General features: G+C 41.6%; 2 protein-coding genes and 1 long non-coding RNA gene across 10 annotated transcripts in view; all 3 read left to right on the top strand.

The window, feature by feature from the left end:
- Positions 1-27776: 27776 nt before the first annotated feature.
- Positions 27777-99689, top strand: AHCYL1 (adenosylhomocysteinase like 1). 8 transcript variants are annotated; one of them, XM_075195931.1, is made up of 17 exons: positions 27777-27998; positions 38448-38556; positions 42300-42428; positions 42564-42664; positions 55742-55844; positions 62075-62169; positions 62300-62406; positions 64448-64564; positions 65404-65467; positions 74271-74359; positions 77785-77855; positions 80142-80236; positions 80537-80635; positions 86604-86672; positions 89547-89625; positions 93067-93187; positions 94614-99689. In XM_075195931.1, the coding sequence occupies exons 1-17, from the start codon at positions 27909-27911 to the stop codon at positions 94618-94620; spliced, it is 1545 nt and encodes a 514-aa protein (XP_075052032.1). In that variant the 5' UTR covers positions 27777-27908; the 3' UTR covers positions 94621-99689. The 8 variants fall into 8 exon arrangements, with proteins under 8 accessions (XP_075052032.1, XP_075052029.1, XP_075052031.1 ...); XM_075195928.1 differs by having other exon boundaries at positions 42285-42428; XM_075195930.1 differs by having other exon boundaries at positions 38445-38556.
- Positions 99690-118124: 18435 nt separating this feature from the next.
- On the top strand, positions 118125-121354 carry LOC142140352 (uncharacterized). Its single transcript, XR_012688428.1, has 3 exons — positions 118125-118687; positions 120914-120994; positions 121099-121354. It is a non-coding gene; the product is annotated as an uncharacterized LOC142140352 (long non-coding RNA).
- Positions 121355-128869: 7515 nt separating this feature from the next.
- The window catches only part of STRIP1 (striatin interacting protein 1), a 23009-nt gene continuing 17019 nt past the window's right edge, over positions 128870-134859 (top strand). Inside the window, exons 1-11 of the mRNA XM_075195924.1 lie at positions 128870-129100; positions 130655-130724; positions 131730-131804; positions 131958-132092; positions 132236-132356; positions 132814-132882; positions 132985-133091; positions 133468-133595; positions 133672-133854; positions 134507-134724; positions 134838-134859. The exon at positions 134838-134859 is cut by the window's right edge and continues 44 nt beyond it. Coding sequence (XP_075052025.1) covers positions 128975-129100; positions 130655-130724; positions 131730-131804; positions 131958-132092; positions 132236-132356; positions 132814-132882; positions 132985-133091; positions 133468-133595; positions 133672-133854; positions 134507-134724; positions 134838-134859 — 1254 coding nt within the window. The 5' untranslated portion in view covers positions 128870-128974. The remainder of the gene's footprint in view (positions 129101-130654; positions 130725-131729; positions 131805-131957; positions 132093-132235; positions 132357-132813; positions 132883-132984; positions 133092-133467; positions 133596-133671; positions 133855-134506; positions 134725-134837) is intronic.

The raw sequence follows: 134859 nt of genomic DNA, 5'->3' as shown, positions 1-134859 counted from the left end.
ATATATATCTATATGTGTATATATCTATCTATATATATATATATATATATATATATCTTCTCAGAGTTACGCGCTGTACTATCTATTGTATTTGTTTATATATATATATATATCTCAAACACAGCCAATGCAGCGATTCCACCAACACTAAGCTGCTTTGTTTTGGACAGGCTGGCCACAAATTTCTGCTTGTACAGTTACAAAACTACTCATGATCTTGATCAATTATGATGCCTTACACTTCTGTTCTTCCATGTCTGTTACTTCAAAAAATAATTAATCATAATTCACCATAACCACTCTGCATAATGACTCTCAACTATTTCAGCCATTACTCTCTCTACACAATTACATCAAGCAAGCAGTGATATGACTAAAATCTTGTCCGTTTGAAATTACTAATAGTGGGAGTTGCAAATGTCATTCATATACCGTACTTTGTCAACATAACCTCTCCTTACTACTTCTATTGGTTCATAAACCCTCACCTTATAACCACATATGTTGCTCTTTGTACTTACTTATCTCAAATGACAAGTTTGTGGATATTCTTGAACAACAAGTTGCTGTGTTCCCACAAGTTATTGGGAATCAAACTTTTTCCAGTTAATTTTCTGAACTTGCCAAACACATTGCTGAAGGTATATTAGATAAAATGTATTTATATATAAACAGTATCACATCTAAATAAATGAAAGAGTATCTTTATCTATACTCTGTCATCTATTTAGATGTGATACTGTTTATATATAAATACATTTTATCTAATATACCTTTTCAGCATAGTGTTTAGCATGATTATATTTTGACCAGTTGCAGCGCTGTAATAATTTTTTTCTTTGTTTATAGTTTGCCTTATTTAGTGGGGTTTTACACACCCCATATTATAGCTGCGCTACTAATCAATTTTAAAAATGTATATTTTATCACTATACTTTTATATATTTCATTTTATCATTCAATTAGACCTACCAATTAGATCTTTTTATTTGCTGTTAATTTTTTCTCCTATTTAGGTACAGGTGCAAGGGTCATTCCTTCCATCACATTTATGGATTGCTTTTTGTTCAAACAATTACTAGAAAGAAAATGAAGCAGAGAGGGGTTGTCATCCAAAGTATATTCAATAATATATCCATAGACATACGGACCCTGTTCTTTTCATATGCTGTTACCTAGCTTCTATAAATGTGTTACTAAGGGTGGGTAAACAATACAATAAATTTCTCCTGCTGCGATATAGTTAACAATTTTACCAACGACTGAAAAATATAAAGGCCCGCTCTGCATACCGATTCATGTGTACAGACTAAACAAGTTTTACAAGATTTACCTTCAGATCTGTGTTCTTCATGTCAAAGTCGTACAATTGGATGAACGAAAGTGTATTTGTTAATATTGTTTTATCGTGCGATTGCACTCAGTACGCCACGCTACACGTGGCATAACGCGATCACACGGTGACATACACACGCACACACTCGCACTACAACATTTGCTTATATATATATTTAATATTTATATGGATTCCATTCCAGTGATCTATGAGCAGATAGTATTTAGTTTATTATTAGTTTATATATTATGATTAATTGTACACTTCAGTGTATTTAAGGTTCAGGTTATAGGAAATGTGTCATGTCTGATATTTTAATCCCCTATTCATCAGCAGCTGTCCGGTTCATTCGCCGAAGAGATCGCATACTCTAGTTATTGATGTTAGGGAATAAATAGTCAGAGTTATACCAAACTGTAAAATGCTAATGGACTAGTTGTAACTGGTTTCTGGGCGGGAGAATCATCTGGAATGTTGGCCCTCAGCCTTTGAGGGGGTTGTTTGAACTAGCCTATGACCTATTTACACTGGACCCATCTGAAGTCTGGACCTATAGAAGCAAGCCACGTCATCTACATTGTTCTCTCTGTAACATTGAATGTATATAATCATAGCTGTGATCCCACTGGTCTCAGTCTACTCTGACCACAGTATTCTGGAGAGATATACTGTTCATCACTGGTACCCGTGGGAGCGCAGCGAACGCAGCAGTATATATTTATCTTTTGGTATTGGCTGTACTGTATTATAATCATGTATTGAATTGTTAAATTATTGCATCTGCTAAAATAAATTACTTTGTGCGTTGGAAACACAACACAATCGCTTGGGCAATGCTTATTTGAAAACAATAGAATTACTATAATATTCATCTGTCATAACCAAAGGCTGAAAAATTGTGACTCTGCACACTCCATAGAGATCAATGGACACTGCTGGCCCTTAGCACATACATACCGCAGGATTGGAACGACATTGTTCCATTGTTGATCGAGATTTTTGGTTCCCTTTCAAAATCAAATGAAACGATGTGCTTTGGAACAATAATTGTTCATTGTTGGAGAGTACACACTAATGCGATATCTGGCCGAACTGTCATTTATCGTGTGATTGGCCCCATAATCGGCTAAAAACCCGGTAGTGTGTACCCAGTTAGCATGCAGGGCTTATCATACACTGAGAAAACAGATGTTATTGCATGTGGCTATATACACAAACAGCAGTACATAAATACTTAAGCAGCTTTTTCAAGCTATATACAAATAGGGATACAAACAATTACAAAGAACATCCTGTACCCTTAATAAACCTACACAAGAAAACACAAGATAAAAATATAAATGAAAATAAGTACTTTATATAAAAAAGTCTCTCAGGATCACTAGCACAGATCTCATTTAAAGTGATTCTTAGAGAACATAAATGTTGCATATCACACACTAGAGATAAAGTGCACAGCTATTAAAAATAAATATATGACATAGAAAGTCTACCAAATTGATAGAACATATAAAAACACTGAAAACTGCAGTTAGTAATAAGGGTAGACTTGCTCACTCTCCCGAAATTTCCGGGCTGCAAATGAAAGTAACAATCTACTTCACTGTTGCTTCGCACTCCGTTTCGGCCAGTATGTGAGTAATGAAATCTGCTCGTAGGAGAGAGGACGCAATGTGCAAAATAATTAACAGCAAAGAATTACAATAATGTTTGAACGTCCCTGAGGCAACATTTGAACTCTTAGGATAGAGTCACATGAGAAAGAATGTTTTTGCTCTCAAAAGATGATGTACAACTGCTTACTGGAATTTGCATAAGCCTTACAATTGAATATAACATAACACATATTTGAATGAAAGAATATATCATGTGGATGCAACTAACCAAATAATAACTTATCAGAATCTGTTGTAAAAACATACACTAATAACCGAAAACCGTTTTGGAGGATCTGAGGAGACTTCCTTCTAAAGGAATGGTGGGAGTGTCATCTGTCCATCAAGCTGAGGCTGTGACAGGAGTCCCAGCTACAATAGACTGTATTGTGCATTTGTGCATGATGACTGATGCCAAAGAGTGGCCGGTGTCTAGACAGGAGGAATGTGTGTGCTGTGTTCATTGTGAGGATACAACAAAACCATTGTTTTAAACAAGAAGTTCACCATGTGTGCATCACCAGAAGGGTGCCTGTGTCACACCAGATATTAAACCAGAGATTAATCACACCCATGTCCTCCACATGTGTTCAATGTGCAGACGAGAGTAAAAGGATAAACTCTTTTCTGCAGCATGAACATGCAGACTCAGACTCTCTTTTAACAATCTGAGGCAAGCTGTCTTTTTCACCACATACCCCTCCCCTTATCTCCGCCAACCTAGTTGACACAGATTCTGCGGGGAGACCATATTTTCAGGAGAAAGCATCCGCATTATTGTCACGAGCTGCGGCGGTACGACGCATCCTGGCACGATCTAGCAGCCGGACACGTGGATTAGTTAAAACACACTGTTATTATTCTTTGGGGTTATCTTTGTGGCATAGAGTAGGAGGGTGTAGGGACATCCTCCAACTCATGGGGGAGCTCTCGTAGTATTTTAATTTGTTTATTTATATATTTATACATGTTCCTGTTTTATGATATTACCTATGCTAGTTCTAAACTAGTAATTAATTAGCAGCCTCCTTATGCTGATTGTCAGCCCTGTCCTCCTCCTTTCTGATTTGCCCATCAAAGTATTTAAGACAGGGAGGGCTTAGCCTCTCTGCTGGTTGTAGCGCTCAGTATCCTGTCTGATTGCCTGCTCCTGTGCTGTTTGCTGATCTTTGGATTTACTTCAGTGTTTTTGACCCTCTGCCTGGAACCTGGACCTTGATTGATTGCTCGTTGCCCTGACCTTTGCTTTGTGACCCGGACCTCCCTTGACATCTTGCCTGTTTCGGACCACGTTACCTGCTTCAAACCTACGACCTTGACCTGTTTCCTGACTACACTTAATCTACACCTTGCTACTCTGCGCAATGGTACGTTCATAAACCTGTACTACTTTGAGTATAAGAACTGGGGGCATCCGAGTACCTGTGAGCATAAAGAGCTCTACGGTAAAGGCGGCGGCTATAGGTGAAGACCTCTCAATCTGGTTCTAATGGTTTATGATAAGACCGTTAGCCGTAACATTATAACCAGCCAGTGAAGAGTGAAAGCCGTCTCCATGGATGAAAGCGGGACGAATCCTTCGGCAGCTCAAGTTTTGGCAGGTCAAATCCAGACTTTATACCAGATGGTCCAAGGTCTGGTGCATCGGTTGTCTGCGCAAGAGGAAGCTGCTACAGCCTCACAAGCCCAGCAAGCTCCCCTGGCCTCTTCCGTGGAACCCAAATTGAACCTGCCAGATCAGTTCCCCGGAGATAGAACCTTATTTCGCAACTTTAAAGAAAGTTGTAAACTCTATTATTTCGCCTTAGACCTCGTTCATCTAGATCGGGGCTTCAAAGGGTTGGCATCATCATGTCCCTTCTACAGGGTGATCCTCAATCTTGGGCATTTAGTCTAGCTCCCACGAGCCCTCCATTGATGCATTCTTTAATGCCCTGGGGCTACTCTATGATGATCCGGACAGAGTGGCCTCGGCTGAATCTCACCTCAGGGCTCTCAAAGAGGGTTGTGTGGAGTTCAGGCGCTGGTCTACGAACAGCTAGTGGAATGACCCGGCACTCCGGAGCCAGTTCCGTTTGGGTCTTTCCGAACAGATTAAAGACTCTCTGGTGCAATATCCTGTACCAGCTACACTGGAGAATCTGATGCAGTTGGTCATCAAAATTGACCGCAGATTTAAAGAAAGAAAAGCCCGAGAGGGATAACTCTGTTTCCTCATTCTCACTTCTGACTCCTTCTGCTGCACCATTTGAAAACTGCTGAGCCCATGCAGCTAGGTGCTTATTGTCTCACGTCCGAAGAAAAAAAGACTAGGAGACATACTTTAGGCCTTTGTCTATATTGTGGCAAGGGGGCCATCTTCTCCGAAGCTGTCCTAACAAGTCAGACAAGTCGGGCAAAGAGGAGGCCTAGAGAATGTGGAAGAGGTTCGTCTAGGTCTGCAGATAATATCTTCCAAGAATGCCCTCCTGGTTCCTGCGGTAATTTCTTTGGGTGCACAATCTACCTCTGTCGCTGCCTTCCTAGACAGCGGTGCTGCTGGAAATTTTCTGGATCTGGACTTCGCCCATTCCTTGGGAGTTCCTGCCATTAAACTCATGTAGGGTACATCACCTCCTCTGATGGTGTTACAACTCTGTCTGTTGTTTGTACCTAGCAGCAGTGCCTCATACCACCAGAGGTGCTGCTGTTCTGTTCCTGAACTCTTCTACTTGCCTGAAGGAGTTAATCTCCTTGCATAATTCCTGATTAGAACTGCACCTGTTGCACTGCTTTTAGTATCTGCCTCTAGCTGTGCTCTGTGCAGTTCATCCGTTTGTTCCTGGCTGCTGCTAACATGCTCCTGTGCTATTTGGTATATACCTGCTGGACTGAACTTCTGTGTATGACCCCTGCCTGTACCTTGGACCACGCTGTTTTGCCTGTTGCCCTGACCTTTTGGACAGACTTCTGGACCTCGCTAATTTGCTTGATCTTTGCCTGGCTATTTGGATTTGTTTGCCTGATCACTGCTTTATCCCTGGACTCTGTCTGCTTTCCTGGACAGCCTTGTGCCTTCTGGACTGGGGTAAAACTTATAATACCTGTTCCTGACATTTTTACTATACAGTCACCTTAGGAACCTGTTCTTATCAGTGGATCTGAGTAATCTTTGTTTGTGTATTTACCTGAATAAAGACACTTTACTTTACACTTCTGTTGCTCTTCGTGAATACACTGGGATTCATAACATGATGAACTGCCCTACAATCTGGGCCTGATGATTGCACGACCTCTGCCTTACTCCTGGAATTCCTAGTGTTTTTACATTGAACTCTGTGTTTGGCTATTAGACATGTCTGTAAATCCACAATTACAAATGCTGCAAATGGACATTGTTCAGCTCCGTTACCAAATCATACAACTATCCACTTTACTCCAAGAACTGCTTAAAACTCTTCCTGCTGCTGTGATAAGTAGTTTCACCACTAATTCTGATTTTAAAGCAACAAACTCCTCTAATGAAAGCATGCAGACAGCAGAGAATCCTCCCAGAACTTTTTCTGACATTGGTGCTGCATCTATGGTATTGCCAGCGGTCCCTACCATTAGGGATTCTAAACGACCAAGCTACCTGCGTCCCCCTCTCACTGAGGAGGAACGATGGCACAGAAGGATTGGTAAACTATGCCTCTACTGCACCAGTGGTGAACATTTCTTACAAAGTTGTCCACTCTGCAGACCACAACATCCTATGGAGCAGCCTTCAGTGTGCTCCTCTCCAGACCCTGGATTGTTCTGCACGTCACCTCCTGTTGCTTTATTTCAGCCTAATCTGCCAGATCCAGTTGCCACCTGTCCTGCGGTGCCAGTTCCACTCGCCGCCTGTCCTGCGGTGCCAGTTCCACTTGCCGCCTGTCCTGCAGTGCCAGTTCCAGCTACCGCCTGTCCTGCGGTGCCAGTTCCAGCTACCGCCTGTCCTGCGGTGCCAGTTCCAGCTACCGCCAACACTGAGTCTCCGGCCATTGCCTCCTGTTCCGAAGTGCCATCCTCTGCCTTCAGCTCTGAGTCTCCTGCCGCTGTGTCTGGTTCTGAGTCCGCTGCGTCCGGTCCCGAGTCTTCAGCCGCTGCCTCTACTCCCCAGTCTTCAGCCGCTGCCTCTACTCCCCAGTCTTCAGCCGCTGCCTCTACTCCCCAGTCTTCAGCCGCTGCCTCTACTCCCGAGCCTTCAGCCGCTGCCTCTACTCCCGAGTCTTCAGCCGCTGCCTCTACTCCCGAGTCTTCAGCCGCTGCCTCTACTCCCGAGTCTTCAGCCGCTGCCTCTACTCCCGAGTCTTCTGCTCCAGAGGGGGTGCTGCCCTTACAGTCTGCTCCAGTGGGGGCGCTGCCCTTACAGTCTGCTCCACTGGGGGCGCTGCCCTTACAGTCTGCTCCAGAGAGGTCCATGTCCCTCCAATCCGTTCCAGAGTTGCCTGCCCATGCGGTTCAGCCCCAGTTGCCTGCCCATGCGGTTCAGCCCCAGTTGCCTGCCCATGCGGTCCAGCCCCAGTTGCCTGTCCATGCGGTCCAGCCCCAGTTGCCTGTCCATGCGGTCCAGCCCCAGTTGCCTGTCCATGCGGTCCAGCCCCAGTTGCCTGTCCATGCGGTCCAGCCCCAGTTGCCTGTCCATGCGGTCCAGCCCCAGTTGCCTGTCCATGCGGTCCAGCCCCAGTTGCCTGTCCATGCGGTCCAGCACGAGTTGCCTGTCCATGCGGTCCAGCACGAGTTGCCTGTCCATGCGGTCCAGCCCGAGTTGCCTGTCCATGCGGTCCAGCCCGAGTTGCCTGTCCATGCGGTCCAGCCCGAGTTGCCTGTCCATGCGGTCCAGCCCGAGTTGCCTGTCCATGCGGTCCAGCCCGAGTTGCCTGTCCATGCGGTCCAGCCCCAGTTGCCTGTCCATGCGGTCCAGCCCCAGTTGCCTGTCCATGCGGTCCAGCCCCAATTGCCTGTCCATGCGGTCCAGCCTCAGTTGCCTGTCCATGCGGTCCAGCCCCAGTTGCCTGTCCATAAGGTCCAGCCCCAGTTGCCTGTCCATAAGGTCCAGCCCCAGTTGCCTGTCCATGCGGTCCAGCCCCAGTTGCCTGTCCATGCGGTCCAGCCCCAGTTGCCTGTCCATGCGGTCCAGCACGAGTTTCCTGTCCATGCGGTTCAGCCAGAGTTGACTGTCCATGCGGTTCAGCCCGAGTTACCACTTGGTGCTGTCTGCTTTGAGGCATCTCACAGTGCTGTCTGCTCGGAGGCATCTCACAGTGCTGTCTGCTCGGAGGCATCTCACAGTGCTGTCTGCTCCGAGGCATCTCACAGTGCTATCCAGTCAGAGTGCTGTGCCTAGTCCGGGCTTCCCGTCAAGTATGCCCAACTTGACGTCCCAGTTGGGGACTCGTGCTCTGCCGTTCCATTTGAGGAGTCCTCAGAGACTGCTGCACAAGCTGGGTACTCTCCAGAGACTGCTATTGAGCCTGAATGCCCAAAAGCCTCTTCTGAGTCATCAGATCCTCCTCCAGTCTTCTTTGATGGAGACATCAAACAGTTTGTTACAGTATTCGAACTTTCCATGAAACAGTTTCAAGAATGTCCAGATTATTTTGTTGACCAATTTAACCAAGTGGGTTCAATCATTATGTGTTTTAAAGGGGAGCCACAATCCTGGGCCTTCTCATTACTAAATTCCGATGACCCCATTATTCATAATACCATGGACTTTGTTAATGCTGTTTGTCAGAAGTACACTCCATCCATAGTCAAGTCATCTTATCATGATTTTTCTGTGCCCATTCCAGCCTGTGCGACAGTTCCTGCACTTGTCCATAAGACCTCTATGAATGTGTCTTCCATCAGACAGTCTAGGTCCCCTAGGGAGAAGGTTAACAAGAACGGAAAAAACCTTGCTTTGCCACTTCAGTCACAACAAACACCAACCTTGGTGACTGGCTTTTTGGGCATACCACCATCTTCTAATAGAATAAAAGGTCCTATCCCGACCCTTGGCTGGGACTCAGACTGAGAGTGAATTTGTTGAAGATACAAGAGACTTAGTGGACGAACTTGCCAATTCTTCTTTTGCTTTTGAGGAATTGGGTCTTCTTTGTACTCCTTTGGAGAAGAGCCCAATTGGATCTTCAGGAAGATCCCATAAAAAGAAAAAGAAGAGGAGGAAGACCTGAAGGGAGCTTGTATGGAGCGTCTGGAATCCGCTCCTTAAAGGGGGGGGCTATGTTACAACTCTGTCTGTTGTTTGTACCTAGCAGCAGTGTCTCATACCACCAGAGGTGCTGCTGTTCTGTTCCTGAACTCTTCTACTTGCCTGAAGGAGTTAATCTCCTTGCATAATGCCTGATTAGAACTGCACCTGTTGCACTGCTTTTAGTACCTGCCTCTAGCTGTGCTCTGTGCAGTTCATCCGTTTGTTCCTGGCTGCTGCTAACATGCTCCTGTGCTATTTGGTATATACCTGCTGGACTGAACTTCTGTGTATGACCCCTGCCTGTACCTTGGACCTTGCCTGCTTGCCTGAGACCCCGAATCGTTTGCCTTTTGGACAGACTTCTGGACCTCGCTAATCTGCTTGATCTCTGCCTGGCTATTTGGATTGGTTTGTCTGATCACTGCTTTATCCCTGGACTGTCTGCTTTCCTGGACAGCCTTGTGCCTTCTGGACTGGGGTAAAACTTATAATACCTGTTCCTGACATTTTTACTATACAGTCACCTTAGGAACCTGTTCTTATCAGTGGATCTGAGTAATCTTTGTTTGTGTATTTACCTGAATAAAGACACTTTACTTTACACTTCTGTTGCTCTTTGTGAATACACTGGGATTCATAACAGATGGGTTCTCAATGGACCCTAGCAAAGTCCAAGCAATCTTAGATTGGGTGCGGCCAACCAATCTGAAGGCCATACAAAGAATTCTGGGCTTCACAAACTACTACTGGAGATTTATACATACCTGCTCAGACTTAGTAGCTCCAATTACTACTCTAACCCACACAGGAGCGGATATAGCCAACTGGACTCCTGGCGCAATAACGTCTTTCGAGGTCCTGAAATCATCGTTTGCCACCGCTCCCATCCTGAGACATCCTAATCCTGAGTTGCCTTTCGTGGTTGAAATGGATGCCTCCGATGTGGATGCAGACACTGTTCTGTCTCAGAAGGATCTTCGGGATCGCAAGATGCATCTATGTGTTTATTTCTTGCGGAAATTCTCTTCAGCCGAAGTTAATTATGACGTAGGTAACCGCGAACTCCTGGCCATAAAATGGACATTTAAAGAGTGGCGACACTGGTTGGAGGGGGCAGTGCATACTATTTCTGTCATTACAGATCACAAAAATGTATTATTCATTGAGTCTGCCAAACGTCTGAATGCCAGACAGGCACGTTGAGCATTGTTTTTCACTCGTTTCCGATTCATTATTTTCCATAGACCTGGTTCAAAAAACATTAAAGCCGATGCACTCTATCGAAGCTTTGTTTTTCTGCCACACTCCACACTCTGCCCATTATTACTCCTTCCTCAATTCATGCCGGTATGACTCAAGACCTTGGAGTCAATTTCAAAGAATTGCTCCTTCTGAGACCCCTACGAATAGATTGTTTGTTCCTGTTCACCTTAGGAAAACGGTCCTTGCTGAATGCCATGAAAACAAACTCGCTGGACATCCAGGGATCTCTAAGACCACCGAGTTACTCTCACGCTGGGTCTGGTGGCCCACTCTGTCCTCCGATGTTAAGGAATATGTTCTTTTCTGTGAAGAATGTGCCAAAGGCAAGTCCTCCAGAAGTCGTCCTTCGGGTCAGTTATTACCCTTGTCCGCTCCAGCTAGACCCTGGACACATCTCTCGATGGACTTCATTGTTGATCTACCTTGGTCGTCGGACCACAAAACCATCTGGGTGATCATAGATAGTTTCAGTAAGATGACCCACTGCGTGCCTTTGCATAAGCTACCTTATGCCCAAACACTGGCTTCGCTGTTCATCCAACATGTTTTTTGTCTCCACGGCCTACCTGAAGACCTCGTCTCTGACCGTGGTTCTCAATTCATTGCCCAGTTTTGGACATCTTTCTGTAACATGCTAGAGATTAAGGTTAGCTTGTCATCTGCTTACCATCCCCGATCCAATGGGCAGACGGAAAGAGTAAACCAGTCACTGGAACAATTCCTTCATTTGTATATATCCAAGTTCCAAGATAATTGGTCATCCCTACTTCTGTGGGCTGAGTTTGCCTATAACAACTCTTGTCATATCTCTACTCGCTAGTCCCCGTTCTTCTGCAACTTTGGATTCCATCTCAGAGAGAACTCTCTCCACTCCATGTATCCTTCTGGTCTGCCTGAAATATGTCCTACTGCCTCATGGCTGAGAACTATTTGGAAAAAGGTCCACTCCATCTTGCTCCAGGCTTCCTTCAGATCTAAGGCTTTGTCGGATCGTCATTGTAGACCGTGTTCCTTTAAAGTCGAAGATGAAGTTTAGTTGTCTACCCGAAACATCAAGCTTAGGCAGCCCTGTAAGAAACTTGGGCCTAGATTTATTGGACCTTTTACCATCATTAAAAGGGTTAATCCTGTTGCTATCAGGCTAAGACTCCCTCGATTCCCAACACCTTCCATTGCTCCCTTCTTAAGCCAGCTGATTTTTCTAGCAACTTTAGAACTCTCCAATCTAGGAGACCTCGCCCTCTGAACATTGATGGTCAGAAAGAGTTTCTTGTGGAGAAAATTTTGGATTCCAAAAAAGTCCAAGGACAAACCACTTTCTCGTGCACTGGACGGGCTATGGGCCCAAAGAGCAATCCTGGGTTCCACGGAGACATCTATATGCTAATAACCTCAAAAAGGAATTCTTTAAAAAATTTCCCGGAAAACCAGGATGTCGGGGTACCTTGACCCCTCCTCAAGAGGGGGTACTGCCACGAGCTTCGGCGGTACGCCGCATCCTGGCATGATCTAGCAGCCGGGCACGTGCATTAGTTACAATGCAGAGGCTATCAGTTGTATCGGTCAGTACCCTTTGTGAGGTCTAAAATAGTTAGGTATTCACTTCCTGTTAAAGTTCTCCTCCAGTTCATCTGTCAGGTGCCGTCCCCGTCTTTCTAGGTGTAGGGGACGGTCACCTCTGGACGCACTTCCGGTTTTCAGGGCCACGATGTGCGCGCATGCGCAGGAGTGATCTTGTCCCGTTGCCTAGATCTGCTTGGGCTTCCTGTCGGTGGTCAGTTGATCCTGACTGCCGAATCATCCCTCACTCCCTGCTATTTAAGGAACACTCTGGCACCATTAGGGTGCCAGAATATTGGTTCACTCCAGCTCCAGCACTTCCTGTTCATATGCACCATTGTGGTTTACTGACTTCTGGCTTGTTCCTTGGCTCATTCTTCTGGATCCTGATTTGGTACTGCACAGTCAGTTTGGTTTTGACCTTCTGCTCGTCCATGACACTTCTCCTGGTTCTCCCTGTGTCCTACGCTACTGTTTGGCTCGACCCGGACCGTCTGACTATTCCTGTCTACAACTCCACCGCGCTGGAGAACCATGACCTGCGCATCTCACGGAGTGAAGACCAAACCTCCTTACAGGGGTCCCTGGTGAAGACCGGGGGTGTGTTAGACTCTGTTCCTTCCTGTTCGGTTGCGTAAATACCAGCCGGTGCCTCCTACAGTGTCTATAAACGTGGCAGAATACTCTGGGCATGAGTGGACAGTAAGAACTGTCTGCCCGAGACCTTTTGATGCATTTGGCTTCAAGAGTAGAGCAGCAAGAGACCAACCAGGCCCAGCTCCTACAAGGCATTCAAGGGGTGGTATACCGTCTGGACTCTCTCCAAAGCTCCTTACCATCCCGCCCTGTGGCAATAGTGAGTACGGCAACCACCTCAGCCGCTACCACGACCAGCACTACTGAAACCCGGGGTCTTCGTATACCATCTCCCGAGAAACTCGATGGCAACCCTAAGAAATGCCGTGGCTTCCTCAATCAGTGAACTCATTCAATTTGAACTGGCTCCAGAGGATTTTACCTCTGAGCGTACCAAGGTGGTCTACATAATCTCTTTTCCATCGAGGCATGCCCTCGCTTGGGTATCACCCCTGTAGGAACATGATGATCCAATATTTCAGAATGTTACTGTGTTCATCATAAATTTTCACAAGGTTTTCATCGAACCTGGCCGGGTGTCCTCTGCCGCTTCTGGCCTTTTAAATCTACTTCAAGGATCTTTTATGGATGGCCAGTATGCGGTCCAATTCCGGACCCTTGCTTCTGAGCTCCATTGAAAAAATAATGCCACCTTCTGGCAGGGTCTGAATGACTGTATAAAAGATGACCTGGCTTACCGTGAGTTGCCTACTAATCTCGATAACATGATTTTACTCTGTGTCAAGGTAGACATTCGCCATAGAGAATGCCCATGGGAGAGGGACCATTCACGCCGCCTATTTCCTCGTCTAGCTCCTCACTTTCAGTCTCCAGTTGTTCCCATGGAAGAGCCTATGCAGATAGGCTGCTTCCGCTTAACCCCTGAAGAACGAGAGAGACCCATCCATAGGCAAACCAATGGGGGAACCCCCCTCCAAGCCTGGGGCACTGTATAATTGAGGTGGCTGGACACTGCCCCCGCTTCAAAATGGCTCTGCTCGAAAAGAGAGAGCTGCATCTAACAGTAGTGCAGCATTGCATGCATCTTACAGCAATGCCCATGTATATTATGGGGATAGGGAGAGTTGGAGAGCAGCCAAGCAATCTCTAAAATTATAGCCACGCCCCCATGCATGCTGATCACGCCCACTGGCGAGTGGTGTGGAAACCCCCCATTGCAAATCCTGCGTTTGCCCCTGCCATCAAGATTCGGCTGTGCATATATTGTGGAGATTCCGGGCATCTTCTCTCATCTTTCTCTAAGAGGCAGAGAAATGCCACTTCCTAGGTGATGTTAGGGAAGTCAACCTAGGACCCAAGTCCTCTTCTCCCTATTCACAAAAATAATCTGTGTTCCTGATGCCCATCACCCTTCCTACCCATAAAGGACCCCAGTCATTACAAGCTTTCATGGACTCGGGATCCACCGGGAACTTCATATCTGCCAATTTAGTTTCTGAACTCCATTTGGCCACTCAGACTTTGCCACAGCCCTTGGCATTAACTGCTGTTGATGTATTATCTGTAGTGTGGTTACCTGCACTATTTCACAGGAGAAAAATATCCACACTATATATCATAAAATATATATGTATTTTCCATCAATTAGCCACATTGTTACTTTCAATATACAAGATGATCCCTAAGGATTCCTATTAACAATTACGGGATCACTAGGTGGCAGGAGTATGTCCCTCCAATTATAATCTCATTAAGTTGCAGGAGTGTAATACGCCGCAGACTGGTAACTAATATAAGCTAAAACTTGTCCGGATCTGATAAAGATACCTGAATCTAACAACTGGTATTGCACCCTGTCTAGGAGTCAGCTAACTATTGTAAATTAATATAAGAAATGACAGCAAGCCCAGCGAACGCCTACACGCGTTTCGCTATAGGCTTTTACAAGGCAACGAGGTTGCCTTTACAAGGTTTACAAGGTTGCCTTGTAAAAGCCTATAGCGAAATGCTACGGCAGAAACTACCTTAATGGTAGAAGGCAAGTCCGCTTATATTCCTCGATAGTTCAATTGATGCCTAACACTTCCACTATGAAAAATCTTGCCATCACCTCTTTTATAAAACGGGAGAAATTAAAACCAAGGTCAGTTCACACTTGGGGGTAAATGTATCAAGCTGCGATTTTGAAAATCCAGCGATTTTCTCGGGAGAGTTGAAACTCGCTGATGCATAAACCTGAGATTTCATGTAAAATTGCCAGAGATGTGTTTCTGTCAAAAAACGCTATTTCAAAAATCCCGACTGTTTGCCACCCTAGCTATACAAGTCTCAAATGTATAAAGCTGTGATTAAGCAAACTCTCCCAAGTTTGCTTTAAAAATCGCTAGATACAACACGCTGCTTCCTAGCTGTGTAATTAGTAAACACATCACTGTTACACTGCCCTGTCTATAGAGCCAGAGGTCCGGCAGCTATCAAAAGTTTAAAAATAGATAACTGTTCAAAAAAAAAAAATGCGTGAGGTTCCCCTGTTTGAGCACTATTAACCCTAGTGCTGCCAGCCTACTGCTAGTTAAGGGAAAAAAATTGCATGGGGTACCCCAGATTTTCATATAACCAGCAGTAGGCAGAGCAACAGATATGGTTGGCACTATAGCAGAGGGACACGCGGCATGGGTTCCTCTGCTATAATGACAAACCAACCCCAGGCTGTTCAGCACTGGGCTGGAATCCTTAGGGAGTGGGGTCCGGAAAAAAAAAGGAGCGGGCCCCCCTCTAGGAATAACCAGCCTAGTGGGCTGTTTGTACTCTATGGGGATTTCCCATGCTATCATGGGTATAAGTACTTGGGCTCCATAGTGGAACAAGAGCAGATAAAACACCAATTGGACAAGATGGAAGCAGTAAAGAATTTGACGAATACCACAACTGTAAAAGTGGCCACAAAACAGGGTGCTGTTTGACTATAAGCAGCACTCCCCCAGAAAAACAAAGTCTTTTTTGCTTTTAAAATCCTAGTCTTTGAGGCTATCCAGGCTAATTCACCTGGTGTGATGGATGCTACAACTTCCAGTAGCTTTCCATCTGTCACGTCAGTCATGTGTCAGTCTATAGATTAGGAGCATCCTTGCTCCATTTCTCAACCTCTACTAGTAATAAAAGTCATATGGGAAGAAAGTGTACTCCAAATCCAAACAATGTTCATCAATCTTAAAGAAAACATAAGCTCTTAATGTATGTACTAAGGGACAAAATATTGATGAATATGCCAATATGTCTTAAAAAAAAGAAAATAGCTACAATTTCATACACCACCCGCAATGGCAAGGTAAGGCTCAGACAATGGGCACTTTTTGCTAGTAGTGGTCCTGCTATTGCTACCACACATACTAGAATGCCCATTGAAAAAGCGAGTGCACAACACGGTCATTCATCTTCTGTAAATTCCCATGCACCACCTTTTTGCTCTGGGTGTAAGTCTGTCACTTTCAAAACAGCCACACAAGTGCATGAAAAGAACACTGAGGCTGAGAACAACTTGGACACTCATAGAATCCTAAGGAGAGTCTAAGGGTATTCATGAGTACTATGTCTGAGTCGGACGTTTCAGATTCTGACACTAATTATAGAGCACACACTTCCAAAATGTATCAACCATTTGGAAATGCGAGTAGATTTAGACACAGACATTGAGGATGCTATTTTGAAAGTTTCTAATGTGCACCAGGATGAGGGAGATAATTGCAAATATGACAATAATAAATATTGTGGTCTTGAACAGGATAATGAGGATGATTGTGTCCAGGTAAGACAGCCAGCAGTGTTACCACCTCATGCCCATGGTAAGTGCATTGTCACGCCTGGGCAAAAGACAAAAAAAATATCATCTTGCAAGTGGAAATATTTATATCCCAACCTAGACAACATTTCTCAAGGCATCTGTAGCTTTTGTGATGCCACAATAAGTAGAGGTAGGGAAGTTGGCCATCTGTGCACCTCCTCCCGGTTACATTATTTGCAGCAAGTTCAAAGTGGTTTATCAAAAGTAAGAAATCATGTACATTTGTTACGAGCCGCAGCGGCTCTGCACCGCCTCGTAACAACTGACTCGCTCTGACCCCTTAGAGCGTCCGGTCATCACCATGACGATCAGGGTGTCACTTCCGGTTCTGGTTGTCATGGCGACGGCCGGGACGCTCCAAACATCAACGCCGCGACCCGGCCAGCCGGGCACATGCGCTAACATTAACAGTTAATTCATTCCTAGCTGGGGAATGATTGCCTGCCATACCTCTAAATTCTTATTGGTCCTTCCAAGTATATTAGGCAGGGAGGGCTTAGCCTCCCTGCCGTTTATAGCTCTCTGTTTCAGTCTGCTGACCTGCTCTCTTTCTCTGCTCCTTGTTATTTGGATTGATTTTTCTGTGTATGACCCCTGGCTTGCTTACTGGACTCTTTTGGATTGCTTGTGACCCTGATTTCTGCCTCTTCTCTGGATATGCTGTTTTCTGCCGGCCCTGACTTCTGCCTGCCCTTTGACCTCACTACTGCTGCCTGCTGTTGCCCTTTGACCACGGCCTGTTTTGGACTTCGCTGCTTTCTGCCACCAGGCCCTCGCCTGTGCTACGGTCATATTATAAACTTGCACTACTCTGAGTTTAAGACCTGGAGGCATCTGAGTACCTGTGAGCGTGTTCAGCTCCAAAATTCTGCAGGGATCAGTGGATAGGGGGATATTGAGCTCTCTTATACTGTGACTATCTACTGTTTCTGGGTGGCACCTGAAACATGGCAGATGGGCCTTCATTGGACAGTGTTGCCCTACACATCTCTACAGGGTACGCCACACCATAATGGAAAATATAGGTCAGTTTGCAGCCACTGTGCTTAGGCTGGAAAAATATTAAAGCACGTCAGCTGCTAATACAAGCACTCAAGCCTCTGGGCCCTCACGTCTCTCCTTCCAAAATATTGATCCTGATGATGCTGGTAGGGCTGATATTCCTTCTCTACAGTAAGTTCTCCAAGCAATTAGTGGCTCTGATAAAAGTGTCATGAGCAAAATTTGGGAGGTGCAGGCAGACCTCTCCTTAATCTGCCAAGACCTTAGAAAATGAGAGGATTGGAAAGGCCGGAATCTAACCTCATAGGTGAATTTATGTAAAAAAGATTCTCCTTAACATAAATCCAGTGCTAGACTACCGTAAATATAAGACCCACTTGGAAAAACTCCCCCACACTGTAAAGGGAGGGTTATTCTAATTAAAATGTTTATTCAACCAATATTGGTCTCTTCACTTTAGTACACCTACGTTTATATCACGGGTGCTGTTTTTCATGGCATTAATAAGTATGTGTACTCTCTTGTCTAGGAGGACAAGAGGGCAAGAATTAAAACTTCCAACCTGTATAGGTCCAAGGCTGCCAGAGGACTTACGCTATCTAACATCAAGTAGTATTATTGTGCCTCTCAGCTAGCCCAGAAGGAGTGGATGGGGAATTCTCCTGACGGGATGTTGGTGAGATTTTTGGGTGAGCAGATAGGGTCCACGCTCCCCTATAGTTTTTGCTTGCAGACCCAAGAATCTGGAGGACCACTCAATTAACAAGCAGTCGGTCACAATTTGGTACACTGTGCATAAGCTTTTGGGTAGGGTGACCATTGATCCAGACACCCCCCTTTGGTACAGTAACACATTTTCTGAATTGGATAAATTAGAAGGGGGGTTGTATGTGTCACAGATATGGTATTTTCTCAACTGCACAACTTTAATTGATCAAAGGATTTCAGATACCCATCAGTACAAAGTTGAAATTCTAAATATTAAATGTGTTTTTTTCCAGATATCTGCAGTTGCACCATTTTCTGGGGTCACAGTTAAGGGATAATTCACCCACGATTGGTGTCGCCATGCTCAGGAGCTTCCTTAAGAAATTGGGGTCACGTGAAAATATCTTAGCAATTTATGCTTACCTCAGTCTGCTTGTGATGTCAAACGGCCTTGCATCCCTGAGACAAAGGTGGGAGGAAGATGTTGGGTATTTTGCAGATGAGGTATGGGACTAGACTCTAGTCAAGCCAAAGGCTGCTACTTTATGCATTCAATTTCAACAAATGAATCTCTATGTCTTGCATAGGGTATATTTTACCCCACTCCATCTATTTAAGATGGGTAGATGATCCTCTGTGGTGTGCCCTAGATATAGTAATCGTGTGGGCGCTTTTCTCCATCTGGACCTCAGTTTGGTCTTACTCTGCAAAACAGGGGTAGAGGTTTCTTCCCGTAGAACCAGAGCGTGCCTGTTTGGTTTGCATCTGGAGGGTGGCGATTCCAAATATGTGCTTTAACTGACCTCTGTGATTAAGGTGTTAATAGCTATATCATGGATGGCGTAATGCCACCCACATTTCCAAGGGTGGATGGCTCTGGTCAATGTCACAGACACAAGTGATTACTTACAAAATGTAGAGGAGCCCTAAAGAAATTCCACAAAATCTGTTTGCGCTGGAATTGGTCCACTCTGCCTTTGCACTTCCAGGAAGTTGATGATGTCTAGTCCACTAGAGTGTCTGGTCCTGCGATAATTTAACTACTTTCCTTGATATCTGGTAATGTTATGGTTTATTGTCTTTAAAAAAAAAAAATATATATATATATATATATATATATATATATATATATATATAATTTTATTTATTTTAAATCTACTTTATGCTGCAAATGCTTTGGTCTCGTCACAAAGGTATATAAATTTTGCTTTGTGGCATTTCTTCTTCAGTATTTTTGAAAGGTCCTGTAAATTTACATGTCAGGTGCACTTCTGTATGCTTTATTGCGCTATATGTCAAAGTCTCTTTTTCAGGGCCTTATATTTTTAGCATTGCCAGTTGCCAGGTTCTTTTTGTTTGTATGTTGTGTTTGTTTTATATGTTCTGGAAACTTTCTAATAAGGACGCAATTTATAAAAAAAAAAAAAAAAAAAAAAAGTATGTCAAATTTATGTCACTAAAAAAATGGCCTTTCTTCTGCAAACTACATATGCAAGAGAAGGTAAGATACAATCATATCAATTAAAGAGCCATATTTCTCAATCTTGGATGAGAGACTGATTTATTAATTGGTATCTTCATTAATCCCTAAGATGATATCATGCCTCCAAAAAGCACAGTTTGCGCAAACTCTACATAAAAGGAAAATAAATTTGTCACGGTGGAGGTAGCAGCACCTGCAAGTATTGGCACAACTACACAAGGAGGTGCGGAGTCTAACACGCCACCGTTATTCACCAGGGACCCCCGCAAGGAAGTTTGGACTTCACGGCGAACGACGTGCAGGTCGCGGCCCTCCCAGGTATAGCAGCGAGAGGGTTTTCTCCGTACCCGCATGACTAGCGATTTTTGAGGCATGGGCCCAACGAAGCGCCTTTAGGCGTAGATGAGGCTCTAGGAAGGAACAACCCACAGGGGGAGTACGGGTGATGGCCACAATACAGGAAGGTTCTAAGACCGGTGGAGGTTCAGCAGTGGGTGGAGAGTCAGAGATATCAAAGGAACGAGAAAGGGCATCAGCCTTGGAATTCAGAGAACCAGCACGATAGGCAAGTATGAGGTGGAACCGGGCGATAAATGAGGACCATCTGGCTTGACAGGGATTTAGACACCGGGCATCCCGAAGGTAGATGAGGTTTTTGTGGTCGGTGAGGAGGTAGGGTCTCGGCAGCTGCCTTGCAGAACACATCCTGATAGGAGAGATATGAAGATGGTAGTTCAATCTGAGGTGGCGTCAGGCGACAAGGGAGAGAGGACCGGCCGGGTCTCAGGCCAGACAGACAGGACTTGAAACATTGTGGGCCCCAAGCGGTAACCATCGCACGATTCCAATCAAATTGGGGTGAGTGAAGCTGGAGCCAAGGTAATCCTAGAATGACTGTATTAACAGAACGAGGAAGAACCAGGAACTCGATGACTTCAGAATGCAGCACCCCTACCGTCAGTCGAATAGGAGAGCAGATATGGGAAACCGAACCGTTGGTGATCCGATTCCCATCCACCTCAGTGAGAAATAACGGCTGAGGCAATTTCAGAGTAGATAATTGGAGTTGCGATGCCAGTGTGGCGGAGATGAAATTCCCGGCAGAGCCGGAATCCACAAAGGCTAAGGTCTCGAAGGGGCCGACAAGAGAATCCAGGGAAATGGGCATGAGGCAATCAGTGCCAGAAGCAGAGTAGGGAGTAGTAACTCCAACTTCTAAGTCGGCCTCCCTGCCACCAACTAGGAGGGGGCGTTTCCCGGTCTCTTGGTGCAAGAAGATATAATGTGACCAGGATCCCCGCAATATAAGCAAAGGTTTTGCTTGAAGCGTCGCTGACGTTCCTCAGGGGAAAGCCGGGACCGGCCGATTTGCATTGGTTCCTCCAAAGGTACCGGGTTCTGAAACAGGGGGGCAAGGCGAGTAGAGGTCCGTCTGGTAGCAGAACACTCCTGGGTACGTTCACGGAAGCGTAGATCAATGCGATTGCATAGGGAGATCAAGGAATCCAGATCTGCAGGGAGTTCCCGAGAAGTTAGTTCATATTTGACTCGATCTGCCAGTCCTTGCCAAAAGGTCGCCACCAAGGCTTCATTGTTCCAACTAAGCTCAGAGGACAAGGTGCGAAACTGGATTGCGTACTGACCGACTGTCAGAGATCCCTGGCGGAGGGTTAGTAGGCTGGAGGCAGCGGAGGATATGCGACCAGGCTTGTCAAACACCTTTCGGAAGGCCTCGATAAAGGTAGAGGCGTTGGACAATATCGGGTCATTCCGTTCCAACAGGGGGAGGCCCAAGCTAGAGCTTGTCTGGACAATAAGGATATGATGAAAGCACCTTAATGCGTTCTGAGGGAAAGGACGCTGGATCACACTCAAAGTGGATGAGACACTGGTTTAAAAATCCTCTGCACCTTTTAGGCTCTCCATCAAACTTATCCGGCGGGGAAAGTCTTAATGAAGCGGAGGACGCCACAACAGGAGAAGTTGAAGTTGCAGCAACAGCCGCGGTCGTCACGGGAATATTCTGAGCAGATGTCACGGATGCCTGAAGGGACTCGAGACGCGCAGCGACTCCTTGAATACATTGGAGCAACTGCGCCTGTTCGGACTCCTGTTTTTCAACTCTATGAGCCAGGTGGAGTAGAAGGTCTCGAGCAAAAGGTTTGTTAGATGTTTCGGTTGACATGGCCAGAGCAAGCTGTCACGGTGGAGGTAGCAGCACCTGCAAGTATTGGCACAACTACACAAGGAGGTGCGGAGTCTAACACGCCACCGTTATTCACCAGGGACCCCCGCAAGGAAGTTTGGACTTTGCGGCGAACGACGTGCAGGTCGCGGCCCTCCCAGGTAGCTACTTGCGAGATGGTGGGCTATTCGTGGTCGTACAGGCAGAGTCAGTATCCAGGCGGGCAGATAAGGTACCAAATCAGAAGGCAAAGAGGAGTCAGCAGGCCAGGTCAAACCGGAGAATACAGTGCAGGACAAAAGGGAAATCCAAAAGCGAGGTCAGAGGAAGCCAGGTTGGCAACAGGAGAAATCAGGCAATAGAAAATAAATGTAAGCTGGAACGTTTGAGACTAGTAAACTAGTTGCTCTGGCACCCTAATGGTGTCAGAGCAGGGTATATATAGGAAGTGGCCAGTCCTCATTGGTGGGCAGTGGGTCGGCGGTCAGACGCGCTGACCGCCGACAGGAAGTCCAATAGCGCGTTCCGTTGCTATGGCGACGGGCGCGCCTGCACACCACGCCGCCGGAAGAAGCGTCCACGTTGCTTGGCAACGGGGCGCTCAGGAGGAAACAGACGCCCGTCAGGAGGAGGCGCAGGGACGGCGTCTGATAAAATTGTCACAATTTTGAAATGATTTAACTAAATATCACAAAGTCACAAGCTATGGAGTACAGAAAAATGTTATTTTCAGTGCCACTCAAAAGGCGCTGTGGGTCCCTCAAAATCACCAAATGGATTAAACTAGTTATTGATGAGACTTTTAAGATCTTAGGAAAAGAAAGCTTAAGGCTCCCTAAACTAGAACAGTAAACGTGTCCTGGGTTCAGAGGTGGAACTAGCGAGCTATGTGCAGGAAGGCGGGGAGAAGGGAACCGGGGCCGAAGACCCTCGGGCAGCACAGTGGCGAAGTGGTAGCACTTCTGCCTCACAGCGCTAGGGTCATGAGTTCAATTCCCGACCATGGCCTTATCTGTGCGGAGTTTGTATGTTCTCCCTGTGATTGCGTGGGTTTCCTCCGGGTGCTCCGGTTTCCTCCCACACTCCAAAAACATACTAGTAGGTTAATTGGTTGCTATCAGAATTGACCCTAGTCTCTACCTGTCTGTCTGTCTCCCTCTCTATGTGTGTGAGTGTGTGTCTATATTAGGGAATTTAGACTGTAAGCTCCAATGGGGCAGGGACAGATGTGAATGAGTTCTCTGTACAGCGCTGCGGAGTCAGTGGCGCTATATAAATAAATGATGATGATGATGATGATGATCTGCCATGCAGCATTCCCCATTATCTTCATGGGCCCCGATGCACTGCACTAGCCGGAAACCAATGGTAGGTACCAGGGCCGGACTGAGACTTAAAACCAGCCCTGGCATTTAAAACACACAGGCCCACGTGTTGTGGGCTCCATGCACTATATTGTTGCACACTGATGCTAGCGCAGTGTGCGTTGCTGGTGCTGTACAACATGATGTAGTATGAGTATGTGTGGGGGGGGGGGGGGGTATTTATTTCTCATAATATCCCTCAACATCATATTGTTAGCACCCATATTACATCAATAAATACCATGACAATATATTATTAGTACCCAAACTACAGCAATAAATACACAACACTCCTGCTACATCGATACCCACCCACATTACAGCGTCCAGCATCACCCCCCACATTACAGCGTCCAGCAGCACCCCCCACATTACAGCGTCCAGCAGCACCCCCCACATTACAGCAACCGACATCACCCCCCACATTACAGCAACAAGCATCATCCCCCACATTACAGCAACCGGCCAACCAGCATCACCCCCCACATTACAGCATCCAGCATCACCCCCCACTTTACAGCAACCGGCATCATCCCCACATTACAGCAATACTCTATTATACTTATTAGCAATACTAAGCCCCAAACACACTATAACAATGCCACCACCACGACACCCCATACTACAGCAATACCACCGATTATACAGGCGCCACTGTTTTGCTTTTTTTAAATCTCCCACAAGATAGCAACAACAGAATACATACACACATATAGGTAACAGGTACCCTTTTCCCTCAATTAAATAGTAATGGCAGAATTTTCATGAATCATTCCACATGAAATAAAACTCTAACAAATATATCAGAAAAAAACATAACTATTGAATGATCAGTTGAACCCACACGGCCACATTAAAAGTATTTCCATCTACAGAAAAATGTCAGAGAAAAATATTTTTTATACTACAGTAACTGGATATGCGTCTTTTCATTTTAAATAACAAAGTATATTAATTAAGGGGGATAGAGGAGGTGGGTGAGAGATAATTGGATGTGATCCATCAGTTTGATTAGATAGGAAACATTTAGATTATTTACCTGGAGACATCTACCCCCTTGACTCACAGGCAGGGCTGACAAGAGGAATTTTGGGCCCCAGTACAGCAACTTCTTTGGGCCCCCGTCATATTCAACAATGAGAGACTTGCCTTTGGCAGAAGTTCATATTATGCCACACCGTAGTGCACGCAATTCGTATTATGCCACACCGTAGTGTGCCCAGTTCATATTATGCCACACCGTAGTGCGCCCAGTTTATATTATGCCACACCATAGTGCGCCCAGTTCATATTATACCACACCGTAGGGCCCCCAGGTCATATTATGCCACATAATATTACCCTCAATTCATATTTGGCCATGCAGTAGTGCCCACAAATCATATACCATACAGTAGTGCCCCCAAATCATATTATGCCACAATAGTGTCCCGAAATAACATTATGCCATACAGTAGTGACCAGACAAAAAACTCATTCACAAATAAAAATTGGTACAGCATATCAGATACTGAGAGTGTGAGTCCCAGGAGCAACTTAATACACCATTTACAATGCAAACAAAAATAGATATATTGACATAATCACAGATAACATTTATGACAAGCAGTGCTTTTTCCTCATAAATTAAAAGTCTCTGTACAGATAAATATGAAAGAAAATTACAGCGCAATAGTGAGCAATGCATAGTGTTTTAAACGTCATTAGATACACAGTAGTGCCCCCAGTTGAACGAAAGATGGTTAAAAACACATTGCACGCGAGAAAATATATGAACTTACCTGATTATGGCATCCTGTGTTCTGTTCTCCTACTGGGCGCGCTGGGCGAGAAGGGATCTGCAGCTGTCAGCTCCTCGGCCCGGGAGCACGGGCCGAGGGCAGTGGTCAAAGTGGAAATTTAGAAGTGGGGGTATGGAAAATATAAATAAATGGAGTATGAAGGCTTGCTTTTTTATTTTATTTTAACACTTGTCCCCTCTGTGCATTCCCATTCTTCATTACGACTTGTGTTTTATGATGGCTGCTTCCTTGACATTCCCATTCTTAAGATGTCTCTCCCTTTACACTTTCTTTTACCTACGCCCTTGCACAATCTTCTCCTTTGTCCCTCTCACTTTACGCCCTTTCCCCCAGGCTCTCACCCCTCTTCCTGCACCCCCTTCCCCCCTGGCTCTCTCACCCCTCTTTCAGCACCCCCTTCCCTCCTGGCTCTCACTCCTCTTCCAGCACCCCGTTCCCACCTGGCTCTGTCACCCCTCTTCAAGCACCCCTTCCCCCTGGCTCTCTCATCCCTCTTCCAGCACCCCCTTCCCTCCTGGCTCTCACCACTCTTCCAGCACCCCCTTCCCTCCTAGCTCTCACACCTCTTCCAGCACTCCCTTCCCTCCTGGCTCTCACTCCTCTTTCAGCACCCCCTTCCCTCCTGGCTCTCACTCCTCTTCCAGCACCCCCTTCCCTCCTGGCTCTCACTCCTTTTCCAGCACCCCCTTCCCTCCTGGCTCTCACTCCTCTTCCAGCACCCCCTTCCCTCCAGGCTCTCACTCCTCTTCCGGCACCCCCTTCCCTCCTGGCTCTCACTCCTCTTCCGGCACCCCCTTCCCTCCTGGCTCTCACCCCTTTTCCATCACCCCCTTCCCCCTTGACTCTGCCACACTCGTGAAAACCCTGCCCCCCCTGTGCAAAAATTACGGCACCCCCCTCCCGCGAAAATCGCAGCACCCCCCCTCAACCCCTGTGCAAATATCGAGGCACCCCCCCCCTCCCGCGATCCCCTCCCTATTCAGAAAAAAAAATACAAACTGTGTCCACAGTGCACAGGATAAGGGGGAGGGAGCAGAGGAGCTCTCGTCCGTCGCGCAACAGAGGTGGCTGACTCCTGCCCAGGAACCAGCCACCTCTGCCCTGGAATCCATGAAGTGTCGGCCGGCCCATCTAGCCATCGGCCCTTCTGGCATTTGCCACAAGTGCCCGATGGCCAGTCCGGCCCTGGTAGGTACGCCCCAAATAAACAGATCTGCAACATGGTCAGGTCTACACACCTTCAGTCATCACTATACAGGGTGATTCAAAAGTCGCAGTACACCCTTTTATTTCAAAAACTCTACAGGAAATTGGGAAACCTGAATACTCCAGTAAGGTATGGGTGACGTGGTCTATCTTTTACGGTATATACCAAACATGGGCGCCATCTTGAAATCGGCCAAATTCCTGTAGAGTTTTTGAAATAAAAGGGTGTACTGTGACTTTTGAATCACCCTGTAGATTGGATGTCCAGACAAGCCAGGACCGGGAATATGAACACAAAGATTTTTAAGTTCTCATCACTCCCTAATTCATTTTTGTTATCTGTTTCTTGTGTTGTTCCTCAGTATTTTAATGTACATTGTTCTTAGTACTACACTGAGGATATATGGAGTTTGAAAGTTATTTTGTGGCCTAGTAAGTGGTATCTCATACAGGGCCGACGCAGGACCAGGGGGTCCCCATAGTAAAGCGCCATACTCCCAGTGTATCATCAGCATTGGGGTGCAACAGCTGACAGCTTCACATGTAAGGCAACTGCTTAGCTTCACCTAATGTTAGTGCCGGGTCCTGCTCTCGTGTTGGTGCCAACTAGGAGCATTCATGTAAAGGACATTTCCAGCCCAGTCTAGTCCAAATTGGTCCACGGCATGGAAACAAGAATACAAATCCTTGGTTGCCCACTGTCTGTAATTTTAAGATGTGATTTCAGGTTTTAAACAGGTGTCCCTGGAAAGCTTTGCAGCATTCTTGCCATCTATTTTATTTCTAAGTAAATATGTATTGAAGATAAGTATTTAAAATGCAAACATGTCATAATGAAATTATTTAATCGTTACACAATGGGGATTGTAGCATCCAAAGGGCTGCCAAGACATTTTCTGTATGCAACATATTTAGATGTGTCAGCTCAACAACACTTTGTCCCTGGAATCTATTTTAAAATGTCAGCACCTATGCAAATAAGCAACTATTTTGAATATTTGAAAGTCGCGTTTTCAAGGGTTTAACTGAAAATAGTTACATCAACTATAAATTAACCTTTACATTATTTCCCCTAAGAATAATGGCGTATAAAAATACTTCATAATAAATGACTTGCTTCTAATATTTGACTACAAAAAATATATGTGATGTTAAATACTTTTGTGTCAAAAAAGACAAAAGTATTATAGGAGTGATCAGGGCAGTAACTAGGGCTGTGCGACAAGGGCAACCGCCCAGGGCGCAACGCTAAAGGGGGGTGCAATTTATGAATATTTTAGGTTAATTTAGTTAAAATTGAGGGCTTGGGGGGCAGCATTTGTCTTTCTCGCCCCAGGCGCTAGAATTCTAAGTTACGGCTCTGGGAGTGATACCCGTATTGGCTAACATGACATCACATATATTTTTCTGGCTAACATGGTACTGCAATAATTCTAAAAAAAAATTGCTACACATTTTACTACAAAAAAATAGATATATGTACTTACAACACATGTACTTTAAGCGCCCTCTTGTGGTTTTCTCGCCAGATGACGTGAGCGCGTTGCCCACACTGAGCGCGCAGCTCCCTTTGCCAGTCTTTGACGGGATGATGTAGAACGCAGTAGTGACGTGTATTCGACCCGGTGCTCCTTCCAGGTATTCCGATACGGTCAGACCATTCATCTTACAGCATTACCTTGTCGGTTCGGACCATCAAACACCATGGCTACCCCAGACGCGATTACAGCAGATGAACCAGAGGCGTCAAACAGATTTTCTTTTATGGCTGCAGTCAGCAAGACCCCAAAGAAGGTAATGACGTCACATATTCACATACCACACCCACCCGACGTGACCTGTCAATCTACTTTATCTGTCAGGTCACGGTGTTTGGGGTTATTTAGTTCTCACCCCTTTTTTGTGGCCTGTCAAGGAAGGCGATGAGCTCTTTTAAATGAGGGTCATTTACTAAGGAAAAGGCGTATGCTTGGGATTATTTACTAACAGGTGCTTGGATGCTCTGCAGTATCTCACCCATTGAAGGGCAGTTTTTTTTTTCTTACACTTATCTTTATCACCCGCTAACCCATCGCGATATAGGGAAAGGTTTCTTATGGACGCCTTCTCACCTTTGTGCTCTAAACTGTCAACATCACGTTTCAAAGTTTAGAACGCAGCACATAATTTCTCCTACATTAATGCAGTTTGTCCTGTGTTAATAAAACTCATACGCATTCAATTGCATGTATTTGTTCCAAAATTTTCGATGACATGTATGAATGAGACCAGTCTACCTTGCACTACACTGATCAAATCGATTTGCTGATTGGTGGTCATTTAGAGCCCTGTGCCAGTTTGTGCCTAAATAATGGTAATTTATAAGTACAAATAAAAATAGTTGTATTATTGGAACTGCAAACCAATTACAGTTTTTACCCCAGACCAGTCCTATGTGGAACTGTATACCTGGCCTGCTTTATAAATGACAAAATATGTTTTTTCCTATCTGCTCCCCACACACCACTTAATGATGTGAGCTATTAGCAGATGTGCAGGAGGACAGTGCATTGAGCATCCACGTTTATTTATGTAGGCAATTCTGCACTTGTATATGATTTTTCTGCACATAGCAGGCAGCAGGAACTAAGTTCCAGCATTCGCAGAGTAGTGCTTTTTTTTTTTGTTAGAAACCTAGCACTTATCCTGGTTGCTATGTGCACGACAACACAAATATAAAAGCGCATACTTCCTTTCCATGGGCACACAAAGGCCCAATTTTGCATTAGCCTTAGGAGCCTGTGTCTCCCTGGCCCTGCAACAGGCACATGCACTGCTACGCTAATTGTTCTGCTTCTGTCCCACACCAACGTGTTATTTTTGTTTGTCCCCAAATTATCCCTTCTCCTCTCCTCTCCTATAGAAGCCCCCTTTTATGTCAGCATTATCTTATTTAACCTGTGTAAGTGCTGGTGTTTTCCTCAACAGTGCGTTCTAATGTAACAGGCCAAATGGACTTCAGGACTATATAACTATTAGATTACATCTGACCTTGCATACTGTTAAATATGCAAACGTTATCAGTATTATATGAACATCAATTAAAAGAGCAATGTAATACTGATTAATTGAGCTAAACTGATACCTTTTAAGCTAACATACAGTTAGTTGAAGTACAGGTGTGCAGTCAGACCCAGTATTTGATGCAGTAACTCTCCCTAAATGTTTGAAGTTGTTGGTAGGATAAATCCCCACATCTGTCATGGGGTTGGGTACGTTTTCCCCATCTACAATAAGAACGACAGCAGATATCCGTACAAAAAAATTACGATGGTTAGAAGACAGACTTCCCAGAACACAGGCACGCGCTATATCCGCTAAGCTTCATATTCATTACGACGGGAGGACAATGTGTTAATGACGTCACTTAACAGCCCAACACTGACATTGTAGAGTACAACTAGGATGCGCCTCTCTCCAAACCTAAGTCTGACCACACATCTTAGATCCACCCCTAAGCAGTGGACCTTCTAGCTGGATTTACTCTTAGCTTAGATATCCTAAATAAAGAGTTAGCATATAGTGAAAGCATATCATTAGAGATGTTAGCTAGACCATGTACAATGGTTGCTTTCTAAGCTTCCCCTTTGTGTATGTGTGTGTGTGTGGGAGGCCAATTGACTGTGTCAGCTGAAATGTCTCAAAATGACTGCCTTGTCCTTGAGTGCCACATCGGTTTGTCTGCATTACATTTACCCACAACGATTATGAGAAATGTAATCATCAAAATAAAAATCCCAGGGAACAGTTTTGCAACTGAAGTAGACAAAGCAGTGTTTAGACTCTTCTGACCACTATGATGAAAACAAATATCAAACCTCAGTTATACAGACAAAATTTGCAAGCAAAGGTCAAAGAGGACAATAAGTTATTCTACGTAGACCTGGTTAGAGAGAGCATAACAGTTAATAGTATCATTCAGAAAACTATTTTTGCGACAACAAAAATTGGCTGCATTCAATATAAACATACTTTCCCTCTAGAAAGTAATAATGAAACTTCCTGCTAGCAGTGACTTGAACATCATAGGTTTCCTTCCTTTCTACAATCCTAAATTAGTAGTTTGTCTGTATTGTAAAGGTTACGTTTTTGTTATACAAGATATATTTTATTTATAGAATATACACTTATTGTTTATCTTACTGCAACTTTGAGGGGAAATTAAACATACTTGTTTTACTATTGTAAAGCCTGGTCTACTATCCATTTATTTCTTCTTAAATGGAAAATGCTGTTTTGGTTTTCTGTCTGGGGTAAGACTGATCTCTTGACACAACTGCTTTATATTCTCTCTTGTTTCTGTGTCTCAGAGCTAAGGAGACATACATTAATTTAACTAACTGAAGGAGAAATTCTGTATTTTGGATAAAGCAAATCACCTATTGTGTGTAAGTGGAAGTTATGTGGTTAGTGAAATTATCTTACAAACTGCCCTGCCCCCATCTTTGGATTTTGAGAGCTAGTTCTGTAATCTGTAAGACGCTGCGCTGCTCCCCCCATTGTTCAAATCTCTGACTGATACTGGTTTAACTACAGAACCTCTTTAAGCTGCTTTGAATATATTTAATATTTTTAGAATTTGCTAAGCATTGCTCAGATCCATGCAGATTACACTGTCATAATCCACAACTCCCCCACATGTGTTCAGTGTGTTGATTCCTATACTGCATTGCTGATGCATGAGCACGTGGATTCAGTAATGGCTTTTAGTTCTCCACACATGTTCTAAAAAGACAGGGTTTTTTTTGTTCCTAAATGGAATGAATGCAATGTGCAGTCAAGCACATACTTGCCAACTTATGGCAAGTATGGTCCGGGGGCCTGCCGGGGAAGGTGGGCATGTAGGGGGCGGGGCTCCGAAAATCTAGTTATTTTGGCCCCGTGACGTAATGACGCAAACCGCTTCATTTGACAGTGGGGACGGGGCCAAACATATCTTATCTTCAGCTCAGCCTAGTGGCACAACAGAATTGTAATATTGGAGACAAAATAAACTAGACAATTAATGTCACTCACAGGTAGTTGGTTAGATAGCTAAAGGAACTGTTGACTGACAGCAATGGGTAACAGCAAGTGCAAACAGATCCAAACTTAATGTAAGAGTTAAGTGGCAGACAGGTAGCATGGTCAGGTCAGGTCAGGCAAATAATGTAGTCAGGTCCAAGTAAAGGTTCAGCAACAGTAAACAAACCAAAACACAGCAAGAGACGAGAACATAACCTGTAACCAGTCTTAAAAGCTGTGAGAGGCAGCGTTATAAAGCCACAGCTCAGATGCACGCATTTCTGGTTGGAGAATGATGTTAACTGTCACATTGCTGGAATGAGAAAGTTCAGCACACAGAGACACCTTAGGTGGAACTCTGTTACTGCACCAATAGTGCAGAATCACAGAGACCAGGGGGTAAATGTATCAAGCTGCGGGTTTGAAAACTGGAGATGTTGCCTATAGCAACCAATCAGATACTAGCTATCATTTTGTAGAATGTACTAAATAAATGAAAAGTGGAGATGTTATAGGCAACATCTCCACTTTTCAAACTTCCCGAAAACTCGCAGCTTGATACATTTTCCCCCAGATCTCTAAGTGACACTCATCCTTAGAGTTACTCCTCTGCAACAGGTTGCAGTGTTGGGGCAGACATGCTTCTTTAACTAAGCAAATTGAGAGTGACTGACAGTAAGGCTGAAAGATTTGGGAGGTGTTGCAGCTGTCTCTAATAGAGTGACAAGTCTTTTAGGGGGAGATTTAATTCCCTGCATTACTCCTTAGAACACTGCGGGGTGCGCATCATTACTGTTACTATGGTAATTTCAAAGCTGATTTTTGCTCGCTGAGCAGAAGCATAAATCAGTACAGTAATTTTTACACGAACGGTAATGTTGCGCATCCCGCATTGTTGTAAAGAGCAATGCGGGGAATTGAATCTCCCCCATAGTTGGAACTTATTTCTAGTAGACTTTTGATCTACAGTTACTAGTATCAGTTATATGAATTTATCATTTTATCTTGATGTAGTAAGCAGAGAAGCTTTGGCGCACCCCTTTGAGCTCTGTTTTCACTGTGACATCCTCCCCCTCCTTCTTCCCCCTCTGCCATCACATGACATGCTGAGAGCAGTGGGCCTGTGGCAGACATTATTCATCCAGAGAGATATTAAAAACAACATAATTATCTGTAGGATAGCTAAAAATAATGACTATAACATGCATGCTTAAAATTTATTTAACTTGCTATTTAAAGGGAAAAAACCTATACTGTCCCACACTGGCACACAAGGCTTCTACAGACTAGCAAGACCCACACCAACAAGCAAAGAGTTAACTCTTCACACCTCCAGAATGTTACTCAAATGTCAATGCAAGCACACACAGCTTGTTGATCAAATGTATCAACAAATCACACACTGGCATTCAAAAGGTTAACCTGGTCGAGCTATTTCTTCTTAACAGGCTAATGAATTCGTTAAGAGTATCAAGGACGCAACATATTAAATTATAGATTTAATATACAAAAGTACAGGGCATACAGATATAAAAAAATAATTAATAAGCAATTAATAGATTGAGATAACACACACAAGCAAAACAGTTTAAAATAAAAAGGATTAGATTCAGAGTATAACTTGCATGAATACATACTCTGTGCCATGGAAAATTGGCAAGGGAGATGGTCAGCTTATCAATGTGATTTGATTTCCCAAAAAGTCTGACTATTTTTGTAACTGGTCTGTTTTTTTGAATACACTTCAACACCTGTCCCCGCCCCCAGGGGTGGTGTCTGTGATACTTTTCTTAATCACCATTTGCATGTTGCCTGATTTACTACCCAATTCTACTATGTAACCTAACTTTTCTTTTCTGTGTCTCACAGACCCAATTTCATTATTAATAAATCCCTTATGAATTTGTCCATCTTTTGATGCCAAACGTGATGCAATTATGACAATGTGACATACCTTTCCCAAAGATATGTGCTTATAACTGTTCCCGGATACTGTCAGTACCTGTCAATCACAACCCTGATGTGATTTCTGCTCCTTGGTATGAAGTGCCACCCAGATTTCCCAAAATATGAACTATGAATGTATCAGTTTCCCTTTGAAGCTCATATTTCTATATATCTTTATAGGCAGTCTTCAAATGCTATCTTTGTCTACAAGGATCTCGCCTAGGCATATGGCTCTGTAATTTACATTTAGTGGTTCGTTATGTTTACACTACCTATTAAAAGGAAGTCAATTAGGAAGTGGAATACATGATCAAAACAATGGATGTCTGTGATCTGCATATCTTAAGCAGGTCTCCTCAACCTAATTACCTCCTACTGGGCTAATTATTTCCTTTTTAAAACATTTAGTCAAACATTTATCTAAGTTGAAAATCAGGTTCATTTAGGTATCAATGCAATGTTTTATTTGGGCCCTGACATTCAATATTCTATTTCATCATATCAGATTTATGCTCTCATCCTGACAGTTGGTATTTATACATAGATTAAACCTTTAAATTAATGCTAAAAATTTATTTTGTGCTTCAGGCAATTGGTTTTTTTTTGTCCAGTTTGTATAGATTGTATTGAGCACTAAAATTAACATCACCTAATAATGTCTTAATTGTTAATAAATTGTGAATGTTGCATATACAAATATACTGCTATTATGTTTAATCAAGTTGTTCATTGGAGTATGTTGATGTTTCATTTTGATTGATCCTGCAACAGCACATTCTTTACAATAACTGGTGAAAACTATGTTTAAACTTTGTTTCAGAGTGAGACATACGGTCATTTGCGTAGCGTAACTTTGTGGGGTTTTTTTTGCAATGCACTTGCTCAGAAAGGGAATGTACACAACTGCGGCTGTTCAGACCTGTGACTTTTTGGCACTGATGACTCCGCACACCTGAAACATTGAATACTTGGTACTTTGTGAGTATAAAGGGCTTAAGGTTTTCTGGATACGTTTTCCTCTGTAACTTTGAGCACCATGTCTAAAATCAATTAAAACAATACTAAAAAATGTTCCCTATATTCTCCACAAAATGCCTCGGCATGCCCTCCTAATTTCTTTGTGACCCTAACTATAGGAAAGGGTGTTTAGTGATCATGTCTGTTTGTTTGACCACTAATCACAGCCATTTATTTATTTTTTTAAATGTACCTTACAACATTCTGCAAATAAATGTTTTTTGTAGTAGCATACGTGTAAAAACAAACTTTCACTATAAAGCATTAATAGTAAATGTGGAAACAGTCACAGCAACCCCCCCTTCTCTACACACTCAAGCTACAGCCTTGTTAGTTCCATCTATGCACTGCTCTGCAAACAATGAGCTCTTTCAGTAACAGGTGATCCATTGTTAGCTAGCTGTTTCATGAAAGTAATGGTCACATTTCTCCCCTTACCATGCAATGTTGGGCGGAGTGGCGCACATTAGTGGTGAACTTTCCAGATATCACCATGTTTTTGGCTTCCAAGCAAACCTAGGGATACATTTATCTAGCTGCGGCTTTGAAAAAGTGGAGATGTTGCCAATTGCAACCAATCAGATTCTAGCTGTCAATTTGTAGAATGTACTAAATAAGTGATAACTAGAATCTGATTGGTTGCTGTAGGCAACATATTCACTTTTTCAAACCCACAGCTTGATAAATTTACCCCCTAGTCTGAACTTATTGTATACTTTTTTTGCGCTTTCCAGTATATCTACAGACCACACTAACAGGTCTCTATATGACCCTAGCACAGAATAAACAGATTGATATGTCCAATTTGGCCACACACGCATGTGGCCTATTTGGAAAAGGATGCTACAATTTCCCATTCGGCCGAGTGATAAGTATGGGCTGCTTAAGGGCTCAGAACTGGTAGTTGTTGTTGGAATATCAAGAAGTTAGTGTTTACAGCGAAGGGCTTGGTTGAAAACATGCTGTTACTGAAAAATAATTGAGTACAAACAGGTCTGATTTTACTAACACTAAGAACTAGTGAATTTTAGAAGACTGGCAAAAGTGTTCAGTTATAGATACCGTAAGAGACAGTGCAATAATTTTATTATTATTGTCGTTGTATTTATACATCACCAATCATATTCCGCAGCAATGTACAAGGAATATGTAGTGTTGTGAACAGAGAGTACTTACAGTTATTTATAAGGGTTAACCCATCACATAATTGTGGGGAATAAGGGATAAATCATAACTGCAGTGTAAATATGTTATATCAAATTAATCTATTTATAAATTGAGCTATTAAAGTGTAAAATGGGAAAACAGAAAGTTTGTTATATGTTCCAGTGTGAGAAGATAGGAGTGTCACCTGTGACAGATTCAAAGAGCCCCAGCTGTGAGATATAGCCTGGCCTGGGATGGAGTTTGGCACCTGAATAGACTTTTGGGAACCGCTTAGCATGGTATCTGGTTCACAGAGGTCATGTGCCCACATGGCTATACTTTATATAGACAAATAGAATTCAGTTTTAAAATATGCCACTTAAAATCAATAAAAGTAGTCATCAACCACATATTCCTCCATAGCATGATGAAGGGCATATGTCAAATTCAGAATTCTGCCCCACAGAGAAGTTAAGGAAATGAGTATAAGCTCTATGATTACACACTATCTGGGCGTATTTGATATCGAAAGATGGACCAATTCATAGGGGATTTGTTAATAATAAAATTGGTTCTGTGTAATGCTCCACAGAAAAGTTAGGTCACATAGTAGAATTGGTTAGTAAATCAGGCAACATGCAAATGGTGATTAAAAAAAGTGTCATAGGCCACAACCCCTGGGAGTAGGAAGAGGTGTGGAAGTGTCTTTAAAAAACTGAGACCAGGTACAGCAAATTGTCAGACTTTGGGAAATCAATTCACATTGATAAGCTGTCCTTCCAAACCAATTTCCCTTGGCCAGAATATACCACTTCGATGTAAGTTATACTCTGAATTTAATTATTTTTATTTTAAACTGTTTTGCTTGTGTATATTATGGCAATTTATTACTTTTATTGTTTTTTTTTTTCTTATATCTGAATGCCCTGTACTTTTGTATATTAAATCTATAATTAAATATGTTGCGTCCTTGATACTCTAACGAATCCATTAGCCTGTTAAGAAGAAATAGCTCGACCAAGTTAACCTTTTGAATGCCTAACAAGCCTAATGTGTGTTTGCATTTACATTTGTGTAACAATCTGGAGGTGTGAAGCCCTTTGTTTGCCGGTGGGGGCCTTGTTTGCTTGTGGTAGCTAGAAACCTTGTGTGCCAGTGTGGGACAGTATATTGGGGTCCTATTGCCTGTATTCAATACGTGGTGGCAAACCTGAAGTGTGTGGGAGTGTGAGCGTTGTTTGGGGTGTCAGTAGGTCTATAACCTGTGTGATAGGTAGAGAGAGACTGCGGGCTGGAATCGTGTGTGACCTCATGCAGCAAACACCCCAAAATCACACCAGCTGAGAGCGTGTTTGTGATGTAGTCATTCACCTCATTCTCTGCCCAGTTAGAACTTAATAAATTCCCTGCCACACACAAACATACACATGCAAGGGTATGTTTTTGGACAGTGTGAAGAAAACGGAGCACCCGTAGGAAACCCACAGAAACATGGGGAGAACATACAAATGCCATACAGATAGGGCCCTAGTTGGAATTGAACTCATGAGCCCAGTGCTATGAGGCAGCAGTACTAACCACTGTGTCCCCGTGCTGCCCAGTAGTACAGCGCATATCTAGAATAAGCCGGTCTTCATATTTTAAACACTATGGGCCTGATTCAAATCCAACTGCAACTTGCACACAAGCTGTGTTCTAAAAAAAGAACACAGAACTTGAGCGGAGTGCCGACCATATTCAAATCCAAGCGAATCTCATGATACATTTCCATTTGAATTTGGTTGGAAGTATGGTCTGCCTAAATATTACTTGCTGTATGTAGACAGACAGAACAGACTGCAGTGTACACACTAGTGTATGTGCAATATAAGGTCACAACAGAATGCATTAAAAAAATTATATTATAAAATAAATTAACAACTTAAATATGGATTTTTTTCATATATTAAATACATAATAAAGATGATTTTAATACGTTCTCTATATACAATGCATTTTCCTATAGTCTAACTTACTTACATACACATGTTCTGTGCTAGCTAGTGGCACGCATACGTGTCATTTTTAAAACTGAGGCTATGCCGTGTCAGTCATTACTATGAGATTGCACTTACACCTGCCCTGTGGCTGGTGCAAATGATACGGCTGAAGCCAGGCATACTTATGAGAAACCCAGGAATAGGCCACATCTGCATCGGAACGCTCTCAGCATGCTCTTACGGAACATTGCCTTTGTTAGTTGGCCCCATCCCTGTCTCGTTCTCCCCCTCCTAGGCAGTCATAAGTGTCATTTGCTTTCAGGCATGAATTGCATGTAATTACATTCATCCTTCAGTCCTTCAAACGCTCACTCAAAACTCACTTTTTAAACCTCGCCTATTCTACCACCTCCATTTCCATCACCTCTTCTTCCTCGTCTGCCATCTAAATTTTTTCTCTCAGTTGGTCCTACTGTCTCTCACCACCTCTTCCTTTAGAATGTAAGCCCTCGCGGGTAGGGTCCTATCTACCATAGTCCCACTTCTGTCTCCTGTCCCTCGTACGTCCCGTCACGTCTTTTGCTGCACTCTGTGTGAGTCCCCATAGCATTACTCACACTCATCTGTGTTGCTGACATGTATTACCTCATCTATTTGTTACTGTATCCGTCGCTGCGGAATCTGTGCCGCCTTATAAATAAATAATAATACTAATTCATAGGCGCAAGGTCCATTTCTGTGCATGCACAAGAGCTATTTCACGCAAGATACTCTACACAAATGGGCGTACGTCCGAACATGAATCAGGCCATGTCTGGGCCCTTTGCACTCGACTGTGGGCCCTTCTTTCTGTTAGGAATAGGACATTTTTAAGGTGACGGGTGCTTTACTCAAAAGTTAGTGATTGGTAATACTGATAGCATTGTTTTATTGTGGCTTAAATAATGGTTCATTTTACCTGAGCATTATAACTAAGCTTGAATTGCAAATTATTTTTGTGGCTTACAAAATATTTATAGAAAAATAAGTAGCTGTGAGATCTGCATATGACAGTCACCACGGCTTAACTTTACTGCTTATCTCACATACCCATTTTTGTTTTCTGAAGCAGATCCAGTTTGCAGATGACATGCAGGAATTTAGCAAGTTTCCGACTAAAACAGGGCGCAGATCTCTGTCACGTTCTATTTCTCAGTCGTCAACTGACAGCTACAGTTCTGGTGAGTTTTGATGATGAAGCATTTGCATTATTTCTTAGGAGACAATGCTATTTTTATGGTAGGATGGAAGGATAAAGGTACAGAGGGATTTTTAAGTGGGATTGGTTTTTATGAATATTTAGAATGCATTATGAATTTAGAATTTAAGCCTATCTTGCATAACTATAATATGCAATTTAGAGGTCTGATTGTGTTTACTATACAACATAATCCTTTGTATTAGGCTAAATAGTTGAACTTCAGTGCATCCCATCATATAATACCATAGACATTAGGTCTGAGCAGAGAGAAGGAAAGATCAAAAATGGAATGCAATCAAACATTCCTGGAGTTGACGGTTGTTCTTTTTTTGTTAACCGTCCCCTCATGCCCTAATGCATTTCAATGGGTCCATTCCCTGATTTTACACTGCCCATCCTACATTTTACACCACAAATTGTTCTCCGTCACAGTATTTTGAACTAGTAATGGACAATAGTTATTTTCTTGAGTACTGCAAATGTTCAGAGTGGTAGGATAGTTCATGGTTTTGCAATGCAAAAGTTCTAAAATACTGCACATATAGCATACATTTTGCAAAATTTAGCATATAATATACCTATATACATGTATTTGTACCATGTACAGAAATGTTACATGCTGGAACAACCTGATTGACACAATAAACCATTGTGGTCCATTGCAAATTGCTTTGTGTTTTCCTATATACAGTTTTGGATTTTTCAATCCTGGATTTTACTTTTACTTTTTATTTTAAAACACATAAAATAATAACAAAGATTCCTGTATAATGACATATACAATAGGTAGTCATGACAAAAAGGCAGTGACAGTGTGTAAATATTTTATTTTAAGTTATATTTTACTTAGGATATATTAATTTATTTTAGGAGAGTTTGGCGTTTTCAGCAGAAGTTCAGGTGCTCTCACAGTCTCAGCAACTAAGGTCCCCTTCAGGCCCTCAGGATTGGTCCCAGTTACTGGTGCAGGCGCGTGAAACCATGTCTGCCTTGTGCAGATGAACATATCCTTTGACCCTCCTCCAGAGCTAGAGTGTGTCAACTCAGTTGAGCACTTTCCATAATTGGTGGCCTCAATTCAGCACAAGTTAAAGAAGTGTTCATCAACAGTGGCAGCCTTAGAAATAGATTAATACAGATTATCTGTCTTGTCCTCTTTATTGGAAAAATAGGAGTGAGTCGGACCAATCTAATGCCCTCTCATCTGTAATGGAGAGTCCAGATGATCAGTTTTTTAAGGAAAAGTTGCAATGGAGGCACTCAGTCTGGCACGCGCTTAACTGACCCATTCTATTACATCTGATACAGCTTTGCCATCTTTGTTTTGTAGCAGGCGTGCTTTTCTTCTTGCCTCATGACAAAAGCCTCTTTGTCCTAGTTCAGGTGACATAGGAAGGGTGCTTTCAGTCCAACTGGAATTTAAGAACACTGTAACTCTTTTCACTGGAGAATATCTACAATTGGTTCCCTATTGAGGAGGCTTTGTCCTATTTAAGCAGTGTTGCTCTCAACACTTAGAAATTACTAGCAAGGGCCTCTGCCAGTTCAGTAGAAGCACAGTGGACTCCTAGGGAGCTCCAAATCCTTCCAGGTGACTGCAACACAAGTTAGGAAATAACACTATCCATTGACCAAGAGAGCAGACCCAAAGCCACTGAGTTGCACAAATCTTCCTGAATGTACGGCCCTTTTTTTTCACTTGGGATCAGTGTTAATGCGGTTCTGTGATTTTCGGAATGTCTGGGAAAGCTCCCAAGAGAATCATTGGGTCCTAGCAGTCCCATCCAGGACCATCACTTGAAGTTTGAGGAACCCCTTTTTATTTAATTTTGGACAATCAATCCCAGTTTGTGGAACTAGGTTGACACGTTTTCACTCACATTTCTTTTTCTTTCCCAAGAATGACGCATCCTTTTGGTCTGGCTGAAGTAATATTTTATTCTCTACCTTGAGGCAGGCAGCGGGAGATTTGAAACTTTGGTTTAAGTGGAAGCAGTGTGTGGTTATAGTGGCTCCCATATAACTGCCAAGTACCCAAAAAATAACTGTATAGACAAAGACATCAAAGAGATGGAAGCATTATTCGTAAGAGATGAGCGAGTTTTCAGAGGAAATAAGGCATGATGAGACTGAATGAGAACCACAGATACTGCAGTGAAGACATTTCTTAAGATTATCTATTTCACTTTCACTGAGTGTAATAATCTGCAGAATGTAGCTGCTAGTGTACAGTAAGTGGGATTCTTATTTCTTACGATGAGAATTCTGTTTTTAAATACAAATACAAAGGTAAACGTTTTATGTATGCTCATTTGTATCACCGGGATGTAGTTATACTATTGACACCAAAATAATGACAGTGTAAGTGTCAACATATTCATTCTGTCGACATGTTTAAAATGGTGACATTGTGACTGTCTACAGTAGTAATGTGAGGCTTTAGCAAACAAACATAAAGACTAAAATGATACATTAATTTGATATACATCGATCAACCACACCATTAACAGCTCTGACCCGTCAAGGCAAGGACTCCACAAAACCTATGAAGGTGTCCTGTGGTATCGGGCACCAAGACGTTAGAAGCAGATCCTTTAAGTCCTGTAAGTTGCGAGCGGGGGCCTCAAAGGCTTGGTCATTTTTTTCAGCACATCCCACAGATGCTTAATCGGCTTGAGATCTGGGGAATTTGGAGGCCAAGTCAACACCTTGATCTCTTTGTCGTTTTCCTTAAACCATTTCTGAACAATTTTTGCAGTGTGGCAGGGCGCATTATCCTGATGAAAGAGGCCGCTGCCATCAGGGAATACCGTTGCCATGAAGGGATGTACTTGATCTGCAACAATGTTTTGGTAGGTGGTATGTGTCAAAGTAATGTCTACATGAATGCCAGAATCCATGGTTTCCCAGCAGAACATTGCCCAGAGCATAACACTGCCTCCGGTGACTTGTCTTCTTCCCATAGTGCATCCTGGTGCCATCTCTTCCCCTGTTAAATGGCGCCCACGCACCCAGCCATCCACGTGGTGTTAATGAATGCGATATTTATTAGATTAGGCCACCTACTTCCATTGGTTCTTGGTCCAGTTCTGGCGCTCACACGCCCATGCTTTCGGCGGTGGGCAGGGGTCAGCATGGGCAATGTGAGTGCCCGGTCTGTGGCTACGCAGCCCCATATGATGCACTGTGTGTTCTGACACCTTTCTATCATAGCCAGTATTAACTTTTATCAACAATTTGTGCTACCAGATTGGGATTGAACCAGACGGGCTAGCCTTTGTTCCCCCCGCGCATCAGTGAGCCTTGGGTGCCCATGACCCTGTTGACAGTTCAACAGTTATCTTTCCTTGGACCACTTTTGGTAGGTATTAACTTCTGGATGGCGGGAACACCTCACAAAATTTGCCGATTTGGAGATGCTGTGACCTAGTTGTCTAGCCATCACAATTTGGCTCTTGTCAAAGTTGCTTAGATCCTTATGCTTGCCCATTTTTCCTGCATTCAACATATCAAATTCAAGAACTGAGTGTTCACCTGCTACCTAATATATCCCACCCCATGACAGGTGCCATTGTAACGAGATAATCAATGTTATTCACTTCACTTGTCAGTAGTTTTAATGTTATGACTGATTGGTGTATTTAATTGATGTTGCTATTTATTTTTAATGTTATGTATTCATTTATGTGTTACTTTTTCTTATGTTAGTTGCCTCTTACACAGACAGTTCGGATGATGAAATGTCCCCCCGAGACAAACAGCAAACCACCTCGAAAGGCAGCAGCGACTTTTGCGTCAAGAACATTAAGCAAGCTGAGTTTGGCAGGAGGGAGATTGAAATTGCAGAGCAAGGTGACTGCTTATTTTCATGGAGAAGGGGTGAGGTCTGGGCATGGTGATCTCAATGTCTGTTCAATGAGAACATAGATTAATAGCTTAGTTTACATACAACTTAATAATATTGTTCTCCCTTTTTAATATTCACAGAAATGTTAGCTCTGGTATCGCTGAGGAAGCGTGCACAGGGAGAAAAGCCTCTAGCTGGAGCGAAGATAGTAGGATGCACTCACATTACAGCACAAACTGGGGTTAGTACATAGGAGTGAATATGTTATTGCAGACATCTATGTGATGTTTAATACTTTCATGTCAAAAAAGACAAAAGTATTATAGGAGTGATACCTTTATTGGCTAACCAAATTTATTTATTATTTATATATTTTTTATTTTATTATTGCAGACATGGAATGTTTAGGATTGCAGAGTAATTATGTAACCTTCTAACCTTTGTAGTTTATTACTTTTAGCACAATTAGTTATTATTGACACAAAGAAGGGCTGTTATTTTTGCCACTGACAGTTAGCGTTAATCATATTTTGAAGTTGTTTTGTGTAACTGCAAATGAATAGCAGGAAAAAAAAACTAGATGCAAAGTGTCATGAAAAATAATGGAATAGACTGTGTTCTAATGATGTGCTTATTTAAATTGCTCATTTGCATCAATAATGCTTATGTCCTCCCTTTTAACACATCATTTGAAGGCTGTTAAGCAAGTTTCCCTGCAGCATAGTGTGCTATGTACAGTAAGTACTTCATGATTGTTCCCATAGCTCTCCATTATATTTTACAAAGTCTTAACATTTGTTGCAAACAACATTGTAATTTATGCATAGTGATTGCTTGTCAGAAAATGTGTGTGTGTGTATAGGTCTATTTGCTTCATTATTATTTCTGCTATCGGCGTTAAACGTTCACTGATATTTCCTAAAGTTTCAGTGGATGATTATGTAGCAGCTGGTGGCTCAGAGTAATGCTGTTTAGATGTTGTATATGATGATTGCTGTTTTTGAGTGACGTTTTGAAATTGTCATCTGGTAAAGGATGAAAATAATGTATAGTAGTGGAACTTTGTTGTACATATACCTTTATTCCATATACAGTATATTGTATTAAATGCCAGCCTGTGAAAATCTCATGTGATGGTAGTTACCTGTAGGTCAGCATGCTGGTATAATCTTTTGAGGGAAAAATCATTGAAAACTAGAGATGAGCGCACTCGGATTTTGTGAATCCGAGCCCACCCGAACCTTTCCGATCCGAGTCGGATCCGAGACAGATCCGGGTATTGGCGCCAAATGAAAACTTGAAACCGAGGCTCTGAGTCATAATCCCGCTGTCGGATCTCGCGATACTCGGATCCTATAAATTCCCCGCTAGTCGCCGCCATCTTCACTCGGGCATTGAACAGGGTAGAGGGAGGGTGTGTTAGGTGGTCCTCTGTCCTGGTAGATCTCGTGCTGTGCTGTTTAGTTCTGTGCTGTGCTGTTTAGTTCTGTGCTGTGCTGTGCTGTGCTGTGCTGTGCTGTGTTCTGCAGTATCAGTCCAGTGGTGCTGTGTGCTGTGCTCTGTCAATTTTGAGTTCAGTGGAGCTGCTGGGTCCTGTGCTGTGTCCTGTTCAGTCCAGTGGTGCTGTGTCCTGTGCTCTGTGCTTCTAAGGGCATAGTTATTTCCCCATTATTCCCAAGTGTTTTAAAAAATAAAAAAAAGTTATAAAAAAAAAATACAAAAAAATAATTACAAAAAAATTTAATTACAACAAAATTTGCAAAACCAATCCTGCAGTATAAGCCCATTGGTACTGCAATATTATATTACCAAGTTCACTGATTCAGCAGTATAAGTCCAGTGGTACTGCTATTACAAAGTTCACTGATTCAGCAGTGTATAAGTCCAGTGGTACTGCTATTACAAAGTTCACTGATTCAGCAGTATAAGTCCAGTAGTACTGCTATTACAAAGTTCACTGATTCAGCAGTGTATAAGTCCAGTGGTACTGCTATTACAAAGTTCACTGATTCAGCAGTGTATAAGTCCAGTGGTACTGCTATTACAAAGTTCACTGATTCAGCAGTGTATAAGTCCAGTGGTACTGCTATTACAAAGTTCACTGATTCAGCAGTATAAGTCCAGTGGTACTGCTATTACAAAGTTCACTAATTCAGCAGTATAAGTCCAGTGGTACTGCTATTACAAAGTTCACTGATTCAGCAGTATAATTCCAGTGCTACTCTCCTGTGCCGCATATAATTTTTAAAGGCTTTGCCGAGTGTGTGTGGCTTAGAGGTACGCTCTCTTGTGCTACATATAATGGAAAACCAAAATTTGGAGGATAAAGTAGGGAAAGATCAAGACCCACTTCCTCCTAATGCTGAAGCTGCTGCCACTAGTCATGACATAGACGATGAAATGCCATCAACGTCGTCTGGCAAGCCCGATGCCCAATCTCCTAGTACAGGGCATGTAAAATCCAAAAAGCCCAAGTTCTCAAAAAATAGCAAAAAGAGAAACTTAAAATCATCTGAGGAGAAACGTAAAGTTGGCAATATGCCATTTACAACACGTAGTGGCAAGGAACGGCTTAGGCCCTGGCCCGTGTTCATGACTAGTGGTCCAGCTTCACCCAAGGATCTAAGCCCTCCTCCTCCCCCCCCCTACAAAAAATTTAAGAGAGTTATGCTGTCAGCAACAACAACAAAACAGCAAAGAACTCTGCCTTCAAAACAGATGACATCACAAATCCCCAAGGCGAGTCCAAGGGTGTTGTTGGTTGTGAACCCTGACCTTCCCATCACTGTACGGGAAGAGGTGACTCCATCCAGCATTTGCAGCACGCCCTCTGCATATGCTGGAAGGATCACCCACAGTCCAGTTACAGATTTGGCTAATGAAGGTGTGAATGTTGTACACCGGGAGGAGGATATTGATGTAGCTGGTGCTGAGGAGGATGTTGATGATTATGATGCAGACAGATACCAAATTGCCTTTCTCAATTTCTATTTATATTCTAGATTATATAACGGCTGAATAGTTTTCTGTTTTACTCCTAGTGGACAGGGGATCTGATGCAGACAGATACCAAACTGCCTTTGTCCATTTCTTTGTATATTTGAATTTCTAGTTCTACAGTCTATGCAGGCTGCTTTATTTATATTCAACTACAAGTGTAGGGCGGGGGGGCATAGATAGCCACCAAAGTAACGTGGTCCATTTAATTTCACTTTCTAGCTCCACAGTCTGTGCGGCCTGCTTTTTTTATCTTCAAAGTATTTATATTTACAAGCCTTGCAATCTAAATTAACTAGAGGTAGTGATGTGGTAGAACTCCAAAAGGCAGTTTGGAAGCCCCTGTACAAACTGGCTCTATTTTTTAACTGAGTTGTCCCCCCTCCACTGTGTACTTGGAAAGAGTTTTTAGTGCAGCGGGGAACCTGGTCAGTGAGCGGCGAAGGAGGTTGCTTCCTCACAACGTTGAAAAAATGATGTTTATAAAAATGAATAATCAATTCCTCAATGAAGTACAGCACTGTCCTCCAGACAGTACAGAGGGACCTGTGGTTGTGGAGTCCAGCGGGGACGAATTGATAATGTGTGAGGAGGAGGAAGTACACACTGTAGGGGGAGAGGAATCAGAGGTTGAGGATGAGGACGACATCTTTCCTCAGTAGAGCCTGTTTAGTTTGTACAGGGAGAGATGAATTGTTTTATTGGTGTGGGGGCCCAAACAAACCAATCATTTCAGCCACAGTTGTTTGGTAGGCCCTGTCGCTGAAATGATTGGTTTGTTAAAGTGTGCATGTCCTATTTCAACAACATAAGGGTGGGTGGGAGGTCCCAAGGACAATTCCATCTTGCAACTATTTTTTTGGCATTATGTGACCATTCAACAGTCGTTTGCCATGTTCAAAAAGTAAAAGAAAATGCCAACAAATTCAATAAATTAAATCAAAAGTTAAATGCCCTGTCATTATTTAAAACAAGAGGTATTGACGTGCTAGAATTAGTGTAGTGTTAATATGTTATAAACACTACACTTGGAACTTGGAGGAGGTATTGTGGCCCTGGTATCAAATTGGGTACCGGGGCCACCCCACACCGAAGTCCAGATACTTGTTTGGTGGAATTCTGACCAGTTGAGGGTGTATTTATTTTATTGTGGCCCCGGTATCAAATTGGGTACCGGGGTCACCCCACTACGCAGTCCAGATACTTGTTTGGTGGAATTCTGACCAGTTGAGGGTTTTATTATTATATTGTGGGGACCACTCTATACCACACTACTACTCTATACCACTCTATTTAATACTTTAATTCTATTTAATACTTTAATTCTATTACTAATTCCCATAAAGAGGAACTGCCGCTTCTATTTAATACTTTAATTCTATTAGTAGTTACCATAAAGAGGAACAAATTAAACAAATTTTACCAAAAGTATAATATGAGTTACAAACACTACACTTAAAAGATGGTGCCTTTAAATGAAAAAGTCAGTCTTCATTGCACGACTATGTGCAACAGGGACAGTTTTTTGGTTTACAAAGTCAACCAATAACACTTCAACCCTGTCTGTCTTTAACATACTTGATGGGACCTCAATGATGAATGGTCTGTACCATGGTTGGAGGAGGTATTGTGGCCCCGGTACCAAATTGGGTACCGGGGTTACTCCACTATGCAGTCCAGATAGAGGTGTATCAGATATTAAACAACGTTGACTGTTGCTGCAAAATTTTTAAATAATATTGTGGGGAACACTACACTACGCAGTCCATAAACTTTTTGGGTGGAATTCAGACCCGTGTAGGGTTTTTTAATAATATTGTGGCCCCGGTAAAAAATTGTGTACCGGGGCCACCCCACTACGCAGTCCAGAACCTTTTTTTTTGGGAATTCAGACCCGTGGAGGGTTTTTTAATTATATTGTGGTGACCCACTCCTCTACGCAGTCCAGGTACATTATTGGTGCGAATCATACAAGTTCAGGGTTTTTAATTTATATTGTGGTTACCCACTCCTCTACGCAGTCCAGGTACATTATTCGGTGTGATTCATACCAGTTGATGGTTTTCTTATTATATATATTGTGGTGACCCACTCCTCTACGCAGTCCAGGTACATTATTGGTGCGAATCATACAAGTTCAGTGTTTTTAATTTATATTGTGGTGACCCACTCCTCTACGCAGTCCAGGTACATTATTGGTGCGAATCATACAAGTTCAGGGTTTTTAATTTATATTGTGGTGACCCACTCCTCTACGCAGTCCAGGTACATTATTGGTGCGAATCATACAAGTTCAGGGTTTTTAATTTATATTGTGGTGACCCACTCCTCTACGCAGTCCAGGTACATTATTCGGTGTGATTCATACCAGTTGATGGTTTTCTTATTATATATATTGTGGTGACCCACTCCTCTACGCAGTCCAGGTACATTATTGGTGCGAATCATACAAGTTCAGTGTTTTTAATTTATATTGTGGTGACCCACTCCTCTACGCAGTCCAGGTACATTATTGGTGCGAATCATACAAGTTCAGGGTTTTTAATTTATATTGTGGTGACCCACTCCTCTACGCAGTCCAGGTACATTATTCGGTGTGATTCATACCAGTTGATGGTTTTCTTATTATATATATTGTGGTGACCCACTCCTCTACGCAGTCCAGGTACATTATTGGTGCGAATCATACAAGTTCAGTGTTTTTAATTTATATTGTGGTGACCCACTCCTCTACGCAGTCCAGGTACATTATTGGTGCGAATCATACAAGTTCAGGGTTTTTAATTTATAATGTGGTGACCCACTCCTCTACGCAGTCCAGGTACATTATTCGGTGTGATTCATACCAGTTGATGGTTTTCTTATTATATATATTGTGGTGACCCACTCCTCTACGCAGTCCAGGTACATTATTGGTGCGAATCATACAAGTTCAGTGTTTTTAATTTATATTGTGGTGACCCACTCCTCTACGCAGTCCAGGTACATTATTGGTCAGACCAGTTGATGGTTTTCTTATTATATTGTGGGGACCCACTCCTCTACGCAGTCCAGAAAGATACCTCGTTGCAACGTTTTGGACTAATAACTATATTGTGAGGTGTTCAGAATACACGGTAAATTAGTGGAAATGCTTGTTATTGAATGTTATTGAGGTTAATAATAGCGTAGGAGTAAAAATAAGCCCAAAAACTTGATTTTTGAACTTTTTATGCTTTTTTCAAAAAAAATCCGAATCCAAAACCTTAAATCCGAACCAAAACCTTTCGGCAGGTGTTTTGCGAAACAAATCCGAACCCAAAACATTGCGGAAATCCGAATCCAAAACACGAGACACCAAAAGTCGCCGGTGCACATCTCTATTGAAAACAATATCAAGTATGTATTACTTAGTTAAAGATAGACCGCATAAAGCTTTCAACACATTTGGGCAATCATATTGGACAGATCTAGGCATTGAAGCCAAACACCTGGAGTCTTTGGGGCACAATTAATGTCAGTCAGCTGCTGGCAGATCGTAGTCATCAGCCGACAAAGTTTTCCTTCACTCCTACTTATTGTTTGTTATTTTGAGCCCATATGCTCAAAGATTTGTGGACAGTTTGGCCTTACAGAATCAAATTGTGCCTCCAAATTTCTGAGTCATTGGGTAGCTCATGTAAACTAGATAGGTACCCTTTAGTCTTAAAAGCTTTGTCCACCTGTGACCATGTGAGGGGAATAGGTACCATCTCCCGGGGTAGATGGCAGCAAACAGCAGCAATAAAGTCATACAAGTCCATTATTTTCGGTGTAACTGACCTCAGCCAGTTTTATTAGCACATTCAAATAAACAAAAAATAAAAACCTTGCCTGTCCGGCACTCACTACACATTTCATGTAGAACCTCTCTCAAGGATGAAGGACCTTATATCCCACACAAAAATATAATACGTATTATGGCACAGCAGAGTGTCTCAGGAGACAACTAACCTCCTTCCCAGGTCTGAGAGAGAGATTGAGGGAGAGCTGCAACCTTTTACAGCCATTACTCAGGTGCAGCTCCTAATTAGTCTGTTGTGAGCCTGCAAACCAGAAGACCTAGAATGGGTCTTTTGCATGGAGCCCACCCCGCTCTCCATACAAAACACCAGGGGCCCTTAAAAGCTTTTCTTGAAGCTGAACACACTTTTTTTGATGCTGATTCATATATAGAGTATTCTCCCTGGATTTAAAAGCATGCAAGTCAGACAGCATGGGACATGAATACCTGCCATACAAACCACTGACTCTGTCACACTACCTATAAATCCAACTTTGCATCCAGGAAAGTCTAGAGACAAAGGAGGCAGCTGTTTAAATGAATAGACCTTATGTCATTTTAGGTGCAGAAAAAAAGTGCACTTTTTCTTTGTGTGTTCAAACATACCCATTTGTCTGCCTAGCTCATTTCGATGTACACATTACGATCTTTGGAGCTGCTACTAGAAAATCAATCTGTGTCTAGCTCTGCTGGCTGACTGAGGACTGTTTGAGAAGTTTAAACACTTAACCTGCGGGGTCCTGACATTGCCGCTTTAAATTAACATTAATAGAAGTCACGATGACACTAAACTGTAGTGCCAGACAGCTCTTCATTCGAAATCACTTGCAGTCAAGCATGCTGCATAGTCGTTTTTAAGGTAAGTCTATTAATATTTAAATCGGTTTTTAATACATTAGTTTTTTATTTGTAGGTTTCGTGGGTGTTGTAATTGTGGTACAATTACCACCGCTCTTGCCTTGTCCATGGTGTGGAATGAGAGAGGGAGAGCGGGAGAGACCCCAGCTAGTGAATGAAGGCTATTCAAATGTTAATTGCAAAGGCCTCTTTAGGCGTAGCCCTTGTGCAGGATGTGTGACAGGCCTATTCAATCTTAAGAGATGTTATTACAATAGGCCCCTGGAGGTTATAGTTCTACACTAGAAGCACTGGTTTGCTAAACATAATCTAATGAGCAGGGGGAGATCTCTTCATCAGACATACTTAAAATTTTCATTTGGCTTGAAAGCACTTTAGGTAATGCCATTTTATGTAAAACTTTAAAAGGGACACATGGGACACTCTGTTGAAAGTCTTTTAAATTTAATGATAAAATAGCTAAGCATTTCATTCTACACTAGATTAGGTTGAGGATAATATTTAAGGGATTTGATCATGCTTCTCAGATGTACCCTACAAACATGATAACCAGAGGGCTATATGCCCACAAATTGTTCCCACACAGGTTGCACAGTTTATCCTCTGGACAGTTTTTTTTGAGAATGGCCTGGTATAGTAGGGAATGCCAAAGTAGAAATATATCTCTGTCTTGTGCTAATAACAGTAGTCCACAGTGGGTACGCCTCGCATGTGTATGCTTCTGAGGACTTATGAAAAATTACCTTTTCCCATTCCAGAAGCCAGTGGTGTTTGTTAGTTTATGTGACAATATACTTCTGCATTTATGGAAGAATCTGACAATGTCTTCTGTCTCCATAAAGCAGTTATATGTAGCACCCAAGAGTGGGGAAGGCAATTGTGTAAACTCCCCTTTTTTCTTCATCTTGAACGTACATGATGTAATTGTGCTTTTTCTAACAAACCGGACCTCATGGGTAACATAGCACAGATCTCTGACTTCATAAAATGCCCTTTCCTCCCTGAATGAGCAACATAAGAAAGAAGTCTGCAAGTCTGTCCCAAGATGAGGGAACAAGTTAACCGAATAGCCTAATGAATTCAATATCATATATATATTTTTTTATTATTATTATTATTATTGAAGCCTGAGGTGCGGTGCTCCAAATCTCCCTGTGCAGTCTGTGACAGTGCTTGGGTCTTTGGACCCTTCCCAAAAGGGAAAGGGCCCCGTTTCCTCCCTATCCCTCAGGAACGAAAAGGCCCCAGAGATGGGAAAAAGATCTTCAGGCTCTCTTTCCCCGAAGCTAGGGAGAGCCCCTTTATATGCCCGACTTCCGGAGCCAAAAGGCCCCTTAAGAGGCAAGGGTCTTCAGGACCACCTCTGCCACAAGGCTCAGGCGGTCCCCTTTTCTTTGAGGTTGGCTGAAGCTTCCCCCGGGGGACTGATTCTTCAGCTCCCCACTAAGAAGGGAGCCTCAGATGACATCGGGAGAGAGGGTCACCCATAAGGGTCTACACCCAAACCCCAACATACCTGCTCCACATCAATAAAAAAAAAATAAAAAAAAAACCCTACAAAGTGCTTTGTGAAATGTGCTCTGTGTCCAATAAATAAGTGCCCGCAGGCCCCAGCCTAATGGCCGGTCGGTTTAAAAAATGTTTTGGTTCAGCCAAAGGGCCAGGACCAAGAAATAAAAAGTGATGTAGGGAGGTTAAAAAGTGCTTAGTTCTCGTGCTGTACTCTGTTCACAGTGAACGTGTTGCAGGTTCCCCATCACCAGTGAATTTTCGGGCATCCCTAGCTCCCTTTAAAACAGGGGCACGTCAGCACCTCGGGCTCCAAACGCCACAGGCCCTTTGGCCAGAGGACCAGGTGACGTCCCATCGCCTATAGGGGGTGCCTTTAAGCCTCTACTACGTACATGGGAATCTACACCTGATCTTAGCCAAAAGGCCGAGAAGCGATGTCAGTATTCTCTATTGCTACACTTAATCTTATCCAGAATGCCATCAGACAGGTCTGACCAGATTTTTGACCGATTTGGGAAGGTTACCCATGCTTAGGCAGAACAGCCAGATCATATAAGGCATAGTGAGATATACACTTGATCAGATATGGTCATTATCTGACCGGGTTTTCCAGCAGTCCCAGTCTGATTCCAATCAGATTTTGATCGGGATTGGCCATCTTCTTCGTCCTTTTTATACGGTATAATTTGCACCCATTTAGAGTGTATGGACATCTTTAGAGAAAATGAGATTTACAGATAGATGATTGCTTATCCCACTATATCCAGGATAGTTACCTGTAGATCCATTTGCTAAGCTCTAGTTGAAGCACATATTAGATTAAAATGGCTCAGGATAAGGTGAAATGATTTGGGATATTTTGGGATACGTAATCCTATATAAGTGTATGATCACCAGTAAATCCTTTTATGCTAGAGCAGTACTGTCAGTGTGGTTATTCCATTTCCTACAATTTGTGACACCTCATTTATATAAATTCAAAAGAGCTATTTTGCAGGACCATCTTCATTTTACCTTGTCAAAGAATAAAGGGCGGAATAGTGTGGGCTGTTTACAATGTAACAGTGGTGTAATCAGAGAAGAATCTTGGATGTGATCTGAGGGTCTATAGAAGTGAGTGTGTCTCATATTCCCAGCTTTCACTGCCGGCACATTCATTGCTTCTGGTCTTATAGTTTTTTTTCTGTGTCTCAATTTACAGAATAAGGGCACTCTGTCTATATTGACTCAGTGCCTGTCTCTGATATGTCTACATATTTCAGCTTGTAATCTCTGTTGAGACTGTGACATTTTTAGTTTTTCATTTAATTTTTCCCAGTCCCTTGTGATTTTTCTTTTATTGTTTCCTTGATTTGGTGTTTTGCAAGGTAATTTTCAAGTAGCTTTTGGCTGGATAGAGAACTAATAAATTATTTCAGGGCATGTGGTTTAAACATGGTCTTGTGGCTCAGCATTGCATTATGGTGGTATAATGCTAGTGTTTATATGTACCCAGTATGTCAGTGCCTTTATCCTGTACTGCACTGAGTCATGGGAATCTGCTTAGCTCAGCTAAGCATGCACTTTATGATTGTGCTCCTCTGCACTTGGAGGAGCTTTTTACAGAATTTCGGATGTAATATTTTTTTAGGGCCGGACTCCTGGTGGTGTTAGATCTAAAATTCTGACCCAAGTCTGCCTGTGGTGTCAAGTATATCTGGAAGCGCTTCAATCAGCTGGAGAGAATTGACACAGACCAAGTTCTGTATACAAGGAATATTCTCTAGTTTATTGATACAAAGATACAAGTTTTTATAGCTTACTGAATAAATTAATCCTACGTCATATACATACAATGTCTATGGAAAGCGCTACTAATTAACTTTCTCACGTATTCTTGAGATGTTTACTTTCTCCCCCTTCTAAGGACAGATGAGCCTATTATTTTTATCTCAAGGGGAGCTGGAGGTATGCTATGTCCAACATCAAGGGCACAGCTCCCATACTATGAGCTGGATATGAAAATGCTCATTGTTTCATATCTTGATACATTTATTTTAGTGTTCTCTATGTCATTTTAACTTCAAGGCCATGGGCTCACATCTTGTAAGACTGCAAATCAGCAGAAAAATTTATAATCTTTTCTAGCAAATAATATTTCAATGCAAGTTACAATAAAATGGCTGAACAAAGGCTTTATGAGGCCTTAACAAAAAATCATATTGAACAGTGGCATAAATACTCTTTGTGCAGTTTCCTTCAGAGCCAAGTCTAAAATCATACCAAAATGTTGAAACACAAATAAATCGATGTCTTTGATATATGTGATGATGTTATTCTCTTTCTGTTGTCCCTTCCCTGTTTCCATTTGTCTCTCAACCCCTTAGTATTTGTTGAAGGAAAACTAAGCAGGAGATTTGCACAAAGTAATTTTATATGAGATGGGGGAGGAGCTTGTGAACTGCTCGTCAAGTCCACACTGCTAACACCTATTAGCAACCTCATGTGTAGCACTGTCAAATTACAATAAAAGCATTTACTGGGAGCACACATATTTCCTTTTAACATTTAAAAGTTAAACCAATTGTGTGTGTCTCTTGCCATGCCCCATGCATAAACTGTGTCCTCGCCAACAAATTTTGCCAGCCAGGTGGTATTAAGAAGTAGCCGGGTGGGGGCAGTGTAATACTTTGCAATATTATTGAGAAATGTTGGAGGTTATTGCCCATATCTGTCAGGAATGGTCAGACTGTTGGTCAGGTGGTCTAACACACACTGCTGTCTGCAGTGCTCACATAGTGCCTGTTATAAAGGAATAAATGATTATTTCTCCTATTGTAACAGGTGTGAAGATACCAGGTTTTCTGGCTCAATTCTACCCACTTCACGCTGGCTGGCCATCCAGGGGTGCCTTCCTAGGGCAGGGAAGCCTACCCAGTATCTTCCAGGATTCGTTTAGTCACTCAGGCAAATGCAGTTAGAAAGTAAAGCAATACATTTTATAGTAATAAAAAAAATCACTAGATTATTATATACACAGACAGTAAATAAATGCCAGGCAGGTTCAACATTATCTGTCCCTTACACCACTAGCTTAAGCAGTCACCTGACTGTCCTGAATTCACCCAAATCCAAGGTCCATGGATCTCTCTCAGCTGCATATGTAGTCTCTGGTTGAGTACAGCAACTCAACACCAGACTTTGCACCTTCCAGGAATCAAATCACAGACAGAACACCTCCCCACCTGGAGTGGCTCCTTATATCTAGGGTCAAATTTCCACAGTGTTTGCCCCATCCCTGGGCAACCCCTGGGTCTCTCCTTCTTAAACAATGGTGGGTGCTGACCTAGGAGGTTGGAGGGGGAGTGGAGATGAGCTGTTATTCCACAGTCGCTTCCCTGCGGTTTCCCAGACAGAATGTCTCAGGCAGTCCTGTGGAGGACAATGGTTACTAATTGGCCTTCCCCACCTCCAAATATCAGATAACAGTTAACCCCTCCTGAAATTAACCCCTTACACTACTTTGTGATGTCACATGGTGCCCAGCTGTTCCATGCTTCCTGTAGAGAAAGGATGGGGGGATGAATGCAGCTCCAGCCCCCTCACCTGTATCCTGGACACCACCAGATCCTTACCCATAACCCACCTGGCTTCAATTTGAGAATAATGCATAACAGTATCACTGAATTAACAACAAACATATTTTTACAATGGGTAACATGGAATGAAGAAGTCTCTCATCTAGGCATTGCTACTATGTCCACTTGTCCACATGTATTTAGACACTGCAGTTGTACTCTGTTGAGCTGGGAAATAAAAGCAAGGGCCATAAAAAGTACATGCTACCATCCACATTTTGTGTGAAACGAAGGACAGGATGGTTAAGGTGTTATCAAACTCGTTTCGTAACAACAGGACTCTGTTAAGCTCCAAGAGCTGGGTGGCAAGTACCAATAGGGAAATAAGTGCTATGGAGAACATTGAAAAAAATCTTCAAACTTCATTTAAAACAAAGAGAATTTGGAAAATATTTAAAGATATTTATTTGTTCATTTCCAGTTCTTGCTTGGCTCAAATAACATGAATGACATATATTACTGTATGAACATGCTTTTAGTTTATATGTTATACCACTATGTTCATGTATGTTTTTCTTGGATATACCTTCAGGTGCTTATTGAGACTCTGTGTGCACTTGGAGCTCAATGTCGCTGGTCTGCGTGTAATATCTACTCCACTCAGAATGAAGTGGCTGCTGCTTTGGCTGAGTCAGGTATGAGCTTTAATTGCGTGTTTACAGTGTGTATTGTAATGAGTGACTAATCCTGATGGATCAGGCCATTTGTTTCTAATTCTTGTACAAGCATTCTATATTAATGCTTTTTATTACACTAATTAAAGGGACTCTATCATAAAAAGTTTTATATCTTTATGTGTTATTCCTTTAGGCCTTCTTGCCACAGTGCAAATATAGGTTATGATAAAAAGCAATGGAAACACCATGGGCACCTCCGGAACAGGACTGTTCACATCCAGTCCTAGTGTTTGGGAACATTTTTTTTTATTTTTTTATTAAAAACGTGAAAATGCGGAGATCGACTAAACCTAATAGAAATGACAATTTACATCCTTCGCAGCAGATGGTATAGTAAAGTATTGCATAATACAACTGATCAAATATAACATTCTGCATGCTTGGGGACATTTTAGTTCAGCATTCTCTCTCCCAATCAGTTGAACACAGCATTATAGTAAAAATAAATCTGAAATTCAAGTTGTTTTAAATAAAACAAAGACATTCACAAATAGATCTGTTTAAGTCTACCTTCAACATTGATTTTACATTTGCTATGCAGCTTAGTACGAGCTAATCCTCTCTGGTATCAGCCATTTAAGACTTGCATGTGCTCTCTGTGGTTTTCAAGAAATCTGCTTAGGAAATCGAGTTTTAGTCAAAAGCATAATATCTTCAATATTGTACATACAGTTAAATGCAGAAGTTTTGCATGTTTCACTGCGTGTCTTAGAAAATAGTAGTTAACACAACCTCTACATAGTACAGACTTAAACATTAAATATTTTACTGTACAATTAACTATTTATTTGCTGAATTTAACAGAATGTAAAGTAATTAAAAAGCATATGTGGTAACAACCAAAATGGACATGACCTTTATGCTTTGGTTCCCGTTTCACAGTAATTTGTTTCTGCCCTGTTGGGTTAGTGCCGAATATCTGTTTATTGTGTGACAAAATCTATAAATAAAAGTTAAAAAGCATATGTGGCTTTATATGGTAAAATACGCAGAGCAGCTCTCCCACCACATCTATTTCCCACTTCTAATATAAGCTCAGATATCACTGCTAGCACCTGCTATAGTGGTAAGACATAGTTGTTCTTTGAGAATAACAATAAATAAAACAGATTAAAAAGTATAACCGCGCCTGTAGGTAAAACACGTCATTGCTGTAAAAACAGCTCTCTGACTATAGAGACTTTGGAGGCCTCTTTGACCCGATATATTAAGTCCCTGAAGCTTCTCGCAGTCAGATCGCTGTGAAGTATGTTGATCAGCTTTTTCCTGCAGCGAGTGCTCTATCCTTTTTAGACCTAAAAAATATATAACCTTTATTTTAAGCAACACTGTCTCAGGTACTGTGAGTATCACAACTAACAGCACTATGCTGTGATTGTCTACACGTCATCTTAAAAGCTATAAAAGAAGAATACTAACTGAACTGGGAATGCAAATAACATCATTCCAACTCTTACTTGTTATCTGAATTGTCAAATGTGAGTTGGTTGCATATCTGTTCAGTCACGAAGTGGGTTGAATAATTATTGTTTATCCCTGTAATAGATGTGTGGAAGTGCTTGTGGTCTTAGGAATTTTCCCTTGAGAAACTTTAGCATCCCTAAGTGTGCCAAATATTAAAGTTTGTCCCCAGTGTTTTTCCTTTCCCAAATGATTTACTCTTGTCTGTTTTTCTCCTTCCATTGTTCTGTCTCTTTAAACCACAAGACTAAGACAAGAATGTCCAACCCTAAGCACGATAGGGGGATTCCCTTTTTAGGTTGTGACTACAGTCATTAATTGCACATAGTCCATTCAAATTTTGTTACTTTATAACATTGGTGTTACATATGTGAGTGAAAAGTGTAAGGAAAAACAGATGCTCATTTCTAAGAATTATATATGTTCATTCACCCCTGTAGCTTGTATGGTTGCTTCTATATCTGTGTGGTGGCCAGTTACACAAACTCAATGAGTTTGTGTAACAATAATGGACTCTGTTCTATACATTTTTGCAGCCACTCTACTGGCTCTCTTCTTCAGGGCCTGATCAACCACTAGGCTGACCAGGCTGCAGCCTGGGGCGCTGGGTCCCGGGGGGCGCTGCCCTGTGGGTATAAATAATTTTTTTTTTTGTAATTTTTTTTTTTTTTTTCTTCATTCATTTTTTTTTTCGGGGTGGGGGAGGGGGGGGGTCGCCGCGGGGGGGGGGGGGGGTGGAGGGGTGGACAATCAAAAGCAATGGTGGTCAGTGGTTAGCAACACACAGCCAATCGCCAGGCTGCCTGTTGCTGTGCAGCAGACAGGAAGCAGGACGTCTTCACTTCCTATCTGCTGATCTGAGGAGAGGAGCGACGCTGGCACAACTACAGGTAATTGAAGGGGGGAACTGCCCTGCATATCTATAGGGAGGGGGGGAACTGCCCTGCATATCTATAGGGAGGGGGGGGAACTGCCCTGCATATCTATAGGGAGGGGGGGGGGGGGACTGCCCTGCATATCGATAGGGAGGGGGGGAACTGCCCCGCATATCTATAGGGAGGGGGGGAACTGCCCTGCATATCTATAGGGAGGGGGGGAACTGCCCTGCATATCTATAGGGAGGGGGGGAACTGCCCTGCATATCTATAGGGAGGGGGGGGAACTGCCCTGCATATCGATAGGGAGGGGGGGGGAACTGCCCTGCATATCGATAGGGAGGGGGGGGGGAACTGCCCTGCATATCTATAGGGAGGGGGGGGAACTGCCCTGCATATCTATAGGGAGGGGGGGGAACTGCCCTGCATATCTATAGGGAGGGGGGAACTGCCCTGCATATCTATAGGGAGGGTGGGGAACTGCCCTGCATATCTATAGGGAGGGGGGGGGGAACTGCCCTGCATATCTATAGGGAGGGGGGGGAACTGCCCTGCATATCTATAGGGAGGGGGGGGAACTGCCCTTCATATCTATAGGGAGGGGGGGGGGAACTGCCCTGCATATCTATAGGGAAGGGGGGGGAACTGCCCTGCATATCTATAGGGAGGGGGGGAACTGCCCTGCATATCAATAGGGAGGGGGGGGGGAACTGCCCTGCATATCTATAGGAAGGGGGGGGAACTGCCCTGCATATCTATAGGGAGGGGGGAACTGCCCTGCATATCTATAGGGAGGGGGGGGAACTGCCCTGCATATCTATAGAGAGGGGGGGGAACTACCCTGCATATCTATAGGGAGGGGGGGGACTACCCTGCATATCTATAGGGAGGGAGAGGGGGGACTGTCATGCATATGTATAGGGAGGGAGGGGGGGGGCTGCCATGAAAATCTATAGGGAGGGAGAGAGGTTGATATGTATGAAGGAGGGCAGAGGAGGGGGGCTGATATATGTGACTGGGGGAGTTTTGATGTGACGGGGGGGATAGCTAGCTAGCAGAGTGGAGGTAAGGAAAATAGCTGCAAGGGGGATGAATGCAGGATGGGAGGTAAAGAAAATGGCTGCAGCAGGGGTTAAGGAAAATGGCTGTGGGGGGGGGGGGGGTGTGGTTAAGGAAAATGGCTGCAGGGGGTATTTAAAAATACAGCAGCTTTGGGGGGCAGAATCTCATGATTGTGTGGTGGTCACATGGGTGGTCTCAGCAATCACTAGAATACTAAATATTAGTGAGATGGGGCTGGTAGAGGTTTGTATTTGATTGACAACAAATATTCAGATATTGCTTATATATGCCTGTCCAATGGGGTACTTTTAGCTGGCCATAATGGAGTGTTTTGTGTTAACTAAAGGGCCTAATCATTCAGGGTTTGCATTATAATACATTTTTGCATTTTCAAAACAGGATGCCAACTTTCCAGAAGCCAGCGAGAGGATAACAAAGTTGCAAGAGAGAAGAGCAAGAACAGGTAAGAGACAATGGCACAATCTGTCTAAATTTGAATGCTGGAGAATACACTTGAACATTCATATTCAGGAGTGTTCCTATACACCTATATATTCGGAGGAGGGGGGGGGGGGGGCGCTGCGGCCGTATTAGCCTAGGGCGGTCAGAACCCTTAATCAGGCCCTGCTCTTCTTACACATTAGAACCCAGTGTTCTGAATAAATAATCTCCTTCATTGGCCTAAATGTTTGACGCTGAGAGGTTTGTGACCCTGTGGATTAGAAGGGAGCTTGCAGCTTCCTATTTATTTTGCTAACTTGGAGTGTTGTTTTAAATACTTTACATAAAAGTGGTGCAAATATATTGCATTGCTCCCAAGCATCAGTTAACCTTTCTGTTCCTCTGATCCCATGCTTTTTACAGGTCAAAGCTTCCTTTGGTTCTGTTTTCATCTGTATTAGAACTACCAGAAATGGTACTGTGCATTTGTCAACAGGCTTGGCTTTGTGAAACAACCACATAATTAAGAAACAGCTTTAGGGGCCAATTCAATTCGTCTGTGTTATTCTAGGAATAATGCGGCCTGCGCACTATTACCGTTACTACGACTAAAGTGCATAGTATTACCGTTTGTATGGTAATTTTACTGCTGATTTGTGCTCGCATCGTTGTGTTAAGTGGCGGTTAGCGTTCCAAGAGAAATCCATTTTGTTTTAGTGATGTAAGAAAAATAAATGTGCAGAATGTCAAAGGGGGTGAATACTTTTCGTACTTCTATATGTTTAGTCAGATGCACCTACTGCTACTTTTTTTTATTTTTCAGCTAGATGCATGATAAAAACTGTAGCATTTGTAGTAGGTGTATGTCAAACGTTAGAAGTTTGTATACTTACACCCTACGATAGCGCAGAGATGCGGCTTTACAGTGTGAGTAGTAAATGTTGCATTATCCTCTTTGTACACAATATAATAATATAACAAGAGAGAATATTGTCTTGACAGTATTATGTAAAATTGGCATTGGCAGCACGGTATCTAAGTGGTTAGCACTTCTGCTGGGGTCATGAGTTCAATTCCCAACCATGGCCTTATCTGTGTGGAGTTTGTATGTTCTTCCTGTGTTTGCGTGGGTTTCCTCCGGGTGCTGCGGTTTCCTCCCACACTCCAAAAATACTGGTAGGTTAATTGGCTGCTATAAAAATTGACCCTAGTCTGTGTGTCTGTCTGTCTGTGTATGTTAGGGAATTTAGACTGTAAGCCCCAATGGGGGCAGGGACTGATGTGAATGAGTTCTCTGTACAGCGCTGCAGAATCAGTGGCGCTATATAAATAAATGGTGGTGATGATGATGATGATGATCCACATAAAATGTAATTAAACACAAATACAAAATGCTAATTTCATTAAATACAACTGGTTGTTTTCACATTTAAAAATCCAATGGGAATTTTCTCTCCTGCAGTAATCCTATTGGAAATATCATGCAACTTCATATAACTTAGCCGCAACGCTCATGAATTAAGTAGTATCAGCTGGAGGGGTCAATTACACAATCGGCCAGACTGAAGCAGCTAGCTATTCATCATCCTCATTGCATATTGTTGCTCCTGCTTTCCAGCACCTCGCAAAAGATATGCCTCCTAAAAGGCCTATTTGCACATGCGTTCACGTCTAATTGTGTCACAGTATTTGGTCTACGTTTGGAAGCCCTTCCCTCCCTAGTACTTCATCTCGGGAATGCAACCATACGCAAATGTCTGGATATGGATGTATGCATGTTCATATTTGCTGCGCATGTGCAGTATGGAAGTGTGTATCTTGCGCAAAAAATAGACATAGTCCAACTCTGTATGAGCTGAGGAGTGTTGGTGCAACAAGGTCTGTTGCATAGCAGGGAGGACCAATGCTTTTTGCTGCTGTCTACTAAATCTGAAAATGATAAAGATAGAAATTGGAATTTAATAACAATAAAATAACATATTAGAAATATTGCATTCAATTGAAGAAATTGTGTTGTTTCAAGCCATAAATACTGAAACATGGTTTGCTTATCGTAATCAACAGTTTCACTATTTTTCATGCTATTGTAGCTCTGCGCTACTTATATTAGTGCTTTTGCCGCAGAAGGTGTAATATGACACTGAACGTTACTACTAAACCTAATAAGCAAGTAAATATTGTTATCTGCACAGAATAATTTGTGAACATATGTTTAAAGGACTTACAGTCTATTAACATAGAATAATCATTCACATTTGTTTCTTCAGACTGCCCATCTGTTTCATTTTTTGTTCCGTCCATCTTGCTTATATGTTCACTCTGACGTCTCTTTTCTTCCACTTTTCGTAGGTGTTGCAGTCTTTGCTTGGAAAGGAGAGTCCGAAAATGATTTCTGGTGGTCTATTGATCGCTGTGTGAATGGAGATGGTTGGCAGCCAAACATGGTACCTTGGAGTTAGCAGCTCCTATTTTTTATTGATTGCATCTCTTAATACTTGTTAATGTATATTCAATTTTCTAGCCCTCGGTAACTTTATTCTCCCAACTTCTGAATAGCTTTTTTTTCTTCCCTAGATTCTGGATGATGGAGGGGATTTAACTCACTGGGTCTATAAGAAATATCCAAATGTTTACAAAAATATCCGTGGTGTTGTGGAGGAGAGTGTGACTGGAGTGCACAGGTGAGCTTGGTGAAGTATTAATTTACATTATAGCCATAATTGTCTATGCCACATAAAGTTCACAAGCAACATAGTAAGGGCTAGGCTATACCAGTAATAGTGCACAATGATGTGTAACTAGCCCCACAGGGGCATAATAGAAGAGGCAACAGATTTGTGCTATTATGTGGGATAGTATTTGGTGGTATCTAAAAGACTTCTATGAGTATGTGTAAATCACTCTGGTACAATTTACTTAAAAAAGAATGATGTTTCCTCTTGTCTTATATTTTTTAATTTACCCTTGTTGCCAGTATCTTCCCAAATTGACTTTATTACATCCATGAGTTAGATTTACAAATAAATAAATGACTAGTACATTGCCCTGTCCTGATATGATTGTGTAAAAATTAGGCCTATTAATTTGATGCAAAAGATGGAATGGAATTGCTTTCACAAAGTTATTGACAATGCTTTTGCTCCAGATCTTTACTCTGTGTTAATATTCCCCCTAAAGTGTTCCGGCATTGTTCACATTATCATTTAGCTTATTGTGCTACAGTACGGGCAGTAACCTCTGCAGTAATATCACGGCTGCTGTAATGCCATTTTCTGATTAGCAATCCTGTCCATAGCAATAAATAAATAAAATTAAACTTGCTATTTCAGTGGGAGTTTGACTGCTACAACCAGCAAGTTTGTAGTATCAACAAATTAAAATGTCTATATTCATTGACCATTTTAATGAAGACCATCACTTGGTCACCATCAGTGTGTTATTGTAACAATTGCAATTTTTATGTAATTGTCTATAGCTATTGTGGCATAGATTAATTGTGTTTTCAATCAAATACTGCAGCTCTTTTACAAACAGGAAAAGTGCACAGAGAAAGCGCTATCCATTCACGCATTCATACGTGCACATCACGTTCAAATGTTTGGAACTTCTCCAGGAAAATATTTGCAAATATACAGCTGGATATATATAAAAATGCTTACTACATCTCACCCCTATCTATACTTTCAACTTGTATTCTCCTAAAATAATATCTTAAATTATTCATGAGGATGAGAAGACACTGGGACTGTCTTTATATTACATGGCACTATTGTACAATTGAATGTTTTTAATACATTGGTAGAAATGGGCTTTTCTGTATAATATCTGCCTGGAAGGTGTAATGGCGTCCCATTGAAAGTGTAGGTCGAGGCTCGAGCTCCAACATCTCTGAGGAGGCATGGAGAAAAATGCTTTGTGCCCCCCCTATTAATGGGTGACACCACAGTTAATATCTCACCCTGCAACATGAAATCTTGTTTTCGTATCTGGATGTAAAAGTGCACCTAGCTCGCATTCCTTGATTTTCCCAGCTTCTCCAATCGAAAGATGCAAACTTCTGCACACTCTGCAGATAATACCATCTTGAGCTATGTAAATTAGCCCAATTCCACTGGTTACAGTGCTGAAGGAATGTGCTTTTTACAATCGGTTATGACTATACAAAAGCCATTTCTAATTGCAAGATTCTATTTGATCTGAAGTGGCCGTCATATGAGTTGGTGGTTAACATCTCAGAACGAAATATAAATGTTCTAGCACTCTTGCAAAGTAAAGAAGTTTTACCAAATGGTTTCTATGGAGTGTGGGAATAACCATGTATGATGTGTCCACAGTTGTTTTGCTAATGAAGACAATATGAATGTGGCTTCTTCTGAGCAAGGTGATTTTAAACATCCGTGTATGAGTTGGTATCAATTATCATCTGTCGGTGTGCTAATCAAATGTCCCAAGCAGTGGTACATATAACCTGCTTACCACTAAGATTCCTTGCAAACTTGATGGCACATATTTGTATACCTGTAACTGAATGCACAGGCTGGTGCACTCTGTGTCATGTACAATTTATTATGTGTTCAGTAAACGACCTTTTCTGACACTGTTACAACTTCACTTAATAAGCAGAAATGGAATGTATTTAAATGTATTCCTCAAAATATATTTTCATATTTTCCTTTGCACTGTACTTAATACAAACTGTATGTATTTTATGTCATTGTGCAGACTCTATCAGCTGTCTAAGGCTGGCAAGCTGTGTGTTCCTGCTATGAATGTGAATGACTCTGTCACCAAGCAGAAATTTGACAATTTGTACTGCTGTCGAGAATCTATATTGGACGGGTAAGAAATATGTGATCGGTTTATGCTGGTGGTCAAAATTTCCTTTGTAGTTCTTGAGATGGAGGAAAGTCATTTTTACGGGATGCCGTGATCTGCTGCAGCTGGCAGTCTGTAGAAAATGTGCATTCTCGTGCCTAAGTATTCCTGTCCACTCACGTACAAAATGTGAGTTAGTACAGTGTGATTGATGGACACAGTGCTTACAACACACTTTGCATCAATTGCTGAGTTTTCCATCTATATTCTGAATAACTTTTTCTGCATGTATATTTAATCTTAGAATCTGTAACAATAAATTGGAAAGTGCATTTTCTACTTATTTTCTGTGAAGGCATGCTGGTAAATTAAAGTCACATTTTTATTATTTTTTTATTTTTAAGAAGTTTTTCTTTCACTCAATAAGATGTACAGTGGAATACATTAAAAATTGTGTAAATAATTGTAACAAGTTTTATTAGTAACAATAAACAAAGGATTTTTTATATCAGAAATATATAGTATCTGTAGAGAGTGTTTTTTTTTTAATTTTTATCTAATCTGCTACACATATTAAATGTTACAATAGTTATTTTAGGGTTAACTCTGTAAAGAATATTGGGATTGTTGACATCATGGCAATAAATATGCAACTTTTGATTTTGATATCATCTTTGGAAGCTTTGAACTACCAGCAGATAGTAAGATCTCGCATAGACTTTGCATGTAAGCTCATTAGCCAAGAATCCCAAAGTTTATCATAATTTATCATCGTGTCACTGTCTATTGGCAGTCATATTGATAGTTCTTTAATTTACAACTAAATTAGTATTTTATTATTCTTTTGTGAATTTATACTGCAGACTGAAAAGAAGCACAGATGTTATGTTTGGTGGAAAGCAAGTCGTTGTGTGTGGATATGGTGAGGTGAGTAACTCAGAAGTAATTATACAGAATACTGGAATATTACATTCTGTAATGCAGATAATCAGTGATTCATGAATGTGTGAAAGACTGGATATTCAGTAGTGTACTTTTGTTCAATTCAAATATCAGAATGACCTACTAAAGCAATAATATACACATGTTGCTGTGCAATTCCCTATCACCATAAATTAACAACAAATACATCATACAGTAGAGGGAAGGTTTATGAATCTCATACAGTTATAATTATTGATCTATCAATTGGACTTAAAATGTCATGTTGTTTTTAGCTGTCTTAATAATAGATAAAGAAAATGTTATTAAATAAATGACGCTCCAGACACTGTACTTTAAAAACAAAATCTATTTATTGAAAGGTTTAAAAATCACACCAAATACATAGAGTTCACTCAGAAAATCAGAAATTTCCAATTGACATTTATTACTGTAGCATGGCATTGTAACAAGTAGCAGGTTACATAAACAGTAAACCGTAAACCATTTTTAAGTGAACCAGGAGTAGGGCGGTAGGAAAGGAGAGAGGGAAAGAAAGAGGGCAAGGAAATCCTGTTAGATCACTAAAATTAATGCGAAAGGGAGGAAAGTCATATTGATAAGAATCAAGCAGAATAAGAGTTCAAGAGCAAACCCTGTGACTGCATGTAAAAGGGTAGTCTAAAGTTAAAATAGGATTGCCAAGTTTTCCAAATCTTACAAAGGAAAGTGTAGGATCAGATCATATATACATGCTAAACATACCACATTTTACTCAAAACTTCTTGACCGTTTGGGAGTTAGGGGGCTTCCAGCCAGACGATAGCTGAAAAGTAGCAGCAGAAATAATACATAGTTTTTTCCGCTGCCAAGTTATAGAGGGATAGGAAGGGGAATTATCCATGCTGGTATGTCAAAATGGATGATGTCAAAGATGACATAATTATTTTTTTTTATATCAGAATCATCATTTATTTATATAGCGCCACTAATTCCGCAGCGCTGTACAGAGAACTCACTCACATCAGTCCCTGTCCCATTGGGCCTTACGGTCTAAATTCCCTAACATACAGATACACAGACTAGGGTCAATTTGTTAGCAGCCAATTAACCTACTAGTATGTTTTTGGAATGTGGGAGGAAACCGGAGCACCCGGAGGAAACCCACACAAACACGGGGAGAACATACAAACTCCTCACAGGAGGCCATGGACAGGAATTGAACTCATGACCCCAGTGCTGTAAGGCAGAAGTGCTAACCACTGAGCCACCGTGCTATATTTGATAAAGTGGTGAACAAAAACATTTTAAAATAGGCAGATGTCCATTATGCAGGGACTGCTGTGGTGGCAAAGTTGCAATTCCAGAAATCCCAATTACTAATTACCCAGGCTCCCACAACCCAGAGGTTTCAGTATGAGCCCCATTGCTATTCTGCCTCTGGGAAGAGGATCGATTGTTTGGCTCCCATCCACATAGGGGCACAAGCCTTGCTCTCTTGCCAGTGTTAAAAGGTTGTAGACCGCACTGGGAGAACCCTTACAGAGATATTGTGAATTAAAGATAGGTATAACCCATTAAATAAACCTCTAAATTTTGGTGCACCCTCACATATTGTAACATTTCAAACTAGAACAAGGAGCAGAAGAGAGTATGTATAGAGGGGCACTCTGGGGGTTATATTGGTAATATGAGCAATCAAAACAAAAAAAAAAATTTCTTTATTAATTAAAAGGAGCATAACTTTTATTGATATACATTAAAAATACTAAGTATCCCATTTAATATCCGGGATTCATGATAATACACAAAATTAGCGAAAGTATTAAAAGATGTAAGTGACTGATAGTGACCAAAATGAAAATACTATTAAGAAGCAGTATTAACTGCTAAACTGTGTGGCTGTCTAACATATCTAGTATGGGTAAAATACCCTTAATATTTTAGTCAACATAACTGTTATCTAGACCTGTCAGTGGCATAATAGAAAATGCCTAGGGGGAAAATTGAGTGTTAATGCAATTATAACCTTATTAAGAATATGTGTCAATATTAGCACACTGTAATGTAAATGTATACTCTAAATGGAGTTGAATAAGCTATTCATATAGCACAAATGAGTATAGTGTGATGTGTTACATGGAGGCTATATTAGAGGGATTATAAAATCCTAAATAACACCTTTATAATAGTGGGTGATTAATATACCATGAACGTGGTTTGAAAAGTCAGCAAAACCCACTATAAAATGCTATACTTAGTAGAATTGAAACTAATTGTTATATTGGCAACTGGATTCCCTGTGGAGGACCCTATTATACAGCCTCTGTGGATAGTACTGCTATAAGTGTAGAGAGATTGCCTGTCTATAGACAATGATTGTCTATGCACACAATATGCGGGTCACAAAAGCTGCATAATTGAATCCCTCATAGGGAACTCTGCGTTATACTATCAGTTTTTATCACATCAAGCAGAACCACCTATAGAGGCTATATTATAGGGCTTTTATAGGGAATCCCGTGCTAGACAGGCAATCTCTCTACACTTATAGCAGTACTATCCACAGAGGCTGTATAATAGGGTCCTCCACAGGGAATCCAGTTGCCAATATAAATTAGTTTCAATTCTACTAAGTATAGCATTTTATAGTGGGTTTTGCTGACTTTTCAAACCACGTTCATGGTATATTAATCACCCACTATTATAAAGGTGTTATTTAGGATTTTATAATCCCTCTAATATAGCCTCCATGTAACACATCACACTATACTCATTTGTGCTATATGAATAGCTTATTCAACTCCATTTAGAGTATACATTTACATTACAGTGTGCTAATAATGACACATATTCTTAATAAGGTTATAATTGTATTAACACTCAATTTTCCCCCTAGGCATTTTCTATTATGCCACTGACAGGTCTAGATAACAGTTATGTTGACTAAAATATTAAGGGTATTTTACCCATACTAGATATGTTAGACAGCCACACAGTTTAGCAGTTAATACTGCTTCTTAATAGTATTTTCATTTTGGTCACTATCAGTCACTTACATCTTTTAATACTTTCACTAATTTTGTGTATTATCATGAATCCCGGATATTAAATGGGATATTTAGTATTTTTAATGTATATCAATAAAAGTTATGCTCCTTTTAATTAATAAAGAAATTTTTTTTTTCGTTTTGATTGCTCATATTACCAATATAACCCCCAGAGTGCCCCTCTATACATACTCTCTTCTGCTCCTTGTTCTAGTTTTCTCTTGCCAGTGTGTCTGAATTTACTCAAAAGTCCTAAGAGAGTTCCAAAGCCTTTTGGAGGTGGTGAAATAGAATTAATGGATTCTCTCACTCAACTATTTGCATGCACCCCTGCTGGATTATTCTACTGAAGAATGCTCTGGAATAGGCCACTAGTCTTATCGATGACAGTTCAGTATTTAAAAGTTGCATGGCTTTTATGCAGTCTTTTATTCATAAATATGGACCTTCTGTTCCTAGTCAACCTGTTATCTCCATCCCAGAGGATTTTCTTTATCCCTGCTGGTATTCCAAGCAAATCTGCTTGTAACAAGAAATGTAAGAGGAAGAAAAATCCCATGTAGTCCAATACATGCATTCCTTTGACTCCAGTAATACTTGCAGATGTTACATGACTTGGTTCAAATTCCTGAATTGCCAAAGACTATCTTGGTCCTCGAGCCACTGACATCTATTCAATGTTCCTTACAGCAGTTCTCCGTTCCAGTTTCCAGCAACAGGTGTTAATTCAGTATGTCAGTGTAACATTGCTTACCGGGTCACCTGAGGAACACCTTTTGTTTGAACAACCCCCAGCACACCTTATTCTGCCAGCGCCCAATAAAACCTAAGGGGCCCCGAAACCTACTATACATAAGGATCCAACTGCTGCCTCCTGTTCCGAGGTTCCAGACAGTGCCTCCTGTTTCGAGGTTCAAAACCTGGTGCCCTGGCCTCTGGGCCTGAGGACAAGCCTGCAGTCTGAGGCCCTGTCCAAACTCCCTACCTGAGGCCTCCAAGTGTTTGCCCTGCCCGAGATCTCAGAGACGTCTACCTGGCTCAATGTTCCAATTGCTGCCTTACTCCAGGTTACCGAGACGATTGACTTGCCTTAGGACCCAATCGTCTTCTTACTACCCTTTCTGGACTTCCAGTAATATGCATGGTGAAGCCTGGAAGTTGCCTGGAAAGGATGAGTGGTACTGTCAGTCCTGGGGATAAATTTGTCAATCTGCATGTTTGAAAAAGTGGAGATGTTGCTTATAGCAACCAATCAGATTCTAGTTATTATTTATTTTGTATATTCTACAAAATGACAGCTAGAATCTGATTGGTTGCTATATGCAACATCATAAGTGTTATCTAGGGTTGTTGTGCGCTGGATATTTATTTTTAATGATTCCATTGAAGTGAAGTGTAGGAGATTGCTTTATTCCTAGCAGCACACAGTCCGGACTGGTGAAGAGTGCATTTACACATTTTTGTTTTGTAGTTACTGAGATCCTGTATCTACAAACTTTGGTTTGGTTTCTGGTTATCCTGTGTATCTTTTTAACCTGATTGGTTAAATTTGTATCTGCAAACTCTGCTCCTGACCTGGTAATCTTTTGTTTATTGCTGTTTAAAACCATTGTTCCATGCCCATCAATCCTCTGCATCTCCAAAACCTTATTCCTGACACTTGATATCCTGTGTACTATCTGTATTTGCTTCTTCAGTAATAAGGAGTCCACAGCATTGTTATACTTGTATGTTTTCAGTAAAGAAATCTCAGACTTGTAACAGTGTGGAGTGTCACAAGAAAAGTTACATTATAATAATGTAAATTAAGCCTTTATTTGATTAATTTGTGCAGTAGAATGCAACATATATATCCAGCTGTAAAAAAAAAATTGTCCTCCATACCAAATAAGTTGGTCAGCCCTTTAATTTTGAAAACTCCCATTATGTCATATCAATTTCTCATGGCGCATGGTCACTTACTACTCGCAGTGTATTTTCTAGATCTGGAAAATATAGCCTCCACACAAGGGTTAAACTATTTGCCCGTTTTTAGAGAGATATCTTTGAAAGTTTGACACATATTGCTGTTGTAGTTAATATCTGTTGTTATGCTTGGCCTTTAAAGAACAATTAAATAATAATGGGAACTCCTCATTTCCACAGTTACCTTAGATAGACTCTATTATAAAAACAATGTTTTTAAATTTTTCCCATTTGTATAAATGTTACAATAATACATTTTCAAGTTACTGGTTTTCTTGCTTTGACTACTGCTGCAGTCGCGCATTATACATTCAGTGTACATAAACTAAACTATTAACTAAATTGAGTAATGCACATCCCCCAAAGTGAGTGTTGGCGCCAGCAGTTCTGGAGATTTTTCAGAAAGCGTTCTATATCTGGGAACTTGGAAGACAGCCATGACAAATAGCATGTCTGGCAAGAGCTAACAGAGAGTAAAATTTGTATTACTACAAATTTATTGTACGTTAAATGAAAGGGTAAAATAAGGAACATCAGGATAATGATAGAAATTTTTTTTAGCACTGTGCCTAATCTTAGCTGTTAATAGTTTTCTGGATCCACCATCAACAACATAGGGGCATATTCAATTGTTGGTGTTATAGCCAAAATTCTCGCGGCGTTCGCACTATTACCTTCATTACGGTAATAGTGCGCGTAAATACCGGTATTACGGTACTTTTCTTGCTGGATTTCAGCTCGCGTCTCAGGGAGCTGCGAGCTGAAATCCAGCTTGCTATTACCGTAATACTGGTAATAGTTTACCGGTATTACGGACAATTGAATACCCCCTATAGGGGCATATTCAACTGTGCCGTTTCCGCGGCGCGTTAAAAATACTACCGTTATTACGGTTGTAGTTAGCTGGATTTCAGCTCGCAGCTCCCTGAGCCGCGAGCTGAAATCCAGCGAGAAAATTACCGTAGTAACGGTTTTTTCCCGCGCACTATTACCGTAATAACGGTAATAGTGCGCGGACCGCGAGATTTTCGGCGTTTCCGCCGACAATTGAATATGCCCCATAGAGTTTAATTTGTAATGATATGGTATGTATGGATAATATCAATCCCTTACTTCAGATAAGATTTGTATATCCATCTTAAAAGATTACACAGTGCCTCCACCTTGGTCTGATTACTGAAGGGTCTTCTTTGGGTAGTGTCCTGGTTGTAGCAACACCAGAGGGAGACCAAGGAACCATCCGCCCCCCTTCACTGGACCAAAGGCACACACAAATGAATAATATTACACATAAATTATGTTTAGAAGCCACACTGGCACCTTTATTAGTGTGGTATAAGCTTCTAAAGGGATTTTCCAATATTTTAAATCAAAAATATAAGTTGTAGTTTAAACAAACAATTGTATATAATCGATAAATAGTACTATATAATACCTATACTACCATATTTATATATTCTCTCTTCTTTATTATTCTACTACTAAGAGGTACCTCTCTTTAAACTACAATCATCCGGCAAATATCAAACAATTAGCATGAAATAAGTTCAGCAGCATAAATAGACATATGTTTCATCATCTGTCCCTTAGACATGACCATATAGTCACTTCAGTATCGTAGGCTCCTCACACCACGGGTTTGTGAATTTCTCTTGTATGTGACTGAGAGGATAGTGAGGTACAGTTTCTCATACATGTAATTCAGTCACTGCCCCCTAACTAACTGTCCCTGCACTAATCCCTTGTTAATATTATCTCAGTCCAGCAAAAGGGTTCATTTACATTACAATCTTCCCACCTAGTCCCTATCTGACTACTGGTATAATACCAGAGTTCCGATAAATCAATAAACAGATGATAAGATGTTACTTATCCATATAACGATCAGCCTTTTAGCCAAGATGGCTTTTTCCAGTCAGGACTCCAGTATTTTCTCTCTTTTTTTCAAAGATCTTTTCCTTCTTCTCTCTATATTTCTCTGGGGTATTTTCTTTATTTCAGACTTTTACTTTAAACAACTGACAGTGTTGTACTCCCCTCACCAACAGCTCCTTTTTACCAATATGGCTCCTCTGTATACAGGGGTCTAATAGATACTGCTCCCTCCTTCTCAGACTTCTGGTACTCTGACAGAGTCTCTGTCCTGCCTCTCCGCTCCCTCTGTTTGGCTCCCAAGCAATAGTACAGGGTACACTCACTATAAGTCAGCTCTGTATTTTCTTGCTCCCTCTCTCTTTCTCCTCTTTCAACTGCTGCACTCCAACTGCCAGTTTTAAAGTCATTCCTCTCACACCTTAGCCCCTCCCCTTTTTGCAAGCTATTACTGAATCCTCCGGCAGTAGCTCAGTGCAAACCGGGGATTGTAGTTCCTGGTCGATTACAGTTCCCTAATGCGCATGTGCAGACGTCCGTGTCTGCCAGCGCTACATACATATCGCCAATGTTTCCAGATAACTAAAATCTAATTTTTGTTTTGGCAGACCTGGGATATCTTTATACACATCTTTTACATAGTCTATAGCAGCAAAAAAAGCTATGCCACTTTCCAGGTTGACCCATCAAATTTGCATATTTTGTAACAACTCCTCTTGAAATGCCAATATATATATACATAGACCATACATTCCATTTTCAGGGGTCATAAAGGCATTTGTGGGTTTTATATGATGTATTCCAATTCGTAAATGACCTTCATTGTACTGAAAATAGGCCAAAATATTAAAAGCTGCTCTGGTCACTAAGGAATTAAGCCTATGTCTGAATTTAAGAGCTGGACTATTGAGGATAACATCCAGCTTGTCCAGATGCACAGGAAATTTAGTAAATGGATTCAGTATCATAACTTGGACATTCTGAAAATGTTGACATCCAAGTTCAGAATAATATCTTCGCTATGCTCTTTATTATTATCGTTTATATGGTGTCTCAAAGGTTTTGCAGTGCAATACAGTAGGTAGGACGGGTAACAAACTTGATGACCTAATAAAACATGACAAATATAGTATAATATAATATAAAATGACAAGTAAAAGGTACAACAATACAGGGGTAATAGAGAATAGGTTACATGGTAGAATGCAGACAAGCACAGGATTGACAGAAAACAAGATTTAGGTATGGAGAAAAATACTGTACATGGTACGCAAGTCAGAACTAGATTGTGGAACATTAGGGCACATGTACAGAAGGAGGGAGGTGGACATAAGAGGGGGGAGAGCCCAGCTCATGAGACTTTACAATCGAATATATAAAAAGACACTATCCTTAAATAACTGCAGTGTAAAATTAAATTTGTCTTTTAGTACAGGTCTGATGCAGAGAAAAGATCTAGTAAATGCTTTATGTTCACTGTTTGTCTTTAATTCTCCTTTGAGAAAGGGCATGTTGTATATACAGTGAAAGCATTGAAATATTTTTTCTCGCCAAAATACATATCTCCTACTGATGAAATGTGATCTCATCGAGATTTAAAAATAGTGCTGCATCTCAGATTATGTCTGTGGTAAAGGGACGTGGTGTTCAATCACTATAGCTAATGCATTAAGAGGGTAACATGTGATAACTATAATTGTATGGCTTAAAGTCTCTTACTGTTGTAATGTGTGTGTGTATATATATATATATATATATATATATATACATTTTTTAGTAGTTTTCAGGCTATAATGTAATTGCACAGCATGGATATCCACAGTAGGGCTTGTATAAAAGCATGAGCTGACAGGATCAGGCAAAAATATTCAGCCATATATTAATATTGAAACGTGACTGTATATCTCTTATTTTCTTTCTAGGTTGGGAAAGGCTGTTGTGCAGCTCTAAAGGCACTTGGTTCTATTGTGCACGTTACAGAGATTGACCCAATCTGTGCCCTACAAGCTTGGTAAGGAGTGATGGACCCTGGGAATAGATTACATTAGTGGGCTCCCAAATCTCTTTCCAAATATTACAAACCCTCTTGGTTTTCAAGGGGCATTGCATCTCTTATTAAGCAGATTATTCATTTTTGGGATGCAGTACATAAAATGATGGAGGTAAGGGGATGTTGACCCAGATGCTCCTCTTTAGTATAATGGGAGATTTATAGAATTTGTCAAATTTAGGGAGGTCATGCATGGCATAGATAAGGCATCACATTAATTGGCCAGCTATACCTAACTGACCATTTTAAATTCTTTGAACAGCTCCAGTTTCATCTTGGAATCCCAAGAATGATGTTCTTCTATCAGTATTTACAATTATGACAAGGGGCATGCATGAATTTTACATCCCTTTAGACTAAGTAATCGGGAGAGGAGATAGGTCGGCCTGCCCCAAATGTGTATGGGAGGATCCTTTTGGCACTTGATGTGGGAATTTTCAAGGTTACAATATTTTTGGAAAGTCTTCACAGTGTATGACTAGAAGTATGACTGTTTTCTCTGCTTCTCTTCTTGGTATGTTTATTCAAAATATCCCTAAACAAATGTTTCAAGCAGTCGATGAGCTAATACATGAAAAATTTGCTATCATTGACTACAGTTATTATAGCTAGTGGTTAATGATACTATTAGGCATGAGTGCTTTTTCTATGAAGTAGAAACTGTAATTAAATATGAGCGGAAATGGTCTAAGTCCCAATATGCTATAGGGACACTGGAGGAGGAAGCGAGTTAGATTCTCTTCCTAGTTGCTCAGTTCCTAAGGAATATTACTAGTATTTAATCCAGCTTATACACACAGGATACAGGCAATAATTGGACCTGAGTTTCATGGAAAATGAGCAGAATAGTCTTTATTCTGCTACTTTTTGAAATCTCTTACAATAGCAAAAAAAAGCATAATAAAAACACAAACAGTAATAATAATGACAGCCATATTTAATAGTATTTTTATTTTTTGTGTTTTGTATTTTGAAAATCTAAAGCCTGAGCAAAAAGACTTGATATAAAAAATTACATGTTTTACTTAGGCCCCTATTGCTTAATTGTAATATGTACATTCCAGAAAAAGCAATGTCTTTTGGGAACAATACAGTGGAAAATGAATAATTGACGTACATGAGTAAAATGCATTTGCTTATTGCTCCAAAAAGTGTAAATGTTAAGACAAGCAGAACTGCCCAATTGCCAGCATGTACAGTCCCATTATTCCACCAAAGAGACACATATCTGTATAATAAGCTTTAAAAAGCTGTACGTAAAAATAGCATATCTATGCCTATATGCTGAGGCGTATGCACCTCAAGATAAATCCAGCTGTGTATCAGTAGCGTATCCGCCAGGGTTACACCAATCATACATTCATCCATAAGCACAAGAAACCCTCTCTAATCAAGCAGGTAAAGAATATTATATTGTGTATGAATGACAATAGTGAAAAAATAATTTGAAAATAGGCTCACAAAATCATATAATATATGCACAATCAATGAAGAAAGCACCTATTCGCTTCAAATGTGAATTCGCAATCACCCATTCAAAAGCAGTTGGCGACCATCATTTGTACCAGTTCTCGGGCACTCGCAATTGATACAGCTACTGACATGCAACTACTGTCTCCATGCAGGTCTGCATCTATTTGCAATTACATGAACGTGCTCTTACTGTACTAGAGTTACGATAGACTATATTAGGAATTTAGATTGCCAAACAGTATTTCACTATGGCCTCAGAAACAAACAAGGAATTGCTAAGCTGCACAAATAGGTCACTTCATTTTATAGTTCTGAGGTTGCGATTTATAAACTTACTCCTTTACCTTATATAAACAGACATGTACCTAAAGAAAAATCTACAAACAGGCGTTATAGCATATATAAAAAAAAAAGGGTTCTAAAAAAAACGCTATTAGTATATATTATACTACTCAATATACCAGGAACACATCTTATTAAGGAAGCAACAGATCACCCTTCCTATCAAGCAAACCAAGAATACTTAAGAAAATAAAGTACAGACACAGGACATGAATAGTGCAAAAATAAGGTATACAAATCAGTCACCACTAGATTGAAAAAGAAATAATATTATCTCTACTGGCTTAGCATAGAAAAAACTTTTATTTCCAATAAAAACACAGATATTGACATTTAGGGGGGTATTCAATTGACGGCAAGATCGCCGCAAAGCCCGCGTTCGAAAAATATTACCGTTAATACGGTAATATTTCGCTGGATTTCAGCTCGCAGCTCCAGTTGAAATCCAGCGATTAAATTACCGCATTAACGTTAATTACGCGCAATATTACCGTATTAACTGTAATATTTTTCGAGCGCGGGGTTTTCGGCGATCCAGCCATCAAATGAATACTTCCCCTAGAGTAAAGAAGAAAGTGGTACATAAATTACTAAATATATTTGGGTATTATCAAGAAAGGCAATTTTTTAATATTTTAAAATAGTGCTGTATCGTCATAGATCATATAATAAAAACACTACTTAAAAAAACTATTCCAGAGAAAAATCATCCCTTCGACATGATAGGTCCTACACAAGGGAATAAATCACTATAAGTATAGTAATGTGTTCTTAATGTGAAATAGTGAGCAATAATGTAAACTCTTAAAGTGAGCCATAAAGTAATGCACTGCAGAATAATACTATAGTCTCTTGTTACTCCCACAGCCGAGTCAACCACCTTCGGGCAGTAGCTTGCATAGATCCCTGCCGCGCTTATAATTAGGAACTTCAGTTCCAACAGTGTGGTGTACTTATTAGCAGTGCACTCCAATTGTTTCATATGCAAGATCTCAAATGGCAGTTGAAATCCCCAGTGACAAACATGAGCCATTCTCCAGTTGAAATCCCCAGTGACAAACATGAGCCATTCTCTAAAGCAAGTCAACCACCTTTGGGCAGCAGCTTGCATAGATCACTGCCAAGCTTATAAATAGAAACTTTGATTCTAACAGAATTGTATAATAATTATTGATGCAATCCAAATATTTCATATGCCGTAGGCAAGATAAATGCCAGTTGAAATCCTTGATGGTAGACTTGAGCCAGTCTCTAAAGCGGTAAAACCGCTGCTCTGGAGCAGAACTCCAAATTAATGTTACTTATGATTTGTATACCTTGTTTTTGCACTATTCATGACCATTGTCTGCAGTTATATGGACATTTACCAGTTTGCACCCCATCAGAAAAAATATTTCCAGTCCATGTGATTATCTACAAACAAGTTTATTTGGGCAAACAAAGGTATAAAATACATACATAGTGAAAAGTAGATTCCTCCTAGCAATTGATTTGATTATGTTGTCCCATTCCTTGTTCTTGGCTGTCCCTGCCTGTGCTCTTAATGTTTTTTACTTCTCTTTCCAATACAGCATGGAAGGTTTTCGGGTGGTGAAACTGAATGAAGTTATAAGACAGATGGATGTGGTCATCACTTGTACAGGTAACCAGGTATATGAAAACTGGGATTTTCTGGAAACAGTCCATGGACTGAAATATCCCATAACACAATGAAGCATAGACATGCCATTAAACCAATATGCACCTTGACTCTGACATGATCCCTTTAAATAGAGAATTGATATTGGCAGAACTGTGCGTTTTCCCATTTTTTTTCCTATACCATGTTATGAGCCGCCGCGGCCCGTCTCCTGGTTCTGCTAGCGTCCCGGCCGTCACCTTGACGACCGGGACGTCACTTCCGCTTCCTGGTCGGCCGTTGCCAAGGCAACGGTCCGACGCCGATAATCTAGCGCTGCGTCCCGGCGGTACTAGTGGCCGGGCGCATGCGCGTAATTTAACACAGCCTGTGGGCTGATTAATGCAATTATCATGGGGGCTGTGTGAGACTCAGAGCTAGGCTCTGATTGGTGGCTTGTGGTATTTAGGGCAGTGAGGTCTGCAGCCTCACTGCCGGTTATAGCGTTCTGTCCTCAGTTCTGCTGCCTGCTTGTGCTATCCAGTTTGGTTCCAGCTACCTTGGATTTGACTACCCGTGTTTTGACCCCTGCTTGTTATTGGACCTGTGACCCTTCTCTTCTGACCTTGACCTTTTGCCTGGAATTCGGATTTTGCTTCTCTGCCTGTGAGTTTGACCCTTCGCTTGCCCTTGACTATTGCATCTGTGCCTGTGACCTTTTGACCTAGGATTCTTCTTATACTACAGTCCACCAATCACTCCACTCCTGGGAACTCCTTTAAGTCAGTATACGTTACTCAACCCTCGGTCGGCCCGCAGCCCAGTCTGTCCCCACCACTAGGGGCTCCAGCGAACACCTGGCCTTCAGAGTAGTTCCCAAGTTTCACTGTACTAACTTGGGAGTTCCTAACATACCACTGAAAATATTGCTTGTCTGTATTTAAGTACTGTCATCTTTTTCTGTGCATTTGACATAATCCGCATTAATTGGTGTCAATTCATATGTGATGCTATATAAACCTCCCCCAGGTTTCTTCATAAGGCAGTGTTTATTGTCTACCTTCCAGGAGATATGGAAGTATGAAATATGCCAGTATTTTGTAGCACTTTGTTTCAGGTTATTGTTCATAGAGCACATGCTACAATGATTGGACCAGGTCACTTGAGCGTCAGTTCCTTCAGCCCCAGTTCATAAGGTTTTAATTCATTTATCTACCAACTCAGAAATGTGGGCACCAGCTTGTTAGGGATATATAATATATGTGCAGAATATATAATATCACACACATCCCCATTATAGATCACATGCATCACCTCTCTGCAGTATATATTGTGTCACACTCCGCCCCCTCCCAGTTCATACTATATCACACAAACCTTTACACCACATCATATATCAAATTACTTCACCATTATACAGATCACTCTCCACAATATATATCAGTACATGCATAATGCCTAAATTTAATTTCAAGTCATGTTTCACTAAATCCCTAAATCAAACTACAATACCTAATTACGGTCTTTAATACTATTCCATTAAAGGAGACATCATGACTTGGTGTCCAATGAAGGGAAGCCCAAGTGAACTGAAGCACAATTACCTGCATACCATATTACCTGTTGCCCACATGATTTGATGCCCAAATGAACTTGAACCCAAATACAGGTGGGCTCCCTTTTTAGAGCCAAGAAACGCAGGTGATGTGGAACAGTGGTTTTAAAGCACTGCTACAAATTACTGAGGTGTAGCCATCATTGTAATCTGTGAAAGAAAGAAAAACATTTTTAAAGTGATGCTCAATTTGAATTGCTCCCCGATTGCTTTACGTAGCTATTTTTGTGAGTGATTACAATTATTAGCAACAGAGTACATTGGTGTTTTGTTGTCATATGTTTAAAGAACTATATTTACACAGTTGATGTTTCTAGAGCATCTTGGTGTGCTGTATAATTTCATCAACCAGATGCCAATGTGATATGTTGCCAGTGTGCTGTCACTTTGCTTAAATTAGAACAAAAATGTGTAATTTTTTACTCAAGTATTTATAGGATGAGATATTGAGAACATTCAGAAAAAGAATTGGTAAAATAATTAGCAAATAATTCCAGAATCATTGAACAAAACATGATGGATAAAGTAATTAACAATTATTTTTTTTATCGTCGGACTGTTATTTCCAATTATGTGAACGACGTCTAAAGTAATTTAATGCTTTTCCACTTACAGGAAGCAGTTTTTGTTAAACATGGCTTTACGTAGGGATCAAATAGGAAAGAATGATCAATCTTTCTTATTTTGGTCCATAGGAAACAAAAATGTGGTTATGAGGGAGCATCTTGACCGCATGAAGAATGGTTGCATTGTATGCAATATGGGACACTCTAATACAGAAATCGATGTGGTGAGCTTTAAATCTTATTCATGTTCATTAATTGGCAAAACATGCTACAGCAAATAGTAATGTGACTGTGACATCAGTTTAGACGTGTTATTTTATTTTTAATATGAATCCCAATAGCATATGACTAATAAACATATTAAACATACAGACAATAAAGCTATAGCACATGTATTTTAAGTTAAAGGGGAGTTTGGGATTTTAAGTTTATTGGTCTTTTAGAATTAGACTAATCTATGTGGGCACATGTGAAATAATACAGCATTTTATCTTCTTTCACTCTGCAAATGAATTTCTTTTCAGACTAGTCTACGCACCCCTGAGCTTACATGGGAGCGTATCCGATCTCAGGTTGACCATGTCATCTGGCCAGATGGAAAAAGAATAGTACTCCTGGCTGAGGTAGGCACTTTGATGGGGAATTTGCTGATTCCCATAAATAATGTTTCTTAATAAAAATAGTAATTCAGACATATAACCATATTAAAATAGACTTACCACCATGTCCTATTGTCCTATGTTGACTTGTTTCTATGCCTTTTTTTTTTGGGTTTTTTTTTTTTGCTTTCAGTGCTTTGCTATCTTTCGAGTCTGAGCAGGCTTCCTCTGGCTGTTCGAGTGGAGAGCTTGCCCCTGGGCCACCATCCTCTATGCCATGTAGGTCTACTGCTGTGCAGCCAAAGGAAGCCTGCCCTGGAAGAAGTAAAGAACACAACCAGCATTTTGAATAAATGCTCGTATCCGTGTAGGCAGCGATCCACCCAATCCCCCTTTTTTGCAAACCACATAAGGCACAATGTCGTAAGCAATAAAATAACTTCAGAGGGAAGATTGTAATATATTTTAAAATATAGTTCAGTTTAAAGTTACTTTAGACAAAATGAAAGATACACTAAAAGATTGTGAAATGTCAACCCTGCCTGTGTTTCTTCCGTTTATTTGTTTAGAGCAAATTTTTAATACTTTTTGTATGTAAGTCATCGTAACAGTATTAGTATAGTTTGTGGTGTAAATGACAGAGCATTTAAATAAAGGCAAATATTAAGAAAACCTAACTTAAAAAATGTACACCATTTTGTGTTCCATTTTTCTACACTTTATAGAATAACCCTTATTGAAATAAGTTTAATATGTAACCAGTCCATGAGGTTTCCAAGACGGCAGGTAAACCATGTGTCTCAAATTTGGCAGTATAGCCCAAGTTCATATTACAGTAATTGTAACATAGAAATAGATTAGAACAGATCTTTTTCATTTCCCCAAACCACATAAACCGGTTTTACAGGTCATACTACCATAAAGTCACTCTGGAAGTAGAATCTATGCAGATGTACGCGGCCTGCATGACTGTGTGTCAAAAATCACATCCAGGTTGTCTGCAGCATTAGAGACAATTTTATGTGTAAATGGGAATGTTTGCTTTGGATGAGGAGAGCGGCTTTGAATGGCCAGAACAGATATGAATTTCATGTAGACTACAACCGTATATTTTAGTCGATTTTATTACAGGTTTAGTATCTGATGCTGGGTTCATGCTGAAATAATTGCTGTAACATTCTGGAAATTCTGGTCTGTCAGCAGCTATTTAAGCATCAAGCTCGAGCAGGAGTGTTACCAATGTTAGTGAATGTTAGTCATCCTGTGATCTTATCTACATATGGTGTTTGATTACCTGCACATCTACCAGTCAATAGTTAGGCCTTGAACAGGTAGAAGATACATTATGGGGCATATTCAATTGTTTGAATTCCCCGCAGCATTAAAAGCATTACCATTATTACGGTAATACTAAGCCGGATTTCAGCTCGCAGCTCCCTGAGCCGCGAGCTGAAATCCAGCGTGAAAGGTACCGTAATAACGGTATTTACGCGCACTATTACCGTAATGACTGTAATAGTGCGCGTGCCGCGTTACTTTGGCCAGTAATGCCAACAATTGAATATGCCCCTATGTGTTGTTTTGGTTTCATTCAGGACAGACATTTTATCAAGGATATTGCATCAAAAGAGCAGCCAAACTTGAAATAAGCATCAAAATCTACAACCAGCTGATTGCACTATACTGTATACCAAATTATTTTATTTTTGATATCTACAGTTAAGTTATTGCTCAGTTTGGTCCAGAATGTCCCACCGGTAAAAATACCTCACTTAAATAACTTTTTTTTTTAGACCCTAATGTGAGCAGCTCAGGGGTTAGCATAGCTGCCTCACAGCACTGGGGTCATGAGTTTGATTCTGACCAGGGCCTATCTGTCTGGAGTTTGTATGTTCTCCCCGTGTTTACGTTGGTTTCCTCCCACACTCCTAAGATATAAATGGTAGGTTAATTGACTTTTTCACACTAGTTGGGGGACACTGCTCACCTTGGGGTATAGAGGGTGCTGTGGGAGTAATGGCACTAAAAAACTTGTCTAGCCTGCTCCCCATCCCTCTATGCCCCCCTCCACCGGAAGAGCTCAGTTTTTTTTCTTAGTGCCTACGGAGAAGAGCACTTTTAGTCTAGTCTTAGAATTTTCTTGTATTTTTTACACATTTATCACTGTGTGACCGCTGCGGCTACTTCAGGGAGAGCCCCAGTGGTACTTTAGTGACGCCCCCTGAATTATGTAGCGCACCGGGGAAAATGTCACCTGGCCCTCTGGTAGTGTCCAGGACCCAGGTGCGTCCAGAGAGGTGATGCGGACCGCCCCAGGAGCCGTGGCAGCATGCATCCGTCGCCCGTGACTGCTGTGGAGGCGGAGCTGCTTGCGGTCCAGTTGCCCAGCCTGTCAGCCGGCATTTGGAGAAAAAGTTGCGGTGCAAACAGGGAGTGAGGCATATAATGCTGGTGGGGATCTTTCGCTGAAGCACAGTCCCCACCATGGTCTGATGTCTGTTTTTTTCTGCAATTACAAATGTATGGTTTTTTTTGCTGATTATGTGCAGGCCAGCAAAGAGTTAAGTGGGCGTGGTTATGTGACAGTTAACTCCCCTGTTTTTTCCTGGGCTCTGGGAAGCTTATCAGCCCTTTCCCACCCTGCCTGCAGGACACTCAGAGGCAGACACATCCCTGGGGACTGAAAACCAGTAAATATAGAGTGGCTTTGCTATTTCTTATATCTTTTTCAGTGTGTGTGTGTTTTCTATTTGCTGTACATTCTGTGGGGGTACATTACGGAACACTTTTGGTTCTAGTCTTGGCTGAAGCACTATATTATTGTGTATTTCTATTGTGTTACAGTTTGCTATATACTGTACATTTCTTTTTTATAAGATAGTTCTACAGTGTGTCTCTCATTTACCTTTCTGTTTTGTAATATGTCAGAAAGAGAGACCGTGGCCAAATCCAAGGCTGTCTCTGTAATATACTACACCTGTACCAGGTGTGAGTCCAAATTAACTGGAGGACAATCAGACCAGGGGGGCCTGTGCATAGTATGCATGGCCGAGGACCTTGGCGGGTGCTCGTCTGCGGGTGCAGCGGACATCGTGGAACCAGTCTGGGCGTAGGAGCTGGCACGGTCCATTGACGAATTAAGGAGAGAAAATCCACGTCGATTGGTCTGTGCAGGGGTTGACCAGAGTGTCTAATTCTCTTGAAAAATTGTTCCATCAGAGTATGGCAGGTGGACGGCGTAAACGCTTGCATCTTCCTATTGCCCAGGAATTAGTACATTCGGACACGGATCCATCTGAATTGGGAGATGGTGATGTTCTAGAGGATTCTGACTATGAGGGCTTGCCCACAGGTGAGGAGGATATGTCCAATAGACAAGGCATTGAGGACCTTAACCTGGCAGTGCGACAGGTTCTTACCATATCGGATGGGAAACAATCTGTATCACAGACCTCCCTGTTTAAAAGGACAAAGAAAAAGTTTTTATTCCCTCCTTCCGCACAACTGTTGGAAATTTGGGACGAGGCCAGACTTAAGCCTGATAATAATTTTCAGATTCCCAGGCGATACAAACTTTTCTACCCATATCCAAATTCGGAGGTAGGAACATGGGAGACTCATCCCAGTATTGATGCTTTTATTGCACACTTGGCGAAGTCTACTGTTTTTCCGTTGCCTAATTCAGCGTCGCAGTCGCGACAAAAAGTGTGAAGCAATTTTGAAATCTATTTATTTAGCATCTGGGGCTCCCAAAAGGGAGGCATTTTCACTTCTTTTGGTTTGTCGGCCACTCAAGAGGTGGTTCTTCCAGAAGCCAAGCCCCAATTATAAGGGGAGGGGGGGCAAAGAGGCAGTCAGGTCTGGACAGGACGTCGCCCTGCCCCTAAGCCAGCAGACAAACAAGCAGCATGACTTTCTGCATCCTCCACCGGGGGCTCCGGTGGTGGGAGCGCGCCTACTGCTCTTTCAGGAGCAGTGACTTAGGTCCACCACAGATGCCTGGGTGAAAAGTATCGTGTCCAAGGGATACGTCTTGGAACTAGTGGGGGCACCTCCACAGTGTTTCATGACTACACCTTTTCCCAGGGAGTCGGAGAAAAGACAGGCTTTGCAGGGGGCAGTACAGTTACTTCGGGATGCCGAGGTGATTGTTTCAGTTTTGTTGGGGCAGAGAGGTCCAGGCTTTGACTCATCTTTTTCTGGTGCAAAATCCGGATCGGCCCTTCAGACCAATTCTAAACTTGAAGGACCTCAACACTTGCTTACGGGTACCCAGCTTTCAGATGGAGTCCATCAGATCTGTGATAAATTCCACGAAGAAAGGTGAGTACTCAGCATCATTGGATATCAATGACGATTACCTTCACATTTCAATATGGACAGGTCATCTGAGTCTCTTGTGGTTTGCGGTTCGTCTGGAGCATTTTCAGTTCAGGGCTCTCCCATTTGGTTTGTTCACAAAGGTAATGACAGCTCAATTGCGTTTAAAGGGGGTGACTATTTTACCTTACCTAGATGACTTGCTCGGTATCTCGGTTTCAGTCATATCTGCAGCTTACCAGGGACATTCTGCAGGCACACGGATGGGTGATCAACTACAAAAAATCCAGTTGGATACCAACCCAACATGTGGTGTTTCTCGGATTGTAGTTCAAATCCAATTGTCAGAGGGTTTTTCTCCCTTCAGACAAAGTACGGACGATCCGGCGTCAGATGAAAAATGTTTTATCTCTAAACCGCATCTCAGTACTTCAGTGTATGAAGCTACTGGATCGCATGGTTTCCTCGTTTGAAGCTCTGCAGTTTGCTCGTTTCCATTCGCGCAACTTCCAGCAGGAGATTCTGGCAAAGTGGTCAAGGTCAGATCCTTGCTTAGAAAGGCAGGTCTTTCGGTTGTCACAGACAACACGCCTGTCTCTTGTCTGGTGGCTCAGGAGGGACATTCTCACGCAGGGGCGTCCTTTCTCGGTGTGGGACTGGACCGTGGTAACAACGGATGCCAGCTTTTTGGGGTGGGGTGCAGTCACTCTTCACCTCAGTTTGTAAGGTACTTGGATGCTGGAGGAAACACGGTTGCCCATAAATGTTCTGGAACTACGGACAGTATTCAGGGCTCTAGTTCAGGCACAGTCCTTCCTGGCACGTAGGCCGATCCGAACACAGTAAGACAATGCTACGGCGGTAGCCTACATAAATCATCAAGGAGGAATAAGTAGTACTTTTGCCATGTAGAAAGTGTCAAAGGTCATGAAATGGGCTGAACAACAGGTGTCTGCAATTTCAGCAGTGTTCATTCCGAGGGTGGACAACTGGGAAATTGACTACTTAAGTCGGCATGCCCTTCATCCAGGCAAATGTTCGCTCCATCTGGAGGTATTTTCTCAAATAGTCCTCCGGTGGGGTCGGCCGGAAATAGGCCACACACATAATTAGAGGATGCTCTGCAGCATTTTAGCAAATCAAGTTATCGTTCAGTTTGCTTAAGACTATCAGTCATATTAGGTAAGTGGGAGTGTGCAATTTTCTAAAAGAGCAGAATTGATGTGTGTCGGTGTATAAATAAATACCTAACTTGTTTGTTTGGTTCATTGCATTTTTTTTGTATTGTTTAAAAGCAATAAAAATTGAATTAGCAAATAGTGGTAAAACACAACGATGTGTGTATGCATCAAAATAAAAACATCTGTATTACCACACTCCATATTAACAAATGGTGAGCACAACTCAGGTAGTAAACCCAAAGTGTCCAACATGGTGCCAGCTCAGAGGTAGAATCACAAGTGTGCAGGCAAATCAAAATGGGATATCTATATGTTTACATTTTGGGTTTTTTTAAAGCAGCATTTGTGATTAAATCTGGCTGTGTTGCTGTGGTCAGTGGTTGAAAGTTTTCATCGATCTTTCTTTATTGCATACGTTGTTGGTGCACTACAAATACATATGCCATGCTTAGGGGTTTGTTGTTATATTAAATATGTCATTTGTATTTCAGGGCCGTCTTCTCAATCTGAGCTGTTCAACAATTCCTACTTTTGTGCTTTCAATAACTGCAACTACAGAGGTAAGTTGAACACAGTTGCACTGGGCAAACCTGAGTGCAAGGAAAGTGTGAAGTTATTCCGAAAAACTTTTATAATGATATAAAAAAATAAATTATGCTATTGTGTTTTATTTGCTGCCAGAAAGAATTGCATCCAGTTATGTCCCACTACATAGCAAACAAGGTCCAAACTCTTTTTTTTTTTTATTTACATATTTAATCCCATCACCACTAATAAATACATCTATCTCATTTTACAGTGATCGGATGCGTTTTCATTTTGCAGTCGGTGTATTTATAAATCAAAAAGAAATAATTTATCTCTATAGATACACTCTGGTCCAGTGGTCCTCTTTCCAAAGCCAATGATTTTTTTTCTAAATCATACGACCGAACAGGCACAGTAGAAAGTAGAACATGCTCTACTTTCCATCAACTCTGCTCTGTCATCCACCCTGCAAATATGACAGTGTGCATGCCCAAGTATTTCTCATCAGATGTCAACCAGAGGGTAGACAGGAAAGAAGAGAGCCACACAGGTATTAAATATGGTCAGCTTTTCTTTCTTTCCTCTCTAACGGGTAGATCACTTCCCTAGATATGTTCCTTTTTTGTTTCTGGTTCCTTCAACTGTTTGTTCTATCTGGGGGAGCTCTAGCAATGAGCATGGCATTGGAAAATGTCTGACCATTGCCAAACTACTGCAAAAGGGGTCCAATATGCCACTCAAATCCACCCAAAAAGGTTTTCTAAGAATGTCCAAAGTACAGGAAGCGCTGAGATTTTACACTGTACTGTGTGACTTTTTTCTTCCTGCATACTGTCACGATCAGGTACTAGCTGGTATTGGCACAGCTGAGCAAGGAGGCGCGGAGTCTAACGTCCCCCAGTATTCACCAGGGACCCCCGCAAGGGAGTTTGGGCTTCGTTGCAAGAGGGTACGCAGGTCGCGGTTCTCCAAGACAGCCACCAGCGTAGCAACAGAGTGAATAAGTGTAGTCAATAAATCCGGTTCAGAACCAGCGGGCAGCGAGGTACAAAGGGAAATCCAAAGAATAGTCAGAGGCAGGCCAAAATCAGGAAACTGAAGCTAGCAGCAGGGTACAAGGCAAAATCCAATAGAAAGGTCAGAGGGAAGCCGGTTCAGAAACAGGATCAAGAGTAGATGCAGTCAAGGTGCTGGAGCAGGGTGAAACCAATACTCTGGCACCCATAGTGGTGCCAGAACCTTCCATAAATACACCTGGTAAGGGCCTGACAGGAGAGGGAATGTGTCCGACCGGATGCAGGACGTGGAGTGACGGCGCATGCGAGTACCGCGCCCGGAAGCAGGTAGTCGTCCCGATGCTAGGCAACGGGACGCCGATATCGGAGGTGACAGGCAGCCATCTCTTGCACCCGGAGATAGTGCGGAGGCGACGCCTGACACATATCCGCTTGACCCAGGGATTAACCCACTAGTGATGGCTGCCATATAGGGAATCAAAGAGATTAAATGAACAGGTAATATTTCTTAGTTGTTGAAAATATGTTCTTTGAAATGAAAGTAAGTAGAAGTAAATATTGAAATACATAGTCTATCATTTACAACTCCACATTAACTGTCCAATTCAGCACCCCTAAACAATTTAAAATTTCACCATATTTTACTCCACTTTCAGTCTAATTTACTGTAATACTGTGGCTTGAAAGAATATTGAGCAGCCAACACATTTTTCACATTTTGAATTTGGAATAGATTTTTGGCACTGTAATACTATTAAGTATTGATTTATCATATCAAATTGAAGCAAATATTGTAAAATCTTTCCACAAATTATTAAATAAATACAGAATTAATGAAATTGAAAGAGTATTCATATCCAATATAATCCCAAAACTTCATATTTACGCTGGTACAATACATTACCTAAAACGTCAAACATATTGTTTATTGAGTCAACCTGTCTAAAAAAAATTAGTGGATGTTATTTTTGTAAATATAAATACCCCTCTCTCTCTGTAAAGTCCTACAGCATGATAGAGAGTTGGAGAAAAAAAAATGAAGATGCCATTTCAAACAAGTCTGAGATATTATAGAGAAGCACACATCTAGGGAAGGATACAAGACTACTGCAGAGGCATTGAACATCACTCAGAGCTCAGTGTGGTACATTGTACAGACATGGCAGAAGGATGACACTGCAGCCATGTTGCATAGATTAGGCTGCTGTCCTAAACTTGCTTGTTGGACAAGAAGAGCATTTATCAGAGAAGCTATTGTGAGGGCAACTGTGACATTGAACAAGCTACAGAAGCCAGTGTATTTTTTTTTTATTACAATGTACATAGGTCAACAATCTCTTAGAAGTAAAGAAGCACTAGCTAATAAAATGTCTTTGCCCTTGAAAAGTTTACAAAATACCATCTAATAGATACTGCAGTTATGTGACAGAAATCCAAAGCAGTGTATATGGACTAAAATCAAACCCTATACACAACCATTGTGAAGTAGCAGTAGCATCATGTTATGGGGAGGTTTATCAGTGGCAGGTGCTTCCAAAGCAGGAAAGATGACTTTCAACAAGACCCATAGTGCTTAAAATGAAGAAAAGAAAGAGAAGAGTTTTGAGCAATTTTGCAAGGAGGAATGGGCTCTGTTTTGTTGTTCACAGTTAAGTTAAGTTACCCCAATAAGACTACTGCCTTTAATATCTGAGGAGGTTGACGTAAGTATTGACTGAGGGAAGGGATACTTATTAAGTAATTTATAATCTTTCAATCCAAAAAAATAAGCAAATATCTAGACAATGACATTTTTGAGATTGGAAAAAGAATAGGCACTGAATACCTTTTCAAGGCACTATTTCTAAAACATCCCCCTGTACATTATTACTGTATCTCTTTACCCTACAGGCACTAGCTTTAATTGAACTATACAATGCACCCGAAGGCAGATACAAGCAAGATGTGTACCTGTTGCCTAAGAAGATGGGTAAGTCATGGCATGTTTTAGATATGACACTTTTGTATACATTTATTGTTTTTGACTTATAAGATTTCAGCAGTCAGCTGAACTTGTTTCTCGGACCATCCAGTGCTCAAATTTCGTACTTTTCATATAATTTTATTTTGGGACCTAATTAAGGTAAATATATAACTTCAAAGGGAAATTGGACACTTCAGTAAATTTGAAGGCAGTTTACGAATGTGCAGAGCATGCAGGCAAACAGATTATTCTTTCTATTACTCAAATGCGCCTAATTCGCTGCATAACACATTCATAGCTGCACACCCAATACTAGGTTTTGGGAACTATCAATATATGCCTACTTTTGCAGAGTTGTGGAACTGGAAATGCATGTGGTGGAAAGAGTGAAAATGTCACTTGAACAGACCTGCTACTACCTTGCTAGGGCCTTCACACAGAGGTGTACTTCTGTATTCTGGTTTTAAGAACTGCCTATGGAAAAAGATTGTGTGCGTTCTTTTGTGGGGCCAACTAGAATCGCACATGGATGGACTGTGTAAAATGTCACTTTAATGTCCTGCTATTAACACTCTAGGGCCGCCCTCTTCTTAAATTGTAAGTTTTATATATTTGTCCTAGAATAATGTTTAGCTTAGCCTCATTTATATATTAAATTTATCTTGAGTGAGGAAACATTGGGGGGGTATATATACTAAACTGCGGGTTTGAAAAAGTGGAGATGTTGTCTATAGCAATCAGTCAGATTCTAGCTGTCATTTTGTAGAATGTACTAAACAAATGATACCCTAAATCTGATTTGGTTGTAAAAGGCAACATCTCCACTTTTTTAAACCCGCAATTTAGTAAAAATATTCCTTGTCACCTTTGGGTGTTTTAAAGTTTATTTACATGGATCGAAATGTAATTATAAGTGCGCTTGGAAGGTGCAGTAGGGGCTCCATTGAAAATTTATAAGCTTGAAGTTCTTTATGCTCTACAGTCCACTAGCAAACAGAGAATACAAAATACGCCTACGCAAAAGTAATGTTCTCCCATCTGGGTGCATAAAATATGCCTAGCGCACACTCGGCAAGAAACATCTCTGATCCGCCAGGCTCCAACCATCAGAAAACAAAAAAATTGTGCAGACATCACTATCCTGGCCCACAAAGAAAAATTGCTGCATATAGGCAAAAGCACAATGAAAAATTACTTTCACTGTTACAATTTGGTTTGAAGAAGAAGTTATCTATCACAATTATAGTAGCCATAAATTGCATAATAGGCTAATGATAAAAAAAATTCTGTATGTAACTTGTATCTTCATCCAAATACTCCACAGATTTAAACACTTCCCCAGTGATGTGTCAGTGATCTGAACTACAATTACTCATAGGAATAAAAAATTAAGCTTTCTGAAGTCTCAAATAAAAATGTGACTGGTTTCTGTGGTCCGTCCCCATCTTCCAAGTGTAAAATCATATCATAAGACAAATCTTTCTACACATGGGTAACCAATAAAAAAATCAAACAATTAATGTAATATACATAATTACCAATACATGGCACACATTTTACAGTTTATATGATAAATGTACAAAAATGATAATTTATATAATTACCTTATTATTGAGATCTCTCATTCTTTCTCCTGTCCAACATCTTACTATTCCTTCCTTTAGCTCCCAACTGACCTTCTTATTTACGTAACATTTATTTATGTAACACCATTATATTCCATAGCAATTTTGCAATTGAGATCAAGCAAGTAATAATACAAGACTGGTTATTAACAGACAGAAAGAGAGGTAAGAGGGTCCTGCTAGTAAGCTTGCAGTCTATAAGACAATAGCGGTTTGATGCATGAGGTTAAGTGCCACATATTGCATATTGGTCCGGCCAGAATGTAGGAGTAAAGAGTGCTTAGTGGGTTAAATGATCTAGTCATACAGCAAAGTGTATTTAGGAGTCAGAGGGTTTTGTATGTATAGAAAGACAGCACATGTAAATTTTGAGCGAGTTGTGAAGAGGGGTGGTAATCTGGTAGAATAGAATAGAAGAGTGTTAATCGACTAGAATAGCCTAGAAAGTTAAGAGGGTAGTTGAAGAATTTGAATTTCCTGACCATAGTCTTATCTGTGAGGAGTTTGTATGTTCTCCCTGTGCTTGCGTTGGTTTCCTCCAGGTGCTCCGGTTTCCTTTCACACTCCAAAAACATACTAGTAGGCTAATTAGCTGCTGATGCAAATTGACTCTAGTCTCTGTGTGTGTGTTTTTGTGTGTGTTTTGTGTGTGTGTGTGTGTGTATGTGTGTGTGTTCGTATGTTAGGCAATTTAGACTGTAAGCTCCAATGAGGCACTGATGTGAGTGAGCTCTCTGTACAGCGCTGCGGAATTACTGGCGCTATATAAATCGATGATGGTGATGAATTTGGAGGTTAGAGGAAGCAGCCCAAAAAAAGGCCTGTAACCGGGAAAGGAAACAGGTAATTAGTGTGGATAAGAGATGCAGATCTTGCACAAAGTGGAAGGATCAAGTTGGGAGATATTTTAAGACAAGTGAAAATATGTATGTTGGTGCAGTTCTGTTGATCTTAAAAGATGTTTATACCCAATGTTCTCAAAATGGTGTGCTCAACGACTGTTTTGTCACAGGGTGAATTACAAATTAGAGTATCGCGAAATTCGTAAATTCTCCTTGAACAAAGTAGATTCTCATGTACACACCTTTTTGTTAATGAGGTGTATAATTTATATTCATAAGGTCATTCTAAGAAAGGAGGATCTTTTCAGGCTATCATATTATACAACACTAGAGTAATCAGCTATTTGTTTGTTATGTTTTATACACTTAATTTAATTTATTTCTATTTAATTACATTATAATTAAACAATTACCTGTCTGCGTACAGAAAGAAGCACCCTGAAGTTCCTGAACTGTATCATGTATTATGCAAATCCCCATTAGTACAGTGCAAATAATGAAATGAAGATGGCAGGTCTAATGCTAGGCAAACCACTTAAATCTATTTTCAGATGCTACTTTCACTTTCTAAAAAGTGGATCTAAAAATTAATTTCCAACCCTGCTCACCTTAATGTTGGAGGTGCTTCCCAAAGCCGCTAATTACTCTACATTTGCCCAACATTACACTTTGTGGTCTGCACTAATATTCCTGTCCTTATTTCCTTTTTTATAATGGGCCGCCTGCTGGTGCAGAGAGACAGAAGAGAGCAGGTGCCTGCCATTTTTGCAGGGTTTCTGGGTAAATCTTTTTAAATCCAAAAATAGAATTAGTGGAATTAAGAATTGGAGAAAAAGAGGAATTTATTTCATAAGGAAAAGGAACATCTCAGTCATTATTTAGTAGTGTAATTTTTCAAAAAATCCCTGGATGTTGCAGGAGCTCCCATAGAGGTTAAATATTTTGGTCAATAAACATGCCTCCTTTTATCTTGTTTACAGATGAATATGTTGCCAGCTTGCATCTGCCTTCCTTTGATGCCCATCTAACTGAGCTAACTGATGACCAGGCCAAATACCTTGGACTCAATAAGAATGGACCCTTCAAACCCAATTATTACAGGTAAAATACATTAAAGGAGAACAATAGTGTAGAAATAAAATCTACATCAAGCCTAAAGCAGGCTATTGCAGTTATATAGTTGGGGGATACAGGGGGACCATAGGACAGAGTCACATCCAGATAGGTAATTTAAATCACTAGTACTAGAGCAGCTAGTCCAATGGGGGGTGGGTAGGAGAGTTGAAATAGATAAGACAGGAATCCCAGGTTGATGAAAAGGATAATCTTTCGGTGCTGCATTTAATACTTGTCATATTGTCTATAGAGTATGTTTCCCATACTTTATTGATAATCATGCCAAGTGTAAAAGGAGTAGGCTCCTTCCACTTTGAGGCAATAAAACAATTGCAGAATTGCAGATCTGTATGTTAGATTTATTGCTCTTCGTACCGGGAGAGGGAGGAGCAGAAGAAATTCTGGGACAACCGCTTCTAAACATTTGTGATTGTGTGAAGCAGCTCTGCCACATCTTTCCAAAAGGAGCGTAGCTTAGGGCTTAGTAGCTTACTGTGTCTCCAGTGCAGATTGGCAGCAGAGTATATAGATTGTTGCCTGATGGGGATCAAATTCCAGCAATAATAGAACTTACAAGAATTTTCTTTGATGTGAACACAAATAGAGCATTTAGTCAAGTTTTTTCAGGTCTTGGTTCAGTCTTCAGAACTTAGGACCATGTGTTCCACAATGGTACAGGGCCTTAATCAATCAGTCTGGGCTGGAGAACAGAATGGTAATATAGGTTCAAGCAAAGTGTCAAATTTTAAATTATTGAAAGAATTGTCGATTTGTTAGTTGAAAGTGCCAGGACAGCACTTCTGTGAAGTCCAGGAAAAAGTGAAGCAATGAAAAAAGTCTAATGGAAGCATGGCTGGGGGGAAATCCAGGATGTTCCACAGAGCAAACGATCCCTGGTCATGAAGAGAGTAGTGAAAATGTTCTTAATCTCAAGTGATATTTAAGGCCGGGGATGGAGACTATGGCAGGGTCCATAACACTGTGGAAAGAGATTTTTAGTCTTAACAGTGCGGCTTCAGTGTTCATAATTTAGTGCCATGCACCCAGATTCATTAGGTGAGGTAGGCAGCATAGTAATATTTTTGACTATTCGGGATGCCAAGTGTGCACTTGTAGAGTGTAGGCAGACATTTTGGGCCTTTTCTTTACCCCAATGAAGCCAAAAATTTAAGAAGATCTTTGAAAAATTTAGGAGGGGTTTTCACTGGGAGAGTTTGGAAGAAGTAGAGGAGTTGAGGCAGTGGATTCATTTTAACCACGTTCATTCTGCTGTTCCAAGAGATGAAATATCTGCTTCAGTTAGTGTAGTGTACTGTTACTTGCTGTTGTTTTTCTTTTACTTTTTAATGCTAGAGCCTGTGTTATCCAGTATTAGCATATGCTTAACTTTCAATATGTCATTTTATTATAGATACTGATGCTTGAAATTGGAAATCACCTGTGAAATCTCAAGAGAGCTTTAGAACAAAAATCACCAGCCTCATTTCTCTGTTTTTTTTTATATGTTTCTGTGATGTTATTGTCTATGATTCCTTGTATGTGTTTGCATGTTTTAATTTTCTTATGTAGAGAGGAAACTGTTTATTTTAAAATGTGGCAGAACTCCAGGATTCTAACTGCTGAACTTCCATTACAGTGTTAAAACCTAATTAAAGGGGAAGTATTACTTATTTATAGTTATTAAAAGAAGGTAGTTCCAATGTAGAGTTTCATTATTTGAAATATATTGGGGAAAAATAGAACTGTTAACAGGTGGCATGGTTTAATTTGCTATCTATAAATATGATGTGGCAAATTACTATATCAGTCCAGGCTTTTAGAAGGTACTGCACCTAACTTACTGAAGAAGACGGTCATTGTAAAGAAAAAAACAAATGAAGGGTTTTAGAGCCCCCCTCCCTCTCTGGACAGTGACACAATTTTCATATTTTTTGCTCTGTTTGCCACCACAATGGATTTAACATTAAACAATGAATATACAATTGAAGTGCAGACTTTCAGCTATAATTCAAGGGTTTGAACAAAAATATTGTATGGAATATATAGGAATTGCAACCATTTTTATATACGGTCCCCTATTTTCAGGGGCTCAGATGTTATTGACATAATCATCAATAAAATGTTCATTTTTAATACTTTGCCGGAACCCATGGACATCACCAAATGCTGGGTTTCCTCCCTTCTTATGCTTTGTCGGGTCTTTGGTTGTTTTTTGCAGGTTTTACTTCCTTTAGTTTTGTCTTCAGCAAGTGAAATGCATGTTCGATCGGGTTGAGATCCGGTGATTGAGTCGGTCATTGTAGAATATTCCACTTCCTTGCCTTACAAAACTCCTGGGTTACTTTCGAAGTATGCTTTGGGTCATTGTCGATCTGTACTATGAAGCGTCGTCCAATCAAATTGATTTGGCTGAATCTGAGCATACAGTATATCCCAATACATTTCAGAATTCTGTCACATCATCAATAAACACTAGTGACCTAGTGCCATTTGAAGCCATGCATGCTCATGCCTTGACACCACCTCCACTGTGTTTTACATATGATGTGGTATGCTTTGAATCATGAGCCATTCCAAGCTTTCACCATACTTTTTTTTCTTCCCTTCAATCTGGTACTGGTTGATCTTGGTTTCATCTGTCTAAAGAATGCTGTTCCAGAGCTGGGCTGGCTTTTGTATATGTTTTGTGGAAAAGTCTAATCTGTCCTTTCTATTCTTGAGGCTTATGAATGGTTTGCACCTTGCATAGAACCCCCTGTATTTGCTCTTGTCAAGTCTTCTCTTTATGGTAGACTTGGATAATGATATGCCTACGTCCTGGAGAGTGTTCGTCACTTGGCTAGATGTTGTGAAAGGGTTTATCTTAAACAATAAGATGATCGCAATATCTTTTCCATGGTAGTCTCCCATGGAAGTCCAGGCCTTTTTGTGTTGCTGAGATCACCAGTGTGTTCTTTATTTGCTCATAATGTACCAAACTGTTGATTTTGGCAACCCCTAAGGTTTTCGCTGATGGATTTTTTTTTGTTTTTGCAGCCTAAGTATGGCCTGTTTCACTTGCAATTGCCACACTTAGAATCAACTCTGGACCATTTGTCTGCTTAATTGATAAATAACAGGAATAGCCCACACCTGTTCATGAACCAGCGTTTGAGTCCATTGTCCAAATACTTTTGGTCCCTTGAAAAAGAGAGGACTACATATTAAATAATTGTAGATTATAAACCCTTCCTCCAATTTGGTTATGAATAATTTCAAATTAAAGTTGATAGTTTGCACTTTAGGCCCCCATTCATTATATATCTGTAACTTTAAATATGTATGGGCAAACAGCTAATATAACATTTGTGTCCAAATATATATGGACCTATACTCAGTGGCCACTTTATTATGTACACCTTTCTAGTACCGCGTTGCCCCCAAAACGGCCTGAATTTTTCATGACATACAACAAGCTGCTGGAAACATTCCTTACAGATGATGATGATTATGGTCCATGATGAAATTATCCATTCCACCACATCCCAAACGTGCTCTACTGGATTGAGATCGGGTAACTGAATGCCTGTGGAGTACACTGAACTCATTGTCATGTTTGTGAAACTAGCTTAAAATAACTCGTGGTTTGTGATAAGTAGACTGTGGCGATAAAGGTATGCACATGGTCGGCAGCAATACTCAGGTATGCTGTGGCATTTAACAATGACCAATTATTATTAAGGGGCTTAATGTGTGCCAAGAAAACATTCCACACAGCATTACACCACCATCATCCTGCACTGTTCACAAAGCAGTATGGATCCGTGGATTCAAGATGTTTTCGCCAAATTCTGACCCTACCATATGCAAGTCACAGCGCATATCAAGATTCATCTGACCAAGCAACATTTTTCCGATCTTCAACTGTCCAGTTTTGGTGAGCCTCTGCCCACTGTAACCTACGTTTCCTGTTCTTACTTGACAGGAGTGGAACCTGGTGCGTCTTCTGATACTGTAGCCCATCCACTTTAAGATTTGACGTCCTGTGTATTTAAAGATGCTCTTCTGCATACTACTGTTGTAACATATGTTTACTTGAGTTACTATTTCCTTCCTGTAAGCTTGAAGCAGTCTGGACTTTCTCTTCTGATCTTTCTCATTACCAAAGCATTTTCACCCACAGAACTGCCTACTGGATGTTTTTTTTTGTTTTGTGCACCATTCTCCATACACTCTAGAGACTGTTGTGAATGAAAATCCCAGGAGATCAACAGTTTCTGAGATACTCAAACCACCCTATCTGGCTTATTAATAATGCCACTGTCAGTTACTTAGATCACATTTCGTCCCCATTCTGGTGTTTAGCCTGAACAACAACTGAACCTCTTGAACATGTCTGCATTCTTTTATGCGTTGAGTTGCTGCCACATGATTGGCTGATTTAGATATTTGCATTAATGAGTAGATGTACCTAATGAAGTGGCCACTGACTGTATATGTACAGCAAGCGCTGCCTGTACTATAATGGATGTTGAATTTCATACAGCAATATAACAATTATGTATTTGAAATCTGATGTGAGATCACACTGTGGTGTTTTATGGTTTGTTCAAAATGATGCATGTTTGTCCACTGACATACAACAGACACAAACATACACCCTTTATCTCTACCCTAGAGAGAAAAGAGAGGCAAAAGTATACTTCCTCTTTAAGTACCTTTTAACATAAGAAATGTCTCCTTGGAGCCCTGCTAATTCTGCTGCCTTAATTCACTATGGTACCTCTCCTTCATTCTTGATTATGTAGTTTGTCTTTTGAGCAGACAATTCCAAGAAAGAATTTACCTGTCTATTTAATAATGAATTATACTTGGCACAAAATGTGATGGAACTAAATAGCAACGCTTTTGAAAAGGTCAGAAATGCTTTTCTTCTGGTACCTTTGCCTGAAGTCCAGGACAGAATGATCTACCTGTTTGTTCTTTATGTATATACCACATATGCTCTCAAGAAATATAATGCACACAGGACACAATGTGAAAATATATTGGGGTACATTTATGAAAGCTCATGGACTGGTAAATTGGTGTACAAAATATTTCATGCAAGGTGTGACAGTATAATAATTGAACATTCAAATGGTTTTCTCCATTGTGACTGGTGCTCCTTTCTCTTGTTGTATGTCACCAAAAAGGAAAGGGTAAGGCTCCTACAGATTTATGCACAATGTATTCAATATCACGGGGCTTAAAAAGGCAGATGACACCAGCGTGCTGGAGTAGGACATACACAGGAATCTATTACACATGATAATCCAACACATTTATAGCAGCTTTGCAACATTTCTTTAAAAGTCACTCAGGAGGAGGAGGACCACTTTTCTAAGCAAAAATACTGTCTGCCCCATTTCTGCCATGCTCAGGTTTTCATAAATGTGTCCCCTACACTGTCCGACACAGAATTCTACATAAAGCTGTGAGGTCTGGTATGTTCACACAGTAAGCTTTGCTTTTACCTTGAATCATTATCTCAGGCTTGTTAAAACATGTTTTTTTTTACAACAAATATTTTAATTATGTATATTTAGATTGGGATCATAATGATTATTAGTTCAAAATTACTCTTTGCTCTGCTCTGCCATACAAACATTTACTTAAATGGTATCTCCAGCAAATGCCATGCTTTTGATATGCGAAAGAGCATCCTTGATTTTGACTTTAGAGGGGGCATGTCAAACTCAAAAAAAAAACCTCTTGTATGCAATTTTGTAAGGTTTATTATTAAGAAAAAACAAAAATGGAGTTTAATGCTTTCTTCCTGATGCTTGACACTGTGCCCTCAATGCTGCTTTTGCTCCCCTTCATCTGTATCCTGTTTCATACTGTGCTCTCCACGCTGTTTTTGCCTTCATTCTATTGCTTCTTTCTTCTCTTCTGTTTTCTTCTTTTCTTCTCGTGGCTCCTCTCTGTGCGCTCCTCACTGCAAATATGAGACGTGATGACTTCACACCCAACCTTGAGTGCGTGGGGAGGAGGGTGCCGGATGCCACCGCGTCAGATAAGTATTTTTTAAAATTGTATTTCATTTTCTCTCTGGGCCCTGGCGGAGCCACAAACAAAAATATGCATTTGGGCCATGAGTTTGACATGTCTGCTTTAGAGTGCTCAATATTCCCATGTTATGCATGTGATAACTGCCTTTATCCTCTGGTGGGTGGGACACAGTGGGGGCCACAAGAGAAGGGTCTGCTGTGCATCCCTTGAGCAAAGAAATCCTGAAATACTGCTTCGCTGTTCATGATTCATAAGCAAAGGGCTGAAATCGGACACAAGCCTTGCAGTTGTGGGTCTCCTACAAGCAATTACTGAATATTTTATTGGCATGTTAAAATGATCTGCTTGACTAAGATGTATTTTCTTTATATATAAATGTGAATGATTTTAATGAATACAATACTATAATGATCCATGCAGGTAAGCAATACAAAATAAAGCCAAATTAAGATGACATTGTTTGCTTTTCAGTTTATTGGATGATTACCTTATGCATATAGAAAGAGTATTGTATGTTATAAGGTCCTGTTGTATAGTTTGTGTATTGGCTGCGTAGTCTGTTCAGTGGCTTGGTTGATGTTGGCTCTCTAAAATAACAGTAACTCAAGATATGGTACAGGACATATTGCCCTCTGCTTGCCTCCTTTGACTTAAAAGAAAATAAGGCTGTTTTTACACAGGCTTTAACAAAATACAAGTTAAATAAAGAGTTATTTCCTTGTCTGAGCTCTAACTAATTTACAGTTAACGGCATTTGCCAGTAACAAACAAAAGAGTCAAATATTAGAAACAACGTTATCTTTAGATCAGAAAACCACAGTGACATTTGCATGATTTGGACAATATTGGTGTGATATTAAAGTTTTGGCGCTTCAGTACAACATCGAGTTCTGAGGTTTTTGCAAGCAGCTTTTACTGATGTTTGGCCCAGCATAGAAGTATTGAAGAAATTTCATAGAATGGCAGGAAAGCCTGTAAATAAATCGCCATGTACCAGTAATGCAAACACATAGAAAAAGATAATGGGTTCTTAACTCCAAGCAAATGTGAAAATCAGAGTCAGGTTCAGCTCTCCAAATACATGAAGTAAAACCTAGGTGAAATAAAGCATCCTACTACCCAACATACTGTTAACCATACCGAAGTTACCTAGCTCAATTTAAAATATAATAAATGAAAAATTATTTATCACATATTTAAAATTAAATTTACCAATACTGAATACATCGCCACTTAAATGAACTCACTCCTCATTACTTCTAATAGACCATCAGAAGCTACAGCGATGTCAAAGCTGCAGTATATGGAATATAATCATCAAAAGTCTATAAAAGGATGGTGTTTGGAGCTGATGCTGAACAATAATGCATTAGCTTAAAAAAATTGCAGATGTAAACAAATGCAAATGCACAATATTGCAAAGTTTGATAAATCACAAAATGTCTGCATCAGTATCGTTTTGCCAGGATTACATCAGGCATACAGCAGATACCCTTATACCCAAACTTTTGTTTTGATAGCAAAATAAGCATTTGCTTAAGGTTGAAATAACATTACAAACTCAACCGCAGCACATATAACTCTCCTTCTAGCTTACAAGTAGAAGAAAAAAATCTTGTTAAAATGCGCTCACAAATTCTGTAATATATTCATGGTCAATGAAGAAAAGACCTACCGCCTTCAGAGTCAAATCCGCGATCATAAGCATCTTGATAGTGTTGGCGACCGGCATCATCACCACTGTGTATTTGCACTTGCCCTAAGACCTCCGCATTTGATACAGCTACAGTCATACATACACTATATGGACAAAGTATTCAGATGCTTGACCATTGCACCTACACGGACTGTAATGACATTGTGACGCAAGAGTTTGATAACACTTTAACCAGCCTGTCCCTCGTTTCTCACCTATTGTGGATTATAACAAGTACTTTTTATAGCCCTTGCTTTTGTTCCCTAGCTCAACAGAGTACAACTGCAGTGTCTAATTACATGTGGATAAGAGGACATTGTAGCTCATTGTAAATAAGTACATTGATTATTGTATATTGTTGATGTGGCAGTGAGGTTGTTATTCATTGTCCTTAAAGTGAAGCTGGGTAGGGATCAGGTTGCAAGATACTGGTGAGGGGGAAGGGTACTTAGTATCCATTGTTCTCACAAGACTACTTCCAGACGTTTGGTCTACAATCTGGCAGGGGAGGTTCTGTGAAAGTACAGCTCATCTCCACTGCTCTCTCCAACCCCACCCCCCCACCCCCCTCTAGTCCAAAACTCACCAATGTTTAACAAGGAGAGGCCCAGGGAGAGGAAAGCACTGAGTAAATTTGACCCTAGATATAAGGAGTCACTCCAGGGGGAGAGGGGATATTCATTCTGAGATTTGATTGATGGAAGAAGCAGTGTGTCATGAAATCTAAGGTTGTTTAAAGGATCCCCTATATCTGCCAGATTATGACACTACTCACTCGGGTGTGGAGTCTAATGGATAGGTTATATTCACCAGGGACCCCTGCAAGGAGGTATGGTCTTAGCAGCCCCTATTCCACAGGTCGCGGTCCCCTGAGAGAGTACTGGGCAGAGTGGTAGGAGCCAGAAGTATAGGGGACAGGTGATGGCTGGATACTAGGAGGTAACTCAGGATACTAGCAATAGAGTCACTGGAACAGCGGTAGCTCAATATAGGCAACGGAGTGGAGATGTAGAACTAAAGCTGACATGACAGTAACTCAGGAGTAGTAATGGAGTCACTGGAACAGCGGTAGTTCAGTATAGGCCACGGCGTGGAGAGGTAGATCCGTAGCTGACACAACAGGAGTAACTCGGGAGGAGTAGTGGAGTCACTGGAACAGCAGAAGTTTTATATAGACTGAAGTTAGCCAGGTCCTTACAACAGCGGAAGTGAGCATGAAAAGGTAAAGGCGCCTGTGCCCGTTTGCGGGGCTGGCGTGTGACAGTACCCCCCTTTTAAAAGTGGCCACTGGACACTTAGAGGCGATTTCTGCGTGGAAACCTGGCGTGAAATCTTCGTACCAGGGCAGGAGCATTGATATCAGAGGCATTAACCCAGGAGTGTTCTTCAGGGCCAAAACTCCTCCAATCCACCAGATACTTAACTCCTTTGGAGATCTTAGAATCCAAAATTTGTGTTATCTCAAACTCCTCCTGTTGTGAGAATTTGGGTACTACAGAGGAAAATGTTGAAGAAGAAAATCTATTGATAATCAAGGGTTTGAGGAGAGAAATGTGGAAGGAATTAGCGATGTGAAGAGATGTGGGAAGTTTTAGTTTGTAGGAGACCGAATTGATGACCCGTAGAATCTTATAGGGTCGAATCACCCGTGGAGCAAACTTCATTGAGGGAACTTTGAGATGAACGTTTCGGGTAGATAACCACACTTTGTCTCCTACCTTGAGAGCAGGGACTGTCCGACATCTTTTATCTGAGATTTTGAAGGAATAGAAGCTTTCTTGAGCTGGGTAACAGTTCCTTAGCAGTTTACTCTGCAGCAGGAACATGGGTGGGTTGGAGGATAGATAATTTTGGGAGCATGGGGTGTAACCCATTGACAATGAAAAATGGAGTAGAGGAGGTGGACTCATGGAACAAGTTGTTATGAGCAAATTCTGCCCATGGTAACAGGTCAATCCAGTTATCTTGGTTGGAGGAAGAACATATTCTGATAAAGGTCTCCAGATCGACTTTTACACAAAGCACACCAAAACTTGGAAGTGAACTGGACCCCTCTATAGAACACAATTGTCTGAGAACAACCATGTAAATGGAAGACCTCCTTGATGAAGTGCTGTGCCAAAACTGAGGAGGAGGGAAGACCCACCAGAGGTATGAAATGAGCCATTCTAGAGAACCGGTCCACCATGACCCAAATAGTATTAAAACCTTTGCTGGAAGGAAGATCGGCGACAAAGTCCATGCTGATATGTGTCCAGGGTTTAGATGGCACTGGTAGAGGTAATAGAGGACCTATTGGAGCCAGGCGGGAAGACTTGTGCTGGGCACAAGCATTGCAGGCAGCCACAAACTCTTTAGTATGAGAACGAAAAGAGGGCCACCAATAAGACCGGGACACAATCTCAAAGGTTTTAAGGAATCCGGCATGACTGGTACACTTGGAGGTGTGGTACTATAGCAGCAACTCCTTCCTAAGGGACGCAAGGACAAATGTTCTCCCAGGAGGAGGTGAGGAGGGAGTTGAAAGCGCCAGTGGACATTTGGGATCCAAAATTAGACGACTAGACGGTGGATCGGGGTCTAGGCTGGAGTCGTAGGCTCCGGAAAGTGCATCTGCGTTTTTGTTTAAATGGCCCGGTTTGAAGGTCACATGGAGGTTAAAACGAGAGAAGAAAAGCGACCAACCGGCCTGCTGAGGATTGAGACATTGGGCCGTTTGCAGATACAAAAGATTATTGTGATCAGTGAAGATGGTGACCACGTGTTGAGCTCCCTCCAGAAGATAATGCCATTCTGAAAGGGCTAGTTTCATCGCTAACAACTCCTTATCGCCTATAGTGTAGTTTCGTTCGGCAGATAGGAACTTGCGTGAAAAGAAGGCGCAGGGTAGGAGTCTGTTGAATGGTGATCTCTGAGAGAGGACAGTGCCTACTCCAACTGCAGAGGTGTCCACCTCTAGGAAGAAGGGTTGGGAGAGATCCGGCTGTCGGAGAACAGGAGCAGAAGAAAACGCTTCCTTTAGGAATGAAAAAGCCTCTTGTGCATCTACCAGCCAGTCCCTGGGATTGGTTCCTTTTCTGGTGAGAGCGGTAATAGGAGCAACAATGCTGGAATAGTTTTGGATAAATTGTAGGAATTTGAGAAGCCCAGGAAGCACTGAACAGCCTTAAGGGTGGATGGGCGCAGCCAGTTCAGAATGGCCTGGACCTTCTCTGGGTCCATGCAAAGGCCAGACCCAGAGATGATGTAACCTAGGAACGGCATAGAGGTAGCCTCGAAGGAGCATTTCTTTAATTTACAATAAAGTTGATTTCTCCGGAGTCTGGATAGAACCTCAGCGATGTGTTTCCGATGAGAGTCAATATTTTAAGAGAAGATGAGGATATCATCCAGATATACGACCACATAGGAGTAGAGAAGGTCCCTGAAGATTTTATTGATAAAACTTTGGAATACTGCCGGGGCATTTCAGAGGCCGAAGGGCATGACTAGATACTCGTAATGCCAGTCACAAGTATTGAACGCAGTCTACCATTCGCCTCCGGACCGAATGTGAATGAGGTTGTGGGCACCTTTGAAGATCCAATTTAGAGAAAATATTAGCTCCCTTGATGCGGTCAAACAACTCAGTTATGATAGGAATAGGGTAGCGGTTCTTGATGGTAACTGTATTTAGACCACGATAATCAATACAAAGTCCTAATGAACCGTCCTTCTTTTTTACGAAAAAGAAACCAGCACCGGCTGGAGAGACTGAGGGGCTGATGAAACCCCTTTGGAGGTACTCCTTAACATAAGCAGACATGGTCTGGGTTTCGGTCTGGGAAATAGGGTAAACATGTCCTCTGGGAGGATTTTTCCCTGGCAGTAGGTCGATGGGATAATCCCACAGACGGTGTGGAGGATGCAGTTCAGCCAGGCCTTTGTCAAAGACGTCAGAGAAAGCCTGATAGTGAGGAGGCAGACTTGAGGAGACGGAAGGTGCAGAAATAGACGGAGACTGCAGTGGTTTTGCCAGAGTTAGGCAGCAGGAACGGCAATAGGGACCCCAGGCTAGGATCTCTGAGGTGTTTCAGTCCAGTTGAGGAGAGTGTAAACTAATTGATCAGGGTAGAGGGAGGTTGTGTTAGGTGGTCCTCTGTCCTGCTATATCTCGTGCTGTGCTGTGCTGTGTTCTGCTCAGTCCAGTGGTGCTGTGTCCTGTGCTCTGTCCTTCTAAGGGCATTGTTATTTCCCCATTATTCCCAAGTTAAAAAAAATTTTTTAAAAAAGTTATATAAAAAAAAAAAGTAATTATAAAAAAATAAAATAAAATTTTTTTAAAAAAAAACAATCCTGCAGTATAAGTCCATTGGTACTGCAATATTACAAAGTTCACTGATTCTGCAGTATAAGTCCAGTGGTACTGCTATTACAAAGTTCACTGATTCAGCAGTATAAGTCCAGTGGTACTGCTATTACAAAGTTCACTGATTCAGCAGTATAAGTCCAGTGGTACTGCTATATTACAAAGTTCACTGATTCAGCAGTATAAGTCCAGTGGTACTGCTATATTACAAAGTTCACTGATTCAGCAGTATAATTCCAGTGGTACTGCTATATTACAAAATTCACTGATTCAGCAGTATAAGTCCAGTGGTACTGCTATATTACAAAGTTCACTGATTCAGCAGTATAAGTCCAGTGGTACTGATATATTACAAATTTCACTGAATCAGCAGTATAATTCCAGTGGTACTGCTATATTACAAAATTCACTGATTCAGCAGTATAAGTCCAGTGGTATTGCTATATTACAAACTTCACTGATTCAGCAGTATAAGTCCAGTGGTACTCTCCGGTGCCGCATATAATTTTTAAAGGCTTTGCCGAGTGTGTGTGGCTTAGGGGTACGCTCTCTTGTGCTACATATAATGGAAAACAAAAATTTGGAGGATAAAGTAGGGAAAGATCAAGACCCATTTCCTCCTAATGCTGAAGCTGCTGCCACTAGTCATGACATAGACGATGAAATGCCATCAATGTCGTCTGGCAAGCCCGATGCCCAATCTCCTAGTACAGGGCATGTAAAATCCAAAAGGCCCAAGTTCTCAAAAAGTAGCAAAAAGAGAAACTTAAAATCATCTGAGGAGAAACGTAAAGTTCGCAATATGCCATTTACGACACGTAGTGGCAAGGAACGGCTTAGGCCCTGGCCCGTGTTCATGACTAGTGGTCCAGCTTCACCCAAGGATCTAAGCCCTTCTCCTCACCCCCCTACAAAAAAATTAAGAGAGTTATGCTGTCAGCAACAACAACAAAACAGCAAAGAACTCTGCCTTCTAAACAGATGACATCACAAATCCCCAAGGCGAGTCCAAGGGTGTTGGTGGTCTTGAAGCCTGACCTTCCCATCACTGTACGGGAAGAGGTGACTCCATCCAGCATTTGCAGCACGCCCTCTGCATATGCTGGAAGGATCACCCACAGTCCAGTTACAGATTTGGCTAATTAAGGTGTGAATGTTGTACACCGGGAGGAGGATATTGATGTAGCTGGCGCTGAGGAGGATGTTGATGATTATGATGCAGACAGATACCAAATTGCCTTTCTCAATTTCTATTTATATTCTAGATTATATAACGGCTGAATAGTTTTCTATTTTACTCCTAGTGGAGAGGGGATCTGATGCAGACAGATACCAAACTGCCTTTGTCCATTTCTTTGTATATTTGAATTTATAGTTCTACAGTCTATGCAAGGTGCTTTTTTTATATTCAACTACAAGTGTAGGGCGGGGGGGTGGGGGGGGGGCATAGATAGTCACCAAAGTAGCGTGGTCCATTTAACTTAATCTTCTAGCTCCACAGTCTGTGCAGTCTGCTTTTTCTATCTTCAAAGTATTTACAAGCCTTGCAATCTAAATTAACAAGAGGTAGTGACGTGCTAGAACTCCACCCTCTATATGCTGCATAGGATGGAGGAGCATCAAAAGGCCATTCAAGCCTACACAGCCACCTGCGACATAGGAAAAGAAGTGGGGATGCGCCGGAGTCAAGCGCACTGGAGAATGATTTCCGTGTTGTGCAAGGTTCTGCAGCCATTTGAACTTGCCACACGAGAAGTCAGTTCCGACACTGCCAGCTTGAGTCAGGCGATTCCCCTGATCAGGTTTTTGCAGAAGCAGCTGGAGAAAGTGAGGGAGGAGCTGGTACACCATTGCGATTCCACCAAGCATGTAGCTCTTATGGATGAAGCCCTTCGTACGTTTTGCCAGGATCCGAGGGTGGTCAGTCTTTTAAAGTCAGAGGAATACATTCTGCCCACCGTTCTCGATCCTCGGTTTAAAGCGTATGTTGTGTCTCTGTTTCCGGTGAACACAAGTCTAGAGCGGTGCAAAGACCTGTTGGTCAGGAGATTGTCCTCTGAAGAGGACTGTGACATGCCACCAGCTCCACCTTCATTGTCATCACTGTTTGTGCAGTTCCAAAAAAGAGGAACTGCCATTTCTATTGCTACCTTCTTTCTTTCTGTATTTCCTGTATCCTGTGGTCTGTTCTGCTAAGGGCATTGTTATTTCCAAGGTATCCAAAAGTTAAAAAAAAAAAATATATATTTTTATAAAAAAAATTGTAAAAAATGAATTTTAAAAAAATAATAATAATTTTTCCAAAAATAATTGGAAAAAAATATTACAAAATTTTAAAAAATCTAGCTTGTACTGCTATTTAAAAGTCTAACTACGATCATTCACTGTTTCTGTACCCAAAAATAATAGGTACTGCTATTAAAGAACAGTCCAGTGGTACTCTCCTGTGCCGCAGATAATTTGTAAAAGCTTTGCCGAGTGTGTGTAGTTATGTATCACAGGTTTTAAAAAGAGGCACAACACTGACAACCTGTTAGAGAAACTGAGGGAAATAATCTCTCTGTGGCTCACCCCACTTAGACTCTCCTGGGGATTCGAATAACTGCCATTTCTATTACTACCTTCTTTCTTTCTCTATTTAAAAGAAACTAAAAAACTGCCATTTCTAGTACTACCTTCTTTCTTTCTATATTTAAAACAAAAAAAAAACTGTCATTTCTATTACTACGTTAATTGTTTGTGCAGTCACAAAAAAGAGGAACTGCGCCCTTAACTGCTATGTTGGTTTTAGATGTCCATCCGGTGTCCGCCATCTGTTCCCTGGAATTCAGACCAGTTGAGGGTTTTTTTATTATATTGTGGGGACCACTCCACTATGCAGTCCAGATACTTTTTTGGTGGAATTCAGACCAGTTGAGGGTTTTTTTATTATATTGTGGCCCCGGTATCAAATTGGGTACTGGGGCCACTCCACTACGCAGTCCAGATACTTGTTTGGTGGAATTCAGACCAGTTGAGGGTTTTTTTTATTATATTGTGGGGACCACTCCACTACGCAGTCCAGATACTTGTTTGGTGGAATTCAGACCAGTTGAGGGTGTTATATTGTGGCCCCGGTACCAAATTGTGTACCGGGACCACTGCACTATGCAGTCCAGAATGCTACCTCGGTGAAACGTTTTGGACTAAAAACAATATTGTTTGGTGTAAGGTGTTCAGAATAGACTGGGAATTAGTGGAAATGATTTCTAATGAATGTTATTGAGGTTAATAATAGCGTAGGAGTGAAAATAAACCAAAAAAACTTGATTTTAACACTTTTTATGTTTTTTTTCAAAATAAATCCGAATCCAAAACCTTAAATCCAAACCACAAAACCTCAAGCAAATCCGAATCCAAAACACGAGACACCAAAAGTGGCCGGTGCACATCCCTAATGGTAACACCAGAAACGAGATTTCCTCAGCGTGAAGAGCTCCAATGCAGAGGGTGAGAGGCCTAGTTTGGTGATGAATCACGCCTCCGGGGAGGTGAGAGCCATCAATGGCAGACATTATGACAGGCGTCTCCAGAGGAAGTGTGAGTAGAGACCACTGTGAAATTAGTGATTGCGAGATGAAATTCCCGTCAGCACGAGAGTCTAGTAAGGCTTGTGAATGGTATTCTGAGGGCTCCCAATGCAGGGAAACTGGAATGGTGCAAATAGTTGATGAGGATTTTGAAGATCCCAACCTGACCTCCCGGGAACAGATTATGGCTTGGCGCTTCCCGGTCTCTTGGGACAGGAGCTCAAAAAGTGACCAGGCTCGCCACAGTAAATGCAAAGTTTGTCTTTGCGTCTTCTGTCTCGTTCCTCTGAAGTTAAGTGGGTTCTCCCAAATTGCATGGTTTCTTCGGGAACTGATGAGGGTGGTTGAAAGCGAGGAGCCAGTCTGAAAGCAGAATAAAGAGATTGATCCTTCTCTGTGGACCTCTCCAGAAAACGTAAGTCCACCCTGTTACAAAGGGAAATGATAGCATCCAAGGTAATGGGAAGTTCGTGTGATGCCAAGACATTTTTTATACGATCAGACAACCCTTGCCAGAAGTCTGCTACTAGGGATTCATTATTCCATGTTAACTCAGAGGAAAGGGTACGGAATTCAATGACCTATTGTGCTACCGAGCGGTTCCCTTGGCGTAATCTGAGGATGCAAGCAGAGGCCGATGAGACTCAGCCAGGTTCATCAAAAATTTGGCGAAAGGTGGCCAAAAAAGAGACATAGTTACTAAGAAGAGGGTCACCCCTCTCCCAGAGAGGAAAGGCCCAGACTAATGCTTCTCCGGTCAACAAAGATACAACATAGGCCACCTTGGTCCTATCAGTCAGAAAATTCTGTGACTGTAGTTCAAACTGAATCAAACATTGATTTAGGAAGCCACGACAGAACTTAGGATCCCTGTCAAATTTTGTAGGTAACCTGAGAGTGGAGGTGGTCGCGGCAGGTGCCTGATGACCTAAAGGTTATTCTGGAGGAGAAACAGAGGCGGAGGACTGAGCAGCTTGCAGAGTATCCAAGCAGCCAGCCAGAGTTTGAAAGCACTGTAGCAACTGGTGATGGGTGTTGTCCTACTGCTCAACTCGTGTGATTAAATGCTGTAGCATGTCTTTAGCAGAAGGCTCTACCGGGGGATCAGACATTCTTTGGCCTGATCTTACTGTCACGAAATGCGAGGATGTTTAAAGGATTCCCTGTATCTGCCAGGTTTTGACACTACTCACTCAGGGGTACGGAGTCTAACGGATAGGTGGTATTCACCAGGAACCCCTTGCAAGGAGGTATGGTCTTAGCAGCCTGTATTTCACAGGTCACGGTCCCCTGAGAGAGTACTGGGCAGAGTGGTAGGAGGAGCCAGAGGCAAAGGGGACAGGTGATGGCTGGAATCAGCGGAACAGCGATAGTTAAATATAGGCCGTAGCGTGGAGAGGTGGAACCGTGGCTGACACGATGGTAGTAACTCAAGAGTAGTAATGGAGTCACTGGAACAGCGGTAGTTCAGTATAGGCCACGGCATGGAGAGGTAGATCCGTAGCTGACACAACGGGAGTAACTCAGGAGGAGTAGTGGAGTCACTGGAACAGCAGAAATCCTATATAGACCGAAGTTAGCCAGGTCCTTACAACAGCGGAATTGAGCATGAAGAACAGGCATCTGACAGGTGAAATCAGGTGGTTTAAATACCCCTCCATGATACTGTGGCCAATGAGGAGCGAGTGCGTGGTCTGATGAAGGAAGAGCAGATCTGCACATGCGCAGACCCGATGGCAAGATGGCGGCCGTAATCCAAGGATGTGGCTGGAACGTCGGAATCGCCGCTTGCAGGAAGTAGGGCTGGCGTGTGACACAGTGTAGCTGGTTTTGAGTTTTCATTCTCTACCAATGGACTACAGCTGCAGCTAAGAGAAAAACTCCATGGGTCTTTAAGTCAGGACTTCCAGGTGACTGTAGCTCCTTAAGTTAATGGGGTAAGGGACAGATGATGTGGTAAAACTGCCTGGCATTTATTTACTGTATGTACATAATAATCTATTCATTGTTTTTATTATAATAAATGTATTGCTTACTTTATAACTGCATTTGCCTGAGTGACTACTAAGAACCTTAGAAGGTTGGCCAGCCAGAGTGGTAGAATTGGGCCAGAAAACCCAGTTTCTTCAGACATTGTATTCAAATACATATACTTTAATATGGAGTTGGTCCCACTTTTGCAGCGATAGCAGCTTCCACTCTTCTTGGAAGGTTTTCCACAAGATGTTGGAGTGTTTCTGTGGGAATTTGTGCCCATTCATTCTGTAGAGCATTTTTGAGGTCAGGCTTTGATGTTGGACCAGAAGGCCTGGCTTGCAATCTCCGTTCCAGTTAATCCCAAAGGTGTTCAATGAGGTTGAGGTCAGGGCTCTGTGCGCACCAGTCAAGTTCTTCCACGCCGAACTCATCACACCGTGTCTTTGTAGTCCTTGGTTTGTGCACTGGGGCAGTCATGTTGAAATAGAAAAGAGCTTTGCCTAAACTGCTGCCAAAGTTATCCAAAATGACATGGTATACTGAAGCATTAAGATTGCCTTTCACTGGTGATAAAGCGACTAGGCCATACCTTAAAAAAAAAAAAAAAATAGGTCCCATACCATTATTCCTCCACCAAACTTCACAGTTCGCATAATTCAGGCAGGTATCATTCTCCATCATCAGCCAAATCCAGATTCGCTCATCTGACTGAGAAGCATAAGAGAAGCATGATTCGTCACTCCATAAAACACGTTTCCACTGATCCACAGTCTAGTATCTGTGCTTTACACAACTACATCCGACGTTTGGAATTGGTCTTGGTGATGTGAGACTTGCATGCAGCTGCTCGGCCATGGAAACCCATTTCATTAACCTCCTGATGCACAGTGTTTGTGCTTACACTAATGCCAGTGAAAGTTCGGAACTCTTTAGCTATGGAATTAGCAGAGCGTTGGCGACTTTTACGCACTATGCACCTTAGCAGTCGTTGACCCCACGTGGTCTTTTGAATCGCGGCTGAATTGCTGTTGTTCATAAACGCTTCCACTAAAACATGGAAAAGGCGCCGAGGACCCTGCAGATAGGTGCAGTAGAGCTAAAAAACAAAATGTGATTTGTGGTGCATGCCACAAATGACACTTATTTTTTAAAAAATTAAAGTGATCCTAATATGCATGGAATGGAACATGGATGAGGCAAATTTACAATGTTTGGCGAAATTCACAAATTTGGGTGGGTTGGCCTGAATAGAATTTCTGTGATTTCATACATTTGTAATAAGTGGCTAGTATTATAATGTGGGAGTATTGTGTTTTGTTTGAAAAGTGGTTATAATTATATATAGGGAGGAACCATATAGATCTCTTTTAATATTTAAAAATAAAATTATTTTCATTTACAGGTAATTTATCATTGTGCATCTGCAAGTAAACACAGGGAGTGATGCAGAGTTTGAAGTGTGCCCATTTCTGCAGCATAAAATCTGCAAAATTGTATTGTGCATGCCCAGGAAAAAAGCCTGACGCATATGACATATGCAGATATGTGTGCGCCTGAAATGTGCACCAGCTTGCAACTGGAGAGTTAGGACAGGAACTGAAGAGGTGGTCTATTACATGCCGACTAAGGCGTGTGTCAGGGTTTCCAAGGTAAGATCACAGAGAGAAAGTAGGTGAACAAAGTGGTTTTATTAGAAACACAGGTAATACAGGTTCAGGATGCAATAACTGGTAAGTCAGTAATATAACCACAGATCTGAACAGCGGAATAGGCAATGATGGTGAGATGCAGTAGCCAGCGGGTTGCAGGGTGGATACCTCTGGTAGAGGAGGAGAGATAAGTAGCTTGCGGAATACAGGGTTGGATACCTCTGGAACGGTGGTGAGAAGAGTAGCCTGTGGACTGCAGGGTTGGATACCTCTGGAACGGTGTTGAGAGGAGTAGCCTGCAGATTACAGGGTTAGATACCTCTTGAAAGGTGGTGAGATGAGTAGCCTGCGGGTTGCAGGGTAGGATACCTCTGAAAAGGTGGTGAAATGAGTAGCCTGCGGTTTGCAGGGTTGGATACCTCTGGAAAGGTGGTGAGATGAGTAGCCTGATAATGATGAAACACTAGAAATCAGACAGCAGGTAATGGTGGAAGTAAGCTGAACAGGTTACACTAAGAAGCAATGAGCTGCAGAGAGTAGAAACATAGAGATCCACACAGGTGTATAACTCAGGAACTGGATGGATGATGAGCTGTGTCTGCAGCACTGGAATGAACAGCAAAATCACAAGTCAAGTACACAGGTAAGAATAACCAGGAACAGGAGTCAAAGGATTGCTTCATATCAGGTAGAGTGACCTCATGATCTGGCCCAGACTGTCTTTTAAGGAGTAGTGGCAGGTGTAAATCATGCTGAGAAAACGAGATTAGCTCAGCAGGAAGGGAAACAGTTCAAGCGCCACAGTGGCCCCTTTTGGTGGCATGGTGGCAGGCTATATATATCCAGAAAGACTGTCACGATCTGCCTACAGCTTATGCATTACATGCTGCTTTGCATGGCAGCTCCTGCCTTTTTGTCCTTATTATTGTATTTGTATTGGCAGTACCTCCATTCTCCAGAGGTGCTGCTATTGTGCCTTATTGTGTGCATTAGGGGTTAACCTTCATGTTCACCAATTATCCCATGCACCTGGGTGTGGTTTTCCCTTTATATACCTGTCACTCCCAGCACATATGGCTGGTTATTGTCCTATTCTGATGTCATATCCTGTGTTACCTGTGGATTCTTTCTCCTGCCTTGCTCCTCTGGTTCATGCTGCCTGGAATCTGTTCATACCCCTGCTTCCCTGCATTAGCTGTGTACCTGCTTGTTTCTGGACATTTATATTATTTCCTGCATCAGCCTGCACCTGGTAATTACCACTACTCCTGACTACCTGTTATTTATACTTGTCTGCAAATAAACAGAGTGTTTTCACCATATTTGTGACTCCTAGCTGTACTCCTGTTTGTAACCGTGACAAAGACCAACATAGCTCCTGGCAAACAGAAGCTGCAGGAGGCAGATCATGACAGCATGTTTGCATTATTGCAAACAGATGCAGACCTGCAAAGAGACGCATATACACTATATGGACAAACTTATTTGGTCACACCTGTTAATTATTGAATTTAGGTGTTTTAAGTAAAAAAGGCATGTAAAGTAATGTGTGCTTTAGATGCCTCGTAAACATTTTCTACGCACTGTTTTTGAAAGAGAGCGAGAGAGAAGGAAAGAGGGGAGAGAGAGAGGAGAATATATGTGACGGAGAAGCTGTAAGTACTTTGGTTTCTGTTGCCCTCTGTGTGTGCGCAAGTACATTACTAATTTCACCTCTGGTTTGGTTTTTCACCTCTGCCCTCATGAGATGTGCTGCGCTGTGGGGCGAGGGCAACGAGACCCCCAGCACATGACATTGAGGGCAATGGTAGCCTGGTAACTCTGAGCCCCTAAACCAATACATGCGCGTTCCACTGACAGGAAGTTCGGCATTTGGAACGCAAGTTTGCTGCGGAAGTAAAAGGCAGAAGATACAGAGCTAGGTAGCGAGCAGCTGTTGCGCCCCCTTGGGTTTGCGCATGCTTAGTTACAGCTCTGGATTGTAAGCTTCTCTGAGCATGGTCCTCTCTTCTTCTGTTTCCACTATTTTTACTCTGCTCTACAGCTACTCTTTCCACCTTCTTCTTTAGCCTCCTGTCCACCAACTTCGCTCCTGCTTTTCACTGCTTCTTTTCTAAAGCTCTGAACCTGTTGCTGCATCCAAATTCCTGGGCACACCATGTTTCCTGCTGTGCTGACTTTCCCGCTGTCCTGACTTTCCCTCACCCTCACCCAGAGCCGTAACTTACACTTCTAGCACCTGGGGCGAGAGAGACAAATGCAGCCCCCCTAGTCCTCAATTTTAACCAAATTAACCTAAAATATTCCTAAATTGCGCCCCCTTCAGCGTTGCGCCCTGGGCGGTCGCCCCTGTCGCACAGCCCTAGTTAAGGCCCTGCCCTCACCCTTTCCTTTTGTCTCAGTTATTGTTATGCTTGTTTATTGTACTGTAATATCATAACTTGTACTGTCCTATTGTTTGTTCCTGTACGGCGTTGCAGACACTTTGTGGCGCCTTACAAATAAAAATGAATAATATTTGTTTAATATCTTATGGAATATAGTTTCTATTTATCATGCAATGTTTCTTTGTTCCAAACCAATGTAATGTCATGGTACAGTACATATTTTTACATAGCAAACTTATTTTTGTGAATCTTGTGTGTTGTTAATTCATTTTTATATATATTAGCATTTCCACATTTTGGGGGACGACCAGCTGTATTTTTCTATTCCCAACCATAGCCTTATCTGTGTGGAGTTTGTATGTTTTCCCTGTGTTTGCGTGGGTTTCCAACGGGTACTCCTGTTTCCTCCATCAATCCAAAAATGTAGGTTAATTGGCTGCTATCAAATTGACCTTAGTCTCTGTGTGTCTGTGTGTCTGTGTGTCTGTGTGTCTGTGTGTCTGTGTGTCTGTGTGTCTGTGTGTCTGTGTGTGTGTGTGTGTGTGTGTGTGTGTGCGAATTTAGACTGTAAGCTCCAATGGGGCAGGGACTGATGTGAGTGAGTTCTTTGTACAGCGCTGCGGAATTAGTGACGCTATATAAATAACTGATGATGAGGAAACTTCTTCTGACAATATTCCTGCAGATATCAATAGGGGGTGGAAGTACTATAGGTCAATTCAGGTATGCTTATGTCATTTTTCATCCATAAGTTTTAGAATTGCATGGCTCTTTATCCACTTTTTTCAACACAAAACCTAATTTATTTATTTTTAATTGTTACAAGTTTGATTATTCGGTTGCTGGTCTGATTGGGGAAACTTTGTTTTTCATCTAGTAGAAGGTTTTGAGAGGACAATTGAGAGTTAAGCTAGGCAGACTCACTAGATTGATAGGCCAAAGCTTTGTCAAGAAGATCGGAGATTACAGACTTTGGGATCTATTTATCGAGAACCATCATTAATGAAGGCTTTCTAACGCTGTTTATCACAGTGATAGAAAATCTTCCAACTGCTCATTAAATGTTACTGGGGCAGCTAAGTGATGCTCGGTGATGCGATTCTGGCTGGTATTGGTAAGAGGAGACTTGCCACTCGCCAGGCTAGTGCAAAGTCCCTCAGGTCATGCGTGAGGTGTGAGCTCCCTGAATTCCCTTTGCACTTCCATTTCATCGTGTCTGATCTTGTAAATTATCCCAGGTAAATATGACACCCTCCTCTTTTGCTGCTTTAATATTTTTTTATATCACCTCCTCCTTCCCTTCACAACCTAAAACTGTTATGTCTTACAATGAAGTAACTAGTAAAGTAAAAGTAAGGAGTTTCCTACTTTCCTATAAAAATACACCATCACACCATACAGATCATATGATTGGTGTGCAATATCCCTTTTTATTGCTGTAGTGTGTTCATTACAATATACACCAATCAGCAACAACATTAAAACCACCTGCCTAATATTGTGTAGGCCCCCCTTGTGCCACCAAAACTGGTCTAGCTGGTTGAGGCATGGGCTTCACGAGACCTCTGAAGGTGTCCTGTGGTATCTCGAACCAATACGTGCAGCAGATCCTTCTAAGTCCTGTAAGTTGCAAACTGGGGCTTCCATGGCTCAGACTTGTTTTTTCAGCACATCGCACAGATGCTCAATTGCATTGAGATCTGGGGACTTTTGTAGATCAAGAGAACACCTTGAACTCTGTCATGTTCAAACCATTCCTGAAATTTGTTTGCAGTGTGGTGGGGTGCATTATCCTGCTGAAAGAGGCCACTGTCCTGTCTTAGTCCTGTTTAGACCAGTCGGCGGTACCATGTCACCGTACATCTCCCTCCTGGTCGAATGCAGCATTCTATCCTGGGACAAGCGTGACTTCTGTCTGCAATACTGGAGGCTGCCATCTTGAGTGAGATATTTGCTGCCGGGTCTGAACACCTGATCTCATCCACCAATTGGCTTCCTCTGCAGACTATAAGAGCCTCCTCCTACACTCTGCATGGGCCAGTGCAACACTTTCCACGTTCCTGGTTGCAGACTTCCACAGCTGCTGTTTGTTTGCTGCTTCAATCCTGTCTGCTGTATACAGATCTCAACCATCATCCTTCATGTAAATTCAGCTTCACCCTGTTTGCTGTTCTATGGATTTCTACCATTAACCCTCTGAGTGAGTTCAGATTCATCGTGTATGCTGTTATATGAACTGCAAACCATTAACCCTCTGTGTGAATTCAGATTCATTCTGCCTGCTGAAATAAATACTTTGGTTATTTATTGCTCGTGTGGATTCACCTTCATTCTATCAGCTTGTGTGGGTCCTCCTCTCATCAATCTATCCCTGTCTCTCCTACTGGCTATCTGGGGTAGTAGGTTGTGGTTCTGAGTCATCCACCTTCTGGAGCCATTTCTCTGTCTCGGGGCACCAACTTCCAGTTCCAGGTCTAAACCAGGTTCTGAGTTCTGAGTTGTCCAGGGCCAGTTCCAGGCTTAGTCTGTTCAGGAAGTTGCCACCCCTGTATATCCTCTGCCTGAGTTCTGAGTCTTCCCATTCCCAGTTGTGGTACTATATTTGCTTGAGTCTCTGAGTTCTTGGAAGTACTGAGTCTCTGGTCGTGGGTTCAGGTCCCCTCTGTTCCTTCGTCTAAGTTCTAGTCCATCAGCTCCAGATTCCAGGCATTTATTTCAGTACGGAGTCCAGTCCAGCATTCCTCCTCCTAACTTCCAGTATACAAGATTAGAGCAAGCTCTATGAGCAAGGCATTCATCCGGCCTCCCAGTTTCCACTACTCTCCTTCCACAGCTAGCCCCAGGGTTCCCGAGACAGATCCCAGAAACCCTATTGCCGTGGCAGCCACTACCATCAGGGAATATCTTTGCTATAAAGAGGTGTACTTGGTCTGCAACAATGTTTAAGTAAGTGTTAAAGTAACATCCACATGAATGCTAGGACCCAAGGTTTCCCAGCAGATCATTGTCCAGAGCATCACACTTCCTCTGCCAGCTTTCCTTCTTCCCATAGTGCATGCTGGCGCCATTTCTTCCCTAGGCAGGGCCGTAAATAGGGCTGTGCGATAGGGGCAACCGCCCAGAGCGCAACACTGAAGGGGGGCACAGTTTAGGAATATTTTAGGTTCATTTGTTAAAATTGAGGGCTAGAGGGGCAGCATTTGACTTTCTCGCCCCAGGCTGTAGAATTTTAAGTTACGACTCTGTCCCTAGGTAATCGACTCGGCAGTGGACAAGGATCAGTATGTGCTTTTTTTTTTTTATAAGCTCTTTGTACACTACATTGCAGAGAAGTTTTGAGATGCACTAATGAATGCTGAATTATCCAGAACTCTCTACCACCTAAGCCCCTGCACCATTATGGCCCAATCTAGGCTTCTCTACATCATGGCCTTAGTACCTTGCAGACCTCTGCATTGTAACCCCACTATGCCTATTTTTCCTATTGTCTTGACTACCCCCCTCCCTTGAGAATATGAACTCTTACAGGCAGGGTCCTCTACCCAATATTTCATGTCTGCCCATTGTCCATCGTCCCCTCGGTCTCCATTTTGTCTTGTGCTGAATTGTTATTGTATGCCATGCGATTTGTTCTGTTGATTGCATCCATTGTTCTGTATGTACTTTTGTAGAGTGCAAAGACATGACAAGGGAGTCAGATGGTGGACAGACATGGGACAATAGGTAGAGAGGACCCTGCCTGTGAGAGCTTACATTCTAGAGGGAGGGGTGGCGCGAGACAGAAGGGCCAGCTGGGAGAAAGTGGTGATGGCAGGAGAAGGAAGAGGTGAGTGATAAGATGGTCATGAGGTGGTAGTATAGACGAACTTGAAAAGGTGAGTTTTGAGTGAGAGTTTGAAGGTTTGACGGTTGGGGAAGAGTCAAGTGAGGTGAGGTAGGGAATTTCAAAGTTTGGGGGCAGCATGGCAGAAATCTTAGAGACGAGCATGGAAGAAAGTAATGAGAGGTGAAAGTCAAAGGCAGAGCGGAGTGGTCGGGTGGGTATGTACCTCGAGACAAGGTCAGAGATGTATTGGGGAGAAGTGTCGGTGAGGGATTTTTAAGTGAGAGAAAAGAGCTTGAACTGGATTCTGAAAAGGGTAGGGAGCTAATGAAGGGATTTACAGAGAGGTGTAGCAGAAAAGGATGGGAGAGGAAGATGAGCCTAGCCGAAGCATTCTGGATTAACTGAAGGTCAAAAAAATAATAGACAGTAAGATCAGCAAGAAGGAGTTTAGAACAGTCGAAATGAGAAATGATGAGTTAATGGATCAGGATTTTGGTTGCTTCCTGAGAAAGGGAGTTTTTCATGATGTTACAGAGGGAGAAGTGGCAGGATTTGGTGAGGGAATGGATATGAGGGGTAAAGTTGGGGGCAGAGTGACTCCAAGTCAGCGGACCTGGATGATAGTTATATTTTAAACCAGGAGGGAAATATTGAGGGGTAGCAACATTGGCAGAAAGAAAGATGATGAGATTGGAGATGTTGAGTTTGAGGACGTGCTGTGACATTTAGGTAGTTATAGCAGAGAGACAGCTAGATACTTGGGTTAGTAAGGAGGAAGAGAGGTTAAGGGAGGAAAGATAGATTTGCATGTTATCATCAAAGAGGTGGTTTTGGAGGCCAAATGATTTAATAAGTTCTCTGAGAGAAGTGGTGTAGAGAGAGAGAAAAGCAGAGGGCCGAGGACAGAGCTTTGGGGAACTCCAATAAAAAGAGGAAGTGTGGGGGGGGAGGAAGAGTCAGGATCAGACAATCTAAAGGTGTGACCAAAAAAGGTAGGTGGCAAACTTGAAGACATCAGTTTTGCGAAGACCTAGGGAGTGAAGAGTTGTGAGAAGAGAATGATAGACTGTGTCAAAAGCAGCAGAGAGGTCAATAAGTATGAGAAGGGAGAAGTGACCTCTGGACTTAAGTCAGCTGAGAGTCATTTGTTACCTTAGAGCAGTTTCAGTTGAGTGAAGCCAGACTGGAGAGGAGCAAGAAAAGAGTGGGAAGAGCGAAAGTGGGTTAGATGATTGAATACAAGTTGAAAAAGGGGGGTTTATCTGTGCTTAAAATATCTGGCTGGAACAGGTAACTATCGTGAGAGCGGCTTGAAATAAGAGGTATCCAGGCTTTTAGGGTTAGAGTACAGGCAACTGTATATGAAGTACAGTGTATTCAAGTGCTACAATCACAAAGTATAAAGCTGTATCTGCAAGGCTAAATAGTAATTGAAAATAAAATGACATTCATCATCTTATTTGCTCCATTCTGTTGGGCATCATCGCTGATTGGTCCAGAACAAATGCCCAAGTGTGAGTGTATAAAATTACAGAGGAGCCTGTTTGATGCCGAGGGACGTGAGAAGATGGAGGATGAGGAGCAGGTGTCGGTGGGGGTTGGAGAAATGGAGGCCCAACAAAAATTTGAAGTGGTGGTGGATGGAGATGGTCAAGAAGAAGAAATGGCAGTTAAAACAGCAAAGCCAATGAGCACAAGAGAGGTGGAGATGATGGTAAAAGTACTGCCCAGTACGACTACAACTGTAAAAAGCAAAAATACCGAAAAGTAAATAGAAAGAAAATGACAATGCAAAAACTACTGCAATTACTGATGGAAAAACTTGGCAAGAAAATAAATACATTCCAGGTTCAGAAGAGGTGGCCCGACCTTAAAAATAAAAAGCAAAGGAGACTGGTACGAATTCGTAGAAACTTAAAAAAAAAAGTGAGTAAAACGTGTAGTGTACCTGTTTTGAAGAGGTTTATTTAATTTTAATTTAACATGAAGCAATGCAAAAGCTGGATTTTTAACAGGTTATTTTTTTCAGAACAAAGAATTAACCGGGATAAGAGCAGCTTAGATACCACAAATGTAACACCTGTTATCAAACAAGAAAAAATGGATGTTGAATACGAAGATATCAAAGAAGTTATACAAGAAGGTATTTAAATGAACATGTGTAGGCAACACAATGCTTTGGGCACCTGTACTGGTATTATAACCAAAATGGCACCTGTTTTACAGAACCTATGGAGGTTAAGCCCGCTATTGTTGCGATTGTATCAGAGGGACCACAACATAAACTGATCTTGAGCAGTGTGCAAGGTGAGCAAATGGGACTATTTCTGGTGTTGGATAAGGACTCTTGTTAATTTTATTACAGATATAGAAGTTTAATGCTAAACATTTTTTATTTCCTTGTTTCGTAGATACCATCGTCATATCCGATTGAAAGTTCTGAGGGAGAAAAAAATGTTGTAAAGCTCAGCGATTATTTTAAAGAAATACCAGCGATTATAAGTGACGTCAAGAAAAAAATTAAAAAGCTTGAGAAGAATTTTGTTGAAATGCGAATGCTGTTTGGAATGGTTCTGCCACAAAGCACTAGCACCTTTAAAGTGTAGTACAATTTTGAGAACTTTTATTATTCTGCACTAAATATTTTTGAAATTTTTTTCTGAAATAAAACTGTTACATTAACACTGTGTGGTTTATTCTGGGTATGTTTCAAATATTCGTTAGTAAAGGCAGATTAATTAAGAAGGCAGACATGAAAACGTTGGGTTTTGGTATAACACTACACTTTATTAAACTGGCTGCCATATGCTAGAAGCATCAATGCAATAGACCAGTGGATCCCAAACTTTCTCAGTTCAAGGCACCCTTAGGGTCTCCATAAATTTTTCAAGGCACCCCTAAGCCAATATAATTACCCGCCTTGATTACCACCAGCCCTGGCCGCGGCACCCCTGTGATATCGCCACGGCAACCCAGGGAGTCGTGGCACACAGTTTGGGAACCACTGCAATAGACTACTGCTATTGTTATTCCATTACAATCATCTAATTAACAAGTCAGTGATGTGCGGACACCGAACCATGGGGGACAGGTACAGGCATCTGAAATTTCCATACACACGCCCCCATCGGAGCCCCAACTCGAGGAAGTATCGGAGGATTATCGTGGATCGATCGTAAACTTTATACACACTACACGATGGAAAGGTGATTGGAACAAAAATATTGAACGGTACGACCAAGTGAGGCGACAATCGACAATTTGGGAAGACTTTCGACCATCGTGTCAATACACACACCGACCTGACTTTCGAACGTGCGGTCGTATGTTGGCTGGTTGAGGCGATTATTGGATGAAAAACCTGTAGTGTGTACCCAGTTTAAAGGGTTTAGATTGGCAGAGACTAAGTGGGGTGGTTGGGGTTGCAGTATCAAGGACAACAGAGAGTGTAGAGTTGTAAAGAGACAGCGGTGTTGTGGCATGACAGGGAAAAAATGGGAGTGCAAAGGGCTTACATAAAGGACGTAAAGAGGATGTGGTCACTGCTGTTGAGGGGATGCTGCATTTCAGTGACTCTGGGTGGGATATTAAAGCATGTAACATAAAGCATTGAAGGAGGTTTGTCATGATCTGTGAAGAAGTCGCTAGCCGGTATTAGCGCTGCTGAGCAGGGAGGCGCGGAATCTAATGCACCCCTGGTGTTCACCAGGGACCTCCACAAGGGAGTTTGGGCTTCGCTGCAAGTGGGTGCGCAGGTCGCGGTAGTAACAGAGTCGACGGGCGTAGTCAGTCAAACCAGGTCAGAACCAGCCGGGAAGCGAGGTACAAGGGGTGATCCGAAGGAGAGTCAAAAGCAAGCCAGGAGTCAGAGAGCCGGAGCTAGCGATAAGGTGCTAAAACGTAATCCAAAGGGAGGTCAAGGAGAAAGCCGGGTCACAAGGAAGTAGGTTCAGGTAAACAGGCAGAATGCTGGAGCAGGTGTGAGAACCAATACTCTGGCACCCTAGTGGTGCCAGAGGCTGCTATTTAACCCCAGGGCTTAGCACTGATTGTTGGGTGGTAATTGGCGGTTAGACATGCTGACCATTGTCAGGAAGCCGAATAATGTTGATGTGAGGCTCACTGCACATGCGCGAACAGCGTAACAAAGGAAATCTAGCCACATAAATCTGTAATTGTTCTTTACAAACATTTTCATCAGAGCAATTTGTTTTTATACAATTAAATTGTGATCTGGGGATGTTATTTTTCCATTAAGTAAGAGGACATCGGTCATAATGTAAGTAACTGTTGGTATCCACTTCTTTTCATAAAAGTTTTGGTTTTAATCCTATTCTCATTAATTTCAAGAACAAGATCTAGAAATTCTATATGACTATCACTCGTTTTTTAAGTAAATCTTAGATTAAGATCATTCATATCCAAATACTTTACAAATCCGTCCAGTAGATGCAATGGACCATCCCAAATTAATAAATGTCATCTATATATCTCCAATGTTTTGTTTTATAGTTTATGTACGAGCATACTTTTGCTCTATGATGATTATAAATGTTTTTAAGAATTTTTGCATTAAATTCTGTTTTTGATACCAGCCTAAGTATCTTTGAGATATTATATTTATATAAGAACGTACTACACTATTCTGAATATTCTTTGAGTTGTAGTTCTGGTCTGGACATATTTTTTGGGCGATAAGAAGGACTATTAGAATATCCTCATCCTATTCATCTATACACCAGATAAGCTGATTATTATTTACACTTCTGGTACAGGTTCAATTGACACTGTTTATACATCGTTATTTGTTTAAATGAATTACACTATGTGTGGCGCTTCTTTTTCTTTGTGTTTTGGAAGTAAAAATACATAGCTTATCCTGTCATGTCAATAATTGTGAAAAAGAATCTTTGAAATATTTGAAAATTAGAACTATTGAACAAATCCATATGAGTAACGTGAGGAGATCGGTTCAACCTCCTGTATAAATGGGAAGCATATTGGATTTTTAGATCAAAAATGTAATTTTGATAAAGTTTTTCATGCATTAGATGTAGTCATAGTGTTGGTGAAACTATGATTGAGTTCCGAGAATCCTACGACAATTGGTTCTCAGTTACACGTGATATAAATATTAGGATTGTTACTAATTGGTGACTAGTTGTGATAGTATTATGCATAAGAGATCACAACAATTGGTTAGTTTTAACCACGTGATCCGGATCTCAAAACGACGATTGGTTGGCTAATCATAAGTTTTTGTTTATAAAAGACACAGAACCTCATTGTATATTATCGGAGTTTGTGAATATTGCATAGTAAGGTTTAATTTAATTTTCTTTAACAATCAATGCATAATAAAGTATAAGAGATTAAATGCAAGCACATATGTCTCTACATTAATAAAATTCAAAAGTAAAATAGTGATAAGCTGATACATGGATCATCTGAATAAAATAAGAGGTGGGACAGACAAATATTATTGTTTTTTAATGATTTACTGCGAGTATATTATGTATTGTAATATTATTTTAGTAGAAGCATGTATCAACCTCTGATACCCCCCTCCCCCCTCCCAAGAGACGAAGAAAGACGTCAGTGACTCTATTGTGTGCAAGTTTGGCAACACATCCTCAGCTCATCATTGAATAGCGTTTATATCTGCTTGTGCGAATAATGTGTATGCAGACTTTCCGGCCTCATTGATATCAAGTGGAGCTCTTTTCTGGACTAAGGTATAGCAAAGAATTAACTGTTTGACAGTTAAGAGAACTTTGCATATTGATTCTATCTGTTGCTTAAAACAGATTGATTTTTTTTCACCATCTGAATGCCTTGTGGGATTAATCGGTCCCTAATACTGTAAACATATAATCACTGAATATTGACTTAATATATTGGATTATCCTTAGTAAAAAGCCATTTTCCGCAATTCAGTTGGTTCTATTAAGGCAAATATTTGGATCTCTACAGGTCTCTAAGGTAAAAAATGAGTACATTTTCTCCGGGACAAATCATGTTACAATGCAAGGGGTTTATTATTTTGCATACCAGTTAAATACTGGCTTTTTATGTAACACACAAATACTTGATAGGTTTAGCTTTACACTAAAATTTAAAGTTGATCTATGAAATGCCCTACCCCAACTATAAATCTGTGCCCACATTTTAAACTTATCTCCCTCTCCAATGCATTATGGTTTTGCCAAGGTGCAACGTTACTTTTTTTTTTTTTCTTTACTTTCCTTGATGAATCAGGCCCTATATGTTTGAAAGGTGATTCTTACCTGTACACTTGCCACATTTAGAGGGATTTTTACATGTGCAGTTTTATTGTTTTAAAATGTACTGCTTTTAAATTAGAATATAATAAATATGAAATGTATATGACACTATAACCAGTGCTGTCCTGTATGTTGATTTGGCACTTTTGGAGGAGACGAGTAAGAGAGCACTACAGGGTTGTGGTTTAGACTGGCGGAGATGAAGTGGGGTGGCTAGGGCTCCAGTATCAAGGACAACAGAGTGTAGAGTTGTAAAGAGAGACAGCTGTGTTGGGTCATGACAGGGAAGAAATGGGACTGAGTAGGGGTTTGAGGGAGGACATTAAGAAGATGGGGACAATGCTGTTATGGGGAAGCTACATTTGAGTGACTTTGGGTGGTAGAGGAGGTGGCAAGGGGATTGTTGTCCGAGAGAAGGAAGATCTAATTGGAGTAGTTGGAGATGTTACAGAGATGGGAGCACACTAACTCCAGGGAGTGACCATCATGTTGGGTGGCAGAAGTTGTCCATATGGAGAGGCCATAGGAGGAAGTGAGAGTTTGGAGTTTAAAGACAGCGGTAGCTCTTAATGTAGGAATGTTAAAATCCTAGATAATAATAGTGGGAAGATCTGAAGAAAGGAAATGGGAAAGCCAGGTGGTAAAGTTATCAAGAAATTGGAAGGGCTGGGGGGGGGGACGATAGAAGACAGCAACACGATGGTGGAGAAGGGGAGAAAAGGAGGATGGAATGAACTTTATAGGAGAATGAGAGGGAGGGTTCAAGGGGTATAACAGAGGTCGTTGTCAGGAGATCGTAGGCACCTACACCAACTCATTGGCGGTCTCCAGGAAGGTGAGTGTGGGAGGAGAGACCCCTGTGGAAGAGTGCTGCAGGGGAAGCCATATCATAGTGGGAGATACGTGTTTCAGTAACAGCCAAGAGACCAAAGAAATGGGAGGAGTGGTCCTGAAAGGGTGTGAGCTTCAGGGCCTGATCAACCACTAGGCTGACCAAGCTGCAGCCTGGGGCGCTGGGTCCCAGGGGGCGCGGCGCTGTGGGTATTTTTTTAAATTTTTTTTTTTTTTTCTTCATTCATTTTTTTTTCGGGGTGGGGGAGGGGGTGGTCGCTGCGGGGGGGGGGGGGTGGAGGGCTCGACGATCAAAAGCATTGGTGGACAGTGGTTAGCAACACACAGCCAATCGCCAGGCTGCCTGTTGCTGTGCAGCAGACAGGAAGCAGGACGTCTTCACTTCCTATCTGCTGATCTGAGGAGAGGAGCGACGCTGGCACAACTACAGGTAAGTGAAGGGGGGAACTGCCCTGCATATCTATAGGGAGGGGGGGGGGAAATGCCCTGCATATCTATAGGGAGGGGGGCGGGAAATGCCCTGCATATCTATAGGGAGGGGGGCGGGAAATGCCCTGCATATCTATAGGGAGGGGGGCGGGAAATGCCCTGCATATCTATAGGGAGGGGGGGGGGGGGAAATGCCCTGCATATCTATAGGGAGGGGGGGGGGGAAATGCCCTGCATATCTATAGGGAGGGGGGGGGGGGAAATGCCCTGCATATCTATAGGGAGGGGGGGGAACTGCCCTGCATATCTATAGGGAGGGGGGGGGGGAACTGCCCTGCATATCTATAGGGAGGGGGGGGGGAACTGCCCTGCATATCTATAGGGAGGGGGGGGGGAACTGCCCTGCATATCTATAGGGAGGGAGGGGGAACTGCCCTGCATATCTATAGGGAGGGGGGGAACTGCCCTGCATATCTATAGGGAGGGGGGAAACTGCCCTGCATATCTATAAGGAGGGGGGGAACTGCCCTGCATAGCTATAGGGAGGGGGGGAACTACCCTGCATATCTATAGGGAGGGGGGGAACTACACTGCATATCTATAAAGAGGGGGGGGGAACTACCCTGCATATCTATAGGGAGGGGGGGACTACCCTGCATATCTATAGGGAGGGAGAGGGGGGACTGTCATGCATATGTATAGGGAGGGAGAGGGGGACTGTCATACAAATCTATAGGGTGGAAGGGGCTGCCATGAAAATCTATAGGGAGGGAGAGAGGTTGATATGTATGAAGGAGGGCAGAGGAGGGGGGCTGATATATGTGACTGGGGGAGTTTTGATGTGACGGGGGGTGATAGCTAGCTAGGAGAGTGGAGGTAAGGAAAATAGTTGCAAGGGGGATGGATGCAGGGTGGGAGGTAAAGAAAATGGCTGCAGCAGGGGTTAAGGAAAATGGCTGGGGGGGGGGTTGTGGTTAAGGAAAATGGCTGCAGGGGGTATTTAAAAAATAGAGCAGCTTTGGGGGGCAGAATCTCATGATTGTGTGGTGGTCACATGGGTGGTCTCAGCAATCACTAGAATACTAAATATTAGTGAGATGGGGCTGGTAGAGGTTTGTATTTGATTGACAACAAATATTCAGATATTGCTTATATATGCCTGTCCAATGGGGTACTTTTAGCTGGCCATAATGGAGTGTTTTGTTTTAACTAAGAGAAGTGTGTCCCTCAGACTAAACGCAGTTAAAATCATGCGGGTGAGTGACTTACCAAAGAACCTATTAGCTGTGGATTCCTGTAAGTTTCAGCCAATGAGTGCAGGAAGGGGTTGGGACTTATACACAGTTATAAGTCAGTGTGCAGAGGCTTCTGACCTTCCTGCTTCCGGATTCCGCCCGCCCTCCCTACAATTGGTTACATAACTTTGAATGTAGTTGTTGAGAGTAGGAGAACAGTGCAGTCTGTAACTATGCATATGGTGCTTGGTTGGTCACTACCGCCCTGCGGTTATGGTGTCATACCATGGTTGGTCCGTTTTGTTAGTAGGACCTTTGGGCCAGTTTTGTATGGTTTATACTGGCGGAGTTTATAGGGGGTGTAGTCTTGCCGTTGGACTTGATCTTAGCACCGGCCAATAGATAAGGTATGATCCTGGGTTGGTGGTATTATGGTCTGACCTTTCCACCGTATTGGTTTTGCGTTCCTGACTGCCCTGCTCTCGTCCGCCTTACAGTCCTATTAGTTTAAAAATAAATAAATACCGTCATTCATTCCAACTTTAATTTTGTGTCCGTGTCTTTATTTGGTTTGGAATAAAGGTTTATCCCAGGTGTGTTATTTGGGAAAAACTTCCCTGCTATGCATTTTAAGGGCCTAATCATTCAGGGTTTGCATTATAATACATTTTTGCATTTTCAAAACAGGACGCCAACTTTCCAGAAGCCAGCGAGAGGATAACAAAGTTGCAAGAGAGAAGAGCAAGAACAGGTAAGAGACAATGGCACAATCTGTCTAAATTTGAATGCTGGAGAATACACCTGAACATTCATATTCAGGAGTGTTCCTATACACATATATTCGGAGGGGGGGGGGGGGGGCGCTGCTGCGGCGGCCGTATTAGCCTAGGGCGGCCAGAACCCTTAATCAGGCCCTGGTGAGCTTATTGTATAATTTTAACTAAATTCTTTGCTTTTAATGTTTTTATTAGAAGTAGGTCTTTAGGCCTTTTATTTTTTTTGTACAGTGGTAGTACTAGCCATGAAACAGTGTGTATTATGCTGGATGTGTATGCTTTGATACTTTCTCTGTAAAACACATGTAATGCTAACTTTTAAGCTGCCTAATAACATAATGTCATTAATGCACTATGGATCACTCCCTTTATGAGATTTATATAGAGAGATAGGCAACCTGTGGCTCTCCAGCATATGTGGAACTACCAAGACAACCTACACCAGAAACTTGGCACCACACACAGGTCCCTCCCATACTTTATACAGAACCTCTCCCCAGCATAGAACACTGAACCCTATGGGAGCATGACGACGATCCAAAACATACAATATCACCCCATCTACAATTGTACTATGAAATGATGCCGTCGCATGCTACAGTGACATTGATCGCAAGGCTCACGGGAAACCGCTTGCGTTCCACCTGTCGTACGTCACGGACTCTTGAGATCTCGCGATAGTTTGCGCTCCGTGGGCGTTTCTCCTAGAAGATGGAGGCCTCCGGGTCGCTGATTGTTAACAACAAAATGAGAACCGGAATCGGTGGAATTGGCACTGGGAGTCCTCAACCGGGAAAAGGTCGAGAATATAACCGCAACCAGCGCAAGGACTCAGAGGTTAGCGTATGCTGTCTGTCAGTCAGTAGCTGTCTGTGTGTCCTTTCAGGAAATGTAAGGCAGAAATTCCCTGATTATTTTCAGGCTTCCTTAACTAAAATTACGTAGAGATTTCCATTATGAAAACTCAAAAGAAAATGTGAAAATAAGCAGTATAGTGATAATGAATCTATACCGCAAATTCAATAGGGATCACATTAATTAGATACATTAGCCATTTGGAATTTTATTAACATTTATTTTTTATAGAATGTTCATTCATCAGTATTTTAGAGCAATATTGCTTAGTATGTTAGAGTAATATTGCTATTATTCTAAAATACTTAAATTGTGGTGTAGTTAAATGAATTACTCAAACACTGTATAGTTTACAATAAATTCTCTTAAAACTTGTATTTTGGATATTCTGCTATTTAAACCTCTATACCTGTAATGTCAGAAGAAAATCCAATTGTTTTTATGCAGACTGTGAGCTTGTAATATCTCTCCCTGTGATGGAATACAGGAAATTGTATTCAATATAGTGAATACATTGTTACTGCTTGACACGTATAGCTATGAAACTAATATTTTGCATCCAAAGAAATGATTAATCACTGCATTTTCCTCACATTAAAATCTGTGTAGATTCTGCGTTTCAACCATGTGATCGTTTAACAGCTCCACATAAGAGTTTTGCAGCTCTACATAGACAGTAATAGTAATGGAGAGAGAAAGGTAGAGATTAAAATGAACCTTGTATGATATTTACCTTAGGCTAATGTCACACAAGTGATTGAATCACTGTTATTTTTTTCCCCATGCATTGCTTATTCACTAAATCACTTGTACTTATAAATTAATGGAGGCTGTGAACTACTGATTGTACAGCATATAGATGTTAGTTTTGAGCCTCCATTCATTACTATGCATCAGTGCTTTAGTGACTAAGCGCTGACCTTAAAAACTGGTATTTAAACAGGTGACATTAGCCTGTTGGTGAACAAGGGAGATGAGTAATAATAGACTATCTTGGCCACATCTGGCTTTAGGTATTTGAGATCTTACTAGTCATGTGGTAGATATTTATTCGGTATAAATGACATTGGCCTTATGCCATTGTATAGGAAATTTATAACTTTTTCCTTTGGACCTAGATTGACTTCAGATCATTGGTTCAATGTTAATTGATAATATACTACTTATTATGATGCCCACAAGTTATATTATTTGTATTGATATCTAACTTAAATAATATCCGCATATTTTAGTATTTTTTTTTTTTAGTGGCCAGTATATAATTGTCTTGCCAAAGAGAAAAAAACAAAACAAAACATGAAAGCCACACATTTTGGATACATCATTTGTTAAAAATAGTTGAAAGTAGCAGTAAATGTAGAAAAAGTAAATGTTACAGCTGTCCAGTGAATATACATAATATTGGGTCATTAAGATATGTCTTTCTCTGATATTGTTTGTAATACAGGCTCTTTAAACATGGCTTACATATTTGTGTGCATTTTGTTTAGTAAACTATTAAAATTGTATTTATATACATTGTTATTGTTGTTACAGGGTTACTCAGAATCCCCAGATCTAGAATTTGTATATGCTGACTCAGACCGATGGGCTGCTGAGTTATCAGGTATGGCAATAAGTGCAATTATTTGGTTTGTATTTCTAGAGTGTACATCCACATATATGTACGCTTGAGCCAAAGCTAATGTATACGTACCCCGTTCACCCTGACGACCCGGGTCTAGGCTCAGTGTGAATAGGTTCCTTGCATCTACCCGGGTTGGATGACCCGGGAATTAGACCCGGGTCTTTTACTGGATTATTCCCGTGTCCGACCCAGGTAGATGCCAGTCTGAACGGTGAGACCCGGGTCTCAACGACAAGTGTAAAAAAACACATAAAAACATTAATTAGATGTGATAGGTAGTATTTCCTCACACTGATGTCTGGCAGCTACAGGAGGAGATTACGTTATCCAGGCGTAGAGTCCTTTATTGCCGCTTTAAAAGCAAAAATTTTCACTCTGCCCGTTAGAAGTGACGTAACCTTCTCCTGTAGCTGCCGGACATCAGTGTGAGGAAATACTACCTATCATATCTATTAAATAAGTCAATATTTTTTTTTGCAGATCCGGGGTATTGCTGGGTTGGCAATGTGAAAGTGTTATCAGTCACCTGTAAAATAAGAACGTAATGATAAAGTGGCTATTTCCATACTAGTATTTATGGGAGGGGGAGCATACATGAATTTAATATAAGGGAATACATATTACAAATACATGCATTAGTATCAGAATTTAGCTGTTATTTATTCTTGTTGATTAAAATACATTTTAAAACATATATACAAATTAAGATGAATCTACAAAGCAGAATCAAAACAGTTTGGTTTATTTGTGGTAACTGAAATGTATTGATTTTGTTGATGAAAAGCACCTGTACAATAAACTCAATTTCTACTTTTATGTGTCCATTTTCTAAATGTCATAGAGTATGGTTTGAATAAACATAGGAAAGTAGTCAGCAGCTTTAATGTCCTGCAGGAACATGTTTTAAATAAAGAATACAGATGAAGAAATCAGTTGAGCTGGTGAATTAATGAATAGTGCATTCATTCTTTTTTCTTATATTAGAACTCTACAGTTACACAGAGGGCCCAGAATTCCAGTTGAATAGGAAATGTTTTGAAGAGGACTTGCGGTTACATGGTAGGTTATTCTCTGCTTTTGCTCAGTGAGGACGATGGGTTTGTGTTATGCCAGCATTATACTTTTCTGGTCATTGAATATATGTCTATGTTGCGATTAAACCTATTGAGTACTGTTATTTGTATGTATATGTACTTGTATTTGTTGTTTTAGTGCCCGATAAAACATGGACAGAGTTGGATGTGTCCCAGCAGCGTGCTCACACCATGCGGCTTCTGGATGCGTTAGAGGTCACAGCCAGGGAGAAAAGGCTCAAAGTCGCCCGGGCTGTTCTGTATGTAGCACAGGGTTAGTAGGAAACGCTGTAAATCACTGAGGACTATCCCTGTGTGTTTTTTTTAATTTTGTCATTCTACTGTTGCTCTTCATTTCTTTTAAATCTTATATATAATTTTGTGGTCATTCTGACAGTAATGCTTCATTTTATTTAGGTACTTTTGGGCAGTGTAGTTCTGAGGCCGAGGTGCAGACCTGGCAGCGACATAACATCTTTCTGCTTCTAGAAGCAGGCGCATTTAATGCACTGGTGGAACTTCTGAACATGGAAGTTGAGTGAGTATCAATAAAACGTTAATTGGATGAAGTTCATCTAGTACAAAACAGTTGAAGACTATGCAAACTTTGCAACTAAGTTCATCAGCCCATGTGCTAAGCTGAAGGTAGAGACCTTTAATTGGTGAAAGGGGTAAAAGTCCAGGTATCCTGTATTAGTTTGTGTATTGCTTTTTTTTTTTTTTTGGGGGGGGTGGAGGGATCACATAATTTGCAAACCCATATAAAAATGGTTACATTTTCCTTGAAATCTGCAAGCCTAGCACAAAAGGTTTTTATTTTATATTTTTTTGTGTTATAATTATTTAATATACCGAATTTGTTTTCTTTTTACTTTTTAATTTTAAACTCCGTTTCTTTTATGGTCTATTTTAATTGTTTTCTTGTTGACATTACTGCAGTTTGTTTGTAAAGACCTTAACTGCTTAACATTTACACATTATTTCTCATGTCTTAGAAACAGTGCGGCTTGTAGTAATGCTGTAAGGAAGCCTGCAATCTCTCTGGCTGACAGTACAGATCTTCGGTAAGTGGAAACTTTACTTGAAGTAGAATAATATGTCGAAAGCCTATTGTGTTTCTGGCTTTTTCTACATAAGGTTGATTGTCGCTGTTTGTTTTGTTTTAGTGTTCTATTGAACATAATGTACCTGATTGTGGACACATTGCGAGAAGAAGGTGAAACTGATAGTGAGGAGTGGAAAACCATTAGGCAGACATTCCGTGCAGAGCTAGGTAATAGTATTTACATAGGTATCCTGTACTGTAGCTTTATAGGATATAAGATGTTGCTGCAGTGTTCAGTGGCTGTTGATCAAGTCTCTATGATAGTCATGCTTGGACACATTCTGATCTACAGAATATGAATTCAAAAGTGGTCTGTATGCAGATCCCTAGTAGTGTCTGAAACTGTAATAATTCAAGTGAGATAATTTGGCAATGAGCTATCTGCTGAGAAAGGTGCAGATTGTTCATTGGATAGAAATGTAAAATACGGAATATGCTACCTAAGAGATCGGAGACTGTTGGTTGTATAGTTGAACATACCAGAGATCTGACTGTCTTCCAGATTTGCTCCTATTTACTTCTGTTTAATGGTGTTTCAATGCAGGATCCCCTCTGTATAACAATGAACCATTTGCTGTGATGCTGTTTGGTATGGTCACAAAATTCTGCAGTGGTCATGCACCACATTTTCCCATGAAAAAAGTGCTGTTGCTGCTGTGGAAGACAGTGTTGGTAAGTTGTAATACCTTTTTATGTGTTTCATATGATTGCCTGCATTTGTTTTCCTCATATGATTTTATCTTCACAGTGCACCCTGGGTGGATTTGAAGAACTGCAGAAAATGAAAGCTGAAAAGCGGGAGATCTTGAGACTACCTCCTCTCCCCGAAGATAGCATTAAAGTTATTCGCAGTATGAGAGCAGCATCTCCGCCAGCATCCGCTTCTGATCTCATTGAACAACAGCAGAGAAGAGGTCGGCGGGAACACAAGGTAAAGAATGTCGAGTCAGTTGGCTTATGCCAGTGATAGACAACCTGATACACTTCAGCCGCCACAACTTTACAAGCTATCACAAACAAATCTGACATCAAAGCAGTTAGGAGTTGGGGGGCTGTTGGTGAAGCCCTGGAGGGCTTCATGCATCCCTGAGCTGAGGCCACCTTTTGCCCATCATTTGATTATGCTGTACAAATGCTTACTAAAATGACAGCACATAGTGTAAAAAGGTGCATTGTTATAAAAATATTACATGTGTACACTAGTGTACTCCAATGCAGTGAAGAATGATCACATTTATGGAACAGCAATTGGAACAGACTCACAAAAGTTGGTTATTTGTGAACAAACCTAAAGAAGTAGTGAAGAACACTATAGGGCATAATCCGTTAGCCGCGGAGTGCCTCCGGAACGGTAGCGAAAGCACTGTGTGGCAAAGTAACATTGAGGATTTCTCCTCACCTCTCCTTTTCCCCGTGGGAGGGGGGGGGGGGGGGGTATGAGGAGAAATCTGTGATGTTGATGTACCGGAAAAGATGCGCAGCCGCGATGTTCGGTGCTAATTAAATATGACCGTAGATGTAAACATACCGATGAGAACATGATATGAATAGGTTGTGATGGATTGTTTGTCTTTATTTTCCAGGCTCTCATTAAACAGGATAACCTTGATGCTTTTAATGAGCGTGACCCCTACAAAACGGATGATTCTCGTGATGAAGAGGAGGAAAATGATGAAGATAACAGCCTAGAAGGAGAACCTTTCTCTTTGGAACGGGAAGAGGTGATGCCACCATCAGTAACCCAACCACCTGCCGATCGTCTTGCTTTACCGAAAGGTTTGCCTTGGGCACCTAAAGTAAGGTGAGACCAGAAAGGTGTATGCGATTAGGAATATATACTAGTGGATGATCTGTTATTTTTATTGAATGTATGTAATATCTTCCTTTTTATTTGTGCTTCTTTCTCTCAAACAGGGAAAAAGATATTGAGATATTC

This window comes from Mixophyes fleayi, chromosome 2 (genome assembly GCF_038048845.1).
Source record: "Mixophyes fleayi isolate aMixFle1 chromosome 2, aMixFle1.hap1, whole genome shotgun sequence".
NCBI lineage: Eukaryota > Metazoa > Chordata > Amphibia > Anura > Limnodynastidae > Mixophyes > Mixophyes fleayi.
This window is presented reverse-complemented; position numbering and strand designations above follow the sequence as displayed.

Coding starts and splice junctions, on each gene's coding strand:
- AHCYL1 (XM_075195925.1), top strand. CDS start 27,909: ATGGCTACCCCAGACGCGATTACAGCAGATGAACCAGAGGCGTCAAAC. Junction 42,665..55,741: donor ACATTACAGCACAAACTGGG/GTTAGTACATAG, acceptor ATATACCTTCAG/GTGCTTATTGAGACTCTGTG. Junction 86,673..89,546: donor CAATAACTGCAACTACAGAG/GTAAGTTGAACA, acceptor TTTACCCTACAG/GCACTAGCTTTAATTGAACT.